Source organism: Poromitra crassiceps, assembly GCF_964638095.1.
Source record: "Poromitra crassiceps genome assembly, chromosome: 1".
Lineage (NCBI taxonomy): Eukaryota > Metazoa > Chordata > Actinopteri > Beryciformes > Melamphaidae > Poromitra > Poromitra crassiceps.
In genome coordinates this window covers 39,259,670-39,403,848 of record NC_139623.1, presented here as the reverse complement: position 1 = coordinate 39,403,848, position 144,179 = coordinate 39,259,670, and positions in this window count along the sequence as shown.

The following is a 144,179-nucleotide window of genomic DNA, read 5'->3' as shown; positions in this document are numbered from 1 at the left end:
ATCAATAAGCAGTCAATCAATCATTTTACTCTCACAGCGCCTCCAATGCACAGGTGACAAAGCAGTGATAAGGTACGAGTTGTGAGTGAGAACATGTTGCACCCCATGCCGGTGGAAGGACGGGTGGACTTCTTTAGTCCATAAAACATTTGTGGAGTTTTCCAGAGGAACAGAGTTACAGCATTCTCCCAAACAACTGAAGTGAATGATGACTTGGATTATGCCAGACACCAGTATGGAGGCTTTTTTTAATATTATTATATTATTGTTTGGGCATTTTTCCATTATTTAGATAGGACAGTATAGGCAGACAGGAAAGGTGGGAAGAGAGAAGGGATGACATGCGGCAAAGGACCCCGGGCCGGACTCGAACCCACGTCAGCCGCGCGAAGAACATCAGCCTCCATGGTACGTGTGCTACCAGGTGATTATCACTAGGAATCTTGTGCGCTGCGCTTGCTCGATTCCTAGGGTGGGGATGATGCGCCATGGCCAGGGGCGGACTGCATAATCGGGCACGTCGGTCAAATGCCCGGTGGCCTGGCCTGGCCTGCAAATTTTTTTTTTTTTTTTTTTTTTTTTTTTGCAGAGCAGGCCAGGCCACTCACTGAACAGCAGGCCAGGCGCTGCCTACTGGTTTACTAGTGGTTTTATTACTTTATTCAGGTTTAAAGTGGGTGCATCTCATTGTAAAATTGGACTTGGCCCAAATTGGGCTTCAAATGGCCCAAATTGGGCTTCAAACGGCCCAAATCTGGCTTTAAACGACCCAAATCTGGCTTCAAACGGCCCAAATTGAGCTTCAAACGGCCCAAATCTTTCGCCGCCGCCCTTCGGACGCCGGCACGCGCGTCGGCCCGTATCGGCCTGGCCTGCTTGGTATCTAATGCCCGGCCTGAATTATGATTCCAGTCCGCCCCTGGCCATGGCTGCACTTATGGAAATTCCCAAAATCGTGACTGACAGACTGACAGCCAGACACCGCCTACCCACCTAGGTGCCATCGTGCAACTGTGCGCCATCGGCTCATACGACATCACAGTTGCTCGAGTGACATCACTGATGACATCACTGCCTGAGGGACATCACTTTTTTTTTTACCTTTATTTATACAGGGGGAGTCTCACTGAGAGCAATGCTCTCTTTTTCAGGAGAGCTCTGTTCACATTCACACACATTCATACCTGGATACCTGGAAGCTGACCAGTACAACCACAGTCTGATCTGCTGGCCACTGATCAGCTCCACACTGGAGCGGTTGGGGATAGGGGCCTTGCTCAAGGGCACCTCAGTGGTGGTAATGAGGGAGGGGCAAGCGCTGCCTTTTCGCTTTCCCCACCCAGATTTATCCTGCCGGTCCCGGGGATTGAACAGACGACCTTCCGGTCACAAGCTCGCTTCTCTAACCATTGGGCCACCACTGCCCACATTTTTGCCCACACACACCATTTGTGCAATCAAAGTTGCTCGAGTGACATCACTGATGACATCACAATTGCTCAAGTGACACCACTGATGCCATCACTTCCGTCACAAATTGTGACAGACACCGAGCCCACAGACAGCCCACTTACCCAATTTTGATTAATATATATATATATATACTGTATAACAAAAAGTTGGTCACTATTCACTTCAGTTGTTTAGGAGAATGCAGTAACTCTGTTACCCTGGAAAACAACGGTTTTATGGTCTAAAAACCTTCACCCAACCTTCCATCGGCATGGCGGTGAGTAGATAATGACTGGATTTTTATTTTTGGGTGAACTTATCCTTTAAGGTCGATTCAGCAGTATGACATTGCTATTAGAGCCAAGGAGAGCAACAACAAAGAGAATGCACCTGTGCTTGCTGATAAAACTATATTATTGGCCAGCTCATTTGTTTGTTAAATCTACCGTCAATGTCACATGACTATTTCCGTACCTCTCCTCGAGTTAAGGGGCTGCAGAGCTGAACCGCTTGGTGTGGTAGACATTGATAGGAACCACTGTTGTAGATAACATTGTTCATGTTTAGAACACATTCAGACATGATGAAACCAACTCAACTGTACAGTTTTCTTTATGCATTTTATGTGTTCTGGTTTATGAGGGAATTGTTTTGTAAGAAAAAAATATCTAATAAAATATATTGTAAAAATCACGCAGCTGTGTTACACTGTTTGCCAATTAGAGTATGAGAAGTTAAGTGTAGCCTATTCATGGACAAACTTTCACTCAATGGATGAATCTGTAACTGATACGAGGCCACAAATGGAAGTAAATCCCAAATTGTTAAGTATTTACTGCATAGATTGCATAATATTTTTTAAATAACATAGCTCCATGCCTCATTTTATGAATGTTTCAGTAGTCTGTATAAATCACACAACACTTCAGCATCAAAAAATGTTAGAGACCACAACATTACCAGCAGACCTTGGGCCCTATCGCTTACGCACCGGTTTGCGCGCCTCTTATGCTATCTTCCCTGCGTCTTATGCTATCGTCTGCCTCCCACAAGTGTCATTTTGCACTTTGGCCATGATACCATCCAGTTTTGCACCAGGATCTGAGCGCAGACGCAGGTGTGGGCGTGCCCCATGCCAAACCAGGCATGTCCCCGCAAAATGCTTGCCTTCTGCTGTCGTCAGCATGCCACAAATTCTTTGCGTGCACGCAATTTTAAGAGCACCTAAAAGCAGCTCTTAAACAGCTCAGCGCAAAAATACCTGCTGCGCTTGAGCGCACCATTATTCTCTGCGCAGCGCAGTGCAGGGGAATTCCTTTTGGATATGTCATTACGCATGATGTCACATTCAAATACAAACGCCAGGACATTCTGCTGCTAAAACTGGGTAACAGCAGATTATTCAGTGAGATAATCAACTATATTCACTCAAAAACTGTTATCATGTGTAAAGAGTCACAAACATGCTGCCTACTTACAATATTGTCAATCAAATGTCCCTGTTTCCCCGCTGCAAACACGTTTCTATTTTCCAGTCAACAAAAAATACCCGAATTGCATCAAATCACAGATGTTTTTAACAGGTATATGATGCGATGGTTATTGTGAGATCTCTAAATTACGCATGGAGAGAATTACAGCATGCAAACTGTGTTAAAGGGAATGCGAGACAGGAATCTGATTGGTTTGATTGATGTAGCGCCCAGGCCTGTGAATAATTCAGGTGGTTAAGACCGCCTAAATCCCGTTTGCGCCACGCGCAGGTGAAATTACCGCAAATTACTGCAAGCGATAAATTACCGCTTTTGCCACGATAGGGCCCCTCGTCCTACATGTAATATGAAGCTGCAGTCCACATGGTTCGGCTCGACTCTATAGACAAGAAATAATGGAGATGAAACAAGGTCAAGCAAAATGTGTCCCAAGTGGAAAAGCAGTGGGAGACTGACATTTTGCTTTTCATAATTATGGATTTTTTCATTCTGATCTCTATAGGGTAGGTGCTACTTGTAGCATTTGGACTTCAATAATTCATTTAACAGGATTTAACAGGTCCTGGCCCAGATTCAAACCCGGGACGTTGCCATTACATGGTGTAGCCATACGTGCCTTCGCCCGCTGACGTCCGCTTTACAGCACAAAACAGGAAGAGGGAACAGTTATTTCAGTTTCCCACAAAGGCAGTTGATGGAAGGAGAGAAAGGCCGATGGAAAATTCACCTTCGACACGTTAATCAGCAAATTAATTCAGCAAAGCGAAAGAGAAAACCTATAATTGAAAAAGCAGATCCTAACGCTGCTTAAATACGTATCACTTTTTTGAAATAGGTTACCAATCGTCCCAAACATGGTCTCATTTGTTTATTGTCTATGCTAATAATATCAACATATCAAAATGAATAAAATAACGTATTAGCTGACCTAATATGGGTCAGTAGTAAATTATTTTATTTGAATTATTTATTTTAATCCAAAAAAGTGAATTTCCTGATGTAAAATGGGTCTGCTGAAAAGTTAACTGAGAATGATGGTCACAGATTCTCTCTGAATGAAGACCTCGAAAACAGCAGCCACTCCTCGTCACTCTACCTTGAAAGTGCACTGTGGCTGTCCAGGTAAGACAGAGTGACAATCTGATTATCTGGAAAATGAGTGGATCTTTGTCACAAGCCACTGCCTGCGATGGCCCCTTTCATCTCACGTCCCTGTCCGTCTCTGAGCCATTGTCACATAGTCTCAGTCCATTTGACGAGCCGGCATCGAGCTGGCCTTCACTCCTGTAAGAAGTTAATGCAATCGTGTGTCTTTCTGTGTTCAACACGCTTCAATAATCCATGGCCATTACTTACAACACTGTTCTGCTCAGGGATGCTGTCAATACGCTCTCCATCAGTAGTGTCAGAGTGACAGAGAAGGGGGGGAGAGAGAGACAGGAGAGAATAAAGACTTCCCAGGGCCAAACGTCAGTGAGCTATAGGAGAATCTGATCACACATACAATTACCGCCCCGTTCTCGCCTGCCTTGCTGTCCTGCCATTCAGAGCGGAGGGGAGAAAGGAAGACGCCATCCGTCATGACGCAGCTCTATTCTACGATGTAACTGATACCATGAACTGACAGCAATGTCAGAAACAATTTGAATTTCAATTAATGTTTTGAGGTTGTGGGTTCAATCCTGGCTAGTTTCAGTTTTGAAAACCAACATCCCGAGTAAAGATTGAAAAGCTCTGACAAAGTCTGTTTTAAACCTGTAAGACCCAGTAACTCGTGTTGGAAGGCTATACCTGAAAGTGTTGAGGTTGTGGGTTCGAGCCTTAGTCAGTTTTGAGGCGTGGGCGTGGCAGCCAGAGGAAAGACTTAAAAGTGCTCAGAGAAGATCTGTGAGTGTGAAGGGGACCTGGTGGTGTGATGGATTCCACAGACTCCTTCATCATCTGGGCCCTATACCATGAATGTTCTATAAGAAGATCCAGGATCTGTCCCTTGATCTGGTTTGTCTAAACCAGATAAGCTCGATTGTAGTTAACTTGTACCACGAACCTCGATTGCCACTCATTAAGTGGAACCAGGTTTTTCTAATCCAGTTGAGAGCATGTGCACATGAAAATGCCCGTGCACATGAGCTCGTGCCCGCAAAAGAGGCGTGGTTTTTAACAACTAGTCAATCACAATGCAATATGGACCGCTCCAGCTCAGAACCGTAGCTTTTACAGCGCCAGACACGCCTATTTCCTCATTCATTCAAAGCCAACTACTACTATGTCAGAATCAAAATCCGCATTGGATATTATTAGTCTGTTGCCGAATGACTGTCTAAAGTTACCACTTTTATTCACATCAGTCATTTATTTGAAGAGCGGTTTCTGCCTCCACGTATCCTACAGCAGCTGAATTCACCCTCTCAATAAACTGCGAGTGGAAGCAATGTGTAATTTCTCAGTCCAAAATCCGTATGTATAGACCATTTAGGCTCAATGAATAATAATGATGTCATGATGTGTTTAGTCGCACTGATTGAATAATTCCTATAGGCTATCAATAAAAAAAAGAATGGTAATAAAATTAAAAAAGGCTTCTGAACTGAATCGACACGGTACGTGCAGGCATAGATTTAATTTATAAAAAATAGCCTATTTTGTGGTCACATATAGGCTATTGTCAGCAGTCGCATATCTCCATATTTCATATAATGATGCTGGAAATATGAAGTTCAATCACATCATACAGGCAAAAAGCAACACAGTTGCAGCTGCAAAATGCAGGAGTAGCCTAGATATGAATAATCTGTGTGCAGGCGATCCCATATTAAATTGCTTAGATGTAGTAGGCTATTCTAGCATGTACAGTATGACCATTTCCAACCCAATGTCAGCCTCAGCTCCGTTGCGCACACGGCACCGTGCGCTTTGGAGACGTTTATCTTTATATGCCGGTTTAGTGATATTTCTCCACTCACCATTCAGCTGCAATCGATCGGCGGGGTCAAACAACGTATCTAGGCTACTTGAGAGCACAAAAATGAATATATAAAAAAACATATTCCAAAGTGGTAAGTAGGGCTTAATTTAAATGTAGCCTGCAACAACGTGCAAGCAGGCCCGGCGCCACGAGGGGGCCTCAGGGGGCTTAGCCCCCTCAGTTCCATTTTCGGCCCCCTCACTTGGGAAAAAAAAAAAAAAAATTTTTTTTTTTTAAGAATAGTTAATCTATAAAGGCCAGTTAGGTAATGTTTGTACCTGACATGTTTAGGCTGCTGTTTCTGCAGTCTTCATCAAATTTGATCAGTTTAAGTTGATGTAGGCTACCCCCTGTAAACATAGCTCTGTTGTTTCAGAATTGGCAGGGAAGCGCTATTTGCTGTGCTTTGGTTGTCACAAGGTGTCAGAGATGTAGCTATTTATTAAATTTGAACCTATGAACCCTTGAACCTCTATTAATGCCTTAATCTGCTGCTGTGAAATAAATGTTTTATTTGATTTTGAATAGTAGTCTTTCTTGTGTTATTGCGCTTTTCAGAGGTTATTATGGTTAAAAAGTCCAGAAATAGGCATAGCGGGTATATAACCTATGTTTTACGATATAAAAATATCATATAAAAAAAAAAAAAAAAACGGGAAAAAAAAATCGGGAAAAAAAAAAATCAGCCCCCTCACCAGTTATAACAGCCCCCTCAGTCATTTCATCCTGGCGCCGGCCCTGCGTGCAAGCCTTTAGTCCTTGATTAATTCAACAGGAGCCTTTTTTTTTCTTTTTTCTTTTTCATTTGAATGCAATGTATTTTTCATATGGGGACCATATGAATGGTGACTCGCTGTTTCCAGAGAGCTGATTGGTAAGCAGGTGGGTCTTTCATGGGTTTTGATCTTATCCTCTGAACCGTAGAGCATAAGTTGCTATGGTAATCTATCTCGATAAGAAGTTAACTAGCGTCGTGGTACGGCAAAACTAGGGTTAAACCTGAAGTTACCTCGCTAAGCCAGTAATCTTGTTTCGTGATATAGGGCTCTGGTCTGAGAATGTGCGGACCCTGGTTCCATTCCAGCTCCACTGTCAGTAACCAGATCGACCATTCCCGCTGTGGTGGGTGAAGAGGGGGGGCCGTGTTCCCCTTGACCTTCTAGAGAGTTGTAATGAGGCGGTTATGAAGGAGGAAGCCCCGCCCAGCTGAAAGTTTACCAACAGATGGGAGTTGATGTTTTAAAAATGTTGTTTTCTCATTGCATTATAGTACAGATGATGTAGCATTGCATAATTGTATTTCAATCATGAGAGACCGGTTGGTAAGATTTAACAAGTGGCTTTATTTGGCAAATGGTATGCATGGCAACTACTTTGGCGTATGACTCCCTTGTCAGGTGGCACTCCTCTTGAGGCGAGAGGAGGGCTCGTTGGTGGTGGACTGGGGAGGTGGGTGGGGCGAAAAGACAGCTCCAGAGGGGATGAACAGCCGTGATACCAGCTGCTGCTATGATCCGCCAGAGAGGGAGGTGACGTAGAACCCTCGCATGGATTGGACCACCGTGTGTGTGTGTGTGTGTGTGTGTGTGTGTGTGTGTGTGTGTGTGTGTGTGTGTGGGTGTGTCACACTATATGTACTAGGATAAACTAACGACAAGTGACGTCATAACTGATGTCATCCTTTAGCAATATTACACGAGAGGGTGTACTTTACCATGGTTATTGGCACGACGGTGATGCGGCAGGACCGAGGCTTTAGCCAAGGTCCGTACGCATCACTGAAGTGCCAATAACCACGGTAAAGTACACCCTCGAGTGTAATATTGCGATTATACAACAGTTACCAACAAAAGACAAGCTATAAACAAAAGGTGTTCATATTTTGCGGCCATTTGCTCTCAAAATAACAAACTTTTTGCTGAGTGTTACTCCGAGACAAGAAATAGTCCCCTTTCAGTCAGCCAGGCTGACCCAGCCGACCAAATAGGCTACCACACAAAACTGCGCCATTAACTCAATATTTGTTGTGACTAAGTTAAAACTTGTGGGAAGCATTACGATAACTCCCTGACATTCCTAGCACAGCCTATTGTGATCTGCTGTATATTTGCTTGCATAGCCTGGCCTCTAATGAGCAAGATCCATGAGAGAACATACAGTACCCACAGGCCCGTATCCAGGGTTTCGAAATTGGGGAGGTCCAGACATGGCAAGGGGAGGTGGATTCGGCGAATTTTTTTTTAGTTTTTTTCCCACCTTTTTTAGCCATATTTAGAGTAATATATCATTTTAAATTTAAAAATATATATATTTTTTTTACCTTTTTTAGCCATATTTAGAGGAATATCTCATTTTTAACACGTTCACTGCCAATGGCGAGTTGAGTCGTCAAAAAAAATCCAACGGTTGACTGCCAATGACGAGTTGAGTCGTCAAAAAAAAATATATATATATATATTTTTGACGGTGGGACGTTGATCAACGCCCCCCACGTCTCCTATAAAAATATTGGAGCCACCGAACGTGTACAACCCATTCCACCGACCCACTAAGTGGCGACAGTGCTAGAAAAAGTCGAGCCAAAACTGCAGGGGAACGCGCGATGAAACCATTCTCCTACTGTAAAATGGATTGGCGAAAACGCTTTCGCTTTCGCGCTGATTGCTGGCGGTGCGGGATTGCAAATTTGCATAATAGATTATGGGTGCAACACACTTTGAAACACGCATCATAAATAAGACCACAATCGCAAAAGAAAGCCAGTTTCTTGGGGTTTCTCAACCGAAAACCCAGAAACGAACGAGCCTCATTCTCATACTGTAGGCGAAAACGCTTTCACGCTGGCGCACACGGGCGCACAACGGTGGGGGGTTCCAAAAATAGACTGGGTGGAAAACACACTTTGAAACACGCAGCATAAAGCCTAGAATCGCACAAAGCTTCATCAAAGCTCTCAAACCCAAGAAACGAGTGAGCCCCATCCACACTCCCAGGGAGGGAGGCTGCTCACTGCTCAGACAGGCAGTAGAAACTGCTTGTGACAAACGCGCTGCTGAAAGCCACCAGACACGCCCACGGAGGGAGGAGTTTGAAGGAGAGGGCGTTCAGAACTATATTGTTTAGATGTCTGATCTCTCACTGATGCCAAAAATAAATGGTTAAAGTGACTGTTCTGCCTGTTTGATTGAATTTCACAAAACTGCGATTATCTCAGCTTTCAGTCTCAGACGCTGAAACCATGCTGTACTCAACGGCTAATATCTACATAACTACTAACTCTACAAACTAACTCTTTTAGACAGAGAAAGCACACATTCTAGTACTTTTGTGAACTTTGTGTTCACAAAGTCCAAGCAGAAAATAATCCTCGGCTCTTGTAAAATGAGCCAGAATCCTCAAAAAACCCCTCTGGCAGAAGCTACCTACAGTAAAAAAAAAAACGGCTGGCAGTGAATGTGTTAATTAACATTAGGATACTGTTGTGATGTAATTATTCAGTATTTTCTCCTTTTCTCACTCATTCAGAGCAAAGAGGGAGATATATAGCATGATGATAATGCTCTATATCTCCCTATTTGCTCTGAATACACCAGTTAACATGACACAGACTTAACATGATAGAAATATTATCAGCAAACTTAATGACTAGACTAATTATTCTGATCTGAATGGCATATATCAAGAAACATTGACTCCTGTCTTTGCTGTATAGTGGGATGTGCATTTTTGAGTAGGCTATTAAAATAGCATGTCAAGTTCACATTTCTTTATTGCCAGATTAAACAATTCTTATTGGTTGTTGGTTGGTTCAACACAACATGTGCGTGCATGCGCGCTTCTTCTTCTTCTCTAGCCTACAAGCATCTAACTTCCTTGATTGTTATTGTTGATAATTCTATTTAAATAGGCTACATTTTCATTTCCCGAAACATTCTTAAACAACAAAGGAACATAGTGCACTGCAAAATATATGATTAAAAAAAAGGATTTTCTTTTTTTTTCCCTCTGAAATTATTAGGGAGGTCCGGACCTCCCTGTCCTCATAGCTAGATACGGGCCTGAGTACCCATCTGTTCTGCTCACACATGACTTAAGCTAAAGCAGCCCAATTACAGTGTGATGTCTTCATCACCGAGCCAGGCGTTGCCTCTGTGGGTATGACGAAGAGAGAATCAGAAATATAGCTATGATCTGATCTGAAGAATCTGCCAACAATGGCAAACCAGCTGCTATTAAAAATAACTCAAGGACATGAATAAATATGGAAAGACATGGAGAAGTGACGTGCTTGACCTCAATGAGGTCAGGGGCGATGGGTGATTCGCCCGGCTGGTCTCCCATAGACCCCCCCCCTGTGCAGGATCCCACGCATTATATATACAGTATACATACTACATATATTTTTTGTAAAAACAACAACATTCATTTGGTGTTAAAAAAGGGAGGAAAGAAAACTGTACATTTTAAGTTGAACTTTATTAGGTGTTCAAGCCCCGAAGGAGCTAACCCCTAATGTTTTTGCTCAGATTTTTATTTTTATTTTTATTATTATTATTTTTTCCCTCATCAGCCGTGACGCAAATTCCCGTGAGTTGTTACATCGCAGAGACCCGACATTTGGCCCAATGACAAATATTGGTTGTTATTAGATGTTCCAGGAAAAAAAGTAAAAGAATCCGCCCACGGCGGGTACTACAGTGATATTTTGTTTTTAGGCCTTCGCAGGCCATTTTAAGGCATTGTGACATCATCACCATCACCCTTCCCTGTTTTTCTATTGCTGACTTTGCTCATATGCACCTGGAGGTCAGTAGTCGATCTGGGTGAATCCACCTCGTGTAAAATAGTGTGGTCACCTGGAGGTCAGTAGTTGACCTGGGCTAATCCATCTAATGTAAAAGTGTGTAGTCACCTGGATGTCAGTAGTTGACCTGGGCTAATCTATCGCGTGTAAAAGAGTGTAGTCATCTGTAGGTCAGCAGTTGACCTGGACCAATCCATCTCGTGTAATCATTACTTGCTCTTGTAAGAAAAAATTAAAATATGATTGCTTGACTACTTACCCATGTACAAATTGCACCTTGCTTTGCAATAAAAAATATTATTTTAAATATTGTAGCGACCCGGGGTTTTGACATGTAATGTGGTGATTCGGTGTTTAGCTAGGAACTGATGTGGGGGGTTGTTCCTGGGGGGAACGGTGTGTTAAGGGGAACTTCCTGTCGGAGCATGAGGTCAGTCAAGCTATGTGAGGAACGGGAGTAGACGTGTGTAGAGCTAGGAGTGCAGCTACCGCTAGGAGCCATGAGTGTGAAGTGTGAATAAAAGCCTGTACCAACTATGAGTCTCCGGTTCCTGGACGAATACCTGAATCGTCACAATATTCTTAAAAAAACAAAACATTTTCATTTAAGGTGAAACAAGAGAGTGATGTCTTCATCATTAGTGTGGGCGACGATCAGAATTCCATGTCCTGTCAGGAATCTGTCGTCAATCACAGCGGCTGCAAAACAACAGTCATACATATAAAGTAAGACATGGGAAAGGAAGTCTGTGGCGCCGTCACTCTTCATGGTTGATGTGATGTGACATCGCTAGTACCAAACCACTATCATTACAGCACAGCGGCTAGACGGGAAGTCTTCAGAGTTGGATTTACCACTAGGCTACCGTCATAATGAAGAGAGTGTCAGAAATTCATGTATGTTCAATTCCGAATCTGTCAAAAATGTACAGTATCACTGGGGGGGAAATAGCCAAACAACATTAATCAATATAAAATGACATGGGGAAGTTGGTGCAGTCAGTTTCTACTGGGGGTGGATGCGATGGTGCCGGGCCAAATCACCATTAGGTGGCATGTGTCCACTGAGCTCCTTTACCTAAGCTCCAGCATCTTTTTTCAGTTGTTTCCAATGAGGAGAGGGCGTATGCGGGTGCATATGGCCGTCTAGAGAAAGTGCGCTGCTCCCAGCATTTATTTTCAGAGCCCTCTGGCTTTTTTGTGCATCGGATCCCAGCGTCGGGTGCTGCTTTTCATGCAACTAATTATGGAGAAACTATCACAACAGAGACAGAAAGGCTCAATTGTGGGAGCAGATTGGCCGGGCACTGAATATCTCTGGTGATATATAGATGAGTGGTGTGGTCATCTACAGTATATATGATCTTTGTGTGCAACACGTGACATAGGAGAACGCCAGGATTGGGGGCGAGTTTCAGGAAGCAGAAAGTCAGCAGAAAAAACGTGATCAGCTCACGTCTCGTTCGCAGTTCAAATAAATGAAGTAAACGCACACAACATCTCATTATTTGACACTAGCCAGTTCCTCCTAGATATTTGTAAAACTATCTGTATCTGACGAGAGTTCCTTTGTTCGCCCGGTTAGCCGCAATTTGTTTTGCTAGAAGTTGGCACGGTATAGCGGTCCTTTGTGTTTTCCCCCCGTGTTGGCCGTGGTAAATGATGACACGCTCCGCAGTGTACCGGTATATAGGTTAATCCATAGGCGAAGTTTGAACTTTAAGGTTGGGGGTGCAGAAAGAATCTAGAGGAACATTAATAATTAGGATAGCAGCAGGTGCATTTTCATATCCTGACTAATATACCCAATGAGAGTGGGTTCCAAGGCCAGTCTCGTTGGAGCATTCTGTGCACAAAATGATAAGACGATTCTCCTTAATACTCCCAAGTGGTGGTGTAACGTTACGTTAGACTACATGGGCTGCTGTGGACACCATGGAAGAGTAGTAGGCTAGTAGCCTACTGTTTATAGTTTCTGGAGTCCGCATCATGGACTCGGACTGGAGGACACGTGGAGAGAGAGGATCGAGTGAGAGAGAGGAGCAAACTAACATTAAGTAGCCTATAACTAGCAGATCTGAAAAGCGTGTAGGCTAACCAAGTGAGAAAGTTGCTAAAAAGAGAGCCCTACCGGTATGAGTGCTTGAGCACTGAGCAGCAGTATAGCCTACATTTAAATATACAGCATTGTAATTGGCTGTCATGGGTGCACATGCGAGATGCCCCCGGCTGCCATATACCACTTGTAACTTATTTAAAACAGAAATAATGTTTCATGCTTGTTAATTTGAGTATATATTCTGTGTTTTTTTTTATATATGCATTGCTTTGCTGCTTGTTTTTTCAATTATTTTTTTGTAAAGCACCTTGAATTGCCTTTGTGTATGAAAAGTGCTATATAAATAAATTTGACTTGACTGACTTGACAGTAATGGAAATTAGACCAGAATAATATTGTTTTATAATAAACATTGAAAATAATCACAGTCACACAAGTATTCTACCCTTTATCTAGAGCAATTTACAATAAATAAACTATTACTTCTGTGTTATAATTAAATTGATATTTAAATCCCTATGCATTTCGGCTACGGCCACTAGGGGGTGCAGTGAACCATCGCAAACTTCGCCCGTGGGTTAATCATTGAATTTACAGTACGTTACTGTAACAGCGATCATAAAGGCAGTATGGATTACACCGGACATGTATTGTAAATATCTGCCATATGGTAAGCCTTGCTTGTTCTACAACACTGTATTGTTAACCAGGCGGTTAGTGCAGCTGGTAAGCTGCTAAGCTAGCAGCAGGCGTTATCATCGGCTTCTCCTCACAAAAACCAAAAAGACAAAGACAATGACTAACACTATGTCGACACGCAGCCTTAGAGCAGAGATACAAGTCAAAATGTCATCCTCATTAGGACGTGGCTCTTATACTCTGGCTATGACTTTCAGAATGTTCTGTCAGGAGTCTGGCATCGACGCATCACTCATAGGGCCTTAAAAATAACCCAGTGGCATATGAATCAGCACAGCAGGGGAGAGTTGATTCTGACGTGGGTTTCATGCTTGAAGTGACGTGTAGCTGGTCTCAAATCACTGTAATTAGAGTGGAGATGGTGGCTCTTAATCATTATAGGGCTGGATTCCATGTTTAATGGTGAAGAGAGTACAGAACTACAAAACTACTACAGAAATACAAGTACAGTGTGGCAGCCATCTTCAGTCGGCTGCCATACCAAAGAACTGAACTTTGTTTCAGCATAAGGGACATTGCTTTAGAGAAACTAATGATATCGATACTCTTTATTAAGAGATTGAAAAGTTTCTATGTTATCTTTGTTCAAATCTGCCACGGACCTGTCATGACCCTGATGGAAAATGATGATCGCTGTATCTGTATGGTCTGCTATCAATAATATAGGTGCCAACTCAAATAAAAATGAGCAAATAACCGTAATAAATGATTTGATTGGGGCCGTTTTACCTCTGATTATAGAGCATCAGAAGTCCAAGTCCGGATAATATTCTCCTAGTCATTTCCAAATCCTCTCCTATACTCTGCAGTAAATGTCTTCATTGTGCAGTCAGTTTCTGTTGGCTTCTGATGTGACATGTGGCCAGATTGTTACAGAGACACACCAAGTGATGCCTACATCATTAAGACCGATTCTGATGGCAAATAGAGAGATCAGTAATCCAGGTATCTGTCAGGAGTCTGTCAGGAATATATCACCCATTACAGCTACAAAATAACCAAACAGTCATAAATATAAAACGTCACAGGAAAGTCTACACAGTGCGGTCGCTTTCTGTTCACGGTTGATGTGCCAAATCACCTGTCAATCATTAGATGGAAGCGATAGCGTCTTCATCATTAGGGCTGGATCTGATGAAGGGAGTGTCAGAAATCCAGGTATGTCCCGTCAGTATGTCCATGCATATACATAATTCACATGACAGAAAAAATAATGGAATAGCAGGAATGAATGAAAAGATATGGAAAGTCTTTGCTGCAGTCATAGAGACATGGGGCCAAATCTGAATCGTTAGAGCAGAGATGCTAGTGGAGATTACATTTTCTTCTTAATAAAGCATTACACGAGGCTATTACAGCAACACACAAACCTCTTTTTAAAATTGCTTTGTGATCCTCCTGAGTGTGACAGTTGTGCAGGGATAATTGATATGCTGTCTGACTCTCTCTCCACTTCTCACGCTGAGCCACTGAGCCAGCTGAAGGGATGACAAAAATACATTGTTTTAATAGACCAGCGGAATGCAGTCTACTGTTTATCCCTTCTCTCTTCAGAGCTGGGTAGGTAATAGCTGTTAAATTATAGGAAAACAGCAAGATGCTGGATTATGAAGAAAACATTGCCTTCCATATCTAGCCATGTAGCTAATGTTCTTGTCAAGAGAACCATTTAAAGAGACCATCTATCTATCATCATCATCATCATCATCATCATCAGTATATAAATGGGAGCTGGGATTCTGTCTGTCTGTCTGTCTGTCTGTCTGTCTGTCTGTCTGTCTGTCTGTCTGTCCCACTGATGACATCATCAGTGATGTCATAAATCCCACTGATGACATCATTAGAGAGGAGAGGGAGAGAGAGACTGAGGAGAGGGAGAGAGAGGGGGGAGAGACTGAGGGAGAGAGAGAGGGAGACATTGTGCCCGCGCCAATGGGGCAGGCAAGGCCACACAGCAGCTGAGCTGCGGGCAAGGCCGAGCAGCGGCTGAGCTGCGAATGCGAGTTGCAGGGCCAGCTTGGCGACAGTTCAGCTCTGCAGGGCAGGCGCGCGAGCCTAGTTTATATCATCATCATCAGTATTATAAATGGGAGATAGGGCTCTGTCTGTCTGTCTAGTTTGTTTGTTTCTCTATCCCACTGTGATTGTCCCACTGTGATGTCATAAATCCCACTGTGACATCATCAGTGATGTCATAAATCCCACTGTGACATCATCAGTGATGTCATAAATCCCACTGACATCATCAGTGATGTCTGGGCGGCGAGCTGCAGGGGAAGCTCAGCGAGCTGCAGGACAGGCGCGAGATTCCTAGTCTATCTCAAATTTAGTAAGGGCTCTGTCTGTCTGTCCCGTCCGACTGATGATGCCATCAGTGATGTCATAAATTCACACACACACACACGCGCGCGCGCGTGCACACACACACAAAGTCCGAGTGATGATGTCATCAGTGATGTCATAAATTGTGACATCATCAATGATGTCAGAGGCATTGTGACACCATAAGTGATGTCATAAGAGGTTGTGATGTCATTAGTGATGCCATAAAAGCAGTTGTGACATCATCAGTGATGTCATAAGAGTCCCACTGAAGATGTCATCAGTGATGTCATAAGAGTAAAATCAAGTCCCTAGTCCAGGGCTTAGAATTCGGCGCGGGATTGCGGGAATCCCGCACATTTTCCCGAATTCCCGCATATTTTCAATTTATAAAGGGGGAGTAATCCCGCAATGGTTTGCACAGACCGATCTATGTTTGTGCGGAACGGTGCTTAGCAAGCGAAACGGCTGTCTGTCTGACCCACTGAGTCTGAGCACAGTCAGACTGTAGAAAGAGATGCAGGATAGCCAAGCTAATGTGATTGGATGAACGTTTGACACTAGGCCAATCAGAGGCAGAGAGGGGCGGGTCATGCCTTCGCCATCATGAGGGAAAAAATATTATGTCCCTCAGTCCTCTCGACGTCATCAACGCTCCTCTGCTGATGTCTCGGTGGATACAGACAGCTGCTTGCAAACATGATAGATCGCTGACTAAAAAGGAAAACTACAGTACGTCGTCAGAAGGGGTAGCCTACCCGCTCAGAAAAAACAAATGGGACAAGTCGAACAACAAGGCACTTCTCGTTGAAACGTCAACACCGAGTAACGTCAGTGTCAGTGATGTTTAGCGTTACGTTATTGACGCTGAATAATCTGATATCGATAATGACGTTAATAATAACGTTAATGCTCCTTATGCCAAGTGCCAGTGATGTCAACGATGTTGTCGTCACTAAAATGGCGTTTCTCATAAAGCAGCTGTGAAAATCTGGTGGAAGCATTTTCAATAAAAAGTGAAACGACACAGAGATAGTCACTTCAATAGTCTCCCCAATGCAAAATTCGAACAGGTTTAGTTGCGAGTAATGACAGTAAGAAAGGCAAATGTAGTGAGCAAAGATGGATGATTTAATATTCCATAGCTCTGACCTAACCAAATTGACATCACTATTGTGAACACAAAACAAAGAACACTTCTGATATAATATGATATTAGTGTTTTACTAGAGTGTATCACTCAATACAAAAAAATAAAGGCTTTCATAGAACCAAAAGCCTATGGCTTAGTCTGTAGAAAAAACACGACAAAAGCCATAGTAATTTAGACTCAGGTGTGCATAAACTACTTCCTTTTTTAAATACAAAAATGTGAAATTACAGTATTATCGCTTATTGGACAGGAGAAGCAGGTATTTGTCGGTTATAGTATCGCCTGAAAAAATCCCCCCCAAAGTCTATAGATCCCCCCCAAAATCTATAAATCCCCCCTATCTGAAGAACATAAGGGGGGAATTCCCCCCTAGTTTGCAAAGTGAATTTTAAGCCCTGCCCTAGTCTATCTAAAATTTAATAAGGGCTCTGTCTGTCTGTCCCGTCCCACTGATGATGTCATCAGTATTGTCATAAATTCACACACACACACACACACACACACACACACACACACACACACACACACACACACACACACACACACAAAGTCCCAGTGATGATGTCATCAGTGATGTCATAAATTGTGACATCATCAATTATGTCAGAGGCATTGTGACATCATTAGTGATGTCATAAGAGGTTGTGATGTCATTAGTGATACCATAAAAGCAGTTGTGACATCATCAGTGGAAAACGTGTTTTCATCTCCGGGCCCATCCCCCCCCTCGGTAGACGGGTTGAGCGTTTCAGAAGGATCCTTGGCTTCCACACCTGGCTGGAATCAGAATGCCACTCCCGCGACATAACGTTTATCGATCATTTCAATCTGTTCTGGAATCGCCGGTCCTTCTTCGGTAACGATGGCAGCCATCCAAGCAGGCTGGGCAATCAGTGTTTATCTGCCAACATTTTTTACCGTGTCCACCAATCTGTTACGCGTAAATGACTATCTGCTCGCCACACACTGGATGCGGACACAACTCAGGTCACCTACCGGAAACGGCACTCTTCCTCGTGGGTAGCTGCTACCACTGTCGCTCCAACTAGCTCCCCCTGCGGGCCATCGTCAGGACTTCCATTGACAGACATGGCCAACATGGACACTCACCAACTACATGACATTTCAGTCCTAACCCCTTCGAAAGAGGTGCTATAGACTCTAACCTGCTAAATATCCCTTTACTTCATATTTATAATGTTCCCTCACAAGACGTGAACCCCTCTGTTTCACACGACTTTAATTCGCCGCAGGAACTTCTGACTGCCAGTGGTCTGAAATTCAGTCATTTAAATTCTAGGAGTATCACAGCCAGTAACACACACGTAAAACAACATTCCACTCAAATATTTCAGACTGTAAACCATGCAAAAGTGCTATGGGACCCACACGCGAAACCTAAAGGAATCCTTGGCGGTCATTTAAATATAAGGAGTGTTATATCAAAATCTGAACAACTTGAACAATTACTAACAGACTCTAATCTTGATTTCTTATGTCTATCTGAAACCTGGCTAACTCCAACTACCCCACAAGGTGTTTTTAATGTCCCAGGTTATAATATTTATAGGAGAGACAGAATGCATAGTAAAGGGGGCGGAGTAATGATTTTTGTTAAAGAAGATATCCAATGCAACCAACTTAACATTCCTGATAACAACTTGGAGTGTATTGGTGTCACTATCACGCTCTCTCCTGAAATGTCTTTTGCTGTCATTGTACTTTACCGACCTCCAAATTCAAAGGATGACTTTTATGGGTATCTGTCAAATGTCCTTAAATTGTGTGACGGTAAAGAAGTCCTGCTTGTGGGCGATTTTAATTTAAACTGGCTAGATAATAGACGCAGGAAGAAATTGAAAGAGATTGCTCATAAATTTCATATGACTCAAATGGTAAATGGTCCGACCAGATTAACTAAATCATCCAAAACACTACTGGATCTGATATTCACTAACAAAGCAGAGCGTATCACAAAAACATATAACTTAATTACTGGTTTATCGGATCATAATCTTACCTTAGTGGCTAGGAAGCTGTCAAAGACACGATATAGAAATCAAAACAAAACAGAAGGTAAGACATATATCTCACTTATCCCAAGGAAAGATTTAGAACATTTTGAGAATGAAATTAAGAGAACCAAATGGAGTGAGACAACCTCTGGTAAAAATTGTGAGCAGGCCTGTAATGATTTTATAGCAATAATTAAGCAAATCATCTGTAAATTTACTAAAACGCTGCCCCGCAAAACCTATGCAAAACGGAGCCTGCCTTGGTTTGATGATGCACTATGGCACCTTATGAAGAAAAGAGATGTCGCCTTGAAACGATCCTTAAAGTCAGGTTTGGCGACTGATCGTTTAGTCTATAAAGGCCTCAGGAATAAAGTCACAACAGAGCTAAAGCAAATTTCTTTCTCAAAATAATTAAAGATGCAAAAGGAAACAGCAAAAAACTATGGAAAGCCATTGACAAACTCTCAGGTAAAGAATATCCAAATTGTGGAGCTATACAGATTAAACTTAATGGAACACCTGTTGCTGACAGCTTGACTATTGCTAACAGTTTTAATGATTATTTTATCAATTCTGTTTTGGATCTGGGTGTATACCCTCCACCACTCCAACTCCCTGAAATCTTAAATGATGGAGACTCTAAGAATTTGAAACCCACAAATGAAGCAAAGGTCAAAAAAATTGTGTCATCATTGTCAAATTCGAGAGCAAAAGACCTATATGGGCTTGACACAGTCTTTCTAAAAAAACATGGAAATGACCTAACAATCCCAATTACTCAAATAATAAACCAATCATTTCAGGAAAGTATATTCCCTAGGGCCTTGAAACATGCCATTGTAACTCCTGTATACAAGTCTGGAGATAAGCAGAAAGTATCCAACTATAGACCTATTAGCATACTTCCTGCCATATCAAAGGCTGTTGAAAAAGTGGCTGTAGAACAACTGGTAGCTCATTTTGATGCTGAAACTCTGCTTCATCCTATGCAGTTTGGTTTCAGATCAAAACATTCAACCGAAACAGCTTGTTGCTACTTCATTGAAGGCATTAAATCCAACCTGGACAAAGGTGGGGTTGTAGGCGCAGTATTTCTTGACCTACGCAAGGCTTTCAATACTGTAAATCACCATATACTTCTCTCCAAACTGTCTAATTACAAACTTTCCTCACACACAATAAACTGGATAAAATCATATATATCAGGCCGTAGCCTACCCAATGTGTTCGGATTAATTTTGTCATCCTCTAAAGCCTGCACAATAGGAGTACCTCAGGGCTCAATCTTTGGACCATTATTATTCAGCGTATATATCAATGATCTGCCATCTGTATGTGATGGAGTGGAAATATTGATGTATGCTGATGATACAGTCATATACACTCATGGCAAAGACGCATCTCATGTTGCTGCCAAACTCTCACTAGCTATGGACAAAGTGGCAACGTGGCTAAAGGACTCCTGTCTAACCTTGAATGTCGGAAAGACAGTCACCATGTATTTCTCTAACAAACAGAGACATGGTGATTGTGCTGACATTTTTGTAAATGGACAAAAAATAAAAAATGTTGATGAGTTTAAATACTTAGGCATCATTTTGGATCCCACTCTGAGCTTTAAAAAGCATATAAGGAAAATGAGCCAGACACTGAAATATAATCTAGCCAATTTTAGACAAATTAGAAACTCACTCACCACTGTGGCATCCAAGATCTTTTTAAACGCAATGATTTTCTCTAATTTTTCCTACTGTATATTATGTTGGTCTCAGGCAAATAAGACAACGCTAAAGCCACTTGAGTCACTCCACAAACAAGCCCTGAAAATATTTGATAAGAAAGCACGACAATATCACTACTGCCATATAATCTCCCGATATAAAATGTTAACTTTCCAAAATACAATTATGTACTCCAATATCCGTATGGTTTTTAAGATCATATATAATGCTGCTCCCCCACCCCTAAAGACCTTTGTGCAACTCTGCTCCGAGACCAGCAGCAGAACTACAAGGTCGACCTCAAGGGGGGAGTGTAGAGTTCCAAAAAGAGGCTCTGCCTTTGCTCAATCCTGCTTCTCATTTAAAGCTATACAGGACTGGAACAAACTCCCCACTGACCTGAAAGTCTGTACAGATTTTAATACTTTTTCACGTGAAGTTAAGAAATGGATTATAAATAACCAACAATGCCCACATTAGTCTGCTTTATTACTAATTCGTCTTTTCAGAACTGCATAATGTGATATTTATACCTTGTGTAGTGTATATACATTGTGATTATGTGTGTATGATTTGTAGTGATATGTATAATCTGTATAACGAAGATGTGTTGATATCTGTTATGTACCATGTAATATAATATATTGTATTGTTGTTTGTGCTGGCAACCCTGCCCTGGGACTGCAGATGGAAAATAGCAATTTGCTATAATCTGGTGCAAAGCATCTTTTCTCTTTGAGATCAATGTTATTTTTTGCACATGGTCCCTGACAAATAAACTTAATAAACTAAAACTAATCAGTGATGTCATAAGAGTCCCACTGATGATGTCATCAGTGATGTCATAAGAGCAAAATCAAGTCCTAGGGGCAGACACTGAAAGAAGTGGGCGTCTGGCTCAGACGGCCGTCTTCAGCCATGGACAGCTGTATGTTGCCAGCTCCAGGAAAGGTGATCCAGCATCCTTGAGGAGCAGCCAGGGCTCGGCCGCGCAGCGTATGCGGGCTGCAGGGTCAGTTCGGCGAGCTGCAGGGCGGACGAGCAAGCCTAGGAATCGATGCCTAGTTTAAAATAATTGCAAACAAAATAACGTGTATTTTTCCTTACAGCAAAACAATGTTCCATTACAGAAAGTTGGGCAAGATCTACAGTAGCTAACTGACACAATCCAAATTGTGTATGTATTGTTATCCCTTGTGCATTTTTATTTTATTATATTGCTTTTATTCCCGTATTGCTCTTTATTCTCGTATTGTTTTTATTCCTGTAGTTACCTTGTAGATTTTAGTTCTTTATGTCCCGAGGACTGCGGGTGAAAACTAGCTCCGGCTAATCCTGGCACATTTACTGTTGACATGTATGGATGATTCTATATGTGTAAACTGTTTTATTGATGTGCACTGTCCTGTCCAACTAAACAATAAAGTAAAGTAAATGCACTGTGTGAAGCCCTTTTGTCGATTTACCATGACTTAAGCTGTAATAAAAATGTCCCACCATTGTCACCAAGACAAATTCCTGCACATTTTCTGTACATATCAATTGAAGTGACTATAATGGTGATATTAAGGTCACTAGTCAAATTTATTTCTGTTCAGCGGATTATAAAATCCCATGGATAGAGTGCATAATGTCAGTGTATGTTAAAACTCCAAAATAACAGTAACAATAGTCTGTAAACAGACTCCTGCAGACACAGAGATGTGCTTTGCTGTGGCGGTGGCCCAAGCCTTGGAGATACTAAGGGCTTTGACTTATCCCACTTCAATAGGCAGCCATCCAGAAAGAGGCGTTCTTTATACCCAGCAGTCTCCTGTCTGCTTCGCATAAGCAGGAGAGAGCAGATACGTTGCATTTGACACACACACACACACACACACACACACACACACACACACACACACACACACACACACACACACACACAAATATAAATAAATAAATAAATAAATAAATGTACAAGGTACTGCTGTGTTACGGTGCTGCTGCAGCAGGAAAAGTGGGGGCAAAAGCTGCTGCGACAGTACCACAGCAAAGTGGCCAAACAAAATGAGTAACAACTGTAGCTCCACAAGAAGCATGCATGACTTATTTGTATGCGCTGATTGTTATTTGTCCCAATTCTTGTTCTCTATTGAATGCACTGTCTTTGTATCAATCAATTGGTAACCCACTGTGGTGACAATTGGGCCATTCATATTCAACACGTTCTCACTCCGAACTCATCTCAGAGCACCGCTTTGTCACGCGCCTTTTGTGTTTAAGGTAACGCTCGGGGTGCCATGGCACGAGTCCGATACCTCACGAGTCCGACACCTCACGAGTCCGAAAAAAGAGGCTAACTTCCCCCAGACCCTAACCCAAAACCTAACCTCTCCCACCCCCACGCCTAAACCTAACCTCCCCCAGACCCTAACCCAAAACCTAACCTCTCCCACCCCCACGCCTAAACCTAACCTCCCCCAGACCCTAACCCAAAACCATGAGGTGTCGGACTCGTGAGGTATCGGACTCGTGAGGTATCGGACTAGGGGGCAGTCCCCACGCTCGGGGCCTTGAGCGTTTTATGGAACGCACCACTCGGAACCTGTAGACTGGGTTCAGGCCATGGCCAAGCACGCCACCGGGCTCGTCGTCCAGAACTAGTTGCCATGTTTCACTCTGACATTGCAGTCATGTGGACTTGTTTTGTTCAAAGGAGCATCTGAAAGCACAGTCTATCCACCCTTGGCTGACCCTTTCACTCCGCCACTGGCTTTGTTTGTTTCAATGGGTTTGCAGTCTGTTCTTTGAGTTATGCTGGGATGGGAATTGTTTTCAGAACAGAAAATCAGAGCAGAACCATTCTTGGCTCTTCTCGGTATACAGCTCCTAGAGAATGCCCTAGCCTACATGTTTATCATAACTGAACACAACCCACCTATACAGTTACACTGTACCTCACAAAGGCAAAGCATATCATAACTTATGTCAACTTGTTCCTGCTATTTTGCTGAAGGAATTAGGCAACTTCTTTTCTTTGCTTTCTTTGCATGATTATATCAATATTGTAGCGTTGCGGGTGGCTAACTAGCAGGAGAAAGTAGGCTGGAGACAGTTCTTCTCTTTAGCTCAGCCAAACGTATTTATTACCTGCCGCAGCGTACAGGCTAACCCGGAGTCGGAGGTGTGCCGGGAGAATGCTACAGCTGGCCGGTCACTTCAGCTCAGTAGCTAACGTCCGTGTAACGTGCTCTAGCTGGCAGGCAGACCACAACAACATGTGTCACACTCTAACTCTTCCCCCTATTCCCAACCCCGTTCCTATCCGGCCAAATACCCGTACGGACACACCTCCCTCCAAACAGAACCCCCGAACACAGTAACGTCACCCACACCCCTCCCCAATTCCCCAAGTCCACATCCCAGCGTTATCTCTTGAATTTAACTATATATTGTGCTGTCAGGTGAAAACCCCGCATCTCCAAAATGTGAACTATTCCGGAAGAAAAACCAGCCTTGCGTTTGATCACAATGCCTTTTTTTCTGCTTCTTCTTCTGACTTAATGCTGTGGATCTTTTGGTTTCATGAGCCCAAGAGATCAGAGCATGTAATCCTTCACCTGAGGTGGAAACATGAAAATCACCAAAAATCGAGCACCGCGGTAGTTCAGGCAGGCCACGAATGTCAAGCCCAGCTTAAACCCAGCCCACAGCTGATTAGGAGCTGATCTCAAACCCAGCCCACATCAGCTGACTGCTTAGCTGATGCATTCAATTGGCTCAACTCAAACAGGGCACCCTCTTTAAATTCTGCTCCAGTCTGCTGCCTAAAATGGCTGCTTCATCTGCAAGCTGTTTGCACGTTCCTCGACGACAAAGACTGGGCCGGTACTTGCCGCTCCGTTCATCCAGTGAGACATAGGCGAGTGTACGTTGGTGCACCAGCAGCACGTGCAACCCCTAGTGGCCAGATGATTTTTTATTTTATGTTGACATATAAACGATAGTTGATGAGGGCCTGCTCACCCTGGCGAAGCAGCCTCCTGCCTGGGGCGCCAGTTCGGCTAGGGCGCTCTGTAGCCCTCACAAAACAACAAACAAACAAAAACACAGGGTTGGACATGGTTGTTTGTCCGTTGCACTCTAGGGGAGAGCAGAGCAAGGAACTAACCATTCTACACTAAAACGGATATTAGTGTGATGCATACCACTCTCATAACATGTGTGTATCACTAGGTGTCGAGTCATAGTCTATTTTTTTATTTGTCTTTATTGAATGTTCCAAACTGCATGTTTAACTAAGAATAGGCTAATGATTATTTCCACTCGCCACTTATTTAATGTGGTTACTTTACTTTGTGGTCAAAAGTTTGGAAGGAACAATGCATGCTGGGGGATATGCAAATGTATTTGTCCAATGGGTCCAATAGAGAGCTGCAGGGATGACGTATTTTTGTAGGCTGAATGCGGAAGTCCCGAACTTCCTGGTTCTTCACTGTTTCTGTCTATGGGATTTTTGAATGGGTTTTTGCCACGATGCTTCAAATAATGTCTGTGGGCAACGCAAGCTTAATCAAACGCGAACCAAGGTTCAGCGGGATAATCTTCACACATGAGGATCACTTTCATGTGTTTTGTAGCGTAAATGCGAGCCCTAGAAGTAAAAAGCTCGAGCTAAGCTAATCCAGAACTACACACTGTCGCATAGGCTTCCACGTCACGTCAGCACTCAACCTGGACTGTTGTTGATGTGTGCACTGATTACCCCGGGCTGAACGGGGCTGAACCAGGTGAGGGAAAGAGAATTTCTGTGTTCGTCCTTTGAGTGGTGACGTTATTGACATATATATCCCCATCGACTCAAAAGTGTAGTCTCATTTAGCCGTTTGCTAGCTAGCCACCCTTTTAACGGCATATAAAAGCTTCAAAACTCATAAAAGTGGTCTTCATGTGTGAAGATGATGTTACTAAACACTGGTTCGCGTTTGATTAAGCCAGTGTTGCCCAGAGAGATTATTAGAAGCATCGCGCCAAAAACCCATTCAAAACTCCCATAGACGAAAACTGTGAAGAACCAGGGCTGTTAGCATCGATGATTTCCGGACTCGTTACTGCGGCTCTCTATGGCATTGCTCTCTGTCAGAACTTGCTTGGATGTCCTGATGTTGGTTTAGTAGCAAAAGTAAACACAAGTTAATAGCAGCATTCACTATAGACTCTTTAGTGAATACTTTCCACAAAATCATGAACAATGAAGAAAACCAGAAGGAATACACTTCCACTTTTACCAAATAAACCAAAATTGATGTTCTGCGACAAGTTATATCAAATCTACTAGCCTCTTCATTTTGCTCTCAGAGTGCACTAGATTAATGCATTTTACTTTAAAATTTACAAAATGTCTCCCAGTCCTATTATCTTCTAGGTGCTGCAACCCCTGTTTGGAAAGCCTAGAATTGCCTAGGCAGCGAGACGTATGTCTGCTCCAGGTTTTCTCAATCAGCAACTCTACACGTGGTTGGCTGCCATGGAGGGCTGTTGGCAGCTAGCTAGCCTAGCAACAACGCCAGGGACATTCCTGTGTGACGTCACTTCACCGATAAGGATGCTGGGAGATGGAGTCCGACTCCCACGGCTGTGTTCACAATCACTAAAAGCTGAGTATTGTGCTCTATGATTCAATCATGTATCATTCCAGCTGGCTGGCTGAGCACCTATTTCGAGTCATGTAGTGGTTTAAGCTGCTAGCATGTTGATAGTGCTTTCAGGGGTCGGAGATCAATAAGGCTCATCTCATCTGAGTGATAAAGCTAGTTTAACGATTGAAAGTTTGGGAAATGCTTGATTTAACCATGGTTTCAGGGTTTGGATATGCTTAATTTGAATATATGCCTTGGAAGTGCTTGATTTTCAACATAATAATCTGGTCTTCAAATGAAACTTTGAAAATAATTTCACTTAAAAAAAATAATAATAGTAATAATAATAAAAAAAGCTAAGATAAAGTCATCTGAACTACCGTATACTGAAATTAGCAAGCATTAATTAATCTTGATCAAAACATTCAATGGAATTTAATACGAATAGCTGGTAAAATAAACAGTGACGACATATCATTGCTGCGTGTGTAAAGGGATATATTAATCTTGAAATTCGCATTGCATTTACAACAATGTGTAACAATGTGATGTCAAGGCTTTGAGAGTCTGTAAATCGGGTAGCCTATACACCGATTGCTCAAATTTATTCTTAAAAGGGTGTATGAATCCCATAGTGAGAAGCTATTTGTGGGGGTTTATTGAGCTCAATCTGCCGGCTACATCCAAGCCTACATTCAAGATTATTGTTAAAGTCGAGCTGAACCCAAAAATGACTTTTATTTTCTTTTAGTTCAAATACCTGGGTATGCAGTGCACCTATTTAATAATGTATGCAAAAGAAATCACAAAACTCTAATTTATTTAGTTTTTCACACTTTTTCACATCAAAAGTTCATTTTTCAAGATTTCATTGATAACAGTAATTTACAGTTTGCTGACGTCACCTAGTACTATCAAATTTCTACCCCATTTCAACCAATCATTTCACGACATGCAGCTGTCAATCAAATCTTAATTTCAGGATAATTTTCTCTTCCAAATGAAGGGGAAAATGGCGCCTAGTGCCTGTCATCTGGCAGAGTTTCTAGCCCATAAACTAACTACTAACTTGAGCAATTATGCAAACTAAATCAAACGGTAATGTCTAAGAATGCAAAGAAATGTAACTGGCTCGTTAAAACACGCATTCCAGGAATATTATTTACAATTATAACGATAATGGCGCCTGGGTCGTCTCTCGGAGATTCCAGGCGGGCAGGCAGCACCCATGCTTCGGATTGTCCGCTCGTTCCGCACGAAGCCAGTGGCTGCCTGGTACTCCGCGGATGCCACTCGCCAAAGCCAGTCGACAGAATTGTCAAATCAAATCATCGACACCGTATATGGTCCGCCTCTCAATTTGTTTTCAGTCTGAAACGGACTCAGATGCACGTGACGAACGGGTTCACCTCGACTTTAATCGTGCATTCCTTTATAAATGGGGACTGGTAATCTTACGACTTCAAAGGTCATGAGCTGGACGGTGACGTCATCAGAGCTGGTATTTCCCATTCCAAACTCGTAGGAGCCTCAGCAGCCCCAACCTCACAAATCCAAGATGGCTGCGCCGCGCAACAACAGTAGTAGTAATCGTAGTAATATTGTTTAGCACTTCTGTTTTGTTTGTGTCTCATTAAATCAGCTGTACACACAGCACTGCCTAACTTCCATCTGTGTGGACATGAGGCTGCAGTGTTTGTATGCGCAAAATGCCGCGAAATGCCATGTTGTCAATTGTTATTGCTAACAATGGCTAGCCTGGCTAGCGACTGGATCTGACCAATGAACAGTGAACTTCCCAGCTCAAGTTTTCTGCAAATGGAACGCTAACAAAACGGATGTGATGTCATATAGCCTCCACATCCCAGTTATTTTGCGATAAAGGAATGCACGATAAGCATTGAGCGTGTGGCTGAGTTTCATGCGAAGCTCGCTACACTTTACATCATGAGCCAATATGGCAATTAGTCCGAGGCAAGGGCATGTGTCGAGCTCAATCCTCTTAAGGTGTAACTATGTCATTAGTTTTATATATAAAATCATAAGTCAGTCATGCCAAATCATAGGCTTCATACATGATTTCCTCTGCATTCACCGACAGCTCAATGATCGGTAGCAACCCGGACAGATGTAAAATAATCAGTCTGTTGTGTTAACTTGAAGGCTATTAAAAGGCAGGAGTTGGTACTATTCTGCAAGGTAATTAGAGATACTGCTAGTGCTAGCAGTTGGACTATGCTTGTACTTGAGCTTCTTACGAGCGTGCTTCAGGTTGGCATAATCAGGAAACAGGAAATTATCTGGCTACTGGCTCCTAAAGTTCTGAGTCTGATTATAGGACAAATCAGCATGACGTCACGGCCACCCAAAAAATGTGTAACCCCGCGGCAATTAACTAGTATGAGTTGTGCCAAACAAACGTTAACATCTCAAAAAGTATACATCTCATCGCTTATATTGACATTCTGAGTGAGAGCAGAATTAGCTCAAGAGTTTGAAGTATAATATATGCATGTTGTGTTAAAGTTGTGTGAACTATCGCAGTTTTTAAATTATAAACACGATCAGCCGGCTAGAGTCAGACGCTCAAACTCAGGCTCCATAGGGTTCCATTGCCACCCAGTGACGCGGTTTGTTTACCATAATGCTGCTCGGCTGATCCCTCGTATCTGAAGTATTACTATTACTAATACTACGAAGTATTTGTGCAAGAAGAAAAAAAAAAGTCTCAATTCAGGCTGTTCATGAACCAGAGTGCACATTTGGCAAATATGCAAGTAACGTTGTGCTGGCTGCCGCCTCAGTTAAAAGCTCAATATGCTGCTCAAAGGAGTATAGTTTTCTTTTAATATCAAATTAAATGCAGCTCATTGTTTATAGTATAGTTTCCATATGGAACACAGCTCATCATTCATGTTCTGCCCTCTGAGAACATTTATCATCTACTTATCAGCTTATATCTGTGCCTGCAGGCTTGTCTCTTTCATAGGTGAGGTCACTGATATGGGGGGTGAAATCATTCAAGGTATGGTTAGGTACTGTATGCTCGCTCTGCTCTCACCTTGAATGAAAAGGGCTCAGCATCCAAGGAGAATAGCAGCATGCTTGTTGCTTCTCATGGGTAAAGTGCATTTAGGGTTACAACAGGCTAGGCTAGGTGCTTTTACTCTTGGGATGACCCTGCTGGTGTAATACTGCTACTGACCCAGCAGGGAGCAGTTTGTTTGGGGGGTTAGCTCTGCATGAAACAACTTTCTTGTATTGCTGTAATACTCCCATTTTCTTAGTCACTTTAAACATTCTAAATCAGACAGGAAGGCTAAAGGCTCAAGTGGTATGTTTCAAACTAATACTTGTTTTGTTCTCTATCTAAGACCCCGTACTGCATGGCATCGTGATGTGGGGCAGGATGAACCCTGTTTCTGACTGAGTGTCAAAGGGAAGGCAAGGCTGACCTCCCGCCGCCGTGTCCTCTGCAAATGAGGAGGACTCCCTCGTCAGTTGTACACCTCACTCCTCCTGCACGCTACATCTGCAGCTGCTCAGTTCAGCATATTCTGGAAGGAATGGGACATTGGTCTCTGCACCATACGAATGTCACGTCAATGACATTATCTCTCATTACCCCCTGCCAAGTGCCAACAGTAATTCGTTACACTACTCGTTATATTACTTTTCCATTACACCCCACAAAATTGCTAATTGCATCATCTCTCATCAAAATTCAGACTTTGTATGTGCCTATACCTGTGAATATAGGCCTCGCTGGTAAGCGCAGCTAAGGCTTCAAAGTATAGTCCTATACTGTAGTGCCCCCCCCCCCATACAGCCTATGAATGAATCCATAAAAGCCACATGCTTGAGGCACACCTGGCTCAAAGTGATGACGAGATACAGATTCTGTTTTTAATAACACAGTTGTCAAATCTGCAACAGAGGCAAACGTGTAGACCTAAACAAAATGTTGGCAAGATGAAAAACAGGCCAACAAGTGCCAAAGCATTCTATGCAATGTGCATGTTTGCAAAACAAGTTTGTGTCACACATGGCCCTGCAAGATTAACCTGAGTCAGCGCTGGAGAAAGTAATGGAGTACTTCGACTTGTGTAATGGAGTACTTGGACTTGGATTAGTAACTGTAATAGTATTGCTCTTTTGGAAATTGTAATCCGTTACACTACTCGTTACGGGGGGAATATATTACTTTAGTAAAAAAAAAAAATTACTTTAGTAATATATTACTACCCAACACTGGATTCTGATTACATTCATTCAAGGAATGATTACTTTTCATGTGTATAGCCTACATTCAGGAACACTGACTGGTGGTGGAAACTGGTTATTCAGAGGCTGTGGGTTTCAATGTCTCTATAGTATTGACACCTTCATCAGATATGGCTGTCCTGCCTATGTGATCGATGAGGAAATGGTACCTCCCTCTTCCTATCCCTCCCTCTCCTCTCTTCCTCTCTGTTTGCTTTTGCTAATTAACTTCGAGCTTGTTTTCTTCACATCCCAATAAATGACATGTTAATCCTGCCGGGACAGCCGGGTGGAAATGAGTATTGAAAGGAATTAGTAAATCACATTTTAACAAGGCTGTCTGTGGTGATATAATGGGGCCTAATGAAATAAATGTCTTTGCTGCTGTGCTGACAGCATGGCAATCTCCCAGCTGTGCTCCTGTCTGGGCCTCGTCGATGAGTGAGCAAGGAGGGAAGGGGACGAGATGAAAATACAAGCTGATGAAAGAAAGCAAGTAGAACAAAGAGTGAGTCGTGATGCTGTGGGGGGTGAGGGAGGAACCGGTTGAAATCTGCCGTAGGCAACTTTGCGCAATATAGGCTTTACAAACCCGACATACCACCAGAACTTCATTTTGGCAAATAGGCTACGGCAAGTAGCCTATGTAAGGTCTCAATCAGTGCAGCTGCCACACTCCTCTCTGCAGCTCTCCTTTATGAATCTAACTTGAAAAAGCGTTCGATACAGTTGACCATAAAATGTTGCTGTCTAAATTAAAGGCTGGGGGTTTTAATAGCCTGTCTAGATTGGATGAGATCCTACTAGTATCTCACAATGAGGATCAGTTTGTTGATGTAAATGGGACTCTATCAGATCCCTTGGAGGTTATGGAGTGCCCCAGGAGAGTGTCCTGGGGCCTCTTTTATTTCTTTTGTATGTCAACGATATGAGAGATGCTTGTTCCTGCCAGTTATTTTTATATGCAGATGATTCTGCCTTGCTTGTTTCTCACACAAGGCAGTGGTTGAAAACACTCTCAGCTCAGAACTTGAAAACATCAGTGTCTGGTTAGCTGACAACAAATTGTTCTCCTTACACCTGGGAAAAACATTTTATTTGGTTCTAAATTTAAAATGAGACGCTGCTGTTTTTAACGTCACAGCACAGGGCTCTGTTATGTCTAAATCCACAGTAAAAGACTTGGGCTGTAGACTTGATAGTGTCATGTCAGGGGAGGACATGGCAGTTCAAGTTTTAGAAAATGTGCAAAAAAAACAAAAGTTTTTAGCCAGGAAATCAAAGTATCTTGATGTCTCTACCTTGAAGACACTAGCAGTGGCTCTGGTCCAAAGTAAGTTCGACTACGCATGCACAAGTTGGTACAGCAGTATTATCTAAACATCTACTGTAAGCAACAGACTACAAACTGCACAGAACAAACTTATCAGAGTAGTTCTGTAGCTTGCCCCTTGTACTCATCTAGATGCCCAACAGTTTAAATCTCTTGGTTGGCTCACTGGAGGACAGAGTGGCCATCCTGAAGCTCAATCTGCTTCATGGCATTTACTGGGACTCAGCTCCTAATTATTTGAGAGGTTATTTCATATGAGAAAAAATGAGAAAAGTACGTTAGCCTACACTGGAGCGGTAGCATGGAATAGCCTACCAGCATCACTTAAATCCATTAGCTCAAAAAGTCTGTTTAAGGGCCCAGTCAAAAAGTGGCTAGCTAACCTGGTAAGATAGTCCTTCTAGTGGAGGGTCTGTTGCTTTCTAACTATTAATTGTATGCATATTTGATATTGTTTTGATGTTTGAGTTGTTGCTATTGTATCTGATGTTGCCTTGTCTGTCTTGTTGCCACTAAGAGGACCGAAGTGGAAATAAGTCTTTGACTTTTCTGTGTTTTTATCCTCGTTAGTTATGGAATGCCATACTGTGGTTCTTTCCTGTGTGTGGGAAGGGGCGGCTATTTGTATGCGTTTTCTTTTTAACTTTCAAATAAGCCAAACCAAACCAAATTAGACATGTGCATTTTTTCATAAAAATCTTTCTTTAACTTTTAGGTGGTTGGACTTCCCTCAAGCCCTTTTCCTGTTGTTCTTATAAAGTTGTATTTGCGCTCCAAAAACCAGGAAAAATCAGAAAATCACCGCCAAAGAGTAAAAAGTAATGGACAGAAATGCTCCGCTACCAATATGAAGCATTCAGCATGTGAGCTGTGCAATGTGATTCCAAATGTTGGATATGGGAATATAAATGGGGTGGGAAAGGCTTTGAATAGAGAGCTGTCAGGTGACACACCATACTACTGTATGGTGTGTAACCGCTAACTGTTTCCGACGAGCTGGTTATAGGCTCAGATGCCTATCTTTATTCAGGAGCTCGGTCTAGCAATTTGAGAGCATGATTTATAGATTTCACGTTCAGATTTTAGTAACCCCGCCCTTGGAATCAAATAGCCTCCGCATGTGCTTAAAATTGCTCTGCTTTTCCTCAAACTGTACATTCTCACACTCAAACTGTACATTCTCACACTCAAAACTTGTCTTTTTGCACAGATTTCCTGCACTCACACTCAAATAGCACCTGTACGCGCTCAAACTCTGTGCTTGCATTCAAATGTCCTTCCTTCCCCTTCAAACTGCTTCTATGCGCTCTTGAAACTTCTGCTCTTGGATCTCTTCTCTTCTCTCTGATTTTTTGCACAACAATCCTGTCAGAAATCCACAACCAATAGAATGCCAGGATAGTGTCATGTGATCCCTGGGTCGGGGATACAAAATATCTATATATAAATATATTTTTTTGCTTTCTCCCAACTGGATTAACTAATGTTAGATTCAGGCGATCCTTAGTTCTGTAGTGATTGGTTAGTTGCAGGGGTGTAGTGGAGGGTAAACGCAAGTAAACGCAGTTTATCCACCTCTTTGAAATGATGCAGATAGTTTACTCACCTATTTTCAGATCAACTGTATAAAACAATGAAGGGACACAAGGTGGGTAAACTACTCACCTTGGATAGTTTACCCACCTCTGTATTTACCGCTACACCCACTGGTTAGTTGAGTGATTGCCAACCTGTGGGCCATGGCCCTCTGGTGGTCCACGGAGGTATTGCGAGTGGGCTGCCAAATCATTTGGATCATTACTTTCTTTTTATCATTAAACACAATAAAAATAAAATGCTGATGGACAGTTCCTTGAAAGCTATAACACTGAAAATGCTGCAACATGTTTCAAATGCTATGTGAGTGACTGTGGAAAATAACAAGTGCTCTGAGAACGCATTATTTATGGGATCGGAAGTGGGCCGTGAAAAGTTTTGAGATTTTCAAGCGGGCCCTGAGTTGGAAAAGGATGGGAAGCGCTGGGTTAGTTAGTATCAAGTTGATAATTCATTCTGCTATCATCAGGCTAATATGGCGGTAGAAGAACTGAGAAAAATACAAAGGATGGGAAACAGTGTAAGGGCAAGTAGAGAGAGATAAGGTACAAAGTACAGATGGGTCAGGACCATTCACATAGTGTCAAGTAAGTTGTCAGTCACATAGACATATAGTCAATCCACTTCCAAATCCCTTGTTTTACATGACTTGGCACAGGTCTGCACAAGATTGGCGTTAAAGAAAAACTAAAGGTATTTTTAAAAATCGTATCTCACGTATGGTTTCTCATAGAAAAACAAGGCACAACAGCAGAAGAGTGGACAGGGGGAGGTGGGGGAGAACGGTGTCCTGTAATGGATTTTGTGAACAGAATTACATTCTGGGCCTGCTGAGGTGTTGCATTGAGACATCCCCAAAGACTTCCCAGGGGCAGGGCGGGCGTTGGAGTTAGCAGAGCTGACATGGGCGGTGTCAAAATTGCAAACCTTGACCCCCTTTTAGGGTAATGTGTTGGGACCGAGGGGTGGGTGGGGGGACATGCAGTAGATATGATGATGATCATGTTTTTTTGTTGCACCTTTACTCATTATTTGTGAGGACTACTGTAATGGACCATAAATAAAAAGTATCAAAAAAAGAAAACCTTGACCCGCTCTTGCTTTCTGCTTGGGCTAAATTGCAGGGAATTGTTGTGAAGCATGAGCGTCGCCAAAAACGAAATGGAAGAAGGGTTGGGGCCAAAGTGCAGAGACTCAGAGCTGACAGCAAGTTGGTGCATCATCATCCTCAATTACACCTGCGTTAGGGAAACTAGACCTAAATGAGGGTGTAATTAAGCTGCATGGAAGGTAGCTAGGTGTGATTATTATTATAAGAGAAAGAAATTAATTGGAATTTGTAAGTTGCTAACTACTTTGTCGGGTACTGTTGTATTGAGCTATGTATCAAAATTGACTGAAAACTGTATAGAAGAAGAAGAAGAAGAACCTGGTGCTGCCAGATGGTTTGTTTTCACATATAACGATCAGGGAATGAGTCACATGGGGACCATTTCAAAGGGCAGGAACTTTCAAAAAACACCTGGCAGGTGATTGGATGAACCATCTGTCTATCATGGGCTCGCTCTCCATGGCATCACAAGCCCGCCCGTAGCAGCACTGATGATGTTGTCAGTGATGTCATAAATCACTGATGATGTCATAAGATGCAAAGTTGTGACATCATCAGTGATGTCATTCATCAGTGATGTCATAAGAGCAAGTGAGCCCGTACAGCGGTTGAGCTGCATAATGCGAGCTGCAGGGCCAGCTCGGCGAGCTGCAGGGCGGGCGAGGCCACGCAGCGGGCGAGTCTAGGAATCGAGCGTGCGTAGCGCACGAGATGCCTAGATGCCTAAAGAGTGAGGATAAAGTGGTGCTTAAGTACACCTGAATTTTGTCAGATGCTCTCCAACAAAAGTTCTCTCTCTTCCATATCGCTGGTGGGTTTTGACTCATTGAGCTCCAGGAGTCAGGAGAAGCTGTAGTGCGTCTCCCTGTCAAGATCTTCTTATCCACACGTTCAAGTTCAGACAATTCACACTATACAGGGTTAGGGTTAGGTAAAGTGTCATCTTCAAAGTGAATCCTGCCTCAATTTCAGAGTCTTTAATGAGACAGAAAGCCAGGAAATGAAGGTGAAAAAGTGAGACTTGCACAACACTCTGGATATTGTATATTTTCAGTTAAGTGTGAACAGGACTTAACTGATTTCTTAGCTTTTTACAGTGACAGGTAGCCTAGATATTGATGTAAACGCATCAAGAGATTATTTTTATTCCACTTAGTGAATCTTGCACGTTCAATTACATGAAAATATGTGTGGGCCACAAATAGATAGACGCATGGAAAAACGCTAATTACAATATCAATCACATTGTAGAGAGCTGTGTCAATGTCACATTACTGTATTAACCCTAAGTGGCAAAACAGACAAACATTTGATTTTGACTTGATTTTATCTGACAGGTAGTAAATACCTCACCTGTCCCTACCAAATGTAGCTCCAGCATGGTCCTGTATTTATAGCTTGAGAAATAAAGGCTGAGAGAGAAGCGGAGCCTATTATCACATAATTTACACATCTGCCATTCTATAGGTGCTGTTGGCACAGGTTGTATTTGCCGAGATCCAGAATGTAATGAAGCACATGAGTCTCTATCAAAGGTGTTAAGCAGTTTCTTGACATCGATAACTCGTTGACAGAGGTAGAAATAACGCATCCTGCCTGTGCTGAATTGTTGTGAGAGTGTTATCACCTACCTGTCTGTTATCAGCAGTAGCAGACGGGCAGGTATTTTATTATTTGCACGGCGACAGAACCAAATTATAGCTAACCGTTATCATATTTTCACATCACACAGGGGGGTAGGTTTGTCCTGAGTGAGCCATCGCAGACAGCTGGTGTTAATTCCGTAAACTGTTATCTGTTGATTCACTGTCAGTGACAATTAATTTGTCTTCAATTTGCTTGGCAGATGTGTTGAAGAGGGAAATTGTGCCGACACCTTATCCTGCTCCTCACCAGCCTAGCATTCAGGTATTCACATGCAGCAGTGGGATTGAAATCTGTTTCATTTGCAATTTAAAGGGGTAATACCCTGTTTTTTTCCTCTATTGACTTTGCCAACGTGATCTCACACAAGGAACACAAACTCTGAAATACTGATATACATGTTGTGGACACTTTTGATGTGAAAATAATGTTTCTCCACAAATTGCATTACGTTTCCCCACTATGAATTTAATTTGTTTATTTGTTTACTTAAAAGGATCCTCATTAGCTGCCGCCTAGACGACAGCTAGTCTTCCTGGGGTCCAAGACAAAAAAAGTACATTAATTACCGGTACATTACAAATGCTTGCTAACAGCTAAGTGTAGGTAAGTAAAACAATGTTGATTTTTCAACCAGCTTTGCATTAAAAAATGCAAATTAACAATGTTGAACTTGGACCGAGAGCTCCCCGTTCATTCACACAACTTCCTGCACCAAATGACTCATGACTGATTTTGGTGCAGGAAGTTCTATGAATGAAGGTAGAGAGCAGTAATGATACCGACAGTAAGAGATTTGCTCTTTGGCTTATCGATGTCAGGCAGGCAATGGAGAAGCTTGTTGAGAGTGAGAAAACGGATCATGGCCCTCAACGGAAAAGGAGCACTCTGATTAAAAGACGGAATTGGCTACAGAGACACTTCCCTTGTTCACTGCACCAAGTCAGACGCAGCACGAAAGGAGGAGCTGGGGTGTAGGTGGGTTGCAAATGGCTTGAAGAGAAAGCCGTGAAAAACAAGGTGGAAATCAGAATCAGAATCACTTTTATTGCCACAGTATGCAAGTTACATACGAGGAATTTGTCTTAGTGTCTGTATGCAGCGTAGCGGTCATATCAATGTACAGGATAAGAAGTAGGAAGATAACTAAAGACAATCACAAAGTTGCAAGTGCAATCAAATCGAGTAAATATATACAATATGTACATGAGTGGTGAAGTGTTCTGTGGATAATAAATATGAATTTACAGACTAAGTTAAATAGGCGTTAAATAGGCAGTGGATTTACATGAATTTACAGTCGGAGTTAAATAAGAGTTTACATTGAATGTACAGGCTAAGTTAAAGGCATTAAATGTGCAGTGGAATTTACATGAATTTACAGTCCCAGTTAACCAGGCATTAAATTAGATATGAGTTACAGTTTTATTGGGGGGGGGGGGGGGGGGGTTCAGGAGTAGGTGGGGGGGGGGGGGGGAGGGGTTGGCAGTGAGGTCCTTGGTGGAAGGGGTTTCCGGGCCTTGTTGGTGAGGCTGATGGTGGTTGGGAAGAAGCTGGTCTTGTGGCAGGTGGTTCTGGTCTTGGTAGACCTCAGTCTCTTGCAGTGGGGGAGGTCTCAAAGAGTTTGTGGCCAGGGTGGGAGGGGTCGGCTATGATCTTGCGAGACAGTTTCAGTGTCCTGGCTGCATGCAGGTCCTGGAGGGATGGCAGGTTGCATCCGATTATCTTCTCAGCGCAGCGGATGATGCACTGAAGTCCCTCATAGGGCTCATCACAGGTGGAGATGAGTCGGAATACTTTGAGAGTGGCAGCAGCATACCAGACGGTGATGAGGAGGTGGGGATGGACTCAACGATGGAGGTGTAGAAGTGCACCATCGTGGCCTTTAATTGGCACTTTTGAATTTCTTCAGCTGCCATACAAAGTACATCTGCTGTGCCTTCTTGGTGAGAGCTCTGATGTTCAGCTCCCATTTTAGGTCGTGACTGATGATCGTCCCCAGGAAGCGGAAGGACTCCACAGTGTTGACTGGGGAGTCACCCAGGGTGATGGGGAAAGGTGGGGCTTTGTTCCTCCTGCAATCCACAATCATCTCCATTGCTTTTTTGAGCATTTAACACCAGGTTGTTTTGACTGCACCAAGTCATCAGATGGTCAACTTCCTGTCTGTATTCCGACTCATCTCCGCCTGTGATGAGCCCTATGAGGGTGGTATCGTCCGTGAACTTCAGGAGCTTGACAGACTGGTGACTGGAGGTGCAGCTGTTTGTGTACAGACCGAAGAAGTAGGGAGAGAGGACACCGCCCTGGGCAGCACCGGTGCTGATGGACCGAAAGTCAGTTATGTACTTACCCAGCCTCACGTGCTGCTTCCTGTCAGTCAAGAAGTCTGTGGTCCATCTGCAGATGGGGTCGGGTACGCCCAGCTGGGAGAGTTTCTGGCTGGGATGATCGTGTCAAACGCCGAGCTGAAATCTACGAACAGGATCCTGGCATAGGTTCCTGCATTGTCCAGGTGTGTGAGGATGTAGTTGAGAGCCATGTTTATTGCATCGTCTACAGACCTGTTGGCTCTGTAGGCAAACTGTAGGGGGTCCAGGAGTGGGTCTGTGATGGATTTGAGGTAGGACAGGACAAGGCGCTCAAGTCAAGTCAAGTCAAGTTTATTTGTATAGCACATTTCATACACAGAGGCAATTCAAAGTGCTTCACATAAAATGGTTGACAGGAAAATAAAATAAAAGAAGAGAGTAAAACGGACATTTAAAAGCATCACAACAAAACTTAAAAAAAAAGAGTATAAAAAGTGTATTACAGGAAAATAAACCAAAAGAAGAAATAAAATGGACATTTAAAAGCATCACAACAAAACTTTAAAAAAAAAAGAGTATAGAAAAGTGCAATAGGCAGCAGGCGCAGCAGTTGCAGAAAGCTAAAACTTATAGAGGACTCATTGGGTTTGCATAGTAGCTGTCAGCAGTTAAAGGCGACGGTAAACATAAAAGTCTTTAGTCTATTTTTAAAAGTAAGTAAGGTTGGGGCAGATCTGAGGTCTTCAGGCAATTTGTTCCAGCTAGCAGAAGCATAGTGGGTAAATGCAGCCTTCCCGTGATTTGATTTGATCCTAGGGACAGTTAATAAGCTGGACCCTGTTGACCTAAGAGTTCTAGATGGTTCGTAGCGTGGGAGCAATTCAGCTATGTATTTTGGGCCTAGGCCATTGAGTGATTTATAGACTAATAACAGTATTTTAAAATCTATTCTCTGACACACTGGCAACCAATGTAAGGACTTAAGAACTGGAGTGATATGATCAGCTTTCTTAGTCTTCGTTAGTACTCTAGCAGCAGCATTCTGAATGAGTTGAAGTTGCCTAAGTTCTTTTTTGGAGAGACCAGAAAAAAGGCTATTGCAGTAGTCTAACCTACTATAAATGAAGGCGTGAATTAGTTTTTCTAGATCCTGTCTGGACATGTATCCCCTAATTCTTGCTATATTTTTAAGATGATAAAAAGCAGATTTTCTAATTGACTTAATGTGGGAGTTAAAGTTGAGATCGGAATCAATAATAACTCCAAGATTTTTGACTTGATCCTTAGGCTTCAGGGATCGAGACTCAAGGCATGCAGTGATTTTAAGCCTTTGTTCTTTGGGGCCAAACACGATGACCTCAGTTTTGTCTTTGTTTAGCTGTAGGAAATTCTGGCACATCCAGTTATTTATTTGATCAATGCACTGGCACAATGATTCTATGGGGGCATAGTCAGCTGAGGAAAGAGTTATATACAACTGAGTGTCGTCTGCATAGTTATGATAGGCTACTTTGTTTTTTTGCATAATTAGGCCTAGAGGGAGCATATAAAGGTTGAAGAGAACGGGCCCCATAATGGATCCTTGAGGCACCCCACAGGTCATCCTAGTTAGGTCAGATGTGTAATTGCCAATGGAGACGAAGTACTTCCTGTCTTGAAGATAGGACTTGAACCACTGGAGGACCGTACCCGATAGCCCAACCCAGTTTTCCAGTCTGTCCAATAAAATTGAGTGGTCAACAGTGTCAAATGCAGCGCTAAGATCCAGTAGCACTAGAATCAAATTTTTGCCTGAGTCTGTGTTCATTCTGATGTCATTTATGACTTTAGTAAGCGCGGTTTCAGTGCTGTGATGGGGGCGAAAGCCTGATTGGAGTTTATCTAGGAGATCATTTGAGGTTAGGAATCTATTGAGTTGTAGGTAAACAACCTTTTCAATTATTTTGGCTATAAAGGGGAGATTAGATATTGGTCTGTAGTTACTGATTACCGATGCATCAAGGCTGCGCTTTTTTAGTAGGGGTTTAATAACTGCAGTTTTCAGGGACTCAGGAAAAGTGCCGGTCACAAGGGATCTATTAACTATTTGCAATAGGTCCGACGACAGACAGTTATAAACGCTTTTAAAAAAGCTTGTTGGAAGGGTATCGAGACAGCACGAAGATGATTTAAGGCCTTGCACAGTTTTCTCTAAGATGTCGTGGTCGATAACGCTGAACTGGGACAAATTTATCGAACTGGAGATCTGCGGGTAGGATGATGTCACAGCATTTCTTGGTGTGGAGCCACTAATAGCCTGCCTGATATTAATAATTTTATCCGTAAAAAAGGCAGCAAACTCATTACATTTGACAGTGGAGAGGAATTCAGGTGCTAAACAGAGAGGCGGATTAGTCAGTCTATCAACTGTGGCAAATAGAGTGCGTGCATTGTTCACATTTTTGCTCAAAGGACTTCATGACCACAGAGGTCAGGGCAATGGCGATTAAAACTAGAATTGGGATGGGATAAAGGTAACAAGAACATAGGATTAAGGAGGGGGGAGTTACAACAAATGGACCCAAACCAGACTAAAAGTTATTGAATGGACGTCTTTAAATGGAGGTTCGTTCTACCGGGTGGAGAGCAATTAAAACCAGTGGTGTATAAAAAGTGAACTCAAACACAGGATGCCGGAAGGAATAACACATTTAATTGATAAAAAGATAAAAAATAAAATACAAAAAGCAGTGCCGTTCTAAAACTACAAAAGACATGGGATTAAAATGCAGCTGGAAAATGTATATAACCTAGTTAAAACACAGTAATAAAGCAGCAGATAGCAGGGCACAGGAACCAGAGGGCGGAGCCCATAAAGTGCAGGTGCAGAGCCACTAGGCCCTAGTGACTAGGGGATTGTGCGCCCACGTAGCAGCTGATGTCTCTCCAATCTCGGGGGCCAAGCCTATGGACAGAGACTCAGCGGCAGTTATGCCCCTTTGCAGTAAGCCACTATGGCCAAATATGTTCTCCACCTAAACAGCGGTCAGTTGCGAGACTTACACGGAAGGGAGAGGTTTTACTCTCTCCCACTGCTGGCCGCTAGCGTGCGGTGTTTAGGACCCCGTCGGAGTCAGTCTGTCTCGCCGCACGTCACACTGCTCCGGGTCTTCAATTCTAGTCAAGCCTGCAGATGACAACTGGAGGCCAGTCAAACGTCCTTCACCAAATACGTTACTGTCATCAATGTCACAGAAAACAAACACCGGTCTATTTCAAGACTGACGCGGAAGCAGGGTTCGAGTTATAGTCAGATAGCTATGGGGTCCCCCTAAATCGGTGGCCCCCGGAGGGGGTCGCCGAAAGAAAATTGGGACGTTTTTTCCTCAAATTGTGGCCGTTTGAAGCCAGATTTAGAGGAATATCTAATTTTAAATTAACATTCGGTTTAGACTGTTGTATGATGTTATTATTCAGTCTTACACTTGCATCTGATAAAATACAACAATTTAATTTTACAAATGAGACAAAATTGCTTAACTTAAATTAACATTTATTTAACTCTGTCTCTGCACTTATAAATTAAAAACTACAAAAATAAATACATAATGCTCATACAATTTGCTTTCCGAGCAGTTCTCTGCACTCAGCAAGAAACGCTATCTAAAAACAACAACAAGAAGAAAACAGATGAATGGGGCAGCCATCCCCTACGCTACCGTTGCATAGCAACAACAGACCGGAAGTTACCAGAGTAGGCTAACCTTACGAACAAACCCCTTGTGCACAGGTAATCAAGAACTTGTGAATGAAAAACAAATTGCAACAAACAGCAGCATATTTCAGCAGATACAGTAGCAGCATCTTGTTAGAACAAAAACAACTGTAGGCGTAATACTTACAAAATGAAAAATCTCAGACTCCTCTCCTCTCCTCTCAGCGTGATTTCTAACCCCACATAGGATAAGCAATAACCACGCCCTGTGGCGCCGGGATTGGCCAGGAGCAACACTGGAGGGCACGCAGCCCAGCGATTTCATGAACCAACTGAATAGCTCTTGAGAACGGACAGCGATTTCGAGAGCGGACATTGAAATGAATTATGGTCACCTACCTTCCTTAGCATAGTAATAATAATAATAAGCATAATAATTGTAATCTACACAATGTACACAATCTACAAAAACATGCAATAATATAAACAGTGTTGTGTTCACGTTCATAGCTCATATAATATAATATATCATATCGTTAATTTCAAGCTCAATTCTTACCCAGAGAAAAGGTACAGCACTGAAAATGTAACAAGCAATAGTTTTTTAAACATCTTTATTTTAAAAGATGAAAAACCCCAGGTGCTTTAGTCCCAAGCTTCAATGCTCCTGGCCAATCCCGGCGCCACAGGGCGTGGTTATTGCTTATCTTATGTGGGGTTAGAAATCACGCCTCATCATCAGACCATAACGTTAGCTTACCTACTAGCTGGTAGCAACCTAGCTGTTGCACTAACAGGTCGTTGTCCCTTGTCTGAAGTCGTTCTTTGTTTCTTTCTGAAACCGAAGCTATCCAGGCTTGTACACCCCGTTGGCAGCTTCAGCCTTTTCTTCAGTGGCATGATAACGCTATACTAAAGATTAATAAGATCTTGTTGGCTCAGGCGGCTGTTTACATCACGTGATGGTTGCATGTTGTGGCTTCTTCTCCCTGCAACTTGGTTGTAGCAGTAGAACACGCGCTCATGGGCGGCACATGGTGGCTTGGAGGTGAAATGCAGCCTATTTCACACAACAATTCAAACGGTTGTTTTGGGAAAACTGAAAACATGTTTCTTATTTAGCCTATTTATCTAGTTAACATAAATAATAATAATTCTTCCATCGAAAAATGTGTTATTTGGAACACAAAAAAGGAAAAAATAAATAAAAATAAAAAAGTTATATTTGTGGGGGTCCCACAGGTGTTCTGGACTATGGGGTCCCAGACTCTAGCTATGGGGTCCAAGACCCCATAGGTCCCCCCATAACTCGAACCCTGCGCGGAAGGGAGAGGTTTTACTCTCTCCCACTGCTAGCCGCTAGCGTGCTGTATTTGGAGCTCGACCTGGTCTCTGGTGGTGCCACTGCTGCTCTTCGTGTTGTGGTTCTCAGCTTCCCCATCACAGTCACTGTCTTCCTTTTTCCTGTATGGAATGGCTTTTATACTCCTCCACAATCAGAGATCCTTCCTCTGGGCCCAGCTGATTGGCCCATTCAGCTCTGGCTTCCCCCCTGATAGGCCACCTTAACAGCCAGTCTCTCTAGACACTTAGTCACAGGTGTGCTCCCATTATTAGTCAATTAGCACCAGATTGCAAACAGGTGTGGGGCCAAAGTCAAGTCAGCAACAATAACGCATCCAGTTCTACAAAATAAAAGCATGCAAAAGTCGAATCACAGCAACTACTCAGAAAAAGAGAAAACGCCACACAAAAGACTTACACATGCTAGTAAGTTAAAAGGCACTGCAAAACTAAAATCACACAAGTTAAAATGAATGTATTCATTGCAAACAAAAGGATAAATATGGAAGTACAATAAAATATCACTCTGTGGCTGGCTCACACAAGTATGTGCACACAACCACGCACGGTCAACAAATTAGGTATCCCCCCCCCCCACCCACACACACACACGTAGCCCCTTTCTGAACTGTTAGTCACGGCAACTTCATTGTACAAGCTACTGTATGCTAGCTCTCGTGATCTACAGTCCCTTCTAAGACCATAAAAAAAATCTCACAATTAAGTGTAAAGGCACAGTCGGCAAAACAGTACTTGTCTTAAGTGTTGCAGAGAAATTTCAATTTGCACAAGGGTTTTGCTCGGTTGTTGGGTTTGAAAGCTCATCGCTGCTAATACATAATTTTTATGTTTATTTAAAAAATCCTCAACTTTCGTGAAAACGATTTCCTTGAAAATGGCAGTCATGTCTTCTGTGTTTGTGCCGGTGGGCCCAGCCATCACATCGCTCACTATCGGCCCCTGCTGGTCTGAAGCTATAGGCCTATTGCAACAATAAGCATGAGGTGTAGCTACAGGGCCAGCCACCAGCAGGGCCCCTTGAATCCCCTTTGCTTGTTCACTGTTTCGTTTCCTCCCTTCTCTCATATTCTCTTGCCGATTCTCTGGTTATCTCTGCCCCCTCTCTGCCTCGACGCCTCCCATCAGGTCTCATGCTGATATTTGCTCAGGGGTTTAAAAGTGTTCAGTCTCATCTGGACACTTTGACATCTACGTATTCACCTTATGTTCCAACACAGGCGTCAGCCAGTTACTTCCTATTGTGTTTACACTTCCTGTGACAATACAGTACTAGTGACCAGGTAAAACAGACGGTGTTTTGAACAGGAAGTCATAACACAACTGGGTCAAGTGGGCGGGGCTACATAAGGTGAATATACCCACATCCTAAACTACCTCACCACTACAAAACATCGGCAGGTGTAGGAAGAGGAAGAGCCTCGACAAGAACTGTGGTCATCTGTATCCATCCTGCGTTTGACGGAAAACATACTACAATGAGGTTGAAATCACTTTTCAAAATGATCTCGTACACAAGCCCCCCCCCCACCACACCCACACTCCCTCTCCCCTTGAATTACCGTACCCTGTAATTGACAGAAGCATGCCACAATAGAGATAATTAAGTAGATACTGAGAGCAGGGACCCAACAGAAACACATAGTGAAGAGGTAATATTTCATCATACAACACCACTGTGATAATAATACTGTTTTGTCATTTGCTTTTTTGGCTTGAGAACAAGACATTTTAGTCTATTTTGCAACATGAGTCACTCTCCATCACTGAAGTGGGGAGTATTTTTGTACAGGACCAACAGTGAGTTCTGAGCCAGACATTTCAGCCCCTGGCCATGTGCACATTGAGTCAATATACTAACAACCCAACTCCAAAATATACTATGGGCATTTTGTTCTCTAGGGAAATTAAACCAACTTCCAATATAACATGGACATTTTGTGCTATAGGGAAATTAAAATCCTACATATTACCTCTTTAGGGATATAAGAACCTTATTATAGTAAAATGCAGTCAAATTAAAAATTCTCAAGAATAGATGCTTCATTCTTTGATTGAATTGAAACTGATTTGAACCCATCTCTGAAATCCACACAAGGTTGAGAGCAAATCCTCCCTGCTGAGTAAGCACTCTGCTCTGAATGTCCTTTTGCAGGAGCTTTGTCAGTAAGTCTCCTCGGCTCATCCTGACCTGTAAGCAATGTGCTCTGTATGTCCTTTTGCAGGAGCTTTCTCAGTAAGTCTCCTCGGCTCGTCCTGACCTGTAAGCAATGTGCTCTGTATGTCTTTTTGCAGGAGCTTTCTCAGTAAGTCTCCTCGGCTCGTCCTGACCTGTAAGCACTCTGCTCTGAATGTCCTTTTGCAGGAGCTTTCTCAGTAAGTCTCTTCATCCTGACCTGTAAGCAATGTGCTCTGCATGTCCTTTTGCAGGAGCTTTCTCAGTAAGTCTCTTCATTCTGACCTGTGTGACAACAGGCTCAGCCAGCCGCTGACACTGTCGGCCCCGGGAGCTTTCCTGGGAGATGATCCTTTTCAAACATGACCAGTGAAGAGCCACAGAATGACAGAGTTCTACACTGCAGGGCGAATGTGGAAAGAGGTTCCATATGGAGTCGCAACAGTATGAAATGAAATTCTAATGGAGCAAATCCCACTGTACTGAAATAGTTTATGAAATTGAATTGTTACCTGTTCACATAACTTGAGGCGATTTTTGTATGTTCTTATAGTGTCCATTTCATACATAAATCACATGATTATAGAGAGAACAAAACACACCAGAGCCTATTACAGATATTAATTAAATTTTGAGCTGCTCAATGCAATGACAGACATTTCCTCCCGGTAACGATGCTGCTTTCCAGTCAGTCACCCTTTGCATGGCCACTTGTCCATAACATCCATTCATTAATTTGTCACTTCATTCATTAGCTTATTGCCATCTGCCCGTGTGCTCACTAAAATGATACTCAGCACAGCTATCCACTCATTCAGTGATGAATAGATTTTATTTTTAATACATTTTTATTTTCTGTCCGGGACTTCCGCGTTCTGACTACAAAAATACGTTAACCTCGCGTCACCAGGCTCTTTTCGGCGAGAAAGAGCCTGGCTCCCGCCCACAATTGATTTTGTCACCCTACCTGGTTCCGGCCTAGAGCCCGCCCTAGACCGGATGGGCAGCGTTTCTAGCTCGTCAACTTTCACGTTAACTTGACAATTTGACCCAAGTATCAGAACGGCAAACAACAAAACAAAAGATGGACGTACCGAACAAAGTTTTTGAAGAAGTTCTTTTAGAAACATTGCGGATTCACAATCTCACATCTTTTAAGCCAATACAGAAGCTTTGAATCAGACAATTAATCGAGGCAAGAGACGTCAAGCTAACGGCAACAAAGACGTTTTTTGGTGCACTGCCTTCCGGTGTTCATTCTGGTTCCGTGGTTTACGCCCCATGACAAAAAGCGGGATGAAAGGTGCCCAGACTAAAAATACGTCATCCCTGCGGCTCTCTATGGGACAACCCTGCAAGCTCCACCCCCCTCAGTCTTAAAACCAATCATAAGGCCACAAGGGCGTATCCTTTATTTATTCAGGGGAGTGTCACTGAGAGCAATGCTCTCTTTTTCAGGAGCGCCCTGTTCACATTCACACACACATTCATACGGAAGCTGCCCAGTACAACCACAGTCTGATCTGCTGGCCACTGATCAGCTCCACTGGAGCGGTTGGGTTTAAGGACCTTGCTCAAGGGCACCTCAGTGGTGGTAATGAGGGAGGGGCAAGCGCTGCCGTAACACCAGATAACATATTTTTAGGTAAGCAGATAAATCGAAACATGTGTTTTCGTTAAACTTGCAGAATGATTACTATACTGTACGTGGAATTATAAATATGTTGGTTCTCTGCAGTAAAAAAAAAAGAATCATAAATTAATAACTTTGTAGGCTACTGCTAACATGCATAAAGGGATCAGGTAGCATCTCCAGGTTAGACGTGGGTCAATCGTTCATGCGTAGCCTATGAATAAAAGCAAAGGAACTAGAGTCAGTCAGTGTGTGTGTGTGAGTGTGAGTGTGTGTGTGTGTGTGTGTGTGTGTGTGTGGGGGGGGGGGGGGGGGGGGGGGGGGTCCTGGTTGATGGTCCTGAATAGCTCAATAGGTAGAGTGTTGTACTAACCCTATATTCAAACCAATCAATGAGCCGAACAGAGCCAGATGGACGCAGCGAAGGTGAAGAAAGAAAGTTGCCTTATGTATTAAGGCAAGTGCCAATCAGCTTAAAGCAGAACTCAAAATTTCTCCATCTACCTAGAAGCAAAGACGGTGAGCCATCTATAGTAATATAATATCTATGCTAGAACTCACACCAGGGAAAATGTCCATTAGTGGTGCTGGCTGCCAAACCTGGTGCAAAATCATTAAAATCCAATAATGATATCAAGTCTGAAAGATACTCAAGTCTGACTTGAGTCGAAGTCATGTGACCTGAGTCCCCATCTCTGTGTCAACCACACCACAGCTAGGCTACTCATAATGGCTGCTCTGGGGCCTGCTCTCTGTTGTGTGAAGTGATGTCATTATGTGTGAATTGACGTCACTAAACATAACTGCATCATGTCAAGTCTGTTGCTTATTTTCAAGTCGATCAAACTCCTGTGAGTAAAGCAAAGAGACCAGTCTGAATGTAAGGTGACAGGGTTAGGTGTTATTAACTCCCGTTATACCATGGTCTGGGTGATGAATACTCATTTCTGATTGGCCGACATGTGTGCATTAAAACCGTGTAATAGTGATGCGCGGGCGGCAGTTATATAACCGCGCTGACCGTGGATATCATAAAAAGAAACATTCTGATTAATAGCGGATGGGTGAAACGATGTATCATTAATGAGGAAAAATAATATTAATTACGCTCTAGTCTATGAACGTATTTTAAGCTTCATTTTTCATCAGACATCATTCTTAGCCGCCTATTGTAAGACCCCCAAAGGACCCAAGGCAGTGGTAAACAAAACAATAGCCATGTGCTAGGTCGCTAGGCTCCTCTTTTGGTCCATATATGGTCAATGATGTCACCCTCAAACAGGAGTCTCCGCTGAAGACGTGTTTGAAGAGAAGACGTGTTCTGTATTTTCCCATACAATGAGGCGATCGAGTAAACTAAACTTAAAGCTATAGCGTTAGCCGAGTAAGCTACATGAGGGCAAGTGGTGGACTGGACATAATACAGCATGGAAGTTTATTTGGAGTCCTGGACTGCAGCCATCGCACCAATGGCAGCAGAAACTGCAAATTCGCTCCTTTTATAGCGTTGTGAAATGTCAGGTGCACGGCGGGCACGGATCTATAAAGAGTATGAAATAATTTGCGCCGATTTATGGTTGGTTCATGCATACACGCAGATTAGGATGGCATAAAAGCTCATCCGCGCATCTCTACCATCTAACACACCTCCTCTGGTCGGTCGGGGCGCCTGTTCGAGGGGGAAGGGAACTACTGGGAATTGTCTGATCCTCCCACATGCTACGTCCTACCGGTGAAGCTCCCGATGTCGGATGAAAAGAAGCGGCTGGCTACTGCGCATGTCTCGGAGGAAGCATGGTGCTAGTCTAGCAGCGACCGGGGGGGCCGGGGGGGAAATTGGCCAAATACAATTGGGGAGAAAATGGGGGAAAATCTGAAAAAAGATAAAAAGAAGTGTATCGCACATGTAGTCCGGCTCAAGTCTAATCACATGTTGTAAATTCTTCCGCTACCTAACCTGCAGCTGTTTAATCAACCAGCACAGCTAACGTTCAACTCGCTACCTCAGTTTCTATGAGCTGAGCGGACATAGCTTCCCTGCACCATACTGGCTCCTATCCAAGGTTCGTCCTATTTACTGGAACAGCAAACAATGTTTCCATTGCATGAGAAGCTGACGGGATGGTAGTCTCTCCCCAGACTCAATATTATTTTGAATCGCTGCACTCCGCATACTACATTAATGAGTCTGTGCCACTTCACAGCCACTGCTGGTTTTTGAAGGCGGGTCTAGGGGGGTTGAAACTAGAGTTGCGCGATCTTGACCACAGTCAGATCGTCCAATTGCCACCCTTTGACATCTCCCTCTCAACCCATCTGTCCAAAGTTTGGACAGACTTGTTTTTTCATCCTCCCACAGCACTGCATGACAGGTAGGAAGATTAATTACAGCCTCTGACTGTCAGCGGCGCAAAACTACTGTATAACGTTTTATTCATCGATCATTGTGCCTGCCCACGTCTACATAATAACGTTAGGCTACTCTTATGGAGCTGAGCACAGTGTAGCCTAGTTTTGCATCCCAGGCGGCGCGGCATGTGTGCGAATGAGGAAAAAAAGACTAGATGAGACAGATCAAAGGACAACCGACAATGACAACAGATTTGTCATTAAAGATTTTAATAACGAGGCTCATTGCAGACATCAGACACATGTTTAAATATACAGTAGTAGTAGCATGTATTCACTAATAGTCTGAAGAACACACACTCAGTCACACGGCTGTGTCACATGTCAGGCAGCAGCCACAGGCGGGGGTGGGGCCAATCGAGATCGGCTAGGGAAAATCAATCGTCATTTCAGCCATTGAGTCGGCAATATACGATCCGATCGCCAATCGGCACAACCCTAATTGAAACTGAATGAGTGACATGTCGTAGCACCGATGAGAGCGGTTCCAAAAATGGGCTGCGCCTCCTGTGTCGTCTGATCGCAAAGTCGTTACTGATTGGGGAAGACTGAATCTACCACTGGCCAATCACTGGCCAAGTAATCTCTCGAGACAGACTTTCGACTTGCAAAATCTGTCGGCAGGCCATATCAAATGGGTGTAACAACGCTCGCACGCATGCTGCGCTTTTACCCGATCAAAATTAAGTGAACGTGACCCGTGTGTAGTCAAAACTCAAAACTGACAGCATTGTTAGCGTATAGCAAGTTGCTACTTGCTACTAGCAACGAGCTAGAGTTGGATGGATTTGAGATCGACACGCAGGGAACGGAAAATAAATCCATTAATGGGCAGAGCAGAGCCGCTCAGTTGGAGCAAATGGCAGAGCTTGCAGGGAGCGGAAAGGGATTTTCTTCCACTGCCGACCGCGCCTCTTGAGCTGCTCTTGAGTTCCTGTTGCACCACATTGAAACGGGGCTGCCCCCAGAGGTTAGAGGAAAAAATTGATTTTTTTTCTTTAACCAATGGGTTCCCAGATTGCTGGCCAAGTGAACGGTTCATAACCAGCCCGCTAAGGGGAAGTGTCCCAGACCCAGAGAAAGCTCTGCAGCATGCAGTAACGTAGTGTATCAGCGTAAGAACTCTCATGGGTCTGCCGTTGAGACTAACGAGATGGTAACGCTTGTTCCAGGTATTAGTCGGTTTCCCAAAACTTTCGATTTTGATTGCTAAGAATTTGGAAATGCTTTTATTTTATACTAGGCATCTCGTGAGCTACGCCGCATGATTCCTAGGCTCGCCCGCTGAGTGGCCCTGCCCGCCCTGCAGCTCGCCGAGCTGGCCCTGCAGCTCGCATACGCAGTTCGGCCGCTGCGTGAGCTCGCCCGCAACTCAGCCTCACCCGCTCTATTGGTGTGCGCGCACGGGTGTGTGTGTGTGTGTGTGTGTGTATGACATCATCAGTGATGTCATAAGATTATTTATAACATCTATTTATGACACTGATGATGTCACAATGCCTCTTATGACATCACTGATGATGTCACAATGCCTGACATCACTGATGATGACAGGTAGGAAGATTAATTACAGCCTCTGACTGTCAGCGGCGCAAAACTACTGTATAACAACGTTTTATTCATCGGTCATTGTGCCTGCCTACGTCTACATATAACGTTACTCTTATGGAGCTGAGCACAGAGTAGCCTAGTTTTGCATCCCAGGCGACGCGGCATGTGGCGAATGAGGAAAAAAAGACTAGATGAGACAGATCAAAGGACAACCGACAATGACAACAGATTTGACATTAAAGATTTTAATAACGAGGCTCATTGCCAAGGACTACAGATGCAAATGAGCTTTTAGCTATCTCTGGTGCAATATATTTATTGTGTACTGTCCCTGCTTAAATAAACAATACAGATAAAGATAAAGATAAAGACTCTCTGTGGTCAATGAAGATCCCATCTGCACTCATCGCAAGAGTAGTTGTAACCCCGGTGCCCTGGCGGCTAAATTCCCACACCTCACTTTTACAAGTATGCCTTGATCGTGTTTGTTTTGATCTCAGCTACGAGGCAAAGGCTCTACCGCACCGCGTGACACCAATTCACTCGCCTTGTCTCTCTAATTTCCCCCTCTAAATGTTCATGCCCACATGGCTTGGAAAAAATAAACAACACTTATATCATTGAAGAACTGAGGGAAAAAAAACATTCTCACAACAAAGGATAAATACAGGTGTCATCCATCTTGTCTGAGGGGTGAATGATGACTGTAGCTTCCCGCCTGTTATCCGATTTCCCTCCTTTGATGGCTTCTTCGAGCCTTTAACAGGGTTACTGAATGATGTATGTCACGGCTGCCACCACAATCCCTGCCGCTGCTAGGAATGTTGTCAAGACAAGCTACTGCTGTGAAAAACTCTGAGAAAGCAATGTAGTTGTCAAAAGCCAAAGACAGTGAGGATGAAACAACCCAGCCCCCCACATCAGAACGAAGTTGTAAATATAGTAAAACACCCAAACACAGACATAGATGGATATAGCTGTGTGTATGCAAGCATAATGTTATCTGCACAAGCACATAGCTTACTTTGTGGCTAAGTATAAGTGTTTTTTTTTTACATGTGCAGCCACAGCACAAAATTACCATAATGCATCTGTGTGGGGAGGCTGATGGGGTTGTTGCTCAATGCCAAAGACCCAACATTTACTTCTCCACATACAAGATCAATGCCCCTTTTTGGATACTAGAAATCAACTGTGCGAGCTCTCCAATTGACATCACAGTTGGGCAAATGTGCGCCTGTGCACCATCGTGCAACTGTGCACCTGTGCACCATCGTGCAACTGTGCGCCTGTGCACCATTGTGCAACTGTGCGCCTGTGCACCATTGTGCAACTGTGCACCTGCAACTGTGCGCCTGTGCACCATCGTGCAACTGTGTGCCTGTGCACCATCGTGGAACTATGCGCCTGTGCACCATCGTGCAACTGTGCACCATCGTGCAAATGTGCGCCTGTGCACCATCGTGCAACTGTGCGCCTGTGCACCATCGTGCAACTGTGCACCATCGTGCAACTGTGTGCCATCGGCTCTCTAATGGTTCAGTTCCACCACATGGTACTGCAAAGTACGGCTCGTCTCAACTCGGCTTTACTCATCTCGACCTGAAGTAGTCTCTGCTTCTGTAACCGAAGTGAATCAGCGCCGATTCCTCGTGACTCCCGAGTGGTAGCGGGTAAGTTGGTTAAACTTAAAAGTACCACCACCACAACGCCGTTACATTGATGCCGTGAACCCGGATGCCCAGTGGGTGTGGAGTGAGTTTAAGGGGGTGAGTGTAACCAAAGTGAATCAGCGCCGATTCCTCGTGAGTCCGGAGTGGTAGCGAGTAGGTTGGTTAAACTCACTCCCCCAGTATAAAGGCACGTTAATCTGGTCCGCCAAGGGAGCTAGCTCTCTTGGTGCAGTGGTTAACGTGTCCGTCCAGCAAGCCGAATGTCGGTCTACCCCTGGGTAAGCCCTTAACATGGGTTGCTGCAAGTACCACCATTATTCAGTGAGACAAGCGACTATTATTCGCTGAAAAACCTTTATCATATGTAAAGAGCTGCAAACATGCTGCCTACTTGCAATATTATTGTCAATCAAATGTCCCTGTTTCCCCGTTGCAAATACGTTTCTATTTTCCAGTCAACAAAATAACCCGAATTGCATCAAATCAGATGTTTTTAACAGGTATATGATGCGATGGTTGTTGTCAGATCTCCAAATTACGCATGGAGAGAATTACAGCATGCATCGCGCAAACTGTGTTAAAAGGAATGCGAGACGGGAATCTCATTGGTTTCCACAGGTAAGATAGGTGGCCACACCTATGAATAATTCAGGTAGTTAAAGGCCGGCTTTTCCGTGGGGGATATGAATATATATTAAATCTCACGCCCCTAAGGTTTTCGAATCCGTTGAAATTTTTGAAATGGGAGGTTTACTCACAGAGATATCAACCGAAATCCACTCTGTGTGTGTGGGATGGGGGGGGGGTGGTGGGGGGGAGGTGCGGGTGCGGGGACTCGAAATACTACATTTCCCACAATGCACTGGGCTCGCGTGGCCTTCGTTTTCATGCCCACCCCTCAGGCATTTGGCTGATATCAAACTCCAGTAGGTGGCGGTAATGCACATATATGTTTGCCAACCGCCATAAAACTCAAAGAAGAAGAAGAAGAAGGCTTCGACAATAAAACATACACAGAAGAAGAAATAAATCGAAAATAAAATTGCCTCCAAATTGTACCAAATTTAAACTGTAGTATATATGTCGGGAGATGTCTTCATAAAAAAAATTCATGCATTTTAAGGCATTTTCGTAGGAGTTACGCGCATCTGATGTTGTAACTATTTTCTGTAAAAATGTGTAAAAACGGGTACATTGCTCAGCGTTGATTTCGTTACTTCAACCCACCTACTACTAGATGTAAAATTTGACGAGCTTTCCAATGCCGCCAGTCCCGTGTCTGTCCGTGCTTCCGTTCCCGAGATTGGTCTCTTTGAAAGGAACTATGGGAAGCTAATATTAGCTACAGCAGGCTAGGCGGTTGAAAAAGATGGCTGCCTTTTCGTTTTTGTTGAAGACCTCTGAAGGGGCGTGGAGGACCTCTAGAGGCGGGACCATGGCTCACAACAGTTGTAGTTCATAGGTGCACGACTTCCGCAAGGCGGACTTGGGCCAGATGACGCGAAACGCGTCGGCTGGCCCAAAAAATGTGAGAGATGCTTGATATCTCTGGGAGTGAAGCTCCAATTTCAAAAATTTCAACGGATTTGAAAACCTTAGGGGCGTGAGATTTAATATATATTCATATCCCCCACGGAAAAGCCGGCTTTTAAGACCGCCCAAATCCCGCTTGCACTGCGCGCGGGATCATGTCTATGTTCCCCGGGTTCTATATTCCCCGTTTTTCACTAACCTCTCCCAGCCCCCATGCCAAACCTAACCTCCCCCCATGCCTAAACCTAACCTCCCCCAGACCCTAACCCAAAACCTAACCTCTCCCACCCCCCCGCCTAAACCTAAGGTCGGCACTGGTCGGCATAGCGGGTGGACACCATTTGGGAAAAACGGGGAACATAGGACCCGGGGAACATAGGGATGACCCCCTGCGCGCAGGTGAAATTTTGCGGGGCACGTAGATGACTTGGGAACGCCCAATTGATTTGCGCTGCGCCCCGCGCAAGCGCTAAATTACCGCTTTTCTAGAAAAGTAGATTCCCACTTTTGCCAGTCTCAAAAAGTAGATCCCACTGTAAAATTAATGTAAAGCATGAGGAGTGAGAGTATTCAACTGAACTGGACTGATTTTCTAAATAATGATTCTTTCTGATGATAGTATATTGTACCTTAAGATGGAGAATGACTATTGTTACCATTCCCCAGCCCACACAAAGGCTGCTAATTGCAATCAGCCTGTACAAGCTATTATACTGTACTACAGTTGAATGCACCTTCTGAATGTAAATTGTCTTTGTATTAGAGCGACTGCAACAATAGTTAATAAATTATTAATTTCATTTAATTTACAAAAGTGATGCACAAAATAGATTTTTTTATCATGTTTTTTTTGTTTTTCTCCCCAATTGTAGTTGGCCAATTACCCCTGCTGTCCCGGTCGTTGCTCTACCCCTGCCGACTAGCACATGCTTCCTCCGATACAGGTGCAGTTGCCTGCCCCTTTTCTCCAGCAGGACGTAGCGCGCAGGAGGATCACGCTATCCCCCAGTTCCCCTCCTCCCAAACAGGTGCCCCAACCGACCAGAGGAGGCACTAGTGCAGCCACCAGGACTCATTACCCACCCGCAGACACGGCCAATTGTGTCTGTAGGAACGTCTGATCAAGCCGCAAGTACCGCTGCTGGGATTTGAACCCGGGTTTCCGTGACGGTAGGTGAGAGCTTTTACCTCTATACTGTATGACTCAGACGCCCCTTGCCACGAGATTCTTGTGCGAGCTACCTGTGCGCAGATCTTTGGGATTCGAGCGTTCTGAAAAATTAATCTTCCTCATTGTTATCACTGGCATGTTGGGGAAACTACTTTGAAAGCATAGCTTAGAAAGCTACCAACTACTTCACCATGGAAGTAGTTGAAACTACAGCAAAGCTACCCTGCGAGAAATGTAGTTTAGGAAACTACAAGCTACACAGAAAAAGTAGTTCAAACTACTTTGTAAAAAAAAACTTTCAATTGACAATGTACATGTGTGATTAATTAAAATATAAAAAGCATAATGCCAGCAAAAATGTGCCTTTCAATTGAGTTTATTGACACCCAATACATTCAATGTTATACTTTTGTTGTAAACAAATCTGGGTTCTTCTGGGTTTTGTTTTATCAGACAAATAAACAGTAAAGACTTGACTAGGTTTGGTTAAGGTTAGGGTACCAATATCAGGGCAAGCCAATCAGAGGCAGCGTTGGCTTTGTGTCAAGAAGTACAGTAACGTTAGTGGGATCCTCGCTGCCTTCACGGTCTATGCTGCCTTCAAAGCAATCAGGGTGAAAGAAAAAGAGGCAGTCCTGTCAAAGGGGGTTCTGGTTCAACAGGAAACAGTAAATATGTATATTCCTTTCATTTTATTGCCCAAAATTGTAGTTTGTAGTTTGAGTAGTTAAACTACACAAAAATGACCAAAAAGTAGTTTGGCTCACTACACAAATATGAATGTAGTTGAACTATCAGCAAGCTACTGCAAAATGTAGGTAAACTATGTAGTTCAACTACATGTAGTTCACTTCCCAAAACGGAATATACAGTATATATATATATATATATATATATATATATATATATATATATATATATATATGTATGTATGTGTATATATATATATATATATATGTATGTATGCAGCGTTGCCCTTCCGCGGGCAATGCTGCAGACAGAGTAGGAAGGCTGATCCGTGAGCGGCTGCTTCTGGGACGAGGGTCGGGGTCTTAATCGGCCTCGGCTGGGTCTACTGGGCGAGGGTGTATGATGTTGGACAGACCCGAAACACCTTACGACCCCAGTTAACATCACTGATGACGCGTCCCAGCGCATGCTGAAGCATTGTATCTTGAACCGTATGAGTATGGCTCCCATGGCCAGTGACACTTAGGAATAGTCTAGGTGACAAACTGGAGAGACAGTTGACGGCCGGAGAGACGGCACCCGGTACGGGATGGGTTAGCACCCCAGCCTGGCTCTCTCGTGAGGGAGAAATCCACAAACGCTACGGATTAGCCTCCTGAAAAGCTGTATAAAGATCGGCGCGGCCTGGGGTCCTTCAGGCTAGAGCGAGGTGCTCGCCGCAGGCGAATGACGTGCAGCGCACAGGCCCCCTTGAGGTCCTGAGGCATCCGCTTTGTCTATGGTACGGCATAGTAGGATTGCCTTTTGGGAGGGTCTGGTGAGACGAAGGAGGAGCGCGGCCTGGATTAACCCACAGAGCCTTAGCCCTCCATGCACCGAAGGGTCTTTCAATGCTGCGGTGTAGCACTAGCTCTATTGCAGCGGATTGGGCATGATCAACCCTTCCGCGGGCAACGCTGCAGACAGAGTAGGAAGGCTGATCCGTGAGCGGCTGCTTCTGGGACGAGGGTCGGGGTCTTAATCGGCCTCGGCTGGGTCTACTGGGCGAGGGTGTATGATGTTGGACAGACCCGAAACACCTTACGACCCCAGTTAACATCACTGATGACGCGTCCCAGCGCATGCTGAAGCATTGTATCTTGAACCATATATATATATATATATAGCACATTTTTTGGGTCCCCAAAACGGCAAACCCCAAATCCCTCATCTCCTCCAACCCAGCCAGGCAGACTGACAGGCCTCCCTCTACCTCTGTCACTCACTCCTTTCTCTCTCTCTCTTTCTCTCTCTCTCTCTCTCTCTCGTCCAGGTTCTCTCTGTCTCTGGCCCTTTCTCTGATGGCTCCATCTGTCTGTCCCTACCTGTCTTTCACTTTCACTCTGCACTGTTTATAACTGTCATTTCCTCAACCAACCCCCCCCCCCCCCTCTTTCTCTCAAGATGGAATTGCTGTGAGGCCAATAGTTTTTTTTCTCAGGAGGAGATTAGAGCAGAGGAGTCAGGAGAGAGAGAGAGAGATAGAGAGATACAGAGAGAGAGAGATAGAGAGAGAGAGAGAGAGAGAGAGAGAGAGAGAGAGAGAGAGAGAAAGAGAGGCTGATCTAACCCTACAGACAGACTGCCTCACTTTGTGCCAGGGCATTGCTCTGTGCCAGCGTGTGTGTGTGTGTGTGTGTGTGTGTGTGTGTGTGTGTGTGTGTGTGTGTGTGTGTGTGTGTGTGTGTGTGTGTGTGTGTGTGTGTGTGTGTGCGTGTGCGTGTGCGTGTGCGTGTGCGTCTGTGTACCTTTAGCAGTCCTGCCAAGTCTCTCTTTGCCCAAAACTTGGCATGGGTCTCTTTAGCTCAGCGGTTCCCAATTCTTTGGCAAGTGACCCCACATTGTAGTCAGGAAATGAGTGAGACCTCGATGCTTTAAGACATGAAGAGTGTGCAGTCAGTCATCGTTCATTCACTTGTTCGATTTGTTGGCTATTTTTTTATTTAATCTGAGGCCACGTCCACACGGAGACGGAAGTGATCTTTTTTTTTTCGTTTAAGAAAACTTTTCCATAAACACGGAATCGTTTCAAGAAATGTGTGTATCCACATGAAACTACTGAATACCACTGAAACCGCTGTAGTATATATGCCAGGCCGGTAAGTGGCGCTGTAACGCTGCCACGTCACAGTGCAACGTGTGGTCGTCAAACCTCTCACTTCACTATTCACGTTGAGTATGTCCGTTACACTCAGGGTTTACATTTCATTTCATTTCATTTTGTCCAATATTAAAATATTCCAGAATTGCATGTTGTATTAAAAATAAATATTATTTCTATCTAACACGTTTAGCCTGATTTTGTTTGTGTTATTGTAAAAACTTAGCCGCCGCTAAGCCTTCTGGGAAATATCCGATGAAGGGAGGGGAGGGGTGGATGGGAAGAGTCAGCTGTGGAGCCCTGAGGATGTTGTACACGCTGTTCTCCGTGTCCACTTTTTGCTGCAAGAGCCCTAACAGGCTCAGTAGCTGCTGTAGCATGAACCCTAGTGCACTGTAAGCCTAAATTGTTGCTGGCGGAGAGAGGTGGGGCTATGGCGTCATCGGTTCAGGAAAGATGCGTATGGGTTGTAAACACAGAAATGCAAGGGTGGCGTCTTCAGATTTATTCACTCTGGGACCAGGTTTCAAAAATTAGCGTATACTCCCAGAACGTATACTCCCAGAACGCTGGTTCCGTCTGGACGAAACGTCTATACGAGAAGAAACTTTAGCGGATACACCTAAACTCGTCTCCGTGTGGACATGGCCTTAGTCCTGTGTCAAGTTTTAGTTGACTAAAAGTCTGAGTATTTTACTCTGATCTTAGTCAAAGAAAACCGTAAGTATTGTTTCTAGAAAGATGTGCAATACGGACACAGATTTAACTTAACTGCTTCTTCTCTTCTGATTGGATCTCAGCCCAATTCGTCCCTCCCTAACATTCTAGTCTAGTTTTTATTTGTTGAAGAACATGTCAATAGATTTCCTCATAGATTGTCATCACAACTTCATCAGGGAAAATAGGTCGTCGATGGACATTTTTCATCAGTTTTCATCGCCGCTCATTTTCACAACAGGTAAACTAGCTATTTACTTGTAGATTAGACTAGAGGTGAGGTATCATGATGTAAAATGCTACTACTACAACAACAACAACAACAACCATAATAATAATAATAATAATAATAATAATAATGATAATAATACTTTGTCATTGGCTCTTTTGACTTGTAGCTGAAATCACTCAGCCGTAGCTAGCACCATCCTCCATTGCTGACCAGTTGAAAATGATGATTGTATGAGGATGAGGTAGTCAGTTACAGTATGGTCATCCTTTCACTACGGGGCAGTAAAAACCTTACTTAGTTCCCCTTTACCAGAAGAAAGGCTGCTTTTCAACATTTGAACATTGGTTTGAAAGTGGGTCTAAGAAAAGTCATGTCACATTTGGAATGTGGGGCACAATTTCAATTCTTCATTCAATAGACTTGTGGCTTGTGGCAATAGACTAGTGGCTTAGCCTTATGTTAATATAGTATTTTTTATGGGTAGCCCTAGTCCAACTTTGTGTTATATTATGTGTTATATGTATAGTATTATTGTGTTATATCATTATGTTGTATAGCCTAATCTTGCTTTCTCGACTCTGTCACAGTTGTCCTTCTTTCTCTATATTAACTCTCTCACTTTCGTATTTCTTTCTCACTCTCTCTCCCTGTGTCTCTCTCTCTTTCTCTCTCTCAAACACACTCCAAGGGAGCCAAAGTCAACATACACTCACAGATGCCTATCTATAGACCATGGTGAGTCTGAGAACAAACTGAAAGTTAAACAGATGGGGGATTTGAAGTTGCTGGTAAAAAAAGAAAAAACTCTGCAGTGGTTTATCTTTGCTTTGATCATAAACAGAGCTCCATGCGCCATGCTGTTTTGTTTTTGGGCCCAGGTGCTCATTATAGAATAGATCGTGGTCTCTGACATTAATTTGAGAAAACTGTGTCAAATCTCAGTGCATTTCATAATAATTTATAAGGATCTAGGATACCTCTCCCTGAAAACACTGGTATAGAAATGAGTCTCTCTCGCGGTAGTGTAGGTTAATTTCAAAACATAATCAGATACACATTTCATACACTTGATTACTACATTATAGGATGTGATTACTTCCATGATCACTTTCTCTAAAATAAAATAGACAATTTGTTCCTCCAGCCATAAAACTGTTTGCAGTGTAAAATTATGTTTGTGTTTTTTTCTTTCTTTCCGAAAGTAGGCTGTTGTTAACGTTACAGTTACGTTACAGTTTTTGTAATCAGATTACTCCCAGCACATACAATCTGTTACTCCCCCAACCCTGGATTTGAGCTCTTTTGTGATATGTTATCTTGCCAATAGCCGTGCGATATTACAGCTAATATTTAACAATTTGCCACATAAAATGGCCGTGCTGTCGAACCAGAACACAAAGGACACACGGTAGCTTCCCTCCTAGTGTAGCAGGCTCATTACTCCTCGTGCTGCAGCGCCTTCACACTCGCATGCACCACGCATGCACGGACGCACACACAAACACACTCACTCAGTCTAACACATGATCTATCCACGCATGCATGCACGCACACACACACACACACACACACACACACACACACACACACACACACACACACACACACACACTCAGTCCTCAGTCTAACACATGATCTATCCACGCATGCACACACACACACACACACACACACACACACACTCAGTCTAACACATGATCTATCCACGCATGCACACACACACACACACACACACACACACACACACACACACACACACACACACACACACACACACACTCAGTCTAACACATGATCTATCCATGGCCTTTCAGAGGGAAATGTCAAATCAGTGTGCAGGATAAGGTCGGGATGAGAGCAGTCGATGGGGCTTCACTTCACGCTAACAAACAGCCTGCCACTTCCCTGCACTGCAAAACATGTCCTCCTTAACAAGTCAGTTAGTCTGACATAAATGACAAATATTTTTCTTTCCCCCCAAATCGTCCATGGTGGTTTTCACCTTTTTTTTCTCCCAGATTTGTTCTCGCATTTTCTCCCCAATTGTCCAATTCCCCCCGCTGTCCTGGTCATGGCTCCACATCCTCTGTCGCTCTGGGGAGAGCCGTAGGCTAGCACATGCTCCCTCCGATACATCATAGCGGGTGGGAGGATCACGCTATTCCTCCCAGTTCCCCTCCCCTTCGACTGTCCAGAGGAGGCACTAGTGCAGCGACCAGGACACATACCCTAAATCCGGCTTCCCACCCACACGGCCAATTGTGCCTGTATGGACACCCGACTGCAAGCCGTACGTAACACGGGGGCTCGAACCGGCAACCCTTGTGTTGGTACAGTAGGCACGCTGTACTACCCGGATGCCCCTGCTGTTTCACTTGTTTGATTCAAGTGACGATAAGCTGAGTGAGAAACCCAATCAGAACACAACCTCAACATGCCCCTCTCTCTCCAGTCTAGAGAGAACCTCGCTTGACCCAGGTTTGTGGCAATGTTTTTTTTTTAACCGCAACGGCTACGACAAAAAATACTTTTTTCTGGTGAATGTTTTAGACAAAACTAGATTGAGCTATATAGCAGATGTGTGTTTTGTGTAAAAAGATTTGGAATTGATCAAGTTTGGCCAATGCTAAGGAGCCGCCACTCTCTCTTCAGTGTAGAGTGAAGCTCGCTCGACCAAAGGGCAGAGGGAATGCCCAGCAGCTCTCTGAACTGGATCACTATAGAAAATGTACCAGCCAAATGCTCCATTTTATTAAATGTTAGGAACGTTCAAATGTTGGTGGACGATGAACATCGAACTCAAGAGTGATACTAAATAAGAAACTCATATTCTTGCCAGGCTGCTGGCTGCCAGCCTACAATCTGGCTCTGTATGAAGGAAGGAAGCTGACTGACTGACTGACAACCCTCAAAATGCTCAAGTGACATCACTGATGACATCACTCGCTGATGATATCACAATTGCTCGAGTAACATCACTTGGAAGGCTGACTCACTCACAAACCTGAGGACATCATCATTGGCCAGCAGCCAAGATGCCTGGGAACATTTTTGCCAGACAGCCAGATGACGGATGATGTCATCAGTGATGTCATCAGTAACACACATGTTACCTTGTTAATTCTTCTTCTAATGGCTTTCTGGCAGACTGGATGCCTTGCAGCACATTGCTGCCTCTCACAGTTGGATGGACTCACTCTAGACCTGGTTTTTCTTCTTTCCAGTTTCCCGTGTTTCTCACACCTCCTCAATCTTGGCTGTTGCACCTCGTCTCATGTTCCTCCGCTCCTCATCCCTTCTGAGCATCGCGCCTTCACCTTTGTGAAGGGGTCCTCCGTTAATAGAGATTTCAGCCCAGGGGCGGAAGCCATCATCTGGTTTAAAAAACCTTCCCCCCAAACATCCTCCCCTCTCCAGAAGAAAACGTATTATTATTATTCTTCTTCTAATGGCTTTCCGGCAGACTGGATGCCTTGCGGCACATTGCTGCTTCTCACAGTTGGATGGTCTCACTCTAGACCTGGTTCTTCTTCTTCTTCTTCTTTCAAGTTTCCGGTGTTTCTCACACCTCCTCAATCTTGGCTGTTAACACTTTTGTCAAGCCGTTTGTCAAGTGCGTCAGACGTACCAACAATGACGGTAGATTGTTGTAGACGGCTAACTAACGGTAGATTCGGCCTATACATTGTTCTCTAGTGATTGGTTAGGGAAAATGGAATTCACCTGGAGGAATCCCCTCATGGAAATCGCTTGGAGTGGAGGCGATGTCAGACTCAAAGATGGATTCAGTCTGATTTCACTTGTTTTAAGAAAAAGACAGGACGTAAAGATTCAATGCAGGATTAAATGACTCTGTAAGATTTTTTGCAGTGAAAGGACGTGGGGGCGAGGCAGAAAGCAAGACAAAGAAGCAAGTAGAAAAGAACATAACCACAAGGTGCACAATAATTTCACACTGACACTACAAAGTGGATAGTTGTAGCTAATTTGACCTAAAACAAAGAAGCCAACAGTACAGTGCTTTGTATATTTCACTGTTAAAAATAGCTCGTCTTCCTTTGTAATTTATTGAACACTGCAACCAATCCCATTGGGTCAAGGCAGGGGGTAGCTAATTATGTATCGTACTTGAAGTACAATATGTTTTGCGGTACTTGTGCTTTGCTTGCGGATTTAAAGTTTTGCAAATGCTGTGCTTTGAGTTAAGTGTTTTGCATGCCAGGATTTACTAGAGTACTACTCAATCAGGGTATATTTCTGCAGGTATTTGGATTTGTCTATTTCTCCCACCGCCGGTTATGCCTAGCGTGTTTGCACAGAGCCCGAGCCTACAGTGCTGTTATGTTGACCTGAACAAGGCCTCGCACTTCAGTCTGAGAGCGCAAAAGAATGAGCAACAGCCCTTTGAAAGTATTTCATTTATCATAAGACGCCTTGGAGGGAAATATATATTACAGACAGAGAGAATGGAAACCGCCCAGCTAAACCCCATTCAATCATATGTGTGTGTATGTTTCTCTCTCTTTCTGTTTGCAGGTCTCTCTCTCTTCTCTTTCTTGTTCTCCATCTCTCGCCCTCTGTCTGGCCACGCTGCTGGCTTTAAAATCTATCCAAATTATGAAAAAGAAAAAATGTGTGCTGAGGTCCAACAGCCTGGAGTTGTGGGCTTTCTCCTGAATTATGCTATTTGTTTTTGCCAATCCTAAAGGCCTCGCAGGCCTGCTTTCAAACATGTTCACACGTCCTGCAAAGGGACGAAGAAACACAGAGGATGGGGGGGGGGGCTTTCAATGGCTAGAGGCGGGGAAGTGGTGTGTGTGTGTGTGTGTGTGTGTGTGTGTGTGTGTGTGTGTGTGTGTGTGTGTGAATTTAGTTTGGTATTTTGGTGCATAACACTGAAAATATAAGAGAGAAGAAGAAAGTAAAAGTAAAGAGCAAGTACGGTAAGTGAGTCAAGAACCGAAATATTATAAAATAAAAATATCTATCTACCTTTCTCTGTTAACATTTTTGTCCCACTGATGATGTCATCAGTGATGTCATAAATCACTGATGATGTCATCAGTGATGTCATACGATGTGAAGTTGTGACATCATCAGTGATGCCATTCATCAGTGATGTCATAAGAGGAGGTGAGCCCACACAGCGGTCGAGCCGCAGGGCGGGCTCGGCCATGGCATTGTGACATCATCAGTGATGTCATAAGATCATTGTGATGTCATCAGTGATGCGAAGATGTGACATCATCAGTGATCATCAGTGATGTCATGAATGCAAGTAAAGCTTGTTTTATACTCGGAGGAGCGAGGGCCGCAAGCGTGACGTCAATGTGTTGGGTGCGACCTCCGTAGGCCGCCCACCGCGTACCTGAAGATTTTTCTCACAGCGCGACCTCCGCACGGCTTCTCTCCAAACATGGACGCTTTCGAGCCACTGAGCCCTGAACACTGAGCTGTGTTTTCATCACATTTCTTGACCCATGTGGCAGGTTAAACTTTGATTTGCAACTGTTCATTTTTAGTAATTTCACCAAGTAAATGTGTGATTAAAAGCAACACAGAGTAGGCTATCAGGGCTGAGAACTGAAACGGCTATTCAGTAAAAACAAGTTTGGTGATTCATTCATGTGCTGATATACAGTCGTTTGAGAGTGAAAGCGCACTCAGTACTGCACATAATAGCGTTTTATTGCGACATTTCACGGGCTGTTCTCACTATTACCATTGTACAATGTTTGTTGATCACTTGGCTGATCACTTGGGAGTATAAAAGTATCTGCCCCAGCGCGAGGTCCGCACGTGACTCGCGGAGCTCCACCTCGTGGAGCCTAGCTCGAGTATAATGGACAGTACAGGCCTAGCTCGACGAGCTGTAGGCTGCGCAGCGGGCAAGCCTAGGAATGGAGCACGCGAGATGCCTAGTGAAATATAAAACTTCACAATAAGAGATCAATATGTATAAGAATATGTACAGAATGTCTGTATATTTTTTTAATGAAAGAGCTCTGCATTTTGTTCAGGAATGTGCAAAATATGAACCATGAGATGTGCAAATGTTCACACGGCAATGTGCAGATAGTCCAGAAAAATGTGTGTTAATGTAACGCATTGAGTCAGATATGAGAGGCTTTACGTTGATATAATGTGCAGTCGTGGTTATGGGGGCCAGAAGAATATAGATGAGGTTAAGTTTATGGCTTGGGTTAAGATTAGAATTAAAGACCCCCTAAAGTCATGTTTTAAGATGTATAATAATACTCTACTTGTTAAAATCTTTAAAATGACTTTCCCTCCTGCCTCATTAAAAATTCCAAAGCAACAGGGTTATTGCTAAGTGCTAGAACATAACTAGCCAATCACAGCATACAAACAAGGGCTTTACAGTAGCTGAATACTGGACAGGGATTGATTGGCTGTAGTATTTGTGATGTCACGAATAATGCTTGCTGAAAACCGTGTTTTCAGTGAGCACAGAGAAACTTTCCACTTTCAGCAGATGATTGTGAAAACAGCCTTCTAAAATCTGCAGAGACATCGTTCTGTACAGTGAAGCTCAAACATCCACCGCTAGAAACAAGAAGAAAACACATTTGTGAAATTGTGACTTTAGGGGGTTTGTTTTGTTTGTGTGTTTCTGCAGGTAAAGTGCGGCATTTTCTGTGTTTATGAATCTTTGTTTGCCTCAGCATCTGTGTGTGTGTGTGTGTGTGTGTGTGTGTGTGTGTGTGTGTGTGTGTGTGTGTGTGTGTGTGTGTGCGTGCGTGCGTGTGTGTGTGTGTGCGCGTGCGTGCGTGCGTGCGTGCGTGCGTGCGTGCATGTGTCGTGGGTGGATTGGCCATCTGGAGTACCCAGAGGGCCGGTTGACCTATGGGCCGGCAGTGAACCGAGCAAGACCGTTTTGAAAGGTTAAAAATAGAATTACAAAAACAATACAAATATCTAATTTTACATTGATAATTAGCAACAAAACAAAAAAAGTTCCCGGCTGTATGGCTTTTCCTGTAGATGGGCTGTATGTTTCCGTGAGAGGTTATAACTGCATCTCTCCTCCCAACCCACTGGCTCATCTCTTTCCCCCGTTTGTTTGGTGCAGCCTACTGTACGTTTCCTCTTGCTTTCTTCCACCCTGAGCTAACACTGTGCTGTGTGTTAATGGATCTGCTCCTGACTCCACCTCCAACATGGGAAGGCAGCAGCTCCAAAGCACAAAGGTCCCCTGAGGCAGATGCAGCAAAATGCCACAAATTCATTCATTTATTTGGCAGCACGATAACATCAGTTCAATAAGTGTCCGTTCTGCTCAAATCAACATGTAGCAGCATCATATTCTCCCGCGGCATTCTAACAGTTTGTCTGCCTTTAAGTGCAGTTGGAAACATCAGACACATTATGAACAGTACATAGGGAAACCTTCTGATACATGAGTTGCCGAGATGTGACGTATGGACATCAACAACTGATGGTAAAATGTATGTGTCTTGTTATTGTTATTGTTATTGTTTGGTACTCAAATAATTACCGATGTATACCAATGTACAATTTCTTCACATTTCCCTCAAACGTCAAAGTCTGGACAGACATGCATGTGGACTGCTCACTTGTTGGCGGAGGCATATATATCTGCAGTGCGGTCATTCTAGTTTCACTCTTTGTTTAACTTTGATTTGTCATGCATATATGGTACATTAACCTTTGGCCAATGCATTTAAACATTGATCACATGCCAGCTGCACATTTCCTCCTCTTCATCCTATGTGCCAACTGTTTTATTATGAAATAAGGCAACAGCCACCGTGTTATATGGTATTTTCCCACTTGGCACTTGAGGCTTATTTATGACTGAACAAGGACAGATTCTCTACAGGTCCATGGCACGTGTGTCGACTGGATGGCAGCGCTGAGTGAGTGAGTGAGTGAGTGAGTGGGTGAGTGGGTGAGTCACTGAGTGATGAAGTTCTCTAGCTCAGTGGTTCCCAAAGTGGAGTCCGGGGACCCCCACGGGTCCTTGAAGGGGTTCCAGGTGGTCCCCAGCAAAAAGGGGGGTCATTCATTTTCACTATAATACCATCCAATGACAGAATGTATGACTATTTTGGTCATTGGCTTCATACACTTAATGTAATAAAACGGCTAAAAGCAAAAATCTGATGAGATGCGGTCTGTGGTTAGTGTCAGTTTCAGCAGCGTAACTACCATATATGCCGGGAATGCGACTGCATCGGGGCCCGGCGTGCTTGGGGCCCGGTCGCCCGGCTCGTGTGTGGCCGAGCGTCGGCCGGGCCCCTGCTGTATATTGCAACGCGTGCACCGGGCCCGGCCAGGTTCTTAACAAAGAACGAAATATATAATCCAATTTCACCGGCCCAGCACTGCACTGGGCCGGCCTATTTTTATAGAGGGGTTCTCCCCCTACTGGCAAGTGATTATAGCATGGTGTGAGAGACGGACGTCCCCTCGGGGTCATGCCTATGTTCCCCGGGTTCTATGTTCCCCGGGTTCTATGTTCCCCGCTCCTGCTAAAAAGGGTTCTATGTTCCCCGCTCCCGAAAAAGGGTCCTATGTTTCCCAGGTCCTATGTTCCCCGCTCCCGAAAAAGGGTCCTATGTTTTCCGGGTCCTATGTTCCCCGCTCCCAAAAAAAGGGTCCTATTCCCCACTCGTATGCGTGAAGTCGGCGAGTGCAAACCGCAATATCTCGAGGTTGTGAGACTTCATTGACAGACTGCATGAGGGAAAGCTCGAGTCTATAGGCTCAGATATATGCACACATTCAGCAGCAGGAGCAGCAACATGCTATCCATAATATTACATTTTTCAGAGAGATATCAATATTTGCAACATTGACGCAGCACAAATCGCCTCTGCCTATATAACCCACAGACATGCACAAGTTCTGTAAAGCCATTAAAATAATTTTTTTTAATTTCGCTTGATATGTAGCCTAGCCCCAGGCTATTATATTTTGGTATTCAAAGTAGTCTAAGTAAGAACTGGTGAGAAACTGCCACCTATTAGCTGTCGGTGGAGGTGATTTATCCGCTAAAGAAAGCCATTAAAGCAGGCCTATTTGTTTTCGTTGCCTATAAGTCCACATGCTCTATTAAAGTAAAATAAAAAATATATAATATAAAAAAACATTGGGAAACATATCAAGCGAAATTAAACAATTTATTTGAATGGCTTTACAGAACTTGTGCATGTCTGTGGGTTATATAGACAGAGGCGATTTGTGCTGTGTCAATGTTGCAAATATTGATCTCTCTCTCTCTCTGAAAAATGTAATATTATGGATAGCATGTTGCTGCTCCTGCTGCTGAATGTGTGCATATATCTGAGCCTATAGACTCGACCTTCCCTCATGTCCGTCAATGAAGTCTCACAACCTCGAGATATTGCGGTTTACACTCGCCGACTTCACGCATACGAGCGGGGAACATAGGACCCTTTTTTCGGGAGCGGGGAACATAGGACCCTTTTTCGGGAGCGGGGAACATAGGACCCGGGGAACATAGAACCCTTTTTAGCAGGAGCGGGGAACATAGAACCCGGGGAACATAGGTACGCTCCCCTCCCCTCTGCTCTGCTCAAAGTGGCCTGTTCCATCTCAAACACAGCGGAAGTTCAAACAATGTCCTTGCACGTCAATATCTACAGGTAAAATGGACATAAAACAAAGGTCTTAACGTTAGTCTAACGTGCCTTTATATTTATAAAGCCTTTATGTTGATGGCATCACAAAGGAGAGACTTTATTTTTCATTGACATGGACTGCATCATTGAGAACAGCGCACTGATGTGACCGTCTGCTTCTGATCTGGTAGGACATGCGATTGATATTTGATATATACATGGCTTCCCACATGGAAAGAATCTATATGAACATATATGCAACTATATGCAACCTATATGCAACCTATATGCAGCATATATGAGCATATAGGCCATATATATGCCGCATATAGGTTGCATATAGGCCAGATTTAGGTGCATATATGCGCATATAGGAGCATATAGGCCATATATATGCCGCATATAGGTTGCATATAGGCCAGATTTAGGTGCATATATGCGCATATAGGAGCATATAGGCCATATATATATGCCGCATATAGGTTGCATATAGGCCAGATTTAGGTGCATATATGCGCATATAGGAGCATATAGGCCATATATATGCCGCATATAGGTTGCATATAGGCCAGATTTAGGTGCATATATGCGCATATAGGCCACATTTATGCCGCATATAGGTTGCATATAGGCCAGATTCAGGTGCATATAAGTGCATATACCGGGCATATAGGTCTCCTATAGCTTCTTTATATCCACATATAGGTACTATATGTGCACATACAGGGCATATATGTCTCCTATATAGCTTCTTTATATACACATAAAGGCCCTATATGTTCATAATACAGGTCATATAGGTCTCACTTCTTTATATCCACATATAGGCCATATATGTACACAATACAAGGTATATGCCTCCTATATAGGTCATTTACAAATCTGTTTGTATACACTGTGTCATAATCCATATATACCCAGCGAGCACAAAACGTTTTTTCAACGTTGATTTTTAGTTTAAATCTGGGTGATATTGGGTTTGAACGTCTAAGACCTAATTTCACCCTCTTTTCAACCGGCTAAAATGCGGTTACAACGTAAACGTGTAAAAAAACACAATTTGGTTCATCATATTGTTAAAACATTTGTTGTAGTTTGGAATAGAGACAATATTGATAGTGTGTGAATTGGCATTTTATTGTCTTTTATTGTGTAACTGAGAGTTGAAATCTGATCTACACGAAAACTACATTTCAACGCATTTTATGTCACATGAAATATCATAAATATGGGACTATAGGCTATGTGGTGCCAGCAAAAAGCTTCCAGGACACAACTATGGTTAATAGTTTAGCGCAATACTATAAAATAATGAATTCAGTTCCTGCAGCAACGAGCATGCGCAAGTACTTACTAGCTGTGACTGACTAGACCAAAGCAAGTCTGCACCGGTCTGCACCAAGTGCGGAACGAGGTGCTCTGGGCACACTATGTTATTGTAACAGACTATACGAGGCTCTGTGTAGGCCTACCTCCTGAGTCTCTGGTGTTAAATGAAGTTAACCTCTGAAGCCGTACAGCCTACAGACTATAGATGCACACACACACACAACATCATTTTAGTCTGTTACGATCGTACGCATCACATAAAATAACTTCCCGATCGCTGACAATTGTGGTCTACGTTGTGTGCGAGAGAGTATATAATGTGCCCGGCTCTCTGGTTAGTATAAGAAAATGTATAGCTCAGCACTAGAGCGCACGGCGGGGTTCGAATCCCGTGTCCGCTGCTATTTTTTTTAATTTAAAATCCTACATATAGGTACATATATGTACATATAGGTTTCCCATATATGGTGCATACATAAAATTGGCCGATTTCCTATATTATATGTACATATAGGTACATATATGTACCTATACATATAGGTACATATATGTACATATAATATAGGAAAACGGCCAATTTTATGTATGCACCATATATGGGAAAACTATATGTGGCCCTATATTAAAACATATAGGGTACATATAGATTCTTTCCATGTGGGTTTGTCAGCAGCGTAACGAGTTGTCTATGTGCTGCTGCTGATTATGTTTTAATTTGTGTCTGGACTGGTGTTCTGTCACCAAAATGTGTTTTTAATCTGTGCGTCTGCCTGGTCGGTGTGCTGTCACCAATACCTGTCCAAATACCTGCAATATATCTCTGGTGCGCCGTCACCCTTTTCATCTCTCTGGTCTGGACAGGTGTGCTGTCACCGAAAATGTGTTGCCTGTCAAGGTAGCCATCACCGAATTTGACAGTTGTCATCTCTGTTATGGTGCGCCCACACCAGATTTTGTCAGTAGCCTATCAGGGCCCGGTTTGACCATTTTGCATCGGGGCCCGGGGCTGACTCGTTATGCTGCTGGTCAGTTTAGGGGTCCTTTGAGAACCACTGTCCTAGCTGACAGGAGTCTTGACGCACAAACATGTCATGTTCCATCATTGGTTGGCCGTGGCACACCCAGACACAATGTGAGTTGACGTGTGCGCGATCTCCCGATCGGACAGGACTAGTCTCTCAAGCCAGACTGTCTCTTCTACATTCTACGCTTCAGTCCAAACCGATGCAGGTGATTGGAGAAACACGAGCGGATTTAGGAGGGACGTCCGCTGGTATGTCTCCAATCACCTGCCTTTAGACGGGACATCCAGGACATCCCCCTATCATCGTTCATTATTTTCCCTGAGTTTCCCTTTCCGCTTTGGCCAAGTTTTCCCAGCTTGAAGTACAGACGTGTAGGCGGAAGCATTTGAAAATTGCAGCAGCCAACTCGTCTGTTTTAAGAGACTAGGACAGGACTGGACTCAGTTCGCTAAATGGATTACTCAAAGCCGCAAAAATAAAGGAGAGGGCAAAAAAAGGAGAGGGCTTAGAAAAAAGTCACTCCAGTTATCAGCCCCCCTTGTTTCCCTCCCGGGAGGAGGAGGTTGTTGTCCTTTCCATGCAGGCACATTAGCGCTGGTGTCGACGTTGCACGTGGAAAAGGGCTCGCACAGCGCTTTTGCGTGCCTCTGTCAAGACTCAAGAGAATGTATGGACATTGGACTAAGTTGGACGTTGGACTAAGTTGTAAGTTCTGAAAACATGTCTGTTTTATTCCAGCTATCAGGCGGTGTAATTTACGTTATAAAATGGGTACCTCAAATCAAGCGATCTGATTGGTTCATAGCCACATGCACTTCCTTTTCACAATTTGAATTCAGTATCACTCCGTTTCTGAGAATGCCGTTCAAGCAGCGCTGCAGTTCGTCATTATCAGTAGTTAGCAACTAAGGTTACTCTCAAACCGCCAAACTTGTTAACATGTACAAGTGACTTTTTTGTCAAAGGTAAAATTTGTTTTGAAATCCATTGCTCGATTGTTGAAATAATTGTGTTTTAAAAATACCAAACTTACTAGCTAAACCTGTGTCTGATAGTCCGTGTTACTAGCTGCTAGCTAGCTGCTCTACGTTGCCTCGCTCTATGTGTAGGCAGCCAGGAGGGCCTATTTTATTTGGAACATTATTGTACAGTAATTCCATGACAATTATTATTTATGAATAAAAGCTATTTAAATTGGATTGTGTCTATTGCTTTCATATTGACGTACTTGGTAACCATTTTATAAAAGCAATAGCTCAATCCAGGCCAGTGGCATATGGTTATTGTATCACAGCTAAGGGGCATGTTGGCACGTAGCCTTGATGAAATGATTTCAGTGACTGTATCAGTACTTTTTGGGTCTGATAGCTGTGATAATTTTGGACACGATAATCGTGATATGAATTTTTCATACCGTTTCAGTGTGTGTGTGGGTGTGTGTGTGTGTGTGTGTGTGTGTGTGTATGCATGCTAGTCTCCACTCCTCATGCAGACGCTGCCCCCCTGCCTCACAGCCAGACACATATTTCATGGCTTGATGGTTTCTCTGTGTGATGCCAGGGCCTGATAGCTTATCTGTGGAATCCTCCTCGCTTGCCTGGAGTTTAGTTCAATAATCTGCGGGGAAGAACAGCCACTGACAAAGAACCCGCAATGAGGGGAGAAGATCAGATACTGGAGGCTGATACACCACTCAGGTAGGGAGGCTTGGGTCAACGTAGGGCAGGAGGAGGGTAAGTGAGAGATAGCCAAGGTAGCCAGGATGAGCTTCTGGGTGTTCACTTGCACCTTGCGGGAAACCGCTTGTCATGGCAGCTAGCGGGTCTTTTATCCCTGTTAGCATTTCCATTCTAAGGGCCCTATCTTCGTATGGCGCTATCGTTTGCGCCGCCGTTTGTGCGCCTCTTATTGCTATCTTCCCTGCGTCTTAAGCTATCGTCTGCATCCACCGTCCAGTTTTGCGCTGGGGTTTAAACGCAGACACAGGTGTAGGCGTGGCCCAGGCATGTCCGTGTCATTTAGCGCTGTGGGGAAGATACCGTCAGTATGTTCTGAGTGCAAAGAGAGGTTTGGGCGTTGCTCATTCCAAAATAGGCGTTCCAGCTCAATGTGTTAGAAAAAGGGGCCTTGGGTGCTCTCAATTTTAAAGCCAGCAAATAGCTGGTCTTAGCGTAAACAACCCCACTATGCCAGGCGTACGCTTGAGCGCACACAGTATTCTCCGTGCAGTGCAGGAAATCCTTGCTTGGATACATACGCACGGCATGGATGTCTCTCTCTCTCTCCAACACTTCGCGCACGCAGACACTCTTCCCTCCTCAGAATGCCACATTGGTTTTCAAATATAGCCTACATTGCAGAAAAAACCCATCTTGATTTAAAAATGAAATTCTGGTTTTATTAGGCTACATAATTCCCGACCATACAGGTCTGTGGTGTAACATTAGATTACTTTAGGTAGGAGAGGAGAAAATAAAAAGCAAATGTTGATCTTTTCCAACCATTATATGTTTAATAGTACCGCATAGCGCTCTCCACTTCCCTCGTTGGGGGGAGAGAGAGAGAGACACGGGGCATACTGCCTCACCTCGTAATAGCCAGTAACCTATTAGGCCTAGCTACTGCAAAAGTTCACTGTTGAAAATTCGATGTCTGGTTTTGTCACGAGTAGCCTACAGCTGAAGTCCCTCTTGCCATCAAGCAGACAGTGACGGAAGCATGTCTTTATGTGCGCCAAGGACTAAATTGCTGGGATTCGATATATATATTAATAGAAACGAGTAGAAAATAGCTGATTAATCAAATGTGTGCTGGTGGAACGAAATTCAACTTCAAATAGAGCAGCATCACTCATCGCGGCTCTCATGCTGCGTAATTACATGCAGTATAGCCCCGCAGCGGAGATGCAGGAGAAGAGAGCCTGAAAACGAATAAGCATACGTCCATACCAGAGATGGGGACTTGGACTTCTGACTTGGACTTGAGTCGCACTTAAGTCACACACACAGTGACTTGAGACTTGACTTGAGACTTGTCCTAAAAGACTTGAGACTTGACTTGGACTTGAAGGTTTGGGACTTAATTTTCTTTGGTTCATTAACATTATGAAACGTCTACTAATGATAATGTCAACAATCAATGCTGATACTGTATGTTAATAAAGGAGTGGGGATAATACAGTTTATGCTTTGAATTCCTTAGTTTGAGCTATGCAGTGTTCTAAGCAGACCGGATGGCATGCAGCAGATGATAGAATGCTCATCCATAAGAGACTTGAGACTTGACTTGGACTTGTGAACAAAGACTTGAGACTTGACTTGGACTTCCCCCTCAAAGACTTGAGACTAGACTTGGACTTGAGCTCAAAGACTTGAGAATTGACTTGGACTTGTAAAAAATGACTTGTGAGAACAACGGGGGGGGGGGGGGGGGGGGGGTTCGGGCACTAGTCCGACCTCCCGCTAGACCGACCCTGCCACGACCTGCTGCTAGTCCGACCTCCCACTAGTCTACCTACACTGCTGTCGCTGTCCATCCGACCTACACTGCTGTCTCTGTCCATCGGCGGTGGTTCTGAAATGGAGGCGTAAATGTCCATATCATCTCTGGATTGTGTGGAAATTTGGCTGTACTGCTGTCCATTGGTGGTGGTGCTGAAATGTAGCTGTAAATGTCGATACATCTCTGGATTCGGCTGTGTCAACGAAGCTTCAATCACATGTAAATCAATGCCTGATGGGAAGCGCACACAAACAGCCGCAGACAATTCCGTTTAGGCGCTGTTTTGCAAAACACACACACACACACACACACACACACACACACACACACACACACACACACAGCCCAGCCCAACTCAGCCCAGCTGGCATGTACCTTTTGAGTGAACTCTGTCCCTAAAAATAAAAAATAAATTAAAAGAAAGCCACCCCCATGTTATGTTATTATTATTATTATTATTATTATTATTATTATTATTATTATTATTATTATTATTATTATTATTATTGTAAGTTGTGATTATTATTACTATTATTGTTGTTATTATTATTATATCACTGGTAGTTGTTATTATGATATTGTTGTTACTATTATTGTTATTATTATTATCATCATTGTTATTCTTTTTATTTTATTACTATTACTATTATTAATATTACGATTATTATGATGATGTTATGATTAGTATTATCGTTATTGTTATTATCATTGTTATTGTTATTATTGTATGTTATTATTATTATTATTATTACTACTACTATTATTATTATTAATATTATTATTAATATTATTATTATTATTGTTATTCTTATGTTATTATTCTTATTCTTATTATGTTCATCTTCTTCTTCTTCTTCTTCTTCTTCTTATTATTATTAATGTGTGTGTGTGTGTGTGTGTGTGTGTGTGTGTGTGTGTGTGTGTGTGTGTGTGTGTGTGTGTGTGTATAGTTAATAAAAATCTGTATGTACATTGCTCGCCATGACCGTGACATTATGTCGGATGCAGTAGCCTACAACAGTTTTTACCATCTAGTGGAGCAATGTATAAACATCCAAGAATGTTACCAGAATGGTCCAATTATACTTGCGATGCCTTTGCCTGCATCCCCAATATACCCTGTTTATGTTGACAACAGTCACAAGGAGGTCGTAAAGGTAGACAGCACCCTGCCGAACTCATACACAGTGCAAGTGTGTATGCACCTCTCCATGGCATGGAGATCTTATCACATGTTCGGTTTACATCAATCATGGCAGCAAATCCAGACAAGATTGCACGTTTTCCTTTGTGTAGATAGCTAAAATCTGTATATTGCTGCATGTTCTACTCTGCGATGTTGCATAGGGATTCAACCTAATGTCTACATGTTGTGTGTATTGATCTTCAAATTGCGGGGCAAAAATGTGCTCGAGTTGAATGTGCCTTTCCTATACTCCAGAGTGGAGGCATAACGTTAGATTACGTGGACAGCTGTGGAGTGGAGAGAGAGAGAGAAAGAGAGAGAGAAGAGGAAACTAGTTAAAGTATCCTAAAGCAGTTAGGCTACAATAAAATATTAGTTTTTCAATCCCTACCTTCCTTTTTTTTGGCTGCAGCCACTAGGGGGTTAAACCTTTCTCTCACCTTTGGGTGATTGAAGCTTGGGTGACACTGACAGCCAAATTTATGGAACGTCTTCAGCCGAATTTATCCCCGTGTTTATGTGCAGAGAGCACCGAGCACAGTTGGTCTACATTTCAGCACCCCCACCGATGGACAGCGACTGCCTGTCTGGGAAAGGATGTTTCTCGAGTGCGAGGAGAGATGCGGCCTGACTTGAGATGCGGGGCCCTATTCTCCCACAGGCCTTAGGCGCAAAAACTGGCGTTAAACGCAAAAAAACGTGCCTTGCGCCTGCCTCGGGAAGATAGCAACATGGCTTTAGGCCCCGAAATGCACTTTACGCCAAACAGGCGTGGCGCAGTGCCAGAATAGGCCAGAATGGGCGTTTCGGCCTTAAATACCGGCCTAACGATATCTCCCGCCCTGGCGTTAATTTAGCGCTTAGCGCTTTTCAAAACCAGGCCTATTCAGTGCGCCGGTTGCGCGGAGCTCTCCTCTGCCATCTAAAACTCTCTGTCCCCCCTCAGACAGGCACAATACGACTGCTGGAAAAAAAGTTTGCCGGTTCTCTCTCTCTCTCACTCCCTCGAGCATCAGACAGCAGACAGGCACAAAGCCACACATGTGAAATCTCCCAGCATGCATTGGGCTAATACATTTATATAATAAATAGCATCCAAATTAACCTAAATAGATAGAAAGGTAGCTAGAAATAATGTGTAATGTTAACACAACATGCAATTGTGGAACATTTCAATATTGGACAAAATAAAATCGCGAAATCAAAACACAACCCTATGTGAAATATATATGTCATCCTGGGGCTATATATATCCCTCGCAGATTTAACGTGATTTAGATAAGTGACAGTGTAACGCGGTTCTACTGTCATGTCCTATACTGTAAAAAACACATTTCTGCAATGACTTTACATAATGTAGGCTATATTTATGTGCATCATCCTACCTGTGCAGCAGGGGAGAGAAAACGATATCATTCTGGACAAACTTTCACCAATCTAATCTCATCATGACATAGGGATAGGCTATTTTTTTCTAGCCAATGCATTTAGAACATTCTTTTCACTTTTATCTTGCTATAGTGTAGCGTATTTACATGCTTGCAGTATTTAAACTGCAGTTAGATTGGTTTGAGAAGCATAATAATATGGAATAATAGCCTATATATGTAGACAGACAGACGGGATGAAAGGGAGGGGGGAGCAGAGCGATTGGCTTTTCTGGATTAACTGGATCGCTCCGTGGAATTGGAGCTTAAAAGGGACGCTTGTGATTCGTTTACTGCACTTCTCCAATGACCAGATTGTGCATAATTTTACGCTTAAAAGGCGTGGTTATAATGCTTAAGGCCGCCTGTAGCGCCGATACCAAAATATCGAGTGCGCTGGTCCACGCCCACTACTCTGGGCTGCGTCTCGCGTTGGGCGCAGTTCATAGGCCGATGCAACGATAGAGGCCGTGATGTCTGTGGAATATTGAGTGGTCGAGAGTAGGTCGGACTAGCGGGAGGTCGTAACAGCAGGAGGTCGGAATAGGGGGAGGTCGGAATAGAGGGAGGTCGGAACAGCGACATGGAACCGAAAAAGGCCTGCTGCCCACGCTGAAAAAGGCCTGTGTAGCGTAGGCAGGGTTCCATGTCGCTGTTCTTTTTCAGCGTGTGAAATGTCAATAATACACAGGCCTTTTTCAGCGTGTGAAATGACAATAATACAAGTGATTCACAGGTGGGCATGAGCACGTTATTTGATTTCTATGCATGACAGCCTCACATCTCTCTCTCTCTCCCCCTCTTTTACTTTTACTTTACTTTATTGCATTTAGCAGACGCTTTTATCCAAAGCGACTTACAAGATATACAATTACAATTTATGAACATATCAGATAAGAACAAATGAAAGAGAGAAACATAGGTTACAGTCAAATGTAAACATTAAAATAAGTTAAAAAGCAACAAATGTAACAGTGAGATGTAACAGTAGCAGTAACAATTATGGAGGACCCAGGTGTAGTCCAAAGAGTTGGGTTTTCAGCCTCCGAAGGGGGAAGCTCATTCCACCATTGTGGAGCCAGAGAGGAGAACAGGCGCGAACGGGACAGACGACTACCAGGCTCTCCCACTGGCGCCGGAACAAGGGGGACATGGGGACATTTTGTCCCCCTTAAAATTTGGTCCCCCTAAATTTTTTTTTTTTTTTTTTAATCTGAGGGGGCAACTGCCCCTGACGCTTAGAGCCCACTTTACACTGTTTACACAGCCTGTGATGCTTGTTAAAGCCGTGATCATTGTGGGATTATTACACCTGAGACAGACAGACCCAGGGATCAAGTTACAGAGATCCCACTTTACACTGTTTACACAGCCTGTGACACTTGTTAAAGCCGTGATCATTGTGGGATTATTACACCTGAGAGACAGACAGACCTGGACTCTGTACTGCACTCACTGTCATTGGCTGCTGCTATAATCGTATACGGTTATTGTTATTTTATTTTTGTGTTGAGATGACAAGTTTTGCACTGTGTTTCGAAGTGATAATAATAATAATAATAATAATAATAATAATAATAATAATAATAATAATAATAATAATAATAATAAGTTCAGTGTTTCTGCCTGTGTTGCTGTCTGTTGTAGTGTAATTATAAAATGACCTAAAGGGAGAGCAGGTCACCAAGTGAGTGAGAAAAGGAAAAATACTGAATAATTACATCACTACAGTATAATCCTAATGTTAATTTAAAATGAGATATTCATATAAATATGGCTAAAAATCATCCAAACGTCCATAGAAACGTCAATTTTTCGTTGGGCGCCGAATTTTTTTTTTTTTGAAAAAATAAATAAAAAATAAATAAAAATAATAATAATAAAATAAAATAAAATAATAATAATTGTGTCCCCCTTATTGCAAACTCGTTCCGGCGCCACTGGGCTCTCCCCATCTAGGCTATCTTTTCTCTCTCCCTCTTTCTCTCTCTCACTCTAGTCCCTCTCAGGGGGGAGGAAGTTGCTGACGTGACGGGCATGACCACACCTCCACAATGCTTTTGGGCATAAACACGCCTATACGGAGATGTGCGCCGAGATGACATGAAGCGCAGAGGGCCGACACGCCCACAATTAGGGCTTTGCGTGGCACTATTCCAGCTCAAAACGGGCGCTAACGCAAAATGACCGCCATTGGGAAGATAGGGCCCTAAGTCTGTAGACAACAGAGGCAGCCGCAAATACAAAAGCAACATAGCTAACAAAAGTACAAGACAGATGTTGGATTTGGTTTGCTGATAATCAGAATAAAAGTGACTTGGAAGAGGATCTATTTCATCCTGCTTCTGTTTGTTTGCCAAGTCATCCTCTCCATGTACTGTCTACCCACTACTGTCTACACAGCAGAGTACATGTATTTACTTCTGACAGCACATTGTGATTGGCCAGGAGCCAATCCAACAGTGAAGTTGTGCAACAGGACACTGGTTCCTAACATCAAGCAGTGCGAGCAAATAGCAGAATGGCACAAAAAGGAAAAATAGCAGCCATTATTTTTAATGAAGCTGTCCACATTGATGGAGTGTGTCAGCGAACGCAATGAGACAAGTAAGTCAATCTGTTCACGCCATCTCCATTTCAGTGACAGGTGAAATAAAGACAGGTTTTCCCGCCTCCAAACCTATTGGTGCATTAGGGTTGTGCTACAACCCGGGTTTTACGAGTGAGAACGAGAGCTCTCACTCTAGTGCCATCTCGCTGCGCACGCAGCCATTGGAAGAATATTATTTTTGCTCCAAAATTATCTTTATATAAAACCAAACCACCTACCGACAGGTGGCGTGGTAACCCTGGGACTGAGGCGGCCACCCACATTCCTTTCCCCGTGACAATGTCACGTCCACCCAGATCCCAGGAGGTCACTCCTCATTCCTTCCAGCACGCTGTTAGACGTATTATTGAAAGCTCCGTGTGCTAACTTAGTTTGCGCTCTCAAGCCGAGCTAATTCCGTCTTATTGCCCGACTAAACAAGGCGTTTGACGAGATTCTTCAGGCTTCGGGGACCCGTTCCTGCATCTCTTCACCAGCGGCGACGGCCACGGCTCATCAAAGCTAAGAGTGTTTCGCCTTATCTTGTGTTGGCACATTTTGCTTGGCTACCCCGTGTAGCTTGCATGCTCTACCCTGGCTGGGGTAACGATTGAATCTGAGTATTAGCTTAGCGATTACGCTAGCTAGGTCAGCTTGCTTCGCACGAGTGTGTTGCTGCTTATCTCAGTTCTTAACTAGATAGCTAGCTTGCATCCGTGCAAATAGCATCAACTAGTTATGTCTCCTCGGCTGAATAGTTTATTCGTAGCGTGGCTAGTAAGCTTGGCTCGCGCTTGTCTCTCTTGCTTACGCTAGCTGAGCTAGTGGTTTTCATGCTTGTTCTCTTAGCAGGTCGTGTTGCTGCCTTCCTTTCGGGTCAGGCTATTAGCCGCTTTCGTTACCGTTGCTTTCTGCCGGATGAACGGGTTGTTCTGCTGGATGACGTGGTGTGTTTCTGCCAGATGACGTGGTGTGTTTCCACCAGATGACGTGGTGTGTTTCCGCCAGATGACGTGGTGTGTTTCCGCCAGATGACGTGGTGTTTTTCCGCCAGATGACGTGGTGTGTTTCCGCCAGATGACGTGGTGTGTTTCCGCCAGATGACGTGGTGTGTTTCCGCCAGATGACGTGGTGTGTTTCCGCCAGATGACGTGGTGTGTTTCCGCCAGATGACGTGGTGTGTTTCCGCCAGATGACGTGGTGTTTTTCCGCCAGATGACGTGGTGTGTTTCCGCCAGATGACGTGGTGTGTTTCCGCCAGATGACGTGGTGTTTTTCTGCCAGATGACGTGGTGTGTTTCCGCCAGATGACGTGGTGTGTTTCTGCCAGATGACGTGGTGTTTTTCTGCCACAGATGACGTGGTGTGTTTCCGCCAGATGACGTGGTGTGTTTCCGCCAGATCACGTGGTGTGTTTCCGCCAGATCACGTGGTGTGTTTCTGCCAGATGACGTGGTGTGTTTCTGCCAGATGACGTGGTGTGTTTCTGCCAGATGACGTGGTGCTACGCTTTTGGCCCCAGACTAATTCAGAGTGCTGCTGTCTTTTAGTGGATTCATTTGATTGTTTGCTTAATAATAAAGCCTTGGATCAGAGACAACCTGAGTGGACAAGGTGGGATTCTCAATTCAATGTAAGCCATTAGTTACATTTTAAAGTGATATTTTTTAGGGTAATGAAACAAGTGAAAATCCACATGCTACTAATTGAAAAGGTAATCTAAGTTTGGTTCATGAAAAAAGTTACTTTTTATTTAATTAGGATATAGGGAAGTTAATGATGGGCATTGTATCTTACAAGTGAAGAATTTAATTGATGAGTGCACGAAGAACGGTTTGCACAAGGCAGAGAGACAAGGCAAGAGAAGAATAGAGGATGAAGAGTGAAGGAAAGACAGGATAGTTGAGGACAAGCGGGGTAGAACGTAGCCTTGGCACCTGTAGGTGAAGGGTGGACGGTGTGAGATTGGGGTTCAGGTCATAAAATGGTTCTTGCTTTCATGGAAAACAAGGTGGTAGATTTAGCGCAATGTAGCACTAACTTCCCCAGTGGCCTGTAGCTGGGGCTTTTAGGTTAGCCTTATCTATGTCTGCACACCACCACTACTGAATCAAACTCTGCAGAAGCACACGCACGCACGCATGCACGCACGCGCACACACACACACACACACACACACACACACACACACACACACACGCCCAAAGGGGGACTGCCCCCTAGTCCGATACCTCACGAGTCCGATACCTCACGAGTCCGACACCTCATGGTTTTGGGTTAGGGTCTGGGGGAGGTTAGGTTTAGGCGTGGGGGTGGGAGAGGTTAGGTTTTGGGTTAGGGTCTGGGGGAGGTTAGGTTTAGGCGTGGGGGTGGGAGAGGTTAGGTTTTGGGTTAGGGTCTGGGGGAAGTTAGCCTCTTTTTTCGGACTCGTGAGGTGTCGGACTCGTGAGGTATCGGACTCGTGCCATGGCACCGCCCAAAGTCAATATCACAGCTTCGGCTGCTGCTAGTTTCTTTCCCCAACAGACACGCATACATGTGTAACCGATGTGTTAATTAGTTTATATTTCACCAATAATCCTTTTTCATTTTTGTCACTGTTTTGTTGTTTTTCATATGTACACCGTTTCTGTATACTATTTATTTTGGGAGCTTTTAGTTTGTTAACTGTGGTTTTGTTATGTGACCCTTGACACTTTGGCGATGTCACTTCCTGTTTTGTTCCGGTCCCGCGGGCTTTTCCTCAGAGGCTTTAAGCCTTGCTGAGGAGAGGTAAGGTTTTGCAAGTGCTCCCGCGATTAGCATGCTAAAATGCGGTAGAATCATAAGACAGAGACACAAGCTTTGTTGTACAAGTCGTTAATGCTGTTGTGTATTATCACAGAGTTTATTTCACTGTGTGGACGTGTGTTTTATTGTGTACAGCTCTCAAGTAATGTGTTAGTTTACCGATCTCAAGCTAGGTTTGGACTCGGAGCACATGTATGGTTTCTCATGCGGTTCGCTGCTGTCCCCTTTCTCCTTAAAGGTGTGTCTGAATGAGAGCCAGGTCGAGTTGCTGTACTCATAGTAATCTGTTTGCACACAGGTGTGAGCTCCCCATGTCATTTTGTGTTGTTCATTTCGATTTTAGTTTCATTTACTTGGTGTATATTTGTTTATTCATGTTCCTGTTCGCAGTTTAAGTTACTTACTATAAAATATAAAATATTGCCGCTGGTGGGTGGGGGAAAAACATTCTATTGTAAATTGTAACTATACGATCACCGTCATAATGTATGTTGTTTTATTGTTTTATTTGAAGACTAGCTTTACTGGCACGTGTCATAGAGACGGCTTTAAGCCTTGATAACTCGGGTTTCCATCCACCTGTTTTCATGCGAAATTTCAATTTGCACATAAAGAAACTGAGTGGAAACGCTGCCTAATTCGCAAAAACCTCCAAATATCGCAAAAAAGGTTTCACGCTTGAGGGAGGTGGAAAAGTCGGGTGTATCGATAAAAGGAAAATGCGAAACGTGCGGTGGAAACAGTTTAAGCGATATTCCGTTGTCTCTCCATTCAAAAACAACACAGTTTGCCTTGATCACTGCAAAACATGACATGCCGTGTAGTCTGCACAATAGGGCTACACACGGTAAATCATGGTACGCGCAGCACAATACCCGCCGTGGTAAACAGAAGAAGACTGGGATATTAACTTTAAGGCGACTCACTTCTAGACTTGAATGAAATTTTATTCACTTACTATCTGCTCCGTGGATTATGGGGTCATCTCGCCATTCCGAAGTGTCGGCATTCCGATCATTGACTTCTATGCTTTCGGAGAGGCGGCCCTTTTTATCTCCAAAAAATGTTTCGCCGAGAGGTTAGGTTTAGGGTTAGGTTCTGGGGGAGGTTAGGCTTAGGCGTGGGGGGTGGGAGAGGTTAGGTTTAGGGTTAGGGTCTGGGGGAGGTTAGGTTTAGACGTGGGGGCTGGGAGAGGTTAGCTCCAGCCGGTCCCCCGGGTTAGGGTTAGGGTTAGGGTTCTTTCGCAATGGCGAGACAGATCTCAATTTTGTCGGAATGCCGGTATTTCGGAGTGCCGACATTTCGGAATGCCGAGGTGTCCCCGTGGATTATAACGTTATGCGTGCCGAGTCGCAGCTGGTAATCCAGAAATGGCGTTATGGTATCTTTGTCTACTTGTAGATCATCAAGAAACTTTAAATTAATAACGTTAGATGTGCAGAGCTGTATATCGGGTCTAGCAGCTGATCAGCAGCTCAGACAGCCTCAAACACGAGGTGATTGACAGCTCTATAATTCGCAAAATAGCAGTGGATGGAAACGCGCATTGTTTCGCATTTTATTTTGCCGACTTTCTGAAAATTCGATTAAAAGTTACGATACATTTGTAAAGCCCGACTCTCAAAGATGTATCCGTTAGTTGATAATTCTTGTAATAGGTGTAAGTTCTCACCTGCGACACTAGCTCATACATTTTGGTTTTGCCCACGGCTCTCAGGTTACTGGTCCTCCATTTTTGAAGCCCTATCTAACATATTTGACAGACCAATAGACCCAAATCCTTTAACAGCCATCTTTGGCATCCAGTGTGAGGACGGGTTACATGCTGCCACTCCGACGTGCTGCCACTCCGACGTTCTGCCACTCCGAAATATCGGCACTCAGAAAGGGGGTCTATATTCCCCGTTTTTCACTAACCTCTCCCAGCCCCCACGCCAAACCTAACCTCCCCCCATGCCTAAACCTAACCTCCCCCAGACCCTAACCCAAAACCTAACCTCTCCCACCCCCACGCCTAAACCTAAGGTCGGCATTGCGGCTTCTAAGGTGAACGACCGCCAGTCCGAATAATGGAAGTTAACGTTCGGAGTGGCAGCATGTCGGAAAGGCAGAGGAACCCCGTGAGGACGATCACCTCCCCAGGGCACAGTCCAACTGTATTGCTTTTGTCACACTCTTAGCCAGGAGACTCATTTTATTAAATTGGAAGCAGGCTGCCCCTCCTTCTTTTAAACACTGGATCAGAGATACATTACAATTTTTGAAACTAGAAAAGATTAGATTGGCTGTACGAGGGCCTAAGTATAATTTCAATAGCATATGGCAACCCTTTATTAAATATATTATTGACCAACTGTGAGAGAGCAGTGTTTAATTACAGCAGAGAAAAGGTAGTTTACTGTGAGCCAAATAACTGTACGCACAGTCGCACACACATCTGTCCATTATTGTTATTGTCGTTGTTGTAGTTGTTTTTATTTTGTAGTTGTTTTTAGTGGTGTTGTTTTTTGTTTTTGTTTTTTGTCAGTCCCCATGGGGTGGGTGGGGGGTGGGAGGGAGGGAGAGGGAAGAAAAAAAAGAAAAACAGTTTTCATACTGTATTTCGTGACATCCATGTTTTTTTGTGAAAACTGAGAAATAAAGTGATAAAAAAAAAAAGTTACGATACATTTGGATGGAAACCCAGCTATAGTTTGCACACAGAATAAACCCCTTTCCGGCTGGCAAGAAAGCAGTTGTCCAACTCCCTCAGTGGCGTGCCTGACCAAGTTGGTGCCCTAGGCAAGATTTTTGCTGGTGCCCCCCCCTCCCCCCTCCCCCAAAGAAAATATAATAAAAATTTAATCGCAGCTAATTCCACCACTGCAGTGCAGGCACAGAATCGCCCAGTGGCACTGGAAGTACTTTTAGGTAGGGGGTGCTGTAAGGCAGGGACTATCGGTGCTGCCCGCGAGGGCAGCGCCGAAGAAAATTTTACGTTTTTTGGACTTTCATCCATATTTAGAAGAATATTTAATTTTAAATTAACATTAGGATTATACTGTTGTGATGTCATTATTCAGTATCTTCTCCTTTTCTCACTCACTTTCATGTAAGCACCTGCTCTCCCTTTAGTCGTTTTACACTACAACAGACAGCAACACAGGCATAAACACTGAACTCATTATTATTATTATTATTATTATTATAGAAAACCAGATTATGATGAAAATCAAACACTTTTGAAGAGAGAGCGTATGAAATAAGATTAGAGCTGGGAAGCACAAACTGTTTTTTAATGCATCTTGTTGGTGGTATAAACACAAGACAGCCAAATCCAACAATTTCGAAAATCCCATTTCTTGCCACCAGGGGGTGCTGCAGCACCCTCAGCACCCACCTTCCAGCTCCCTTCCCCCACTCTGGGAAAAAGCTCCGAGCAGGTAGAAGGGTGCGCGGCGGTGGGTGGGGTGGTATGGATTAGGGACCATGGTGAAAGTGCTGCAGCCCAGGCAGCCAGAAAGCCAGAATTAGAAAAATGATTTCACTATTATTTAAAGACTTAAGACGTTGTTCTGCTTATTTTTTGTCTACTATTGTAAAATAATAGTAGGCCTATTATCATGAAAAAGTATTTGTAAAAAAAAAAAAAATTTTTTTTTTTTTTTTTTACCCTCTCTGGCGCCCCTAACGGCTCAAGCGCCCCTAGCATTTGCCTAGTTCGCCTAATGGACGGCACGCCACTCCCTCATTCTTCACGTTACCCAAGACATAACGCAGAGCTTGTAGCAGCCAGTGTCAGGCCAGACCGGCTACACATGCACGCACGCAAGCAGAGAGAGAGAGGGAGAGAGAGAGAGAGACACACACACACACACACACACACACACACACACACACACACACACACACACACACACACACACACAGAGGTGCTTAAAACTCCAGCCAACCTCTCAGGGTGGCATTGTTCAAACACGCAGCTGCCCCAGCTGTGATTAATTCATTACAGACAGGGCACAGTATGCAGTATGGGCCCTATCTTCGCAACGACGGTAATTTTGCGTTAGCGCCCGTTTTGTGCTGGAATAGCGCCGCGCAAAGCCCTAATTGTGGGCGTGTCGGGCCGCTGGGCTTCACCTCATCTCGGCGCAAACCTCCATAGGCGTGTTTATGCCCATAATAACAGGATTCACAAGGTGAGATCACTCCCCTTAACTCATTGAGTGCCATGACGACAATCGTCGTCAATTGCTTTAGTGACGTAGAGTGCCAATGACGACGATTGTCGTCAATTGCGTTTTTTGACGGTGGGACGTGGATCAAAGCCAGATCCATCTCCTATAAAATTTTGGGGCATGTTGAATGTGTATAACCTATTTTACCGACCCATTAGGTGGCGACAGTGCTCTCCAGATTACAGAAAGGTCCGGAAAACAGCAGGAAAAACCCCTGTGATCAAAGAGAAACCGCTCATGCTGCAGCCAGAGCCATATAGATGGCTCTGACTGCAGCTGATGTTGGCTGCGAACAGCAGTCAATCCGCGCACACAACTGAGCCCCTCTGCCTCTGTCTGTCTGCATAGTTTCTTCACACGATTAGCCGCCAGAAAGGCAGCACCCGACGCCGAAGGGCCAAACCTTTCCCTACAGTCCGGTTTGGCATTTCCGTGTCGCGCTGGGAGCCGGCGCAAAAAAACGGAGCGCTCCGAAAATAGACTGGGTGCGTGTTAGGCTGTGTGTTAGTGTGGGGAGGAGTTTGCAGCTGAGGGGGGGAGGGGGGGTGGGGCACGCAGGCACCACACAACTACACCACGTCACTACATCAGAAAATATTATCTTCAGACTCAGTGAATGTGCTTGAAATGCTGCATTTCACAAAAGGCAGAATAACTCAGCTTCTAATTTGAAAAGTGTATTTTTGCTCAAAACAGCCTATCTTCTCCGGCTCATAACTAAAGAACGGAAAATGGGATCAATAAACTTTTTTTTGCACATGATAGAAGAGAGTCTCATCGTTCTTTGTGCATGTTCGGTGTTTACATAGTAATATCACACAATATTCTGTGGGCCTCGAGAAATCACTGAAAACGCTCTGAAACTCTGGCACTGGGAGCGTCCGTTCTCCAAAAGTGGCTGGCACTCAATGAGTTAAAAGCCACAGCGTCACCGCCTTCTTTCTTGCTGAGAGCAAGCAGAGAAACAGAGAGAGAGAGAGAGAGAAAAGAGACAGGGGGAGAGAGAGAGGGAGGGGGGGGGGGACAAGAGAGGGAAGAGAAAGAGGCCCGCCACGCAATTACGCAGTGATGTCCCAAAGCGTGCGCTTACTGTAATTAGATGTTTCGTTCATATACTCTATAACATAGGCCTACACATCTAATAGGGTAGGAATGTGTGAGATTTTACTTCTAGCCTATTTCAATAGTCTATGTCAGAATTGTCCACTCTGGTTAAGCCATTGACTGCGGTCACGCCATCCGCGCTGTGGAGAAGCTGGTCTTGCATGCGTGCAGTCGCAGGAAAAGAGGTTACTGTACTGGCCGGAAACTACAGGTGTTGTGCCAAAAAGTGGGTCGGTGCCCTGGGTGTTTTGGGCCGGCCGGCCAGGGTGGGGAGAGGCAGCTTGGCACAACACCGTCACAACTTTCTCAAAAGCAATTATACTGTTACCTCACTGCACCACAAACCTGTATGGTCGGGAATTATGTAGCCTAATAAAACCATGACAAACAAATTCTCATTTTTAAAATCAAGGTGTGTTTTTTCTGCAATGTAGGCTATAGTTGAAAATCAACATGGCATTCCGAGGAGTGTGTGCAGGCACGAGTGGAGGGTGACATCCATGCCGTGCGTAAATGTATCCAAGCAAGGATGTCCTGCACTGCACGGAGAATAGTGGGCTTTTTTGCGCTAAGACCAGCTATTTGCTGGCGTTAAAATTGAGAGCACCCAAGGCCCCTTTTTCTGACACATTGCGTTGGAATGCCTATTTTGGAATGAGCAACGCCCAAGCCTCTCTTTGCGTGCAGAACAAACCCACGGTATCTTCCCCAGAGCGCTAAATGACACTTTTGGGAAGATACCGTCGGTTTGTTCCGTGCGCAAAGAGAGGTTTGGGCGTTGCCCGTTCCAAAATAGGCGTTCCAGCGCAATGTGTCAGAAAAAGGGGCCTTGGGTGCTAAATGACACTTGTGCGAGACAGATGATAGGCTAGAGGCCACGGACATGCCTGGGCCAGCCCTACACCTCTGTCTGCGCTTAGATCCCAGCGCAAAACTGGACGGTGGAGGCAGACGATAGCTTAAAGCAGGACTAAACCCCCCAGATTTCTTGCAAAACAGCACTCCACTTGATCCGAAAACCCCGCAGGCAAGTTGGCCGCCCACACTCCCCTCCTTAGCTGGCAGAATTCCTCCCCCATAAAGTAACATTATCTTGGCCAATATGTATGTAACATACAAAATAAAACAACCCGTAATATCTTAATTTTATGTAGAATGCAGAGGACATGTAACTGTTTAGTTAAACTTGCATTCCAGGAATATTGTGCTCTAAAGATGACGATAGTGGCTCGAGACTGTTTCGTCCTGAAACCCACACGCTTTGCTCCAGTGTAACCTATGTGGGATTCGAACGCATCCGAGATAGAAAATGTTATGAATATAGTCACGTTATAAACAACAAACTAACGCTGGTGATCCGTATGGAAACAGTGTTACTCAAAATGGTTAAAAGTTATATCAATTTGGTCATTCAGTGGCGTTTTGCTGCCATATAACATAACTAACTAGCGGCTAATATTAGCCACAGTATGTATTACCCAGGGATGCATTGGTCTTAAAGGGCTCGCGCCGTGTGAACTACAGTAATAATCAATGGGGATTTTTTTTTTTTTTCCACATGAGTGCTAACCCCACCGTGACGTCACGATGTACCAAATATCCCATTCATTTGAGGGCACAAAAAAAGCAGTGTTCAACCCATATAGAGGGAACTTATGCTTCTGAAAATGATACAAATGGTACAATGGTAACAGTTTGGTCTCAAATGTGGAAATTTTGACCAGAATTCTTCACACACCACCCCCAAAGTCATATTAGTTAAAAGCTGAAAAAAAGTGTTTTGGGGTTTAGTCCTGCTTTAAGATGCTGGGAAGATAGCAATAAGAGGCACGCAAACGGCAGCGCAAACGATAGCGCCGTACGAAGATAGGGCCCATATATGTGTGTACTGTACACATACAGAGATAAAAGAGTGAGAGAACAAAGAGAGAGAGAGAGAGAGAGAGAGAGAGAGAGAGAGAGAGCGAGCAGGGCATGTCGGGTTTGGATTATTAGTGCTCCCTAGTGGCCGGCTGCTGGATTTATTCATATGATTTATTGCGTGGCCTCAGCTCTGGGATTTCCGTTTGTTCCTGCTCACGCCAAACCCCCCCGTATTGTTTATCATGCGTGTGACTTTGAAATCGCCGCTGCCATCGACTTAGAGCCCCTTAAGCAGGCTTGACATACACTCGACCACAGCAAGAGAGACAAGAAAAGAAAAACTCCTCCAAACATCCCCCCGGCCAGAGCCGCACATACAAAACACCCGACAATGAATTCAAAGAGGCAGACTAATAAAGGCAATTGTGTTGATGCATGTAGCTCTTAGGCGGGGCTACTCTGTGCCAATGGACACTGTTTTACCGACTTGTGCCCCTATTGTTCCACTTGAAACGGAGTTAGGAAAAATACCCCATTTATCGTCCGTCCAACAACGGCCTCATGTTTCTATATAAATGTTAATGCTCTCTCCCCCGAGCGCGCTGTGGGGTTTTCTCTCAATCCAAGCAAAGAGGGAGACAGCCAGCAGGGAGGGAGGGGGCAACACAAACAAGGCAGCAGAAGAATCAGAGTAATCCAGCTTTTCACTAAAACCCTGTTATCCAAAATGTTATCCAAAATGTCACATTGGATTCACAATGGTGGGTTCAGAATGCTATTTTGTCCAGTAGAAGAGTCCAGGGAGTGACTCTAATAAACTCAAGTACAGATGCTCCAAAATGCATACACAAATGGGCGCACACACACACACACACACACGCACACGCACACGCACACGCACACACACACACACACACACACACACACACAAATATACATACGCAACCAGGAAAATACATGCATACACAAACACATAAAGATGCACACTATCTTAAAACACTACACTATCATAAAAATACATGCATGTATACATACTGTATGTCTAGATGTAGCCTATGGCTCACCTATGCACTGTACCCAAACGGTACGCAAACCCATGAAATGTACACATACACAAAAACATTGGTCAAAAATGCCAAGCAGCTAACATAGCATGACAACTTTTGTAGGGAGTTGGTGAGCAATCATTCTGGCTTTATTGTGTGTTTTTATTCTCACTATGAAAACAGTGGTAACACTTTCTATGAAGGTCATGTCTATAATGTATTATGAGCAGATTCATAAGACATTATAATGGATTTATAAGGCTTTACAAAATGTTTATAATCATGCAGAGAACATAGGGTTATAGGTAGTCTCAACTCAACGCCAGACCCATGAGAGTTCTTACGCTGATACACTACGTTCCTCCATGCTGCAGAGTTCTCTCTGGGTCTGGGACACTTTCCCTCAGCCGGCTGGTTAGAGCTAGCCTGTTAATTTTGCTCTCAAAGTGTACCAGAATGCATACGGCATTTTACGCCGTATATATTACGTCGGTGGTGGGCCTGTCTAGACCCACTGCCAGGGCCAAGTTTTTATCCCAGTCCGGGCATGTTAACATCACCAAGAAAGGAACCCTTTTCAATTGCAGCTAGAATCATATTGTGTGTCCAACTTCATCCCAAAAAGTTGAGTAAAACTCAGGGGGAATACTATCCCACCCCGGGGATTTCCCCCTTTTCATACTAAAGATGGCATCCTTGAGTTCACTTAGTGTAATAGGGGCCCCCAAACGGTCTGCATCTTCCTGGGATAAAGAGGCGAGATTTAGCCCTTCCATGATTGCCTTATTCTTTTAGATGTCCAGATTTATTTCTGAGGAATAGAGGTCAGAGAAAAAAATTCTAAATATTGTGTTAATTTCCTTAGACCTAGACCGCTTGCAGAACTAATTGATGAGATATTTGAAAACTTTTAATTTTGTCTTAACCTCAAAGCGAGTAAGTGGCTAGGCCATTGAAATAGTAATTCCTCTTAGTCCTTAATATTAAGAATTCAGCTCTCTGTCTCAACAAAGAGTTCAGCTCACAGCGTATTGCATCAGTGGTTACTTTTACATTGTCAGAAGAAGAGACCTGTTGTTTATATTTTTAATTTTAAAAGTAGTAATGTATCCCAGAGTTTCCCTGAAATGTTATGAGTGAGGTGGGTACCTAGCTGTAAAGAGCTACAAACCGTAAAAAGAAATTGAGAATTTTAGTATCCAATGATGTCTAAATGCAGTTTCAGACATTTTTCCATCCAACTGAGAGTTGCATTCCCTGGGAAACACTAAATATTTGTAATTGTTATAACCACACATCGAATATCAGGTATGTTTAGTTTGTCACTGGCTCGCACTGCACTTGGATGGCTTTATGCTGTGGTGAGAACGCCTGTCCGTCAGCCAGCCACACAACAAGAGATCTGAAGATCCAAGTGGCTCGAGAGGCTGCTTGAAAGCCTGGAATGGAAGTTGAAAAATAAAGATAAGGTGTAGCGAATTCCCTTCATCTCTTTCTCATCTCCTCCTCCAATTTTGTCCAACTCAACCATAGAGACACTGCATGAAATAGGCCACGCCCATCACGGGGGAAAGCTCTCCATTCACTTCCATACACCAGCGTCATTTTCCTTGAATTAAACCTAGCTAAAAGCTGTTGTGTGGTGGGCTGCACAGACAACAAATGTGTCACCAATTAAAGTTTTTTTGTATTTCCGAGCAAAACAAGGAAGCCGTTGAGAAGAAAAATCTGGATCTAGCTGTCAATGAAGTAAGTTGGAGTGTTCATCTTCTGTATATATGAGAGTTTACGGAAGTTCTACCAGAGACGGAACTAGTTACATCATCATTACTAATTATCCAATGACAACCTGCCATCTCTCCAAGCGGGCTGTTTAAAAGGGGGTGTTCCCTCCTACCTGTCTGATACTATTGTCTCCTCTGTGCTGCAGCGTCAACCCACCACCTCCCCGGCTTCCACCCCAGTACCACCAGTGTAGACCTCTTCTCCCAAGGGGGGAGGGTTCTGACGTCCCTGCCAAACTCACGGCAGACCCGTCATCACGTGGCTGATCCCCCTTGGGTCAAGGGGCCCTCCGCCAAAAGACTTTCATCAATAAAATTGTTAAAGCTGATTTGGTGTTGTGTGTAGTCTCTAAGGTAGAAATGATCTTTGTGTGCAACACGTGACATAGGAGAACGCCGGGATTGGGGGGGAGTTTCAGGAAGCAGAAAGTCAGGAGACAAATGTGATCACGTCTCGTTCGCAGTTCAAATAAATGAAGTAAACACACACAACATCTCATTATTTGACACTAGCCAGTTCCTCCTAGATATCTGTAAAACTATCTGTATCTGACGAGAGTTCCTTTGTTCACCCGGTTAGCCACGGCTTGTTTTGCTAGAAGTTGGCGCGGTATGTGGTCCTTTGTGTTTTCCCCTGTGTTGGACATGGTTTCTGAATGATGACGCGCTCTGCAGTGTCTCTATCTCATCTATCTCTCTCTCTCAAGTATAAAACACACTCTGCACTAACTATCTTTCTTTCTTTTGCTCTTTAGACTTAGACTCTACCTATTTTCTTTCTCGCTTTCTCTTTTTGCCCCTTTTCTACCTCTTTCACACAGTTTATTTCTCTCTCCTCAGTGCCTCTCTCTCTCTCTCTCCTTCTATCGCCGTGCATTTCAGAGTGCCCAGTGTGCTTTGTATCCCCGAGACACAATGCCATCCATTCATATTACATCAAGAGATACAGGCACCAATTACTGGGAGGGTACATAAGGCTGCACAACCCCCTGATCCAGAGGGTGGAGGGAGAACACAGACAGATGGATGGTAAGAGAAGGGAGAGAGAGAGAGAGAGAGAGAGAGAGAGAGAGATTTAAGTTTAGTTCATATGCAAAGTTTGGTTGAAGTTTTGAAGCAGTGAGAAATTGAGAAGTTGAGAAGGCAGTGCACTTCAAGTGCATTATGCTTCATTTGTGTTATACTGCTTTGATGTTTGAGTTAGAATAGTTTGACGTGTTCCTTCAAAGGGAAAACTGGTCCCAGCATTGAGCTTAAACACAAAGGGTTTCGTAAATGCAAAAGCTCGGAGAATTCTCTCAATGCTAGAATGACGAGATAAATGTCTTCCCCCCCACCCCCGCATTTTTGCAGTTCCAAGCAGAGAGAGATATACAAGCTAGACAGAAATAAAGGGGTGACATGTGACAAAGGTGCCAGGCCAGAATCAAACCCAGGACACATTTGTAAACACGTCTTAAACCATGAGCCACCAGGACTCTTATAAAAGTCCTTTTTAAATTATGTTGTTTGTTGAAACGTAGCCCCGATGTTACCTCCAGCTTGGTCGGGCGTCCATACAGGCACAGCACTTGTCCGTTTCCTGCGGGTAGGAACCTGGTGGGGTACTGTATGTCTCCTGGTCACTGCACTACCACCTCCTCTGGACGGTCGAGGGTGCCTGTTTGGGGAGGGGAACTGGGGGGAATAGCGTGATCCTCCTACAGTGACCACACGGTACGTCCTGCCGGTGAAACTCCTCACTGTCAGGTGAAAAGAAGCGGCTGGCGACTGCACATGTATCGGAGGAAGCATGTGCTAGTCTACTCTCCCCAGAATGGCAGAGTGGGTGGAGCAATGACCGGTGCAGCTTGGCAGGGGGAACTGGCGAAGTACAATAGACTACTTGCACAACTCCACTACTTCCTCGGGCGGCTTTAGCTCAGGAGGTAGAGCGGGTCGGCCAATGACGCAAGGGTTGGCGGTTCGATCCCCGCTCCCTCCCAGGTGCTGTCGTTGTGTCCTTGGGCAAGACACTTAACCCTCCTTGCTCCCGATGGTGTGTAGGCACCCTGCGTGGCAGCCTGCCGCCATCGGTGTATGAATGGGTGAATGTAGACTACCTACTGATTGTAAAGCGCTTTGGATAAAAGCGCTATATAAATGCAGGCCATTTACCATTTACCATTTACCATTTACTTCCTGAAATGAGTAGGGCATCTTGGTTTCCTGTCCTACACTATTGGATGAACTGATTAATGTCAGGTGTGCCTGATCACTGTTGTTGTGACTGCAGCAGTCAGGCACACCTGACATTAATCAGTTCATCCAATAGTGTAGGACAGGAAACCACTATGCCTTACTTTTTTTTTTTTTTTTTTTTTTTTACAATTTATTTAGACTTTTCATTTACAACTGTAAGGCAATCATCACAAGTGTATACAACTTCGACAAGCATGAACAGACACATGGCAGCACATTCACACATAATACAGGACAGACAGGGGGAAACACGAAAATAAAATAAAAAAATTAAAATACAATTTAAAATAAATAAAACATAAGATGGCTAGAGACTTGTTAAAGATAAATAGAGGTCTTTGGCAAACTTCGATTTAATTAATTTCAGGGACTTCATGTAGAGTTGGGTTTCATTAAAGTAGCATCCACTATGCCTTACTCATTTCAGGAAGTAGTGGAGTTGTGCAAGTAGTGTATTGCGGATAAAATGTGGGGGGTCTGAGGATTCTTTTTTTTAACACAAATGTGGTTCTCCTAAAATAGGTATGGATGTGTGGAAAATAACGCGTCTTCGATAGGTGTGAAAATAAATCACTTTAAAATAAAGCTGACTTCATCAGCCTAAATCATAAAGTGGTCCTGAGTCACCCTATTTGCCCAAATATGGGCATTTCTCCACCCACAGGAAGTGATTCATTACATCTTAAGAGACAAAAACAAACTATTTTCTTAACAGCAGCGTGTCAGGAGCCCAGAGAAAGCTGCACTCACTAAAGTTACATCTCTCCTCCCTTTGCTTTCCTTTGCATTGGCCATTAATCACACTGCCACCAAATGGAGATGAGAGGTAATGTTAACACTTTGAAAACTGTTGGAACTTCAATACCCAGAAATCATGTCATGCTTACCAACCCGGGCGGCCTGTGATGCTTTATGCCAATGAGAGGAGTAAAACATGTTTTCACTTTGAAGTTTTGATACATCACTTCTTGTGGGCAGAAAAGATTTCCCACCGACAACCCGCAATGCCGATAGCCACAAGCAGAACCAGCTGAGCGAGGCGGTGTGCAGCGTTTCGGTGGGCCGGCTGGCTCCAGCCCTAACCCTAACCCCTAACCCTAATGGTTGTATGTTACTGTACATACCTATTGGCCAAGTATATTAACATTTATGTGCTGAAAAGTCTGCCATTGTAGGCAGCCTGCTCAGAATTTTCTCCTAGCCCTGAAGATTGATTGACAGGTGTCATGTTATAATATTATTGGTTGAGATTTGGTAGAAATGTGCTGTTACCTGACGTCAGCACACTGTAGATATCGTTGTGAATGCAGCATGGTTGACTTTTGATGTGAAAAACCAAAGAAATTGAATTTTTTTTGCATGTTAAAGGTGCATTGTATTCACCTTATGTAGCCCCACCCACTTGACCCAGTTGTGTTATGACTTCCTGTTCAAAACACTGTCTGTTTTACCTGCTCACTAGTACTGTACTGTCACAGGAAGTGTAAACACAATAGGAAGTAAGTGGCTGAGCCCTGTGTTGGAACATAAGGTGAATAGGACGAATCAGCATGACGTCACTGCCACCCAAAAATGCGCAACCCCGCGGCAGTTAACTAGTATAAGTTGTGCCAAACAAACATTAACATCTCAAAAAGTATACATCACATCGCTTATATTTTGACATTCTGAGTGAGAGCAAAAGTAGCTCAAGAGTTTGATGTATACTATAACAGTAATAACAGTTTTTAAATTGTAAACACGGTCAGCCAGCTAGAGTCAGACGCTCAAACTCAGGCTCCAGAGGGTTCCATTGCCGTTGCCACCCAGTGACGCGGTTTGTTTACCAAAATGCTGCTCGGCTGATCTCTCGTATAACCAGGGATGTGATCTGAAATATTGTAGTTAAAGTCATTTTTCATTTCATTTTCTTTAAACATAATTAGCATGATGGTGGGACACAGTAATAGTATAGCCACCTCTTCAACTACCACTACAACAAAGGCTGAAGATGATATTGATGATGAATAAGTGCCCTTTATGCATGATGACAATCACAATTTTTAGATATTATGCAGCAAGCCTTGCTCACTAACATTCTTCCGCGCTTTGACACCTACATGGGTTACAAAACCGCCAAAAGACGCCAGAAATAAAATCTATAGGTCCCACACCGGTCATCTCGAAGATCACGCTCGCTCTTCTCCGCTTATCCATCCACACACATTTATCCCTCCAAATGTGTCCTCCCCTCTCTTGACTTGCTGCTCCATTTCTCCTGTTTTGCTTGGGCGCTAAGGCGCTCCTCTGAGGCGAATGCCATTGTTTTCCATTTGGGACGACTCGAGACTCCTCAGGCGTCTCCGGGGCAGACTGAGGGAGAGACGGGACACAGAGAGAGGGAAAGAGACAGGGAAGACCAGCAACAAGGCCGGGAACCAACGATCCGTACCCGATCTACTATGATGCCTCGCTCTGTGGCTCTGAGACTGAAGTCTATCTCCAGCTACCATAATCCCCTTACACGCATCCAGGGCTGGCTCCAGGATGAAATGACTTAGGGGGCGGTTATAACTGGGGAGGGGGCTGATATTTTTATATCGTAAAACTTAGGTTATATACCCGCTATGCCTATTTCTGGACTTTTTAACCATAATAACCTCTGAAAAGTGCAATAACAACACAAGAAAGACTACTATTCAAAATCAAATAAAACATTTATTTCACAGCAGCAGATTAAGGCATTAATAGAGCTGAGCTTTGCATAATGTGAAATGCGGGACCTGTCTGGAGCACTGAACATATATGTCTATGAAAAGTCATAGAATAAACAATTGCTGCAAAAATCAACAAAAACTAAACAAAATAATAGCCAGTCAGTGCCAGGTTCATTAAATTAAAGAAATAAAGTGATCAGATGCATTGTCTCTGTCTTGGGTACAGCTGATTTCTCTCTCTCTCTCTGTGTGTGTGTGTGTGTGTGTGTGTAACCTCGCGTCACCAGGCTCTTCTCGGCGAGAAAGAGCCTGGCTTCCGTTCACAATTGATTTTGTCACCCTACCTGGTTCCGGCCTACAGCCCGCCCTAGACAGGAAGGGCAGCGTTTCTAGCTCGTCAACTTTTACGTTAACTTGACAATTTGACACAAGTATCAGAACCGCAAACAACAAAACAAAAGATGTACGTACCGAACAAAGTTTTTGAAGAAGTTCTTTTAGAAACATTGCGGATTCACAATCTCACATATTTTAATATGTTCACTGCCGTGGACGAGATATCTCGTCAAGCAGAAACCAACGGTTGACTGCCAATGACGAGATATCTCGTCCAAAAAAAAAAAAAAAAAATTTTGACGGTGGGACGTCGATCAACCCCTTTTACATCTCCTATTAAAATATGGGAGGTATTGAATGTGTATAATCTATTTTACCGACCCACTAAGTGGCGACAGTGCTCTCCAGACGAGAGAAAGCCAAGCAAAAACAGCCGCGTGAGGAAGCCATTCTCATGAAAATGGATTGGCGAAAACGCTTTCGCTTTCGCGCAGGGAGCTGGCGGTGGGGGATTGCAAATTTGCATAATAGATTATGGGTGCAACACACTTTGAAACACGCAGCATAAATAAGACCAGAATCGCAAAAGCTTCATCAAAGCTCTCAACCGAAACCCCAAGAAACGAGCGAGCCCATCCAGACTCGCCCGACGAGGGGCAGCCAGGCAGCACAGACAGCCACTCGCTTGTCACACACCCGCTGCAGCCACGGAGGCAGGAGGAGAACACACACGGAGGGAGGAGTTTGAAGGAGAGGGGGGTTTCCTGCTGTTATGGAGGAAATTACTGTTCAAAACTATTGTTTAGATGTCTGATGTCTTACTGATGCCAAAAATAAATGGTTAAAGTGACTGTTCTATCGAATTTCACAAAAAGCCATTTAACTCAGCTTAAATTTTCAGACGCTGAAACCATGCTGTATTCAACTGCTAATCCCTACATAACTACTAACTCTACAAACTAACTCTTTTAGACAGAGAAAGCACACATTCTATTAGTTCTTTTGAGATATTTTGTGTTCACAAAATACTAGCAGAAAATAATCCTCGGCTCTTGAAAGATGAGCCAGAATCCTCAAAAAAAAACCTTGGCAGAAGCTACCTACAGTAAAAAAAAAACTGGTGGCAGTGAATGTGTTAAGCCAATACAGAAGCTTTGCATCAGACAATCGAGGAAAGAGACGTCAAGCTAATGGCAACAAAGACGTTTTTTGGCGCACTGCCTTCCGGTGTTAATTCTGGTTCCGGGGTTTATGCCCCCATGACAAAAAGCGGGGTGAAAGATGCCCAGACTAGTGTGTGTGTGTGTGTGTGTGTGTGTGTGTGTGTGTGTGTGTGTGTGTGTTTTAATCACGTCATGATCACTACAAGATGCAGTGAGGTTCAAATTTAATAAATAGCTACATCTCTGACACCTTGTGACAACCAAAGCACAGCAAATAGCGCTTCCCTGCCAATTCTGAAACAACAGAGCTATGTTTATGGGGGTAGCTTAAACTGATCAAATTTGATGAAGACTGCAGAAACAGCAGCAGAAACATGTCAGGTACAAACATTGCCTAACTGGCCTTTATAGATGAACTATTAAAAAAAAAAAATAATAATAAGTGAGGGGGCAGAAAATTTAACTGAGGGTGCAAAGCCCCCTGGCGCCCCCTCGTGGCGCCGGGCCCACACACATCCAAGCACACACACACACACACACACACACACACACACACACAGATGTACTGTAGCTGTTGTAGAAGTCCTACTTTTCAGTATGTGCGTGCTGAACTACTGCCACACTTCTGCTGTTTGGGAAATATCTGGTTTTGGTCTCTTTTCGGTTGTTTGAAGTCACAAAGAATGGTCTAATAGAGAGATAGAGATAGAGAGATTTTACTGTCATTTGGGTCTATTGTATGAATTGTCTGCTGTAGTAAGAAAGGTAAAAAGATAGGGGGGGAAAGGGATTTGTTTCCCCTGGTACTCATACTGAAACGACAGAATAGGTATATTTTCACTGACTCCCAAAAAGACGTGTATGTGTGAAATGCAAACGGCATTTCACTAGCAAGGACCACGCCACAACAAGAGTATCGTTAAGGTTCTTTACTGAAGAGAATGAGTTGTGTATGGTGTAGTGTGGGTGCAAGATGAGCCGTCTGTTCCAGGAGGTCACGTGTTCCGGGGGAACGTCCTGATGACCGGGGCAGAGGGAGACTCAGGGTGGGGGTTCCGTCTCAGACTTGGTCTGCCCGAGCGGGTCTGGCGTTGGCGTGTTTTCAGCCCGAGCAGATTTCAGGCCCCCCCCGGATGGATCCTAGAACGAGACAATAGAGAGGCATGCACCGTACCTAGTGAGAGGGAATGAGGATGTTTAGGGTTGAGGGGTGCGGGAAGGGATAGGGGATGGAGGGATGAGATATACAAGGGAGGGAGGGTGGGTCGAGAGATTGAGACAAACAGGGTGTGACAGGTTAACCAGGTATAAGTAACGCTGCCATGTAATTAGAGGAGTGGTTTAGAGGATGGTTAGGAAGTTGGGGGAGTGGTTGAGGCGTGGCCCAGCTCCTGAACTTAAGTTAAACGTTAACTTTCATTTCACTAGTGTAACGGGTGCGCCTGGCCTGCCACTTCAGTCTGGCTGGCTGCGCATCCGTTAACGTTAGTATGATCTGCGTTGTGTTCTGTGGCTGTGCAGGTGGAAGAAAGGACTCTGACACAAGCTGCGACTGGAAGACGTTTAGTGGAAACGGGGATCTGGATGAAATAATAAGACAATATAAACAAAGGCTGTAACATGCAGTCTCCACACGACACGGATTCACCGGCCCCTCCTCTCAGAACGTTTAGCGCGGACTGAGGGAGTCGCAGCAGTGACGTCAAAAACAACGGACGTCTTAAAGTGACAGTACAGGTTTGAGCACACCATTGGATAAAACTATGAAATACAACTTGAACATAACAAAACAGATGTTATTCAACATAGATCAGGATTTGGTGATGTTTCAAACACAAAAATAAAGGTATCATTCTAAACTGGTTACACTAGCAAGGACCACGCCACAACAAGAGTATTGTTAAGGTTCTTTACTGAAGAGAATGAGTTGTGTATGGTGTAGTGTGGGTGCAAGATGAGCCGTCTGTTCCAGGAGGTCACGTGTTCCGGGGGAACGTCCTGATGACCGGGGCAGAGGGAGACTCAGGGTGGGGGTTCCGTCTCAGACTTGGTCTGCCCGAGCGGGTCTGGCGTTGGCGTGTTTTCAGCCTGAGCAGATTTCAGGCCCCCAAAATAAGTCGGTTTCTTCCTCTCTTCTTCTCTTCCTCTTCTTTTCTTTCCTTCTTTATTAAATTGAGCTGAGTTGCACGTGAGCTTGACGGAGATCATTGAGATTATTGCGAATGTAGGAACGGTATGCTTGAGAAGACCAGCGGCCGAGGACCTGGATGGTTTGATCTGAGATACCTAGCCGGGCAGCCGTGGACGCTGCGCCGATGCGGAAAGAATGACAGGAGTAATGTTCGGATGAAATGCCAGACATGAGCAGGACTCCGTGGAGATGTTTTTGAAACCAGAATCGGGTGGCCATTGTTCCGGTTTCGGTGAGGAAGAGCGGATCTCTAGGGGATGCCTGAGCAGCGTATCTGGAGCTGATATAACTGATCAGCGGTTCGTATGGACTGAGATAGGAGTCCAGGCGGAAGAGATGAATAGGACAGGACGTCCCCAGCTGATCCGTTTTGCTTCTGCGGAGCGTGAATATCAGAGAGTCGGAGGAGTGGATGACGACGTCTGATAGACTGGGATGATAGGAAGGATTAAAGGATGGGTTTTCCGTGGGGAATATGAATATATATTAAATCTCACGCCCCTAAGGTTTTAGAATCCGTTGAAATTTTTGAAATTGGTTATTAACTGCCATGCCTATCAAGCATCTATCACATTATTTCCATGTCGCTCTGACGCAAAACGCGTCAGAGCGACACCCCCCGCCTTGCGGAAGTCGTGCACCTATGAACTACAACTGTTGTGAGCCATGGTCCCGCCTCTAGAGGTCCTCCACGCCCCTTCAGAGGTCTGAAGAAAAACGAAAAGGCAGCCATCTTTTTCACCCGCCTAGCATGCTGTAGCTAATATTAGCTTCCCATAGTTCCTTGCAAAGAGACGATTTTCTCGGGAACGGAAGCACTAACAGACACGGGACTGGCGGCATTGGAAAGCTCGTCAAATTTTACATCAAGTAGTAGGTGGGTTGAAGTAACGAAATCAACGCTGAGCAATGTACACATTTTTACACATTTTTACAGAAAATAGTTACAACATCAGATGCGCGTAACTCCTACGAAAATGCATGAAAATGCATGAAATTTTTTTTATGAAGACATCTCCCGACATATATACTTCAGTTTAAATTTGGTGCAATTTGGAGGCAATTGATTTTCGATTTATTTTCGATTTATTTCTTCTTCTCTCCATGTCTTCTCTCCATGTCTTCTTCTTCTTTGAGTTTTATGGCGGTTGGCAAACATATATGTGCATTACCGCCACCTACTGGAGTTTGATATCAGCCAAACGCCTGAGGGGTGGGCATGGAAACGAAGGCCACGCGAGCCCAGTGCATTGTGGGAAATGTAGTATTTCGAGTCCCCGCACCCGCACCTCCCCCCCCCACACACAGAGTGGATTTCTGGTGATATCTCAGGCTGTAAACAACCAATTTCAAAAATTTCAACGGATTCTAAAACCTTAGGGGCGTGAGATTTAATATATATTCATATTCCCCACGGAAAACCCGGCCTTTAAAGACCGATGAAGTCGGGGCGAATTCAGAACACCTCAGGAACCCGAAGAAAGCTAAGAGGAACATGGCTTCTAGAGTTGAATCGATGACGGGTGAAATGTAACCTGAGCGTAGGGTACGGATGCAATGGGCGAGGAGGTCGGAGGTGAGCGGCAAGCGTCTGGCGGGAGTCGCCGGTTCCTGTTTACGCAGATTTTTAATCAGCATTGTGACGTGTGGATGAGAGGTAGAGGAACATGGGAGGCCAGTGACTAATTTAATGAAGAAGTTGATTCCTGCCAGGTAGGTCTGAATAGTGGAAGAGCGGATTTTCCTGATGGAATGTGAGTGGGCGACGAAGTTGCAGACGGACCAGGCGTCCAGAGAGGGAAAAGGCAGATGGTAGGTGGTGGTTAGCTAGCGGGACGGTTAGTTGTAGGTCGTGGCTGAAAACGGTGGGATTGGTGTGGGGTTGATTTCCGATTCTGGGGCCAAGCTTCTGCATTTCTGTAAAGCAAAGCGGGACAGTGAATCAGCTATGCTGTTGTGATGACCGGGAACGTGAGCGGCTCTGAGGATGAATTGGTGGCGAGCGGACGTCAGAGTGAGTCTTCGCATGAACTGCATGACGGCTGGAGAACGGGAACGACCTTTGTTCAGTATTTCCACGACTGCGGTGCTGTCGGAGTGGATCAGAATGGACTTCTTACGCCACTCATGCCCCCAAAGAATTGCGGCTATGATGATCGGATAGATTTCATACAGCGTGGACGAAGGAGATTGGGACTCTGGGTTGAGAGATCTGATCTCTGGGGGCCAAGCGGAGGCGAACCATCTCCCGCCGTAGTAGCCTCCAAAACCGATAGAGGGAGCTGCGTCCGTGTACAGTTGGATATCTTCTGGGTGAGTGACGAATTCGTCGTAGAAGAAGGAGATCCCATTCCACGAGGACAAGAAATGTTGCCACATACTCATTTCCATCTTACACGCCTCGTCGAGAATTACTCTGTTGTGAAGAGAGGGGGCGGCTGCGGCTTTGAACAGAAGATTTGATAAGAATGATTTAGCTTGAGGAATTATGCGTATAGCATAATTTAGGTGTCCGAGGAGGGAGAGTAGCTGCCGTTTTGTGCATCGGTCTGCCAGAAGATAATTTGATAAGAGCAGCGTGATGCGCTGAATCTTCTCTGCGGGCAGAGACGCTTGGAAAGCGACTGAGTCCAGGGTGATACCTAAGAACTCGATGGCAGTGCTAGGCCCTGAGGTCTTCTCTTCAGACAGCGGGACGCCAAGATCGGAGAAGACGTTAGTCAGGGTAATGAGCCCGTGATGAGGGGGAGAGGCTGGTGGAGTGACTACGAGAAAGTCGTCGAGAAGATGGATGAGATATGGGAGCCTGTGGTTATTTAGCAAGATCCAGCATAGGGCTTCTGAGAGAGAGTCGAAGATCTTCGGACTGCTCTTGCATCCGAAGGTGAGACGCACAGAAAAATAATATGCACCTTTCCAGCGAACGCCGAAGAAGCGCCAGAAATCTGGGTGGATTGGCAGGACTTTGAAAGCGCTAGTTGTGTCCGCTTTGGTGAGCCAAGCGCCGCGCCCTGCCAATCGGATAAGAGTGATGGCGTGATCGATAGTTGCATACTGCATAGAAAAGTCCGGGCTAGGCACGACACTGTTGATGCTGGGAATGCAGGACCCGTGTGGGGAGGACAGGTCGATAATAAGCCTCTTTTTTCCTGAGTATTTCCTGGTGGCAACACCTATTGGGCTGATGCGGAACACAGGAAACGGAGGATTGGTGAATGGCCCAATCATAAATCCTTCTTTGACTTCCTTAGCCAGTAAGGAGTCGACGGTGTCTGGTTCCGCAAGGGCGGACTGAAGATTGTGACAGATGTGAGAATTCTCTGGGAGTGTGTCTATGCCGGGGTGGAAACCATTTGTGAATCCGTCGATAAAAAAATCAACGAATTCTCTGTCTGGATGATGTTGAAGAGCGGTGGCAAGTGCATTTACCTTGATAGGTGTGCCGAGGTGGCGTGCTAGTCAGCTGTCAGGTTTCTCGTGTGGGAGGTCGGTTGGGTTATGGGGGCAGGTAGTTCTGGCATGAGCACCGCCACAGTAGGAGCAGACGTGGAGGATGCGGCAGTTGGAAGCCCTGCAACCCAGATGATTAAAGTTGTTGCAGACCATGCGGCCTGCCTGGTAGAGGATCGTTCTCCCCCGAGTATCGATTCCCCTTGGCACGGGAACGTTCGCTTTGGAACCGATCTCTAGAGGCTTAGGAATAATGGAAGGTGGGGGTGCGGCTAATGACAGACGGTTAAATACTGTGGGTTTGGTGACAGTGGAAGAAGGACGTGAACGGGGTGGTGGTGGTGGTAGTGGTGATGGTGGTGGTGCGCAGATTGTGCATGCTGTGGCAGGGTGGGAAGGAGCACCGCATAGATCACAGGAAAGAGATGCACGAGCTGCGAAAATCCGACAGTACAATTCAAAATCGAGGGCACCCCAGTAAGTGCCCATGTTGAACTGCAGAATGCGGCCGGCGGCTTGGGTAGCAAAGTGAATGTGATAGGTATAGAACCCTACACCTCCAAAGCGTAAGGCCATATCTAATAGGATGGAGAGATAGTCGTCCAGCTCAACTCTCCTAGAGGGATATGCAGAGCATATGACGTCCCGGTAGAGAGAGAAAGCCAGAGCAAATTCGGCTGGAGTGAGATCCTTTGATCTGGAGGGAAGTGGCTCACGGAGCTGCACGGGACCTAAGATGGTTTGTAGTTCCCTAGTTTGGCCAGAATTTGCGGAAGATGGTTGGATGAGCTGAGCTAAGTCAACATAATTACCAGAAAGTATCTGTTGGCGTAATATGGCAGAGATGGGGGAGGGGCGGTGAATTGAGGAACCTGGTTGGGTGGGTGGTACTGCTGTGGCTAGAGTGTAATTGGTGGCACAGGGCAAAAACACATTTGGGTAATGGGGAAGGGAGGGGGGGTTGAGGGGGGGGAGGGGAGGGGCGACAAAGGACAGACCAGTTGGGAAAAGAGGAGGGTTGGGCTGATTAGCCGAAGCCGTGTTGGCTGAGACAGTAAAAGTGGGGGTAGTAGCCATGTTGCTGTTATTGGCTGAATGTAGAGAAGATGAATGGATGAGGGGATGAAGGGATGCTTGTGTACAGGTGGTTTGTGCAGCCTGCGGGGACTGGGATGTAAGGAATGCTGAGATCAGCTGAGAGAGGTGGGAGACAGAGGGAGCAGGCACAGGGGGACATACGACCTGTCCCCCTCTAGGGGGAGCTGCAGGCTGCGGCGGCAGGAGATGCTGTGTGACGTCACTCCTGGCGAAGGCGGAAGCCGGCAGCGCTGAGCTTGTTGTTGTCGGAGGCACTGGAGTGGCGTTGGTGCAGGCTAAATATAGCTTAAACAGCGTAGCTTTGTTATCTCCATGGAAGAAAGGGATATTTCTTCCCTTCAGGAAATGTTGGAGTCGGGCGACTGTCCAGTATTGGGCGTTAGACTGCTGTTGTGCGCGAGGAGACCGCTGGGCCTACGTGTACGGCGTAGTGGGGAGCGGGAGCGGGGACTTGGCTGCCGATGCTGGTGTGGAGGAGAGCCGGGTTGGGGTGGCCTTCGACGAGTGTTACTGCGTCCGTGGCGTTGTTCGCTCGAAGCAGCAGCAGGGGAAGCCTCGGGGCTTGAGGGGATCTCATTCCTGAAGCGACGAACGCTACCGCGTCCGCGGCGTTGTTCGCTCGAAGCAGCAGCGGGGGAAGCCTCGGGGCTTGGAGAAATCTCATGCCGGAAGTTTAGACGGCGATGCCGCAGAGGAATAGTCACCACCGAGCGCACGACGGTCTGCTGAGATCTTTGGCTGTGATCGGACTCGGACTGTGACATTGCTGGAGCTGCTTCTGGAGTTTGCTGAACAAAATCCGCATCGAATAGGTCGTCCGAATCGCCGTCAGAGAGTACCGGATTGATCAGCAGCTCGGGATAAAGATCCATGATGGTGAGTAGCCTACTGAACAACCTGTTAGCTTGCTAGTTGCTATTAGCGTTTGAGCGTAGGTGCATGTACTGTCTGTGTCGAGAGATTGAGACAAACAGGGTGTGACAGGTTAACCAGGTATAAGTAACGCTGCCATGTAATTAGAGGAGTGGTTTAGAGGATGGTTAGGAAGTTGGGGGAGTGGTTGAGGCATGGCCCAGCTCCTGAACTTAAGTTAAACGTTAACTTTCATATGTTGGCGAAACTCGACCGGCAGCTACTTTTTTTTTTATAAATATTTTTTCCCAGATTTTTTTTATCCAATTTTTATCCCCCATTAGTGCTCATTTTAATTTATTTGTCCTGGTTGCTGCTCCACCCTCTCCCGATCTGTGGAGAGCCGAAACTGGCTCCATGCTTCCTCCGAGACATGGGCAGTAGCCAGCCGCTTCTTTTCACCTGACGGGAAGCTTCACCGGTAGGACATAGCACGTGGGAAGATCACGCTATTCCAACGAGTTCCCCTACCTCAGAACAGGTGCCCCGAATGACCAGAGGAGGCACCACTTCAGTGACCAGGATATTGCATGTTTTGGTGAGGGGTTCCTATATGAAGGAAACCCCCAGGGGGAACAGGAAGCACATGCAAACTCCACACAGAAAGGCCCTTTTTGACGACCCCACCCGGGCAGTGGGCACTTGAGGACATGCGGAGAGGCACGCACTCCTTCAGCGCTCACAGCGTCCCAGGTTGGAATCGAACCCAGGACCTTCTAGCTGTGAGGCGACAGCGCTACCACTGCGCCACCATGCCCCCACGCAGCTATTTCTTGGTTATAATGCCGGCTCTTGTCACATGATGGCCTTGTCCAACGCAGCGGGAGCAATCTGTCATACAGCCAACAATGAGCATCCCCATCCATTTAGAGGGATGATCTGATTGGTCAATTTTACAGTCACTCAAAAAATATCCTCACGGTGAGTTCATCATCAGCCATCTGTGAATTTACAGAGGCCCGCCAACAAGAGAGCTCTGCACTGAGCTGCTATTCTTTAGTCTGGGCACCTTCCACCCCGCTTTTTGTCATGGGGGCGTAAATCCAGGAAACAGGAAACAACACCGGAAATAAGTGCGCCAAAAACGTCTTTGTTGCCGTTAGCTTGACGCGGCGAGGTTACGTTAGGTAGAGCCTGAAAAGAACAACACAAGTTGTATAGTAGCGTTAGCACATTTCTAGTCACTGCCGAGGAAGGTTTCTGGAGAGCCAAAGACAATGGAGTACTCGCCATGTGAAATCTTATGATCAATGTCCATGTCTTTCCCAGCACAGGCAGCAGAGATGCTTCAACTGTTGTACTTGATCCTCCATTATCGATAACAGCGGACAGACAACTAGCGTTATAACTATTCCATCAACTGGCCATTTGTTTGAAAAGTAAAGCTTCTGTATTCGCTTAAAATATGTGAGATTGTGAATCCGCAATGTTTCTACAAGAACTTCTTCAAAAACTTTGTTCGGTACGTTTGTTTTGTTGTTTGCCGTTTTATTTTCTGATTCGTGTCTAATTGTCAAGTTAACAAGCTATTTCCGCTGTTATTTCCTGTCTAGGGTGGGCTGTAGGCCGGAAACAGGCAGGGTGACAAAATCACTTGTGAACGGAGGTCAGGCTCTTTCTGGTCTGGAAAAAAAAAAGACTTCCACAATGGCTATAGTACACAACAAACTGTACGTGTATGCAGGCACACACTGCATGGCACATAAAGACATAATGCATGAACCGACACACACACACACACACACACACACACACACACACACACACACACACACACACACCTGCATGTATATGTATGTACTGTCCATGTACTGTAGTCACATAGACACACACAGGAAACACACGTCAACACACACTCAAGTGATAGTTTGCAAAAGTACCACTGTCTGCAATGGTAGCTGTAACTAGGTGGCAGGTACTGTAGGTAGTGTATGGTGTGAGTTGTGTCATCCATCAGACACATACAGTACACACACACACACACACTCACACACACACACACATACTGCTGCATACAGCACCGACACACTCGACACGTAATTATAGAGGAGACTGGTTGGAAGCTGTTAGACATTTCATCTGGTTTCTCCTTTACATCCAGGAACAGTCCAGCACCTGCAGTAAACACACTCTTGACAGATTCTACACTCTCGCCTCTCGCTTTTACTTGCCATAAGTTCTTTGACATTGAGGAAAAAAGTGTGTGTGTGTGTGTGTGTGTGTGTAAGTTAAGTTATCCTTTATTTATCCCCTTGGGGAAATTGATCCTCTGCATTTGACCCATCCTCTACTAGGAACCTTCCTAGAACTAGGAGCAGTGGGCAGCCACTGTGCAGCGCCCGGGGACCAACTCCAGTTCTTTTGCCAGTACCTTGGTCAGGGGCACTGACAGGAGTATTAACCCTAACATACATGTCTTTCTTGATGGTGGGAGGAAACCCAAGCACCCGGAGAAAACCCACACGGACACGGGGAGAACATGCAAACTCCACACAGAAAGGACCTGGGACGGACCGGGGTGCGAACCCGGGACCTTCTTGCTGTGAGGCAACAGTGTTAACCACTGAGCCACCGTGCCGTCCGTCCGTGTGTGTGTGTGCGCATGTGTGTGCGTGGGTGTGCACACGTGCATGCGTGTGCGTGTGTGTGTGTGTGTGTGTGTGTGTGAGGCGCTCTGATGCAGAATCCCCCACTGTTTTGGGTCAAGTTGGATTCTACCCCGCTACGGTACTTAGGAAAGTGCCCTCCCGATCAGAAGACACAATAGATAAAAATGGTAGATCAAGCACATATATTATACCCCTCAGACAGTGGGGAGTAGTGAACTACATGTAGTTGAACTGCATAGTTTAACTACATTTTTCAGTAGCTTGCTGGTAGTTCAACTACATTCATATTTGCGTAGTGACTCAAGTAGTTATACTTTTTGGTAATTTTTGTGTAGTTTAACTACTCAAACTACAAACTACAATTTTGGGCAATGAAGGGAACATATATACATATTATACTGTATATATATGTATCCCCTTTTCTTTTGTCCTGATCACTTTGAAGGCAGCATAGACTGTGAAGGCAGCCAGGATCCCACTAATGTTACTGTTCTTGACAAGACACAGCCTACGCTGCCGCCAATTGGCTTGCCCTGATATTCTTACTCTAACCTTAACCACTTCTAGTCAAGCCTTTCCTGTTCATTTGTCTGATAATAAAACAAACCCCAGAAGAACCCAGAGTTGTTTACAACAACAAAAATATAACATTGGATGTATTGGGTGTCAACTATTGCAATAAACTCAATTGATAGGCATATTTTTGCTGGCATTGTGATTTTTTACAGGTTATTATTGTCAAGCTATTAATATAATTTTATTTCATATATCACACAGTTAATGTAGTTAATGCTTTATTTTACAAAGTAGTTTGAACTACTTTTTCTGCGTAGCTTGTAGTTTCCTAAACTACATTTCTCCCAAGGTAGCTTTGCTGTATAGTTTCAACTACTTCCATGGTGAAGTAGTTGGTAGCTTCCTAAGCTATGCTTTCAAAGTAGCTTCCCCAACACTGATACCCCCTGCAAACACACAGGCAAGGAAATCTAATAACAGGGCCTTTAATGGGTCAATGCTATGATGGGGTTTATGATGTATTGGGCAATCTTCTGGCCGGCTCCCCGCAGCGCTGCAGCACCTTCCCCTCCCCCCCGTAACATTCATAAGGTCTAACTCGGCCTAGGACACAGCAATCTGGATGGAGGGAACGATGGAAGAGGGAGAGAGAGAGAGAGTGAGCGAGAGAGATTGACCTTAAATGACTGGGGTGAAAGAAAATCCTCTGCAAGCTACAATAGACTGGTACCGACATGCATTGTCCTCTCTGAGTAATGACTTTCCTTGACTAAAACATAATAGCGGTAATGGTATTAACTCCAGTTTTCTAAGAAAAAACACGCCTGTGATTGTCACTAAGTGCCATCGTACCTTTGTCGAACACGCGCATTAAAGGGGCATTAAATATCCTATGACCTCCATTGACTTCTAGCTGACCTCCTTTTATTACTCCAATTATTCTCTCCCTTTAGTTGTTCACCATTCGGGCAGCAAGTTGATGGGTGAAGTAGCAGCAACCGTTTCTACTAGTTTGTGTTATTGGACATAAATCCTACTTATTTCCCCTGTAAATCTACGATGAACATATTACTCCCCTCCTTCCTTATAAAGCCCACTTAAAGTGCCACTCTGGGGGTTTTGTCATGTAAAAGTTTGGGTGAGCTAGCTCCCTTGGCGGAGCTGATTAACATGCCTTTATACTGGGGGAGTGAGTTTAACCAACCACTCGGGACACACGAGCACTCATTCATTCGGTTACAATGGCACAACACGCAATGCATACCATGCCCTGCCACGGCATGCCGCGCCATGCCACACTACAGACTCAAAAAGACTTTCTCCCCATCCTGCCCACCTGCAAGCATCCCACACCTGTTTGATAGCGCTGTTCCGCCTGTCCTGCATGGCTCACGCCCCACAGACTCTCGGTTTGTCTTATTTTGCATGCTTGTGTTTACAGACAATGTTTTTTCACGCTTGCGCTTTCTGGGGGTGGGGGCTGTTACCACAATATGACCACTAATGAGAACTGGTGAGAAAAAAAAGTTCACGGAATTTCAGTGAATTACGTCAATTCAACTCCCTGAAATTAATTCATTTCAATTCTGCGTCCTGTTTTTCACATTCCAATTCGTCAGTTGCACTGGAATCAAATGAGAAGTGAGATTGATTTATCAGGGCGGTCCAGTTATTGTAAAAGAACATTTGAACACCGGCTGTCCAGAAGTCACACATGCACCTTACAGGCAGTTGCAGCATATTGCCTCATGGCAGCTTTGTTGTTGCTCATGTTTAAAACACACCCCAAAGCAAATCAGATACTGATCATTCATTTAAACTATCAGAAAAATAAATGAGCATGAGAAACTCTAAAATGTCTTTCACACCCAGCCTGACTTTCCCCCATCGCTCTCGTTCCCCTCTTCAAACGTTCACATGGTCACATCTCAGATAGTCTTAGTGAAGATGATGTAACGGCCAGGAGAGCAGAGTCAAAGAGAGTCTCCTGCTTATACTGAAGATAATTAATACCTCTCTTCTTACAGGCATTTTCCCAAAATCTCTAAAAACTGCAGTTGTTAAGCCCTTGCTAAAGAAGCGTAGCCTCGACCCCTCTATAATCAGCAATTACAGACCAATATCAAATCTTCCCTTTATTAGCAAAATACTCGAAAAAACTGTCTACCAACAACTCAATACCTTTCTATCCTCCAATGACCTCCTAGATCCTTTCCAATCAGGCTTCCGACCCCATCATAGCACCGAAACTGCGCTTATCAGAGTTATAAATGACATCCGAATGAACACTGATTCAGGTAAAATCTCAATCTTAGTGTTACTAGACCTCAGCGCTGCCTTTGATACGGTTGACCACGAAATTCTATTGGACAGACTGGAAAACTGGGTCGGGCTTTCCGGCACGGTCCTAGAGTGGTTCAGATCTTATCTGCAAGACAGGAACTACTTTGTCTCCATTGGCAACTACACATCTGACCAAACCAAAATGACATGTGGGGTACCCCAAGGATCAATTTTAGGTCCTGTGCTGTTTAACCTGTATATGCTCTCTCTGGGCCTAATTATGCAAAAAAACAAAATAGCTTATCATAGCTATGCAGATGACACCCAACTCTACATAGCCCTCTCATCGGATGACTATGCCCCCATAGAGTCACTGTGTCAGTGCCTTGCGCAAATTAATGATTGGATGTGCCAGAATTTTCTCCAACTTAATAAAGACAAAACAGAGATAATTGTCTTCGGCAAAAAAGAAGATAGGCTCAAAGTTACTGCTCACCTCGAATCCCTATCTCTGAAGCCAAAGGACCAGGTAAAAAATCTTGGCATTATTATTGACTCTGATCTAAATTTCAACTCCCACATCAAGCTTATAAGAAAATCTGCCTTCTATCATCTAAAAAATATAGCAAGGATTAGAGGCTATATGTCCAAACAAGATCTTGAAAAACTAATTCATGCTTTCATTTCTAGCAGGCTAGACTACTGCAACAGTCTTTTCAATGGTCTTCCCAAAAAAGCTGTTAAACAACTTCAGCTCATTCAGAATGCGGCTGCTAGAGTTCTAACAAGAACCAAGAAAGCTGAACACATTACACCAGTTCTCAAATCCCTGCATTGGCTGCCAGTAAATCTTAGAATAGACTTTAAAATTCTGCTAATAGTTTACAAATCTCTCAACGGGTCAGGCCCACACTACATCTCTGAAATGCTTCTACACTATGAACCATCCAGATCCCTGAGATCTTCAGGCACTGGTCTACTAATTGTCCCAAGGACCAAATCTAAACATGGTGAAGCCGCGTTCTCCCACTATGCCTCTCATAACTGGAACAAACTCCCTGAACACATTAGATCTGCCCCTACTCTGCCTATTTTTAAATCCAAGCTAAAGACCTTTATGTTTACTCTTGCTTTTAACTGCTACTAAACTACTGCCTCTCTCGGCCTGTAATTTTAAAAAGATTTTTCCTGTACATTTCCAACAAATGGACTGTACATGTAATAATAATACTGAAGAGTGCCTTGTAACTTATTTAAAACAGAAATAATGTTTCATGTTTGTTAATTTGAGTATATATTTTAACTAAAACTGTCGGCTGTGTTTTTTATGTGTTTTTTATATGTGCATTGCTTTGCTGCTTGTTTTTTCGATTTTTTTTTTTGTAAAGCACCTTGAATTGCCTTTGTGTATGAAAGGTGCTATATAAATAAAATTTGACTTGACTTGACTATACTCTTCTCTCTGCTTATAGGGAGTCTGCTTACAGAATCTTTCAGAACTTTCCAGACCACTTCTCCTATAGGTTTGCACAGTATTAGTAAGTGCATAAACATACTATACACACAAACATGCACACACATCCCCCAAACACACACACACTTCTATTGACTACCGTACATTTGACTTTGATTTCTTGAAAAGCGCTATATGTATCATGTACATGCATTCCCTCACTCACTCCACTACATTTCTAACTTTATAGGAATACTCAGATTTCTACACAGATAGATGTCATCAATGTTCAATGTATTCCAGGAGATATTTTGCGATTAAATGTTCTTTGGTGTACCACCAACATTCCCTTAACGTTCCTCGTCTACTTCTACCTCAGTTAATGATGTCTTTTCCAGAATGCCTTAAAAAGGAGGAACAGGGTTTCATCAAAATCAATCTGGGAACCCAGACTATTTTTATTTGAAAAAATAGACTCTGGGACAGCCCTACCGTTTTTCCCAGCTTCCTGTGCAGTGAGCCTCTCCTGCCACCGTCACTTCCTTTTCCGCGTCCGTGCTCCACTGTTTAGAGTCTAAATAGGAACTTGCACCGCGACTTTCCAGTAATTTTCCACTGTTGTTGTAAGACGAGTTGACGTCTTATATGTAGTGTGTTTATGCGTTACCGTTATTAGCAAATAGCCGAAATGGACGCGGAAAAGGAAGTGATGGTGGCTTTTCCGTCACTTGCGCTTTCCTTTTCCACGTCCATTTAGGCTATCCACCAATAACGTTAAAACAGCATCAACTCGTTTTACAACAACAGTGGAAAATTGCTGGAAAGTCGCGGTCCAAGTTGCTAGACTGTAAACAATGGGGGGGGGGACAAAACAACAACAACAAACAACAACAACAGCAACAAAAAACACTCCGGGCCCTATCTTGGTACAGGCGCTATCCCCTATTTGCACTTGCGCACCTGTTTGCGCGAGCCTTAAGGCAGGGAAGATAGCATTCCGCCCCACGCAAGTGTCAATTAGCGGTCCCGGCAGCGGTGTCAAGGAAAAGCCAACCCAGCCGCAGGGCCGTAGCTAGCTATGAGGACGGGGAGGTCCGGACCTCCCCTAATATTTCAGAGAAAAAAAAAAAAAAAAAAAAAAAATTATAAAACAATCTGCATGGAAAAGCATGAAAAACACGGGATCGCTTTTATTTTGAAACGAAAGGCAGGTCAGGCAGGAAGTCATCTGACGCCGCGTCCGCGGTAACTTGATTCCGAGAGAGCAGCAGCATGGTGGTGAGTGATGACTGTCTGTCTGCCTGGCGAGATAATTGAAGGTGAGCGACCTGCGAGACAGTGAGCGAGTGAACGACAGACAGTGAGTGACACTGACAGATTTTTTAGCAACAACCAAGAAAGTAAGTGTCTAGTCTGTCTCTTAAGTAATGTTACCTGTGTGACACGTTGGGATGCTACTGGCTAATCATGCATGATGCCAATTGCCAAGCTCCCGAAGTCAGGTATGCAGGTGGCTATATGCATGGTTTCAGTTTCATGACCCAATAAGTAACAAAAAGAGGTGGTGTAAAGTTAAAAACAACATAATATATTTTATTTTATTTTTCAATCGTTCCTATCAGGAATAAATAAATGTCCCTCTGTATGTTTTTTTTATTATCGATGATGACTTTGTGTGTTGTGTACGGCTTGGGTTGTGTACCTGTGTTTGTAGGTGTCATTTTGATATGAATTTGGCTAAAACAGTTTGTGTTTGTTAGTTACAATTATGTTGACAGGAGAGCTGAGCAGGTGGTGACATGAAAGAGAATATACTGAATAATGACATCACAACAGTATAATCCTAATGTTGATTTAAAATGATATATTACTCTAAATATGGCTTAAAAAGGGGGGGGAAAAAACTCAAATTTTTTTCGGGCGCCGCCGAATCCGCCTCCCCTTGCTGGACCTCCCCTATTTCGGAACCCTGGCTACGGCCCTGCCCAGCCGTAGTCTCGCTGGCCAGCCTCCCCTCTGTAATAGAAAAATTGCTGTCAATAATTTACTATCACACCTCCCTACCGTGAGAGGAGTCTGGCGCCACGGAAACAGGCAACTGGGATAAGCCCTCCCCTGCTCTACAGCTGCTCCCCATTGGAGCGACTGTTTCAGTGGCTGCCGGATGTCCGCTCCCGGCTTATTACAAGCTCTGTCATTGGCTCCGACCATGTCAATCAGAGCGGCTTCCGCTCCCTCCTCCCTGTGTGTCGCTGTAAAGTGTAAATAGTGCCCTGCTGCCTCAGTGAAAACAACAACGCTAACTAGCTAGCAAGCTAACGGCAGAAACCTACATGCTAGCTCGTTGCTACATGCTGAAAACGGCAAGTTGGATTGTTGGAAACTATTTTCCAAGGGCACTGCCGCTAAGCGCGGCCCATCGCAATCCCACTATGGAGACCTGCGGCGCCAGACTCCTCTCCCGGTAGGGACGGGAGGCTGGCCAGCGAGACTAACCCAGCCGTGAACTTGTTGCATTCAGCTGTGCTGAAGAGAGCATGTGATAGCAGTAGAATAGCATGTTTTCCCAGTCAGGTTACGGGTAATAGTGACTGTAACTGCCCGCTAAACTCCTATTGTGGTTTGATTTTGGTTCCTTTTCGTAATTTGTACTTTCACATTATAAGGAGTTATTTTGTTACTTAGTAGTTTTATTTTTACCATGGATTGAACTTAACACGTTGACTGCCAACGACGTGTAAACACGTTTTCAGAATCCAGCTGTTGACTGCCAACGACGTGTTTACACGTCGAACTGTTTTTGTCAGTGGTTTCCACTAGGTGAGGCCCTTGGGCAATATGTGAATGTGGATCCGACCTCTCCCGCTGCCCCGGAAGTACTCTAACAAAGATTTCTATATAAGGAAGGCGGGCTCCTTTGATCAGCGTGGGTTGAAGTAGGTAAGTTTTAGATACAGAGCGAGACAGAATTACATAGCGATTTATACATAGAGAATTTCAGCAATTTAGCAATTTAGAGTCAGATTTAGAGCGAGTTGGTTAGCGTAGTTGATTTAGTTTGTTAGTTGTTAGTACAGTAGTAGTGTTTAGTATAGTCTTTATAGTAGACTTTGTTTAGATAGATAGTTAGCGCGTAGTTAGTTCATTGTAGTTAGCTTAGCCTTAGCGTCAGTTCATTTTAGTATTAGTATTTAGCGTTTATTCTAGTTCAGTTTGATCGAGTTGGTAGCCGGTAGATTAGCCTTATTTCAGTTCAGTTTGATCTAGTCGTAGCAGTAGTTGTTTTATTTCAGTTTAGTTTAGTTAGTATTTTCAGTTTTAGTTTAGTTGGGAGTGGGTGGTGTTTGTGTTTGTGCCATGCCGGCCAAACGCAAGCGGTCTTCGGCGGCTGCACGCAAGCGATCGGCGGATCAGAGATCACTGCTGGATTTCTTTTCCGTCCGAAACGAGCTTGTGCCGGAGACCGATTCCGAGGTCTCGGATGAGGAACGGGGTGAGCCCATGCATGTCGCCGCTGCGGCTGCTGGGCTGACTGAGTCGTCCGAGTCGAGCGACCTCACGTCTTCTCCAGACGCGGAGGATTCTGAGGAAGAATGGGCCCCGTCAAGGAGCGAAGCTCCACAGAGCAGCAGTGGTAAGACGATGTTTGAGATGACTTGTGTAACTTGTGTAAATGTAATTACTATGACTGTACAAAAGCCAGCAGTCAGTCAATTCATTTTACTGAACAACAAGAGACACAACAATCAATAAGGCAGTATGTCTTATCACTATACTGCCTTATTGATTGTTGTCTCTTGTTGTTGTTTTTTTGCACTCAATGCCCTGTTATATTTGTACTATGTTGTAAACGGAGTTCACAGCACAAGAATTTCACACGTGATACTTGTCATGGAGTGACAATAAAAATCTTGAATCTTGAATTTCAGACTCTGAAGATGAGCCTGGAGCCAGCTGTAGCGCTACAGCATCTGGTGCCACATCCTCTGGTGCCAGGAAAATGGGTAAGATCACTCTTCAGAATCAGGTTTATTTTCACATCACAGGTTCCAGCCAGAATTCCAGAAATTCTAGAACTCCAGAATTCAGTACCACACATATGAAAAACACTATTTTATGGTAATTATGTATTTCTATAATTTGCAGATGGAGCTGGAAGTGGGAAACGTCCCCAGCCTGCAGGTCCTCCTGAGTGGAGTGATGTTGACTGGGAGCCAACCCACATCCCATTCACAGCACAACCGGGTCCTCATACTGGTGGTGCTCCTGCTCAACCAGTGGACTTTTTCCAGCTCTTCCTGGACGATGAGCTGCTCCAGGCCATTGTAGCACAAACAAATCTGTATGCCCATCAGTGCATCAGTCAGGTGAGCGAGGCTCTGCCACATTCAAGGCTTGGGAGGTGGAAGGACACTGATGTGGCAGAAATCAAGAGCTTCTTGGGACTATACTTCCTCACTGGGATCGTGAAGAAGCCTGAACTGTCCATGTACTGGACCAAAAATGAAGTGTATGCTACCCCCCACTTCAACAAAACCATGTCTCGCAACCGCTTTCAACTGCTAACCAGATTCCTCCATTTCTCTGACAATTTTGATGTTGATGGTGCAGACAGGTTGTACAAGGTCCGGCCAGTATTGAACGACCTGTTAGGAAAGTTCAGAGCCATGTTCACACCAGGTCAAGACATCAGTATTGATGAGGGGATGCTCCTGTGGCGTGGGCGGTTGGCCTTCAAGGTGTACAACCCACAGAAACCCATAAAGTATGGGATAAAATCATACATCCTCTGTGACTCCCAGACAGGTTACTGCTACAGCATGAAGCCCTACTGTGGTGAGCGGTCCTCCCTAGGCGAGACGGTGGAGTTCCTCCTCGGGGACTTGGCAGGGCAGGGGTACCATTTATACATGGACAACTACTACAACTCTGTTGGAATGTGTGCACAGCTGCTGGAGTGTCAGACACATGTCTGTGGCACTCTGAGGAAGAACAGGGGCGAGCCACCTGCTACGAAGGTTACCAACCACACAGTGAAGATGGGGGAAACGGTCATGCGCCACAATGGTGGCACCATGGTTCTGGCCTGGCGCGACAAGCGAATCGTGAAAATGGTTTCCACTATGCACGACGACACGATGGAGACGGTGCAGGTCAGGCAGAAAGGCAGCAGAGAGAGGGTCCCACATGCAAAACCCAAGTGCGTTGTGGACTACAACAAGTACATGAATGGGGTCGACAGATTGGACCAGAACATCGCATACTATCCCTTTGCCAGGAAGACATCGAGGTGGCCTTTCAAATTTGTCATGTACATGTTTCAGATGTCTTTTTATAACGCCTTTGTTCTGTACAAAGCTAAACACCCACAGAGAAAGTGTAAAACTTTGATGGCTTTCATCCTGAGTATTATCTATGCATGGACCAAACCTGTGGTGGAGAGGAGGGTGGTGGGGGAGGAGGTGGGGGGTGGCGGGGAGGAGGTGGGGGGTGGGGGGGAGGAGGTGGGGGGTGGGGGGGAGGGCAGCAGTGACCAACCTGCAACCATGCCCCGGGCACCATACCTGGACCCTCCAAGCAGGCTGGATGTCGATCTAGCGGGCCATGTCATGGCCCAGTATCCAGCCTCACGCAAACAAGCTCACCCAGCAAGGAGGTGTAGGGTTTGTACAAGGAATAAGCTTAGACGCGAGACACGCTACTTTTGTGTTATATGTGAGGTCCCATTACACAGGGCTCACTGCTATGAGGTGTACCACTCAGACAAGTTCTAAGCTCAGTGGCACTGAGTAGGCATGGGTCGTAAAAAAAAAAAAAAACCTGCCAGGGAGGTTTTGTTTTTGATGCTCTGTTTGATTGTTTGCTAGCTAGCAGGAATACATAAAAGCACCTGCCGATTTTCATGTAACTTTGTGGATGGGTGTAACATGGGCCAAGGAAGTACCCATTACATTTTGGAGCAGTTCTGGATTCGGTGTACGAGCCCAAACCGGTTTGATCACAAACTGAAAAAACCTATATAAAAAAAAAAAAGCTATAAAAAAAAAAAAAGCTGAGTGACCTGTGGTCTGCTCTTGTTTTGTATTTATTTTGACATTTATTTATTTTATTATTGTATTATTCCTCTATTATTGAAAACAACTATTGTCCAGATGTCTGATGTCTCACTGATGCCAAAAATAAATGGTTAAAGTGACTTTTCTGCCTGTTTGATTGAATTTCACAAAACTGTGATTATCTCAGCTTTTTGTCTCAGACGCTGAAACCATGCTGTACTCAACGGCTAATATCTACATAACTACTAACTCTACAAACTAACTCTTTTAGACAGAGAAAGTACACATTCTATTAGTACTTTTGAGATATTGTATGTTCACAAACTCCAAGCAGAAAAGAATCCTCGGCTCTTGTAATATGAGCCAGAATCCTCAAAAAACGGCTTGGCAGAAGCTACCTACAGCAAAAAAAAACGGCTGGCAGTCAATGTGTTAAACTGCATATTTACCTGTAAACCTCCACAAAATGGCCGACAAGGGGGTCTATAGTATTGCCCCTTTGTCATGTCAGGTGACTGGGAAACCCTGTTTTCTAGGCCTACATCACCACCTGTTTTGGGTGGTCTCATTAGCATGGTGATGAAAGAGAGCACATGTAAGAGTTTGGGAGACTGAAACATACTAGAAGGAAGTTGAAGGAAACAAAATGTAAATCCTTGGAGGTATGTAGAGTATAGCTAATTTGAAGTCGTGATTACAGTTATGTTTGTTTCAAGTTTGATGGTGACATTTACCTTTTAATTGGTTTGTCAGTGTGCCACTGAGCGATGTCCATGACAAGTCTACAAACCTTCGTTTAACACCCTTGGTGGGCGGATTGAGGTATGCTCAATTGTTGGTGTTATCGTATTTGAATGTATTTTTGTCAGATCTGGTTGATTTGCTGTTGTGTGTTGTGGACGTACTTTACCCCCCTTTGATCTCTGATATGTGAATTAAATGGTGTAGCCTGACCAACTTCAATGTTTTGGCACTTTACATTTTGCACTTTACATGGTGGATAATTAGTTTGTTTTAATAGTAGATCATTTATTAAAGTTGCATTTTAAAGGTCTGTTTTCCATTGAATGTTTGCATTTTATCCATTTACACATTAACTTGGGGAAAGGTATTTTTTAATGGTTAATTGTCAAATAAACTTTGCATTTTAACAGCTATCATTCAATTTGATGTGGAACCTTATATTGATATTTTGTATATGTTTGACCTTTATTGATCCCTTGTATATGTCTGACCCTTTTATAGTTTTCACGGTGTTTACCATGATGTGAGTGACCAAGAGAAAAATAAATTGTGGATCACCAGTCGAGACTCCCCGCCTCCTGTTTGTTCAAACCAAGGGCCGTTCCAGTGACAATGGAGAACAATGCCACAGTGTGTTGTCTGGTTGTTCAACTTAAAACCAAGCCTTCAAAGAGGGCGTCACATTTCGCACAATACTGATGTTGGACAGCAAAGACAAGCTGTGGCTGCATTGCATTATGGTCTATTGAGAAAATAGTATCTCTTCCTGTAACGATGGATTTCTCCCTGTATGATTGTTGAACCTCAATGCAAAAATGACAAGTCCTAACCCTAAACTACACCTTTGAGTAATGAGGACCAGGCGAAATGATCTCACTTTGCAAAAATGTGCGCCAACTGGCTCACACAAGGATAGAACAGCAACACATATTACATACATGCTTAAACACACATAAATGCAACCCTAACATGCACGTTTCTGCTCACACATGTAGGCTAAAATCTTATTTTCTACTCAGCTTGTCCTTTCCGTGCTTACACAGATAGTGACCGTGCACTACAATCTACACCCACTCCCTCTCAGACGCACGCACACACACACACACGCTTGCACGCACGCTCACCAATGTCTGTGCTTACACAGATACTGACCACCCAGTGATGTATCATGAGAAGTGAGTGGACTGAACATACCGTATTCTCAGTGGGCTGCAGGCTGCGGGCCGGTGCTTGGTCAGCACAAGACTGCTCACCCTGATCAACATGTAGAGAATACCTATAGGACTGCCTCATGGAGAAAACCTCACTGAGGTGTGTGTGTGTGTGTGTGTGTGTGTGTGTGTGTGTGAGTGTGTGTGTGTGTGTGCGCCAGAGAGACTGAGAGAGAGAAGACGGAGAAGCCAGAGTGAGCTAGTTTGCAGGAGGAATGACAACGTTTTCGTGTGAGACGTGAGGAGTGATGACTGACAGCTAGTTTGAGTGATAAGTGAGGCAGGAGGAATGATAACGTTTTCGAGTGAGATGTGAGGAATGAGGACTGATGACTGACGAGTGATGCCATATTGTGCGATGACTGACGCGTGACGAGTGAAACAGTAATGCAGGAAGAATGACAGCGTTTTCGTGAGGACTGAAGGTGTTTCAGAGCACACTCGATATAGTTTACTAGGAGACATGACAACGCTTAGACTGAGGAATGACAGCCTATACTCTGACGGAGGAGGATGCCCTAAAATGGTTGCCGTACTACGACGTAATACTGAATGTCGATAATATATGTATGTTTTGTTTGTTTTTTCTTCCTTTCTTTTCTTTTCTTTTCCTATGTCTGAGCCTGTTTGTTTGTCTTGTTTGTGTGTTATTCAAAAAGTTGAAAATAAAATATAAAAACAGGTTTAATCCTAACCAAAAATACTAAAACGAAAAATAACATCTACTGTACACTGAATTGAAATTTGAAATCCATGTAAAAAGTTTATAAACTATGAATATCCCGTTTAACAGGCAAATGGACGAGCAAGTGTGTTGGGCGGAGAAGAAGTCCTTGTGAGTGATTCAGCTTGCCACCTCGGAAATAAAACTGTGTTCAAATAACTCACATTAAATTAAACATGGTACCATTTCCTATATATGTATATGCCCTTGAAAAGGCAAAGCCATCTCTGTCATGGTTTTCTTTTCTTTTGGGGGGTAAAATAGTCAGTACATGTAGCAATCTATAGCAAAACCATAGCTTATCCTACATCTATATCTATCTATCTTCAGTATAAATGGCAATGTGGGCTCTGTCTGTTTCAAGAATTTTGGCCGGCCACCGCTATGCCGTTTTACGTACGATCGGGCTGAAACTTTCAGGGGGTGTAAAGAGCACCCGTGCGGGTGACCTGACGGAGCCGGATTTTTTAATTAGGTGATTGCCCTAATTACCTATGTCATCAGTGATGTCATCAATGATGTCATACCATCACTGATGATGTCATCAGTGATGTCATACTGTACATAGGCATGACATCATTGTGACATCACTGATGATGTCATCAGTGACACACACACACACACACACACACACACACACACACACACACAGGAGAGAGACTAAGGGAGAGGGAGAGGAGAGGGAGAGAGAGGTGGGAGAGACTGAGGGAGAGAGAGAGAGACTGAGGGAAAGAGAGAGCGAGACATTGCGCGCACGCCATGGCAGGTAAGGTGACGCAGCAGTCGAGCTACATGTCCAGCGCGGCGAGCTGCAGGGCGGGCAAAATTAAAAACTAATGTATAATCTATAACGAATAATTTCTTATTTCCGTTGGTTAATTTATACAGATACAGTATATGATTGCTGGGTAATATGTCTTTTGTTGTGCGATGTCGAGTCTATTTGATCATGAATATCATCACTGACAAACTGAGCACAACTGCAAGCCGAGCGAGCAGTCATCCTTTCAGACATCAAAGCGGGACTCGGGCCCGTCATAATAGCATGCACTGGGGCCCATCGTCACTACCTTACCCCCACGGATCATCATCATCATCATCATCATCTCTATCAGCATCATGTAAATCACCAAAGAGAAGGAGAGAGAAGTGACGCACAGGCAAGGGAGTGCTACAGCGGTATAAATACAGACACTGAAGACAGGAACAGAAGGAGGAGGGAGGTAGGAGTAAAGGTGAGAATAAGGCTGTGATGTGGGGGAAGGATGGGGCATGTGAGACTCATTATCCAGTCACACCTCTCCCGGACGGATTTGTATGTGTTGACAACAACTGTGGAGAGTGGGAGGAGGGAGGAGTGGCAGGAGGACAGATAAGGAATAGGGCGGTGAAGAGGATACAATTCAATTTCAAGTTTACTTTCCAGTGTGTGTGTGTGTGTGTGTGTGTGTGTGTGTGTGTGTGTGTGTGTGGGGGGGGGGGGGGGGTGTTACAAAAGTCCAAATTTTATAGCAAACTCATCTTGCACTACACAGAGATACACACTTGTCGCTAAATACTGCAACACTCATTTAATTTTCACCCGCAGTCCCCAGGCAGGTAAACAACGAGTAGGAAAGGGGGAAGGGAGATGAGAAGATGGTGGTGAGAAAACAGGGGCATCTGGTAATAATGAGAAGAGAAACCGTGAGCCTTTTTCACAGCAGCCATTTTGTCGAAAAAGCAGGGTAAACACAGGAGCAAGCAAAACATTAATAAGGGTTTCCAACTTACAATTATGGAAGTGAAAAAGGCCCATTTAACAAAGATTTAAATGAACACGCCAACATTTTTCGGAGATTCGCCTATTTGCCATATTCCCCATAGTAAGACAAGAAGATAGATGCGTTTCTCTTCCCTGTGCGAGGGTGCGTGCATTAGAAAGTGCATTGCATCCCTCCCTGCTAGTCCCATGCTAATGGCCATGCTAATGATTAGCATGACCATGACTAATCGTGCATTCCTTTATAACTGGGGACTGGTAATCTTACGACTTCAAAGGTCATGAGCTGTTATTGCTAACAATGGATAGCCTGGCTAGCGACTGGATCTGACCAATGAACAGTGAACTTCCCAGCTCAAGTTTTCTGCAAATGGAACGCTAACAAAACGGATGTGATGACGTCATTTAGCCTCCACATCCCAGTTATTTTGCGATAAAGGAACGCACGATAACAGAGAGGGCAGGGCAGGCTCACCTCTTCCAGTAATAGACCCTTCTCATGGGGGCCATTTTGTGTCGAGAAGCCAGGGTAAACACAGGTGCAAGCAAAACACTAATGAGGGTTTCCAACTTCCATGATTGGGATTTGGAAACCCTCATTAGTGTTTTGCTTGCACCTGTGTTTACCCTGGCTTCTCGACACAAAATGGCCCCCGTGAGAAGGGTCTATTGCTCTCAGTCGCATACCTGAACTAGCCCAAGCAGGGAAGTCCCTAGCTCCGTTGGAACTCTTTCGGCTATGCAATCCTAGAAAGAGTTTTGTCTGCCAACGACTGTCGCTCCCAAGCTGTCTAAATCAACGGTACGGACGTATTTAAAAGTGCCACAGAAACATTTCAAAGCCACATACTTGAGAAGAAGGGTTCATAGCTTCTCAACGTCGGGGTTAGAAAGCTCAACGCTGCTCATAAATGCCTCTTTTCATCCGAAGTCTGTGCTGGTGATATTTTTTCTGGGTTAGAGCCCAGCCGTCACAGCGCTCAACAGCGCCACTCTGGTCGAAAGCTCAGTAAAAAATGTTACCCTTCTTCTCAAGTATGTGGCTTTGAAATGTTTCTGTGGCACATCCATATCGCTGATTTAGACAGCTTGGGAGCCAAAGTCGCATGCAAGTCTATGTAGGCAGACGGGACTCTTTCTAGGGTAGCATAGCCGAAAGAGTTCCAATGGAGCTAGGAAGTCCCTCTCGATCAGCTGTTGTGGCTGATCAGCTGTGTGTGTGTGGTGCATTCTTCTACCACGTCAAAGCTTGACGAGACGGCTGCAGAACGTACATACATGCACTGTGTAGTGAAATATCATATTCAATAACAATATGGAATTATGAATCATACAGAGATGAAAATTATGATTTATAATCATGCTCTTACCATTGAAATAATGGTTTTCTTTCAGGAAATGCCTAGGGATGCCACTGGCTTTCATTATTTGTAGCTTTAAGCCAGAAAAGCTTTATCTGTATAATTTCTTAATCCATATACGCCATTTTACTTATAAAACCAGGGTGCAAGTCTTTACACTTTACTTTGTATCGCTGAGTAGATCGTATCGAAAAAGACTCAAACTACTTCTCTCATATATAATCAGATTTATTAAACCATAAATGCATATACCATCATGTCAAATGATTCATATAGAGTCTTTAAGCCTAGTTTGAACCTAAGTCTAACCTAATTAAGTAACTAAATAATCTAATTCAATAAATGACTAGTTAATAATAATAGTCTACATCTTTACAGCACTCTCCAGTTTAGCAGAAAGAGATGTGTGGTCACTTTGCCTGGCTTTTGACGAGTTGAGCGAGTCGGCTGACTCCTCTCTCTGGCCTTCGGCACGGACTGTTTCCCCACCGAACACAGGGCTGCCATGGCCGGACGAAGGGCGCCGTGTCTTCTCTCGGACGAAGGCTGACCGGCCAGAGATCCAAAGACCGGCTGGTTGTTGGTTCAACTGTCTTTAACAATCCTCTCGGTTAGAGGACATCATCTCGGCAGTCTGCGACTGGCGGAGTGTTGAAAAAGGAAATCACCTTTGGTACTGGTGATTTATAAAATCATACAAAAAATTATTTAAACTTCACCTAATCAAAAGTAAAACAACAAAGCTATCTAATCTCACTATATTTAGTTCGATGAGAGCCAGACTTCTTCTTGCTTTCACTCTTGGAAACTATGGTCTTGAACTGAAAAGCCATCCTTAAGAGTCAGCGTGCCTGCTTGTGGGAAGGCGGCCTTCTCAACGGTGACCTGAAGCCAAGCCGCTCTCTTCCTCCAGCAGGGCCACGTGATACGGCAGATCACTGGCAATCACCTAACAGATCTCTCTGTTGGTGGCAAATTAAATAAGACAATCACCTTTTTGGCTTGGTGAACGCTGGAATGGCCTTCAAAAGCATGCCGCCTTTTTGAGGCCCAAAGTTAAAGGACTACATTCTGTATGAGTCTGAAGGCTCTTTTCCCGTTCTGAATAGTCCTGTTCACGGTACAAGTTTCTTTTCAAGAGGAAAAAAAGAATCAGTTTGTACTTTGTACTACATCATTCTTGATGTGAAAAAGAGAAATTATAGATGATAGAGAGATGAATAGATAGACAGCGAACCATTGGATCTTGGAAGCATGCTGTAGGATGGCAGAGAGAGATTGATGACTGTTTACCCACAGGGACAAAGGGTGGACACAGGGAGAGAGCCTCTGTCTCTTTGCCTCTACACTTATAACATGCTTAAAACATCCCATCAAGTGACTCTACGGCCATGATACTCCAAATCATGTTCTGATTAAAACGAAATCAAACGTAAACGATGTATCTTTATATTAAGGAATAATTCACAATAACATATTCTTCCAAATCTTATGTACATAACCAAAACACATCTAATGAAACCACAGGTTAATTAATTCACTTATCTTGGATGAATTCAAAAGAGTTACCCTAGATTTAATAATACACAATGTTAGAGACACTGTAAACGATTCAGTGATGTGACATGCTGGAGTAGACTTTCTGCTAGCTTCCTCTACACCAGGGGTGCCCAAATTCTTTCCCGTGAAGGGCCAAAACTCAATCTGGGTGGAGGGCCGAGGGCCAAAAATAAACGTTGTGGAATTACATTAAAATGTATTGTGTTTTATAGAAAATTTACATTCTAAATCTAAAATAACATTTCAATATAATAATCTACTTTTTATCTGTTTGGTAATTGTAATAATTTGCAATTGGTTATAGATATTTAAAAAAACATCTACATTTGTGGGGAGCTTAAACATTTAATCAGTAAACACCAAGTTAAAAACAGTTGTATTTTCCACCTTTGTAATCAAGAGAGAAATTTGACTTAATTCACAACTTGAAAAATCCTCAAGGTACAGGGGCGGAGCGACCCTATCAGCCCAGGGGGGGGCGAAGCTCTTAGGGGAAACCCCCATCCCAATTTTTTTTTTTTTTTATTAACTCATTGAGTGCCAGCCACTTTTGGAGAACGGACGCTCCCAGTGCCAGAGTTTCAGAGCGTTTTCAGTGATTTCTCGAGGCCCACAGAATATTGTGTGATATTACTATGTAAACACCGAACACGCACAAAGAACGATGAGACTCTCTTCTATCATCTGCAAAAAAAAGTTTATTGATACCAGTTTCCGTTCTTTAGTTATGAGCCGGAGAAGATAGGTTGTTTTGAGCAAAAAGACACGTTTCAAATTAGAAGCTGAGATATTCCGCCTTTTGTGAAATTAAGCATTTCAAGCACATTCACTGAGTCTGAAGCTAATATTTTCTGATGTAGTGACATGGTGTAGTTGTGTGGTGCCCTGCGTGCCCCACCCCCTCTCCCCCCCTCAGCTGCAAACTCCTCCCCACACTAACACACAGCCTCACGCACCCAGTCTATTTTCGGAGCGCTCCGTTTTTGTGCGCCGGCTCCCAGCGTGACACGGAAAAGCCAAACCGGACTGCTGAGAATGGTTTGGCCCTTCGGCGTCGGGTGCTGCCTTTCTGGCGGCTAATTGTGTGGAGAAACTATGCAGACAGACAGACAGAGGCAGAAGGGCTCAGTTGTGGGCGCGGATTGACTGCTGTTCGCAGCCAACGTCAGCTGCAGCCAGAGCAATCTATATGGCTCTGGCTGCAGCATGAGCGGTTTCTCTTTCATCACGGGGCTTTTTCCTGCTGTTTTCCTGACCTTTCTCTAATCTGGAGAGCACTGTCGCCACATAATGGGTCTGTAAAATAGGTTATACACCTTCAATAGCTCCCATATTTTTATAGGAGATGTAATAGGCTTTGATCCACGTCCCACCGTCAAAAAATGCAATTGACGACAATCGTCGTCATTGGCACTCTACGTCACTAATCGAATTGACGACGATTGTCGTCATTGGCACTCAATGAGTTAAGGCCGGTGGCGAAGAAAAATTTGCCTTTTTTGCATGTTTGAATCTGTTTTAGCCATATTTAGTGGAATCTCTCATTTTAAACACACAAATGGCCTGGCCTGGCATGCAAAATATATATATATATTTTTTTTTGCATTTTTTTCCCCAAATCCGTGACGGGCCAAAACAAACAGGCCGCGGGCCCCAAATTGGTCAGCAGTGCTCTACACAAAGCAATGCTGAGTTGGTTTATTGCTTTTGACCCCACTCCCATTTGGTGACCTCTGGTTTGGAAAGAGATTTAAGAAAGATGGGACAGTTTTGTAAATTTACGAAAGCATGGTTGAACATACCCACAATTTACACAGGTCGATGTGATTCAAGATTCTGAAACTGTAGATACTAGACACGTTATGGATCGTATGTACAGTACACGCTCCCAACTGTCCGCTCTCAAAGTCACATGTGTGTGCGTGCATGGTTGTTTGCGCTCCAGAGTCCTGTGCTGGGTCAACTCCATGTGACCTGTGAACTAAATCTCTGCCAGCTGGATAGGATGGACATTTCGGTTAAACAGTGTGTGTTTTGACAACCGTTAAAGTCACTCCTTTGGGAAAGTGGGGTAACTTGCTTTAGGTGTCTCCAGACAGGCTGGCGCCCTTCTCCTTTTTGGGGCCTTCCCCAGATGAGCAGGATACAGCCAGAGGTCTGTTCGTGTGACCTCTGGAGAGGAGGGACTGTGGAGGCCCGCACATTAAATATTCAATATTTAATGCGATTGTGGTGGGTTGAGCTGTCCCCTGTAGTGCTGCCACGCCCCTTAATCATCTCTCATCTAGAACAGGTGGGGCACCTCCTCCTCTGCTAGTTTGACAGCCCTTTAAAAGTGAGCAGTGCATGGCTGTTAGTCAGGCTTGCCTCGCGCTTTCCCAACGCCGCTGTGATGTGAGGCAGTAATGCCAGAATAAAAGGTATGTCCCTAGGTTACAGGTTTTTTATTGTAAGTTATTGGTACACGTTAAATATAACTCCCTGGTTTTTGCAGGCATGGTAGGACCAGAACTAGCTGAAGGGCGCATTAGCTCTTCCATACCATGGTACAGCACTATTTGGTTGGTCACCGTAGCTCGTAGGCTCCAGCAACGAGGAGCATGACGACTGGGTTTCCCGGTGGCTTTCTGTAGGGCCCAGTTGGGCCTAGTACTGCTGTATTCGAAGGTAAGGCAGTATGGCTGGCTGTAGTGTCTTAAGTTGATACATTTTCAGTGGTTAATGTTGTATTCTTTGTCTTGTTACTTTTCTCCTATTTTGACAATAGCTCCTCATGCCCTTGTACAGCACGACATGGTTCGGTCGGCCTCTGTAGCTCGTAGGCTCCAAGGAATGAGGGAGCCTGACGATTGGGTGGCCTTCCGCATTGCCTAGCGCTGCTGCATTTCATAGGAGCTGTTGCCACTGCTGTTTTTGTCCTATAGTTTTTGTTCTTTTCAGTTTTTTGTTTATTTGATTTTGATTTTGATTTTTTTTTTATCAATTGATCAATGTTTTAGAGATTCTGTTTTGCCAGTTACAGCATGGAGGGCGCCATAGTTCTGCAGGTGGTTGGTCACTGGGTGTGGCCTTATCCTGGCTCCCCTTAGTGCAGATTATAATTTGTGGTGCTGTGTTTTGTGTACTCCTAACCTGTGTTTTGCTTTGCAGTGAGTGTGCTTTCAGTTTATTGGTGGTGGTGCAACCCCCTGACCCTCTTCCCCCTCACTCACCCCCCCTTCCACCTGTGGACTCCACTGGCACACCCTGCTGTACTGGTAATTTTAGTCTATTTTGATAATTTTTAATCTGATTTGTAATAAATAAATTATTTTAACTGAACTCTTCTCTTGCAGCGGCTTGTGCAAGTATTTAATTGGCATGTTGCCTGAACAACAAAATAAATAAAACATATTTTGTTTAAACTGGAAATGCACGTCTCTGCTCCATTCCTTTATCAAACCTGATGTTGGGGTGTTTTGAACTCTGTTGTGATATTCTCTGGGTGAAACTCCCAGAGTGGCGTTGTCTGGTAATTACTTTTTGTCCGGGCCTTAGTGCCCTGGTTACACAAGTTTACAGATGATTTGCATTACAACTGACAGACATAGCTGGGTTGGGTTCATGGTTAAATTGTGTCAATACTCCATCAATAGGGCATTATCCTCAGTTGTGAGTCCATGTGTGGCTCGGTGTTTCAACACGGCGTTCACGCTCCCAAAAAATGTCCACACGCTCATTCACAGAAGCGTCACTTCCCGATTCGTCAGGCAGGCCCGCGCCCACGCACGTTCAAACCAATACAACAGCCCAAACGCCAACGCGTGAATATAATAATGATTGACAGGCAAACCAGCCAATGACGTCCCTAAAATGACGTGCATGAATGTTGTGACCTTGCATGTATCAGCTGTTTCTAATCTAATGGAAGCTCATAAACTCGCCTGGCCTGTGACATCATCTGCACCATAACACTATTACTCCACCAAGGAGGTCATGTTTTCTGTACCATTTTTGTCAGCAGGATTACGAAAAAACGGCTGGCTCCATTTTCTTTCTTTCTTTTGGAAGGGTGTATAGCATGGGCCAAGGAAGAACCCATTACATTTTGGCATGGATCCAGATCTAACTCATGAACAAGCAATAATAGCACGTACCTTGGTGGAGTTCTGCGCTCTCCAGGTGCCTTTCTAGTTTTTATACTGGCTTTTTTCAGAGGTGGTACTTCAACATCTATCATCACTTTATTACAGTAATTTAGACACCATCACTGAGAGACTGGTGGCCTCTACAAGCCTTCACACTGCATCTTACGCTGTGTGTACCACCCAGTGTTAGGGAAGTTACTAGTTACTGTACTTGTCCTAAGTAGTAACTTGCTACTTTGTTAAATTAGTCTTTATTTAAAAAAGAGTTTATACCCAGTCTTACAATACACAATACACTGAGAAGATACAATAAATCAATCAGCACTAACATGGAACCCACAGAGAAAAAGAAACCGGACGAGACCAAGAATAACCTGGACAAGAAGCACTGAACAGGAGATGAAGTCTGAGGGGCTGTCATGGCAACAACTTGACCGAAGGGCAAAAAGACCGGAGTGGATGGAGGGTTTTCCGTCGATGGCCTATGTTCTTCAGGGGATACTAAGGCCTAAGCTATATCCAGTCAAAAGCATGCTTCAGGTGATTCCATCATTGTTATTACATATCTAGCTTGGTTAAAACTATCCAGATCCGTGAATCTAAAATATCAACTTAGCAATAGCAACTTACTCTTTGGAACAGAATGTTGTTCATGGGAAATGTGGTCTTAATTTTGAGAAACACAAATTACCAAGCACCTTTAACGGAGTTAATGAGTGAGAAAACGACGAGAGGAGAGAGAAAGATGGGAGAAAAGTAGAGAGAAAAGGGAGATATAAGAGGACAGGGAAGTGGAGGTGAGGAAACAGAACATGAAAGAGGAATCAGAAACAAGGGGCTCTATCATCCCACTGGCCTTAACTCATTCCTGGCCATATACGTCTTTAACGTCTTATCAGGAGTGTGCCTCCCAGCCAAATACGTGTTTGACGTGTTTTTGTTTTTATTAGTGCTTACAGTAGTTCAAAGACTTCCCCAGCCTGTGACATGGTATCAGGTCCCTGGCCTCAAAGACAAGCCGACAACACGTGAACAAACAACTACGCAGCTGTTGTTTTGAAATGGGGGAGGAGGAAAAACAGAAAACGGAGAAACGCTGCCTGTTGCAGAGTAGGAGAAACGCCATTGAAACGCCCCTCGGCGCGCTGCGCTGGTCGCCTTGCTGCAGGGCAGCGAACCTGGATGAGTTGTTCGCCCGTGACCAACATGATCGATCCGTTTCCAGCGCCTGGTCCCAAACCCAAGCCGGACCCCGTTCCTGTGTCCCAGCCGAACGAGAGGAGGAGGAAGAGAACGAGGACAACACAGCAACAGACAGGAGCCATTTTTCAGAGCGCATTTGCGCCGTGCAAAGACCCGCCGGGATTACATTGAAAGTGACTATAGGCTCTTTCAAACACAGATCACGCAAAATTGTAGTTCGGGAAGCCCGTAAAGCTTGGCAGCCTCGCCACACATTTTGTTGTTGATATATATGCATTGCCAACGATGCAGAGGCAGAGGAGGCTAGACGCTGATCTCAGACCAGTTTGGTGTTCTCCTCCTATGCTAATTTGCGGGGAGATCAATAGTGTTCCCTGGGAAGGAGGTGCGATCCAGCAGCAGCTGTGGACAGAACTCTCTCTCTGTGTGTGTGTGTGTGTGTGTGTGTGTGTGTGTGTGTGTGTGTGTTGATGTTACTCTACTGCTGCCAGGCTGCTTTGGATAAAAGTGTCTGCTAAATGACGTAATGTAATGTAAAGAGACACACATGGGCCCCGCGCACACACACACATTCACATTCACTCACACTGAGTAAACTGTATTGTTGAATGTAAAAAAAAGCACTTCATGTATATATATATATGTATATATTTTCTTGTCATTTGTGTCATAACGAATAATATTTACATGTCTGATGTCAATACAGTTCAAAATAAAAGAATTGAGAGCGAGTTCTGCCTGAGATTGTGTCCTTTACAAAAATGCCTTTTTCTCCAATTTCTCTTCTCAGAGAGACCTTTTTGGTGAAAACAGGGTGTATATAAATGGCTATAAGTAGAGTACAGAACATGCTAAAAGCTCACTTTTTTTTCCTGGTGAACCCAGAGACGTACATCTTCATTTTGAGGTATTGCAAATCACTTTAGTGCTAATAGATAATTTACTGTGGGTCTTGAAAGATGACCAACAATTATGAAAATCTTTGGCCTGAGCTAAATATTGGCAGTCTTAAACTGGCCATGAATGAGTTAAGTTAGCGCTTAGCACCAGGCGCAGCCTATATTAGTGGGCGTGGACCGGCGCACTGCCTATTCTCGTGTCGGCGCTACACGCGGCCTTAAGCATTATAACCACGCCTTTTAAGCGTAGAATTATTCACAACTGTGCTCATTGGTGAACTGCAGTTACTCAATGACATTCTTCCTTTTGAAGCTCCGATCCACTCGATCCAGTCCCTTTATGCTGTCATTTCTGCCAATTTGGATATCTCAGCACATCACAGATCATAGCCTGAATAAAACGATTCAACCTACAGCCAGGCAAATACAGATCTGTTCAGCAGGGCTGATGCGGTCTCCCTGTAGCCTACCGGTGACATTCCTGATACCATCCAATTCCATGATCTTTATGTTGTAAACACATACCTTTCACAATAGTGAACAAGCACCCCCACTCGGCTCATTCAGGGCAGGTAGTTTTATAACTTGTAGACTACCTGCTGCACAGGCTAAATGATGCACATAAATATAACCTACATTATGTAAAGTCATTGCATAAATGTGTTTTTATTGTAAAAGTATGTGTGAAGTAAGCCAAGTCTTGCTGGAGCGGACATCACAGTAGAACCATGTTACCGCTGTCACTCGTCTATATCACGTTGTATTTGCGACGGATTACACATATTTTTCACATAGGGTTGTGTTTTGATTTTTATGTTTTATTTTGTCCAATATTGAAATGTTCTAGAATTGCATGTTGTGTTAACATAAATATTATTTCGATCTACCACTTAGCGTATTTAGGCTGATTTGGTTGCTATTTCTTGTCGAAATGTATTAGCCTCAATGCATGCTGGGAGATTTCACATGTATGGCTTTGTCCTGCCGCTTTTTAAAGGAGGGGACAACTCTGACCCAAATTGTTACAGACCTATATCTCTTCTCCCCTGTCTTGCTAAGCTTCTTGAGCATTTGGTCAATAGCCAGATCTGCAACTACCTGCGCGAGAATGGTATTCTCTCGGAATCCCAGTCTGGCTTCGGAAAGAACCATAGCTGTGTGTCTGCCACTGTCAAAGTTCTGAATGACATATACTCCAACCTTGACCAAAAACTCTCATGTGCTGCACTGTTTATTGATCTATCCAAAGCTTTCGACACAGTCGATCACAATATTCTTCTACACAAACTCTCACTTGCTGGCTTCTCCGATCACTCCATATCCTGGTTTTCCAACTACTTCGACGGGCGCTCACAGTGCGTCCGTAGTGGCCATCTGACTTCCCAACCCTGCTCTGCTACCAAAGGAGTTCCCCAAGGCTCCTCATTAGGACCAACACTTTTCTCCATCTACATAAATAACCTACCTGAAACAATTTCTAACGCATCCATACATCTCTACGCCGATGATACCGTAATATATGCCTCCGCAGCCGACCCACTTACCGCCGTATCCATTCTCCAAGATAACTTCTCCTCCATCCAAAAAACATTATTTGATTCCAAACTACTACTCAATGCCTCCAAAACCAAATTCATGATTTTTTCACATAAGAAACCTTCTCCAGCTAATCCAACCCAGTTTTCCTTAACCACTCTCAACAACATCCTCATAGAACGCGTCCACTCATACAAATACCTTGGCATCTGGCTAGATGACTCCCTCAGCTTTAACACTCACGTCAGTAAACTTCAATCCCACATCAAATCCAACCTTGGCTTCCTTTACAGAAACAAACTCTGCTTTACTCACTCCTCCAGAATCTCCATTTTCAAATCATGCATTCTTCCCGCCTTTGATTATGGTGATGTCATTTACCAACATGCTTCAAAAACCACGCTTGCCAAACTGGATACCCTCTACCACTCAGCCATCAGATTCGCCACCGGAGCTGCCTACCGTACTCACCACTGCTCTCTTTACAGTCAAATAAGCCTCACCTCTCTCCAAGCCAGACGTGAGTCACATTGGTACACCCTGATCTACAAAGCACTCACTGGACACACCCCAGCCTATCTATCCAATCTTCTGCACATCTCCACATCTACTTACAACCTCAGATCCAACGCGGTCATCACTCTCGCCGTCCCCAAAACCAAGAACTCCTTTGGTAGCAAAGCCTTCCACTCTGCTGCTGCATCTGCTTGGAATGGGCTCAACAAATCACTTCAGCTGGACCAGTTTGTTGTCCTGGCTGCCTTTGGCAGTATATTGAAGTCATTTTTAACACATGCTTGCAATTGCCAATTGTCCTGACTCCCCTGCCCCGTCTCCTAACCCTGCACTACCTGTATGTTTTGTTTGTCCTGTCTGTTAAGTCTAAGACTTGCTGTGTGACTTTTTTGTGCTAAATGATTTTTAACACTGTCTATATTTGTTTTTATTTGTATTGATTCTATTTTTGTGTATGCCTCTATGCCCTCTTGGCCAGGTCATTATTGTAAAAGAGAATGTGTTCTCAATAATCTACCTGGTAAAATAAAGGAAATGATGATGATGATGGTAGGGGAGCCGGCGCAGTGAATATTTGTTTGGGCAGAATGATATCGTTTTCTCTCGCTATCTTTTCTTCTCCCCCACTGCACAGGTAGGATCTTGCAACAGCCTCTGAATGACAGGGGCTCAAAACTACGGTATAACAACTTTTTTTTCATCGGTCATTGTGCCTGTCTGATGCGCGAGAGAGATGGAGTGAGAGAGCGGGAGAGAGAGTGAGATCGGCTATGGCAGGCCGTTGTGTAATTACGCAAAGTAATATCCCCGGCGCACTGAATAAGGCCTGGTTTTGAAAAGCGCTAAGCGCTAAATTAACGCCACTATTAACAAGATAGTGTTAGGCCGGTATTTAAGGCCGAAACGCCCATTCAGGCCTATTCTGGCACTGCGCCACGCCTCTTCGGCATAAAGCGCATTTCGGGGCCTAAAAACATGATGCTATCTTCCCGAGGCAGGCGCAAAGCGCGCTTTTTTGCATTTAACGCCAGTTTAGCGCCTAAGGCCAGTGGGAAGATAGAGCCCAAGATATGAGAGGAAAGGAAAAGAGAAAAGATGGTAAGGAGAGAGGAGCAGTCTCCCTCCCATGCCGCCGCACATGATGGAGGGAGTGGATTATCATCCATCAGTTCACATTATCCAGTCTCTCCCTGACTGGCTCCTTCACTTCTGCGCTTACAACAAATATTTTGCAATGAATACCTCGCTCGCTGCTGTCGGATTTAAAATGTAAGCACCGAGATACTCTTGGTACTGTAGTTTACAGTATTTGTTAGTGATGTACTGTAATTCATATCTGTCACACGCCGACAGCTCTGTGACATTTGTTTACATCAAGAAAGGGCGGGAGGATTTAGGGTAGTGAATGGATGAGAAAATGAGAAAGGATGAGAAGAGAAGAGTGAGTGAACCATTCGTACAATCTACTTCACACTTGGCAGGTGTGTTGCTGGAGACCTGAAGAGTGCCAGGACGAACGGGCACTGCACTAGTTTATTTATATACTGTATGAAAATGTGATTGATTATGACATTATGTGACAGCCCTGGTGACTCAAATGTCAAAAAACACAGCCATTGAAAGTGTGACGACAAAAAGTGACAGAAGCGAATGTAGAAACCCAACTGTATGCTGGCACTTCAAGGAAACACACTTCTACAACGCTATAGGCTACTGTAGTAGACTTTGTGGGATCAGTCCCAAAGCCACTTGTCAATGATGAACAACAAATCCAAGACGGATAGTTTGGGACATGGACAGGTCGTATGCCATGGAGAGATTGTGAGCATTATTTAGCTCCCTTCCTGACAAGCTAGCATGACAGGGTTGGGATCAATGGATGCCTTAGGTCTTCTAGTTTCATATGATATGGTATACGTATCTTCAGTCTAGCGTTAAATATGAGCTCGCCAGAACTTCTTAAAGAATAATGATGTAATAGGTGATGTAATGTCGGCCACGGAATATTGGCGGCAGCTCCAGTTGGGAACAGGTCATCAATGGGGACTATACCTGAAAACAATAGATAGATAGATAGATTTGTGGACTTGTGGATTTGGTATTTTGACCATCGCCATCTTGTGTAGGTGTGTGTGTGTGTGTGTGTGTGTGTGTGTTCTAGCAGACAACTGGCGCCTAGCCACCTGTCACTCAAAGCGGCCATGCCCTTAATTAACTTTAAAGCCCCATTCAGCAAGTTTTCCAAGTTTTGCTATTGGAGAAACTGCGGCCTCTGCGTGTGATAGAGAATAAAATTCTACATCTCCGCTAAATGTATATATCACAGCTTATCTTAAACCAAATGAATTGAAGCCATGAGTCTAGGAAGAAGTCTCAAAAGTATATTTATTACCATACATTCTCTGCAATATATGTATATTGTCAGAGGGCTTGAATCTCAATGTACACATGTCTGATCAATGTACAGAGTCAAATATTCAGCAAATGGCCGACAGTGTAACATAGATTTATACAGTAAAGGAAGAGGAGCAGAGAGGAGGGGGTTGAATTGTGTGTGCGTTGCTCCAGTCTGACTGAGAGACTGTTATCAATTGTTATGGTACACGATGCACTGGACAAGGTCTCAGCAAAGCAGCAGTCCTCTGCTATGGGGCTATGGGTGAGATCTATTTCAATCAGGAGAGACTAGAGACCAAAGGATGAATAAAGTGATATTTATTTACAATAAAGTGAATAATTTACGACAGAAAGAATGATGAGAATAAAGTATTGTTATTAGTCTTTGGCGGTTAGACACCGCAGGGAGATCTTGAGAGAGCTGCACCAGCCCAGATCAGCATCCAGATATATCCCCCTGCAGTGTCTAGATACTGGTGGTGCTGGTGATCTTCTTCTGAGACTCATGATGACTCTTCCGACTGAAGAATGGGATAGGTCTGCGATGACCGGGAGGAGAAGGGGAGGAGGAGGGTGCGAGCCTGACAGCAGCGATGATTGAGAGGCTGAATGAGACAGAAACAACCATATTTAAGGAACCCGCCTCCAAGCAATTGGCTTACGACTGGGTTGTGGTGCAACGTGATAGGCTTACACTGGAGGTGTGTGGGGTGAGAGGTGATGAGAGCAGTGATGTGACACTATGCAATTGGTTAACAGAGACTGGGCGGCAACCAGCTGATTGATCATTGAAACCCAGAAATTGACAGCTTATGATCTTGTGAGTAGATTGAAGAGTGGAGATATAAAGTGAATTAAGGAAGTGTAAAAGATATTATAGTCTTCCTGGCTTGAACTTACGTTGAGAACTACATTTCAATCAGGAGAGACTAGAGACCAAAGGATGAATAAAGTGATATTTATTTACAATAAAGTGAATAATTTACGACAGAAAGAATGATGAGAATAAAGTATTGTTATTAGTCTTTGGCGGTTAGACACCGCAGGGAGATCTTGAGAGAGCTGCACCAGCCCAGATCAGCATCCAGATATATCCCCAAAAGAGGTGCAGCTCAGATAAGCATCCAGATATATCCCCAAAAGATAGGCGCAAGCCCAGAAAACACAGCATTATGAATTTCCCAAATGAAAACTAACTTACCAGTAAGAGACAAACAGGCAGTAATATCTTACCAGGAAGGCATGATCACTGAGGGATTAAACATAATAAAGCATGGCAGAACATATATCATTGATTAGAGGCAGCAGAATTTCATGCATGAAAACAAGAGCACCCTGAAATTAGCATTTAGGAGCATAACCAGTAATGCTAGTCTGTTAGAACTGACCTGCATGATTAAAATCAGCCATGACCCAAGACAGTGACGACTTGCTTGATGCTCATAGCCAGTAGTGCTTAAGTCAGCAAAGCCCTGCACTAGTATGACCAGCACGGGCTTAAAGGGCTGCATAGGATAAAGTCAGCAATGACTTACATAATTGAGGTCAGCAATGACCAAGGTCAGCTATGACCAACATGCATGAACATGTCAGCCTTGACATGGGGTCCGCACTGACCAGCATGATAGAGTTTAAGGTCAGCTATGACCAACATGCATGAACATGTCAGCCTTGACATGGGGTCCGCACTGACCAGCATGATAGAGTTTAAGGTCAGCTATGACCAACATGCATGAACATGTCAGCCTTGACATGGGGTCAGCACTGACCAGCATGATAGAGTTTAAGGTCAGCAATGACCAGCAAGACCTGCAGAGTTAGCACAACAATTATCACAGCCCAATAAATATCCCCAAAATATGTTAAATTGTTGTGTGTGTGTTTTTTTTTTTTTTTTTTTTTTTTTCCCCTTCTTTCCCCCATTATCAGAATCTATATATATTTTTTAAATAAATAATGACATAGCTGAACACTTGACTAGTTATAATAGACCACCACCACCGGTCATATGCAATGCTTACCTAAGCTTTTAAGGCTTTAGAGATCTTTGAGCATTGATGATAGCCATTGCATCAGGACGCACGTAGGAGGCATATGCATAAGATGACCAACGGCCCATCTGTTGAAGGGATGCTGTTGAAATGCCCTGTAAGGCCGCAGACGTTGCTGCACCAATCCGAAACAAAATGCCCTGAGTATTGCTTTGGGGGTATGTTACATTCTCTTAAAAGTGACACCATGACAATTGTATGATAGAACTGAAAGCAAATGAAATTAATAGACCTGCAACCAAGCTGTGAATTCCCTTAAAAGTGACACATGACACGACAATTGAATGATGGAACTGAAAGCAAATGAAATGAATAGAAGACCTGCAACAAAGCTGTTGAATCTGAAGACAAATGAGTACAATGTTATATCCGCGAAAGCACTGCTGATGAATCTGAGAACAAACGGGATGAGTACCAAGTTGAAAGTGCCAAATCATAACATGAAGTTGTACATAAACAAAACCCAACATGAATGTGCCAAATCCCAACTGCTTATCTGTGGATAAACAAGATGAGTTAAATGCTGAGTGAGCTGAAACATGCTGATGAAGCTGCTGATAAACATAACCAATACCAGCCACAAATTTAGTCAGCAGTTATGTACATGTTGGCGTTATGAGTTTAACCAAAGATAGACAAAAGAGGCTGAAGCTGTAATAGACAAAACAATGCTCAACAACCAAGCTGAAGACTGCCGGAATGAATGTGCTGCTTCACAACTTTAACGTGGCTGCTGAAAGCTTAGGACAAACGTAATTATTAGAATGCTGGATGAAAATGCAAAATTGTGAGTGCCGTGACTGACTAGCTTAAAATAGCATATCTTATATTGTACAATGCTGAAATGAACAAGAGCACAATGATCAAGAGCAAAGCACTAGGTTGCATGTAAAATTCACTTGACATGATGCAAGGGGGATTTGAGAATGACTCATGTATGTTGACAACTATAGAATTATTATAGCCTGCTTAGAAGTTGCAGCATCAACACGAATTAGCCAGCAATGACTAATAGCCTGCAATGATCTGAGAAATTATTATGATTGCAGCCAGCAATGGCCAACTGGTCAGCAATGAACTAAACAGATATTCATTTAGCCTGCAATAGTCAATCAGCAATGACGGGGCAGCAAAGTTCCTTTTATAAAATGTGATTGAATTTCATTGAATTCCAGAAAACTATCTTCATAATGCAAATAGCTTTAGGCCAGTGAACTTGCAAAAATCCAAGACTATGAAAAACTCGGAGCTGAAAATGATGCAACTGCTGCTTATTCATTTGCTTTTAAATACCGTATATACTGAAAGCCAGGCAAGTGTGTTTTTTGGATTGCAGGTTGAAGAGAGCGTTCACCCAGATTACTGATTCGGCCTGCTTGCTGAAAAGGAAAGAACACAATTTAAGTAAAGAATAAACCATACAAACAATTTGATGTGGCATATGAGGATTACATGCATGAATGCCAGCTGCTGAAGCTGGTTTATGAATGAATTGAGTGAAAAGAGCCTCTACAATGATGCACATCATCATGAAGCCATTAGCATGTGAGCTTCCCAATGTGAATTAACACCAGCTGCTAAAGCTGGCTGCAGACAAGAATATGAAGGCAAGAGACGACACTCTTTATGCTTTAAACAACTGCCCTGGTGCCATTTTGGCTTGAACCAATGGGGCAACACTAGGATGATCATAGCGACATGGCATCCACTCAGAGGTGGTCTTCTATGAACCAAAATGGCAGATTGCTGATGTTGCAATTGAATGACACTTCTTACAAATTTCTGGCAAGACGGCATTCTGCCTCGCTTGAAACAAGGAAAGAGGCAGAGCAGCTTCTCCTCTTTTCAGACCCGAATCCATCCGGAGCATGTTATAAATATAGTCACGTTATAGACAACTAACCAACGCTGGTGGCCCTTATGAAAACAATGATGCTCGAAATGGTTAAAAGATATACAATTTGGTCATTCAGTGGCATTTTACCGCCATGAAAAATAATGTTAGCTGCAAGCATTAGCCACAATAGCCGACTACCCATACTGCATTACATTATCCAAACACCCGAACGGCTCACGTTGCTTTTAATGCATAAAACAAAGCCGATATACAATGAGTCACATTGAAGAACACCACGTGTAAAACCACCGTAACGTAACGATGTACCAAAAATCCATTCAATTGAGGCCCCACAAAAAGCAGGTTTGAACCCATAGAGGGAACCTTGTGAAACTGATAAAGATTGTAGAATATCTAGCAGTTTGGTCTCAGATGTGAAATTCTGGCCAGAATTCTAAACAAACCACCCCAAAAACCATATATTGGTTAAAGCTGGAAAAATGTTTTGGGGTTAGTTAGAAACATTAATGACATGATAAACTGCTGAGGCAAGATAACGCACAAATTTAGAATGCAAATTTAGAATGAAAAATGAAAATTGCAAATGTGACTCACGGAGAATGTAGCCTATGAGCTGCTTGCTGCAAGGAAATACATTTAAGTTAGAATTTGACCATACAAACGATTACATTTATGATGCTATGAGAATTACAGGACTCATGTCTTGCGTAGGTTTAATAATGTGATTGAATGAGATACTGAATAAACCCAATCAACGTGTGAGCTTCCATGCTGCATGAATGAAGCCTGCTGCTGAGGCATGTGCCTTGAGAAAGCTGAATACTACCCGACCAGAAAATATGCTTGAAACGGAGCATGAACTACATCTCCCAACATGCTTGGTGCTGGTATGGAACACTCCGGGTGATGACATCACGTTGCGCCTTCAACGTTACCCGGAAATGCCAGCTGCACTGATATGATATGTAGCATGAACAGCATTGTTCAGAATTAACCACCTAGTCATCACATTAATGACAGATAAAACAGCAAAATCTGAAACGTAATGCCCGTGTTACGGTGCAATGCAAAGGAACAATGATCCACATCATACTGCATTTAACATGTGCCTTGTGAATGCTGAAGGAAAGCAATGAACTACATTTCCCAGCATGCTTGGTGCTGCTCTGGTCTCTGGGTAATCACGTCACCCGGAAATGCAAGCTGCGGTGTTTTGATAAGAAATTTGTGTTAAAAGTTGGAATACCTTGCTCTGCGTGAGGAAACTTTGCATCTGGCAATCCTGGATTAGACAAAGCAAGGAGTTTGAAGGACTGCTACTGCCGACTGGATTTTCAGTGACTAGGAGGAATCTCCCTGTTTTAGTGCCGAGTGAAATGCAACAACCACGTCGGGGACAAGAGAGGCATATCATTGAATCATGCATCGCCCGAGAATTAGAGTGGCTACAAATATTAACAACAGCGCGACCAGCAACGCTTGATTACGTCATTTGCAGACTGCAACGATTTAGCAGGTAAGCCTGCCTTGCAGCAGGATAACATTTAGCAAAGCTGAACACATTGCCTTGATATGAAGCAGCGGTGTGAAGCGACATATAGTAGGCTAGTAGTATTCACTACAGGATCGAACAGATCCTCAGAATCGCTCATGGTGAGTTGAACCAATGCAAAATATACCGACAGCAAAATATATGTAGCGAGCAATTGCCATACAACCTGATGCGAGCCTGACAGCAGCGATGATTGAGAGGCTGAATGAGACAGAAACAAGCATATTTAAGGAACCCGCCTCCAAGCAATTGGCTTACGACTGGGTTGTGGAGCAACGTGATAGGCTTACACTGGAGGTGTGTGGGGTGAGAGGTGATGAGAGCAGTGATGTGACACTATGCAATTGGTTAACAGAGACTGGGCGGCAACCAGCTGATTGATCATTGAAACCCGGAAATTGACAGCTTATGATCTTGTGAGTAGATTGAAGAGTGGAGATATAAAGTGAATTAAGGAAGTGTAAAAGATATTATAGTCTTCCTGGCTTGAACTTACGTTGAGAACTACATGTGTCAAATGGCATGGAACTTAGCATAATTATGTGTATGCAAATATAGCTTATTGAAATGGGAGCACAAATCTGTACTTTGATCAGACATGTGTACATTGAGATTCAAGCCCTCTGACAATATACA